Here is a 137,668-nt window from a genome sequence, read left to right on the forward strand (position 1 = left end):
CCCTAGTCCTTTATTGTGGCGGGACATCAGATTATTCCTTCATTTGGACCATGCCTCACATCTCATTTGCTCCATGACATAACAGTGTTTCTGTGCAGCACATCTAGGGCTGAGTTGGCACTTAGACCCACTACTTGCTCAGTGGTGGTTTGTGTTTGTGTAGTTAATCTAATGATTGTGTGTGAGGCACGCAGCAGGCCACTGTGCAGCGCATCAGCCCCTCGTGAAGCCACAGCAAAGCGTGAGATTATAGGCAGGCCTCAGATCTCACACGATGATGGTAAAGAGCAGCTACCAGCTGCGTATGTAGTTCAGAACAACAGAGTTCAGGGAGGTCCACTTCTGTTCTGGCAGACTCACAATGACAATTTGTCCACATTTGGTTTTATTCATCACTGGAAGTAATTTAGGTCATGAAAGGGAAAGTCACGTGTGCACTGTGAGCAGCTGCCACTAGAGGAGACCACGGCAACCATGATACGACCGCTGGCCCCAAGCTGGCTGCCTGAAGGAGTTGCATATGCATGGTAAACTTCTATCTGATATTTTACATTAGGTACACACTATTCATTTAAAATAGTATTTTTCACAATAGATCACGTGAAAGAAAATAATGAATACACAGCCAGCCGCTTTTGACTGTCTGTCAAAACCAAAGAATATCAGCATGCAGTTCCTTAACACTTTCATAGTTTTCAAATAGTCTATGTATCACAACAGAATACCTGAAATTAAGTTATGGCTTTTGGTTTTGGTGTGCCACTGGTTGAGATGTGGCAAACCCATAACAAAAAAAATAAATAACAAAGGGTTAAACAGGAGGCAGAACCAAGAGACAAAGAGCTGAACTTCAGACACAACCAAATCAAAAAATCTCTTTGTTTTGTCTTTGTCCTGAATTGTTAACAGTGATACACATAATGTGCGAGTGAGAAGGAGTGAAACCACACAACCATTTACTTGTGTCACTAAAGCGTAGTAGTAGCAGTAAATACTATAGTTGGTAAAGTTGCCTTTAAATCTCTTTACTTATTAAAATATTACCTCCCTTGTTCAATAAAATAGTGTCTCTCTCAGTGGAAATCCTTGCTGAACGTCCTGCCCTCGTGTCCATAAAAACACTCAAAAGCCTTAATTTAAAGCATTTTCATTAATTTTAACAATGTATGAGAACATTCCACTCTCACTCCCACTGCTCCTTTTGTATAAATAGACCTCTGCAAACAAGGAATGTCTGGCGAGAGGGATATGAAGTAGATTGTATTCGATGAATGTGAATGTATACCACTCATTGTGAACTACTGATGTAAAAAGAAATGAGCTCTACAACATGTAATGGTGCCTCTGAGGCTGCTGCACTTTAATTAGCCCGCGATGAGCCACGTGGCACTGTGTCTCAGTGGTCCTCTGTCAGTGATCTAAACATTCTTACACTGCACTGATTTGGATATAGTAGTGGTAGAGTTACATCTCACACATATTTACTGATTACCAGCAACATGCCTTACTACAAATGATCATCGTTTCAAACATGGGTTCAAATATTGTCATGTGTTACAATATGTTGCCTATGTTGTAGCTTGAAGCTTGAAGTTCACTAACCTACAGTGAAAAAACAAATATGCAGCCATTTCTCCAAGCCGGTGAACTATTGGCTGAGGGGGTGAGGGAGACACAGCCCCACATGGTTTGCGGTCATCTGGGTGAAGCCTCAAAGGAGGCAGCTGCCTCAGACTGTCACAAAGGTCGCCCGAGCCTTCTGGATGTGTTTGATTCAGGAAGCGGATATTATAAAAGCTGACTCCAAATTTCAAGGTTGAAGTTGAACGTTTAATTAAATAAACATCGTCTCTCTCTATGTCGAGTGAAAGCTATTCACAGTCAGGATTCTCAGCTTTCCAAAACTAAAGAACTACATGCTGAGATTGCTAACCACACATTTGTTGTCCAAAGTTTGAAAGAGTTGTGAAAAAACCCAAACGTTGCAGAACTTTCTCAACTAGCAGATCATGTTATACTTTAAAACAACATTATGTAACTTTTCTTTACCTTAAAATAACAGCCTCAAAGTCATTTTGGTGTCTCTGCCTCAGCCACTCCTCCCTCCTACCACTTGTCTCTGCATTATGTAACTTCAGTGAGAGGGAAGAATCACAGTGTTACATACATGTTTACTTCAAACATACAAGATTTCAACACATGATATTATTATGACATAACAGTTTTATTTGTAGTTAGCACCCACATAGACAAATTGACAAATTGTTACAGACCTGGGATTTGTATTTACAACAGTGGTGTTGCACTCAGAAACTGTGGGGGGCGCCAAAGCGCACAAAATGCCAGGTTCTACATAATGTTGCTTCAACTGCAACCAGATCATCTAGACTGCTGTTTGGGTGAGCTTCTTTCATTAAAACATTATTTTTCAACAGTTTATTTCATGAGAGCATTGCAGTTTGAATTAAAATTAAAATGTAAATACATCTGCTCAAACAGTTTCAATCAAGTTTACAGACCCTAGATTTAATACTGTCCAGCCACGCTACTCATTTTCAGGATGTATTCTTCAAATGTACCAGTACAGGAATATTCACTAGTTATTGACAATGTCCTCAAAACCTACAAGGACAAGTTTTCGCTATGTCTCCATTAATGGATGCATAAATTACAGTGGCTGTTTTTGAATAGGGACAAAGTAGTCTCTCCCAAAACAAAACCTGGCTAGCAATATGAAGACAAAATCTGATGACTAAATGCTTATTTGGTTGAAATTTGATGACTACTCTATCATTATCATCATCATCATCATCATCATCATCAGTCCTGCTTGGACAAAAAGACTCAGACAGAACAGCCATGCTAGACTAGAACAGCAGCAGCAGCAGCTTTGGCTTCAGACTTTTCATTTTACAGAAAATCTTTGATAAGACAATCCAAGGGCTGGTCATCAAACTAGCTGTAAACAATACTGCTTTTTTTCCCTCAATGACTCAACTTTTAATCCAATAACTCGAACAGAGCCCAAACTCAAAAATGTTTTTGTGTGCAGTACAATGTACTGTGTCATCAGGACTGAGTTTAAGAGAAAGCATTGCTGCCCAACATTTAAAAACATTAAAATAATTCCACATAGGGACAAACGTAAGGTCTTAGATCTACACAAAACATTATTCTCTCTATATGGTTTACCCTTTACAAGTGATTCAGCTCAGTGCTTCACTACAGCCTGTGGTTACAATGTTAGGAGATAGGAAAACAGGTGTGTTAGCCCTGGTCATGTCACAGAGGCAACAATACCTGCTGGGTCAAGTATGAGCATAAAGGTGAGGGAACATTGGCAGGATGCTCGCATCAAATGTTACACTGCGTGAAAAAAAAAATAATAATAATTCTGGGAAGTGTGGCTGTAGGAAGGAGTGGCCAGTTGAGAAAAACAGAGTGGACCATTGTGTCTGCTGAATCAAGGAATCTAACCAAAACAGACAGAGCGGGGTAGTCTTCTGTCCCGTCACCTCCCCTCCCAAACATCCTCCTTTTGTTTGGCTGCCAGGCGTTTTTGTTCTGAAAGGTAAATCACAGAGACACAGTTAAATACATCAATCAACGAAAGCTTTAAACCAAATAACAGGTACGTGATATGATGTTCTAAATGTGTATAGCTGTCTCCGCCACATGCATGGCAGGGAAGAGCTACACTGTCTTTAAATGCATCTCTGGTTGCCATGACCATACGTGGCGCTCCCTCCAAGGACATAGTGTTCAGCACATGATGCACTTCTACTCTGACAGGCACTGTGCGTGTTCTGACCTTAAATAAAAAGCTTGCTGGGAACAAAGGAGCTGTTTTTAGTTTTCTATACTCAATTCCCTGACTTCCTGACTGGCTGTTCAGTGGACAGCCACTTGTGGTTTTCTGCGCCTATATACTTATGTTCCATCTGTGAAGGGAAATGGCTGCTGTACTGATTATAGACTTGCTATGATCTGCACAGCAGCGGATGAAGAGCAACTACTCTTGGCATCAACTTACAACAACACTCTCCATGTACTTCTGTAAAGTAGAAAAACAGCTCCCACTTGTGGTCGCAACCTTGTGATGCAAATACCAGGAAAATCAGGTGCTGCATGAGTTATAAACTTATCTAATCAGGGAAGGCTGACTGCTAACCCATATTATTTCTTAATGACCTGTTTGGCAGGTGCATATATTAAACCCATTATTCACAGCAACACTCCAGCCAAGATGAGGATCTGCAGTATTTCAAATGTCAGCTTCTTAAACTGGTGCAGAAGACACACTTTAAAGGGTTCCGCTTAGGGATGCACAATATATGGCGGCACTAAATTGTAAAATAAGTAATGCATGTAAGGAAATGAATATTATCACCTTAGAGAAAATATATATAGGCTTATATAGATTCGAAAATTGCTTTCATTGACTTGACAAACACAGAATCAACACACTAAGACAGTAAGTATGCACCTTTAAAGTAGGTGTGCGCTCTGCCAATAAGAAGAAAAGGAAGAAGAAAAGGAAGAAAAAAAAGAAGAAGAAGAAGAAGAAGGAGAAGAGAAGAAGAAGAAAAAAGAGGAGGAAGAGTAGGAGAAGGAGAACAAAAAAAAGGAGGTAGAATAGGAGGAGAAGAGCGCAAAGGCAGAGCCAGACATTGTAGACAACAAAGCCAAGCATGTTGTCGTCAGTGTGGAAGCTTTTAGCACACTGAAGATTATTAGAGCGGTGGAATATTAGATCACCCATCTTTGATCACTCCATCGGATCCTTCCCTACCCTGAGATGTCGATAAATTACAGCATAAGAACATCTTTTTTAAAACAGCAATGTTCAATTATCAGATATCTTATCAGTATCAGCAGTGAGAGGCAGGTAATTATTGGTTATTGGTATGTGAATCACTAGTTCCGCTTGTAATAAATTCAATCATACACTACAGATAACATCTCTCTGAATAACGCACCTCTGGCCTCCTGCAGTTTCCTCCTCTCTGCATCACGCTGCTCCTTTGTCACGTTGCTCTTCACACCAAGGGCACCGATGACAAGCTGGCGAGCCAGAGCTGCACTAGTCTGAGGTCTCTCTTTAGCAGGCAGGAGGTAGTCTAGGGAGGGACACAGGTGATGTTAGTTGATAAAGGCATGAGCTACTAACAACAAACAGATGATGAACTGGCGAGACAGACGACTGTATTTGTACCTGAGCAGCTACGAGCTTTGGCCTTTATGGCAGAGGAGGATTTGGAAAGAGGTCGCAACTTCATCAGCGGATGTTTGGATCTTAAAGCTTCACGGGCTGAAAATGGAAAATAAATAAATTGCAAATGTCAACTTGTTGTTCGGCATTACTTTAACACAAAAGTTCATTTGTAAGTACATGTTATGAAGAGATTCAAAGCCGCTTCCCTCACCATGTATAATATCAAATAATGGCCCCAGCCTGCAGTATAATACCTACTTCATTATAATAATGTTGAGTTGTCAGGCACACCCAAAACCAACTTTTATGTGAAAGAGAGCCTCACTTACCTGGTATGGGGCTAGAGAAGAGGCCCAGGGCATGTTTGTCATCCACCCACTTGATGTCAAAACCTCTCTCTCTGAAAAGACAATGAAGTCAGAATTTAAAAGATTTTTTTTACAAGAAAAAGGAAGATACACTTCTACTTCTGAGTCTTGTGGAATTTAGAAGCAATACATATACAATTGCTGAAAGTTTTTTTGTGTGAGGACTCTAATTTTGGAAATGCTGCAAGAACAAGAAACCTGAAGTACAGTGTAGCTTTTAAGGCTAGCAGTGGTACAATGAATTATACATACTGGTAGCACTGAAATAACTTGAGAAGATCCTCCGTCTTAAAATCTGTTGGGAAGTCGTAAATCTCTACGATGTGAGAAAGCTCATCCTCACTGAGGTCAATCTCATCATCATCATCATCTCGGTCCATGTTGTAGTAATCAAACCTGGCCTGCTGGATTGACTCCTTCTTTCTACCTTCTTTCGCAGCCAGCTGGAAGGGTAAAGAGTTGAGAAGAGGAAGGACAGGTTGGAGAGGATGGAGAGAGAAGGGGGGTATACTTTTTAACTGGGTCTTCAAGTAAACTGGCAAACAGGCACACATGGATTTTGGGAGGATTATTAAGATTATTGTGTGACCTTCATCAAGCTCTTACCTCCTCAAGCAGGTGCGGTTCCAGACAGTCTCCATCATCATTGAACAAGGTGTCCCAACTCTCCTCTTCCTCCTGTTCTTCCTGAAGAGACATTGCTTCCAGCTGCGAGGAAGATTCTGCCTCAACACCGGTCGAGTCACAGTTTCCATTTACCTGCACATCGGCATCCTGTAACTGCCCTTCCTTCACATTGGACTTGTTGTCACCACCCTGTGCCTCACCTCCCTCTTCTGCTCCAACAGATGCTCCCTTATTCGCTGCTCCAGCCTTGTCCTTCTTGTTCCTGGCGTTTTTCCTTGCCTTGTCTGTGTAGCGAGGCCTGGGTCTTGGTTTATCTCCTCCCTGAGTCTGAGGTTTGTCTTTGGAGCCTTGAGGTCGTTGCTTGGGAACGTAAAGAGCCTGACTTGGCTTCTTTGACTGAGACGGAGGTGTCGGTGTTGGCTGGGCTGGAGCACCGTCTTCTTTTGGTTGTTCAGACTCCATTATTAAATTATTTCAACACATCTGGACCACAAAGTAGAGGAAACAGAGGAAGTGTCAGAGTAAAAACAATACATAATATCATTTATTACATTTTAATAAACCATTGGCATATTTGTATGACTGTAATGATAATACACATTATTATTAATTCCAAGAACTATATTTTTTAAGCTTGTATGTTTTTGAGAGACCACAAAGGTACAAAATAATTTCATTACATAACAAAAATGCAATTCCTCTTGACGAGACTTCTGATTACAAGGTTCGGGTTATTATTCATTGTACGGCTTTATATAAAAATTATTCAAACACTTTTTTTATATACTAAATGCCTGCTATGTGAATATTACGTGTGAGAGACATGAACTAGTTAATTCCTCCGACAGAACTGTCTGAATCAAACCAATAGCATTTAAACGACAAACGTTACATTGATTTTCTCCGCAGTTAGCATGCAGGTTTAGCTAGGTTAGCTTGACAAAACGCCCTCTCTAAGGTTGTAATGCTCGTTTATCGAGGACACAAGAATACCGTTCGTATCGATACACAACACAATGTTATTGTGCTATTTTTAATTCGAATTAAATCATTTGTAAACCGAGTAATATAAAATAATTGTTACTCTCAGCTCAGCTTACCCGTGTTCGGTTTGTTTAGCAACAGATCCTCGTCGCAGACGCAAGCGTATGACAGCGCAAAGTATTCTGGGAGATATTGTTCTTGTATGACGCTTCAGCTGAACCGTTTTTAACGGTGAGCACGTTTGTCACGTTTGTCCAAGTTGTTTTTATCAGAATAATCCTTTTCTATATATGTCACGTTTTCTACTGCGGCAATAATTTATAATGTATCATCGCTTCAATGTGTTGTTATTTGTAAAGTATTTGTAGAGCAGCGCCTACAAAATAGAGCAGACTTCCGCATTTCAAGTGCACAGAGTCAGCTATTGGTCAAAATTTTAATTATTCTCACAGGTCTTTGCTGATTGGCCAGTCTAATGCATGTTACACAAGCTGTTTCGTAAACTTTAAAAGCATATGTTACGTGCACATTCAGACAAACGGTGGTGAGGGTACTCACATCGGTGCATCTAGGTCGGATCATTTAATTTCTACATACAGATACTGGTGTCAGGTAAGACTGGTTTTAAATTAACGTTATCTCTGCATGCCACTGTGCTCAGGAACAAGCAGGGATGGGGAATAGGCATCAAAACAAAGGATTGTGTCGTGCATCCGCAATTAAACAGGATGTAGTTCTAATATAGGAAATGTCTTTAATAGTAGAGTATAGTTGTGTGCAGATGTTTTTTATTGTTTCTGGAGACTTTTTTCTTGATACTTTTGTCTGTTCTGAAGATTACTTTGAATACCTTCAGATAAATGTGTTATTTGTTTGAATAGAAAGTCAATTAAAGGTATGTAAAGGTACATAAACAGTCAAAATATGTAAAATCAATGTGGTCCACTTCAACTTTAAATAATATGAAAGAGCCAGCTGGAAGCTGCACTTGCTTTACTTACAGATAATATAACGATAAATTACATTTGATTATATTTTTAAAAATAAACACAATTAAGGTGCAAATACATGCTTTTCTCAATTGTTTTCTCAATCACAGCACATGCAACAGCCTCAGCTGTTTCATGAATAAACTGTTACATTTCAGGAGCATCAGTGCAACCAATAAAAATGCGCTTTTTTGGGTGCATGGGCGTCAGAAATAGTGGCACCCTGGAGCCCTGATCGGTGTATTAAAGTAACTGGCCCAGCTCTGTGCTGTGTCCCACCAGGTGGCAGTGATGTGGGGCTCAGGCATGTTGATCCTCCTGGTTGGAATCTGGCATCAGTCCCACGCCCAGAGCTCCGAGCCCATGTTTCAGGTGGTAACGCAGACGATGCTCCCTCCCGACAGTCTGCACAATCCCACGCAGCTCAACTATGGGATGGCTGTGACAGACGTGGATGGCGATGGTGACCTGGAGGTGGTCGTGGCAGGGTGAGTGTCAGAGTGATGGCGAGACAGTGTCTACTAATTGTGTCTTTGCAGATATTCTTTGAGCAAAACCAAGCCATTTGATGTGTTCTCTCAGGTACGATGGGCCCAACCTGGTGCTGAAGTACGATCGCACTCAAAACAGGCTGATAAACATTGCAGTTGATGACAGTAACTCTCCATACTACGCCCTGAGGGACCGGGCAGGGGCTGCTATTGGAGTTACCGCCTGTGATGTGGACGGAGACGGACGTGAGGAGATCTACTTCCTCAACACAAACAACGCCTACTCTGGTAACACGTGCATTGTCATTCTCATGTGTCCTCAAAATCTTTGCCCCCCCGCCCCCGACCACTGATTGATTTTTTCCTCATGATCACTGACTTTTTTTTTTAATGCAGGAAGGGCGACCTACTCAGACAAGCTCTTCAAGTTTCGGAACGGCCGCTTTGAAGACCTTCTGAGCGACGAGCTCAATGTGCGTCGTGGAGTCGCTAATCGCATGGCAGGACGCTCAGTTGCATGTATTGACAGGAAGGTCAGTAAAACTTCTGTACTTTTCTCAATGTTTACAATTCCTTCCCCTCACACTGTTGTTGTTCTGCAGGGAACAGGCCGTTACTCAATATATGTTGCCAACTACGCCAGTGGCAACGTTGGTCCCCACGCTCTCTTGGAAATGGACGAAGCTGCCAGTGATGTGAACGCGGGCATTATCGCGCTGTCGGATGTGGCTGCCGTGGCCGGGGTCAACATGTTTACAGGTCAGGAGTCTGCCCGGATGAGCAAAGTCAGTGATTTACTGAAGTGTGCTGAATCAGCAGTTCGCTTGTTGTGCAGGTGGACGTGGGGTGGTGATCGGACCGATCCTGAGCGAGTCGAGGTCGGATGTGTTCTGTGACAACGAAAACGGACCCAACTTCCTGTTCAAGAATAATGGAGACGGGACTTTTGTCGATGTGGCCAGACGGGCAGGTGAGAGTTTGTACAGAAGCTGAAAACAGGAGTAGAAATACTTTTAGATAAATGTTGCACAGGTCAGTACAGGTCTGAGTACTGAGTTCCTGAGGTCTTTTCAAAGTTTATACTTATTCACTTAATATTTGCTGTAACATAATGATACAATATCCCTGCTAGAGAAAGCTGTTCAGGCTCCTAGCTGCATGGCTAACTGAGCTAACTAGCTCATGGCAGCTATAGTTAGCAGCAGTTAGCGATTACTTGTACAACAGTTGATTGATCCGTCCGATCAGGAAACTCATCACAGAAGTTGCCAGGTTATTTGTTCGTTAAAGTTTAACCAGTTTCACCAAATTAAGTGAATGAAGTGCTTAAGTTTTGGGGGGTTTTGTGCGCCTAATCGCACAAACTGACTTGCTTTTAGTGGATGCTGAAAGTCCCCAAGGCTGAACTGCAAAAACAGTTACAAATAGACGAATATGGAACTTATATATGAAACAACAAACTGCAGTAATAAATTTCTTCCCACTCTATTAAGTAAAAAATAAGTAAACAGTCAAAATATGCACATCTATGGCAGGTCATTTGTGGATGAACCCAACCTATTAATAGAAAACTCAGTGGTTAATCTAATCTGATCTAATCTAGATGATTTATAGATAATGGACATAAAGTTAACATGTGGTTAAAAAAAACACATTTATTGTTGACAGTGTCTTTTCTATTTTCTGTGTTCTCTGTTAATAGGACACACAAGGATTTAAAGCTGTAATTTTAAAGTAAAATAGCTGCATTATGTTGCTTTAAAAAATAATTCAGATCCATAAACAGAGTGTAATTTATCCGGCACTAAAGCTTTCAACCTTGTGCGAACTTGTAAAGGTGTGGAGGACAGGTACCAGCACGGCAGAGGCGTAGCACTGGCTGACTTCAATGGCGATGGGAAGACAGATATTGTGTACGGCAACTGGAACGGCCCCCACAGACTTTTCCTGCAGGGCAGCGACTCTACATTCCGGGTGAGGAAGGAGAACAGGACAGTGAAGGAAAGCGGGGTGACAGTTAAAAGTTCTGTGATATAAAGTGTTTGACATTGCGAGAGCTGACAGTGTTCTTTCGTGCAGAACATTGCTACTGGAAGATTTGCTGATTCCTCGCCCATTCGCACAGTCATCGCTGCCGACTTCGACAATGACAAGGAGCTGGACGTGTTTTTCAACAATATTGCCTACAGGGGCAGTTCCCCCAACAGGCTGTTCAGGTGACACTTCAGTTATCACGTGAACCCAATGTCAAATTAAAAAAAAAAAAAAAAACTCTACCAGTAAAAGAAAGATCCTGATATCATTAGCTATTGTCACAGTCTTGTGTGTTTGCTTGCAGGGTGTTGAGGAGGGCCGGTGCAGATCCTTTGATCCAGCAGCTGAACGTGGGTGACGCTGCAGAGCCACAGGGCCGAGGAACAGGTCAGCCTCTTCTAAACTCAGAACAGACGACATTTGACAACATTTTCCTCCGCTTTAGTCTCAAAATGTCAGAACCTGAAGGGAATATGTGACACTTCTGCCACGTCTCTGTTTGGATGAGATTTAGGGAGACACAGCTGTCGGATAAACACCACAGTGAAGTTGTTATGTAGGTCAGTGCAGTGAAAGCCCGCTGTCTGTTTTGGACAGGTGGCACTGTGACAGACTTGGATGGGGACGGACAGCTGGACCTGCTGCTGGCACACGGGGAGAGTGCCCAGCAGCCCATCTCTGTCTTCAAGGTCACACAGGTGTGTATGTGCATGTGTTGCTTAAAGCAAAAGCGCCAACACAACAATGTTAAAATTCTTACTCGATTGCATAAAATGCACAGAGTCGTCAAATTAAAGCTTGTTTTTGGCAGAGTGCTGATGAAAGACGCAGCCCTGTAATCTTGTGGAACAGCACTTGTTGTGTTTTTCTTTCACTCACGTTCAGAATGAATGCACACGCTAGCCAGACCAACATCTTTTGTGAAGGAGCCAAATTTGTATGACAAATATTAATCTGATAAGTAAACCAGCTCAGATATTTCTTGTGGACTAAAAAGGACAGTATTTGCCTCTGAAATGTAGTGGAGTGGAAGTATTCACTAAAATAACTAAATAGATATTTGAGCACAATTATCTTAAAACTACTTATTGTTTATATTAACTGAGCCCTTAAGATACAAGCCCTAACCTGTCCAACCTGATTAGGGCTCGTCCAACAAATGGCTGCGGGTCGTCCCTCGCACCCAGTTTGGCTCTTTCGCTCGGGGAGCCAAGGTCACGGCCTTCACCAGCCAGAGCGGAGCTCACACGCGCATCATTGATGGAGGCTCAGGGTACCTGTGTGAGATGGAGCCTGTGGCACACTTTGGTTTAGGTAACTTCCTTTTACACTATGTAGTGTATAGGTACTGAAAGAACATGTGATACTCAAACATATATCTCTTATTAAAGATATAATATGTATTTCTGCAATAGACTTTATGAGTAGGCGCTGATTTTAAAGGAAAAACATTTTGGCTGACACGTCATTGTTTTTATTGACTTTCTTGCTGAGAGTTGAATAGCAAGATTATCTTAGCTTAGCATTAAGACCGCAACCGCTAAACTGGGCCTGTCCAAAGTTAAGTCATTCACCGGAAGATCCATCACCCAACAGTGTTTTTTAACTAAGGACAGAGCCAGGCTTCCTCTGCACCCAGTCTTCATGCTAAGATAAGCTAATCACCCCCTGACATTAGCTTTATGTGACGATACAGACAATCACCCAAGAAAATGATGGAACTTTTCGTGAGCTTTTTATGTGATGCTCAGTGATGTTTCCTCCCTTGACTCCCAGGAAGCGATGAGGTGACGGTACTGGAGGTCTCCTGGCCAGACGGCACCTCCATCTCTCGAAGCCTCCAGCCGGGTGAGATGAACTCGGTGGTGGAAGTAGCCTATCCCAAAGAAGGGGAAACGACTACGCTTGCAAACAACACGCAGGTACGCAGAACGGACCCGCGGCATGAACTCTAAGCAAGTGGTAATGTTTCAGTTGGTCTCTGATACTCAATAAATGTATCCAAACCTCCACAGTCTGTCTCTTGTTGTTTTATGTCACAGGCAAGTTTAGTTCAATTAAACACAGTTTTATCAAAATGGTGCATCAGTAACGTTACTGACTTTCTTTGCTGTTATTTAAAATCTGATTGATTCAAAATATTTGGTATTCATTTCAACACATTTCTTTCTTCTCTCATTCAGTGTGGTAAAGGTTACGCTGTCAAGAATGGCCGCTGCGCAGGTAAGCAAACGTTTTTTCACATTAGTTTGTCTTGTATTTGAACACCCTGAAAGTCCAGTGTGTAGGATTTAGTTGCATCTAGCGGTGAACCCTTCCCTGTGGTGGCTACCAACAACGTGTAAAGATGTGAGAAGCCCTCACTATAACCGAAGATGAGTTTGTCTGTTCTGAGCTACTGTACAAACATGTCGGACTCAGTGGAAGAGCACCTGTTCCTGTATTCTAAGGTAACAAAAACACAGCAAATCTTAGTTTCAGGCAATAACACTTGGATGAAAACTTAATTAATTGTAATAATGTGATGTTACATTTCTGCCACTAGATCCTCCTGAATCCTACACACTGGGCCTTTCTTAAAAATGAGTATATGCTTTTAAAATAACCCATTATTTGCTTTCTTTTAATTTTCTTTAATGCTTATGTTTCTGCAGGTCTGTGAGGATAATCAGACGAAAAACAGCACAAAATCAGTCAGACATACAGTAATGTTACAGAACACATGGTTTTAAAACAGTAAGGCAGAGGTATTGTTGTTTCTTTTACTCTATGAGTAGTTTTAATAGTTTTCTTTCTTTATTCTCTTTTCATTATTTTCTTTTAGTTGTACTGCTGTAGTTGCTGTTTTTCTCCAGTGCCGATGTAAGCTTGCTAAATAAACCGCTACAATTTAATATTGTCAGATTATCATTTCACATGTACAAAGAATCATATCTGTTGTTCTGGGCTTTCCCTTAAAGCTGAAAATCAACCTGTAAGAGCAAGACCTGATGTGTGGGGCTGACACAGATCTTTTCTGTATGAAGGAGACATGCTGAGTACCTCAGTATCCCCCTGTGTCCTCTGTGTCCTCTGCCTTTACTCAGCCTGCTTCCATGTGACAGTCATCTTCATCAGCTTCAGCCATTTGCACTGCTTTGTCTTGATCTGATTTTTGCCTGTCTCTGTCATTCCTCCTCCATTTTTCTCCCTGCTTCTTCTGTCCCTGTATTCATGCAGCACTGGCTCCATTTTACGATGGTGTCCGCTCCACCTCTGTCTCCACGTTTGAGGCCTCCTCCTTTAAGGCAGTTTTACTACAGTATGTGATGGTGCTGTCTGCACTGGCAGATCTCAGGGGATGGTAGTCTCGAGGGTAACGATGACACAGTAAGACACCGCATGCAACCATTTGCTTAAAGACTCGACGTCCTGTGACGTGCAGTAAGAGAATGTGTTTAATCAGAATGCATATGGCAGTGTGTGGACACCCTGCAGTCTGGAGGCTCTGCTGAGCTGAGAGAACACAGCACTCCCTCCATGCTGAAAGGGAAGACTGAAAAACTGGGATCGCTATCCTGCCCTCTGCCCAGCTGTTGTAGTGTCGAATATCCAGTCAAGCATGCATGCAAACACGAGGGGATTTTCCTGACCGAAGCTTGCCACAACATAAAGTTAGCAGTGAATTTTAAATCCGTCATTTAAGGGCTGCCAAACATTATGCATAAAATACATTTAAACTGTTAGTTGTATGTGTTATGGGCTTTTTTCACAGCCAGGACCCTGAAACTGAAGAAGCTAAGTCTCATTGAACCATCAGTCAATTTGTTATTTACACCTGTGCCTTTCCTCCTGTGACTGAAAAAGGCTTTATCATGCTTGAAATAAATATGATTGTACCATTTTTTCAGTGACTCATTTATAATAAATTGTGCATGATGATATGAAAGCACAAGATGAAAAACCTCAAACATTAAATCAGTTGTGAGAAACCACCACTGGTGATGGCTGAGACACAGTTAGAATTGACCGCACTAAAGGGTAAGTTCACCCAAGAATTAAGATTCAGTCATTATGGACTCAGCTACATGCTGATGGGGCTTTACTTGAAGTTTCTCAGTCCGCAAATTATTTCTGGAATTTCAAACATAAAACGGTGTTATTTACACCATATACATGAGGCCAAGCTTGTTCACTCAATTCAGACAGGTTACATGCTGATGCATTGCAGCCATAGTAAAACATTTCAGGGTGTAAATCAAATCAGTTTGGGATCTGGGGGCCTCCAGATACTTGGAATATGGCGGGTGAGCAGCATGGAACCATTATATGTCTTTTTCATTTTTTTTTTGTTATATTCTAAAACAAGTCCCACTCTACTTCAGTCGTTTAGGAGAATGCTGCAGCACTGTTTTACTGAAAAGCCCCAGAAATGTTTTGTGGACTATTAAACTTCACCTGACCAGAAATAACCTCTGAACACAACAGTCATATATGGTTTTACAACCCAACCAATTGTCATGGCTAAGGTCCCTAATGGAAAAACCAGCCTAGACCAACAAAACCAGTTTATGTTGTGTTTTGGTGCTGGTATAAGCTTTTTTTTTTAACAGCAGGGGTGGTAGCAAACACGTGCTTATTTAAACCTCCAGCAGTTACCAAGCAGCATTATCATTCATTTGGTGTCATGTTTCTGACCATGTGATAAATTTAAGACAGATATCGGTTCTCTGTAACTCTGTTTTTGGTCTCCAGCGAGCCCAGATGGAATCGTCTGGCTCTCCAGCTGCCAAATTCTTCACAGTGTTCACCAGCTAGTGGTTAACTGTGTCTACCTGCTGTTTGATGCACAGCATGTACAGTGGGTTTGTCAGAGCTCTCTGGCTGAAAACAGCTGACACTTGTGGGTGGAAACAACACGGTTGAGAGCAGAATGACTGGAACAAAGCAATAGAGTTGTGTAAAAACCAGAGTAATGAGCTAAGGGATGCTGTAAAGCTCAGCAGAGCTGAAGGGAACTGAAGAGTCAGATGAAATTTCTCTCAGAGCTCACGCCTATAAGTGACTCAACAGATCACATGCAATTATATGATACATTAGTAGTACATTTAAAGGTGCACTTCGTAAGATTAGGTCACCTTGAATTCATACTCGGAACAAATAGGCTCATCGTATCACTGGCATAGCCACTAACGGCTGCTAACTACATACATATTTTTTACATCCAGGACTGTAGCTGCTGTTAGCTATGTTAGCCATGCAGCTAGCTGACAATCAGGGGTATGTTGGTGTTTACACCACTAGCACAGGAGTTTTAGACCACTTCGAGAGAGAGGTTTTGGGCCTAGGGCTAACTGGTTAGCACGCTAACTTCAGCAGGTATATCTTCATAATGTCAAATCTGTCACATTTCGTTGATATTTTAGCTAATGTTTATAATGATTTAACCACATTTCTTACAAACTGCATCTTTAATAATGACAGATTTAGTGTTCCAGTTGCAGCGGTGCATGCTGGGTTCTAATTATGGCCTACTGTCATTAATGTTCCTAGAAATACCCGCGCTTTCAATGGAAGCCAACCAGCCAAAATGTGCGAAGGTCTATAATGTAGATTTACAGTCCAATAAGAAAGATGAGCTTGGTGCAGCTGTGATGAAACAGTATTTATTTGACACCAGTCATATTAGCTCATTGCCATGTGTATCAAACAACAAGCAGTACGAAAGTTTGTTCTTGCACAAAATGTCACCAAAACAAGGGACACATTCACATCTGTGAGCCAGTTTTTGGCAGCTTTTTTTTTTTCTTTGGAACATTGTTCTGAAATTGAGGAAGGGTTGGTGTATTTTCAAACATGACAGGTAAAGATTCAGGAAGACTTTTTGACCCATCCTTCGTCCGCTCACCTCCGCGTGTGATGCACAGTACGTCTTTGCATAATCAAAAATTTAGGAAGAGTTCGTCTCACTCATGGAAACCAAGAGGTTAGTACTTAGATTTGTGCAAGTGCCTGTGTTCGTGTGTCCAACAAATGAAGTATAGGCTTCACGTGAGAGGAAAAAATGGAAGATCTGCTACATTATTTACATGGACAGGCGGAATGACATTCATCTGCTACCACACAGCATGATTTTACATCAGAGGTGGAGGAGGAGGAGGTTTTTTGTACACTTTCTCTGTGCTCTGGGGAGGTGACGCCTAACTTAAATACTTATACATCCTACTTACAGGTGCATCTCAAAACATTAGAATATCGTGGAAATGTTCCTTTTTCCGTGACTTAATTTAATTCAACTTTCATATATTCTAGATTCATTACTGAAATATTTCAAGCCATTTTTTTTCTTTAATTTTGATGATTAGATGCAAGTTCAAAATATTAGAATATCAAAAAAGGATTTATAATATAGAAATGTCAACCATCTGAATATTATGTTCATCTATGCACTCAATACTTGGATGGGTCTGTATCGTCAGGTCTGGAGTCTCTAATCCTCCTCTTGACATTACCTCACAGATTCTCTATGGGGTTCAGGTCAGTGGAGTTCGCTGGCCAATGTAGAACAGTAATACCATGGTCAGCAAACCAGTTACTAGTCATTTTAGCACTATGGGCAGGTGTCAAGTCCTGCTGGAAAAGGAAATCAGCATGTCCATAAAGCTTGTAAGCAGACAGAAGCATGAAGCGCTCTAAAATCTTCTGGTAGATGACTGCGTTGGCTTTGGACTTGATAGAACACAGCGGACCAACAACAGCAGATGACACGGCTCCTCAAACCATCACTGACTATGGACTTCAAGCAACCTGGATTCCTTGCCTCTCCACTCTTCCTCCAGACTCAAAATGTACTTTTCATCTTAAAAGAGGACTTTGGACCACTGAGCTACAGCCCAGTTCTACTTCTTCCTTCTGGCATTGTCTCTGCTTGACACTGGGAGTGAGACACTTGCTGCCCATTTCCTGGACAGGTCTGTGCGTGGTGGCTCTTGGTGCACTGACTCCAGTGTCAGTCCACTCCTGGTGAAGCTTTCCCAAGTTCTTGAATCATCTTTACTCGACAAGTCTCTCAAAGCTGCAGCTATCCCTGTTGATTGTTCACCTTATCCTACCACACTTCTCCATTCCAGTCAACTTGAATATGTTTTGATGCAGCACTCTGTGAACAGCCAGCCTATTCTGTAATGATCTACTGTGTCAGTGAGTGTCTTCTGGTCGACTGTCAAGTCAGCAGTCTTCTCCATGATTGAGGTTGTGTACTGAACCAGACTGAGAAATTAAAGGCCGGTTCTAAGTAAAGGTGTTTGGAATTAAAAAAGTTTTACTTTTTAAAATAACTGACAAGAAATATAGAATTTTTTCACTATGTTTTTGAGATGCACCTATATATTTGCTAAAATCTTAAAAGCCAGTGTCTGGCGCTAAGGGTTGATAGTGATGTGTACAGTCCAGGTTCCTGGTTGGTCCGTCTCAGTCGTGGCTGACATGGACCATGTTGGTGCAACTGTGGTGGCTGAGGTATGAGGTCTGGTGCGACCTGTGGTCTCCACTCCTGCCTCTGCACTTCCTTCCTCCCTCGTTTATATTCCCACATCCTTTTCTCTCCCACCACATTACACACAGCTGTGGTAACATCAAAGAGGACAGGAAGGAAGCTACGACGGTACGATCACGATCACACAAAGTATTGCTAACAAAATGTTGTTTTCACAGAGACGTCCTACAGAAACATGACTGAGTTGGCGCATGCACATTGATTTGCAAAAAACTACAAAAGTGTGTGTTTTAAGCGTTCAATGTGAAAAAGAGCTTGAGCATGTGTCAGCGCGTCAGGAGCCCCTCCGAGTTGAAAGCTAGTGAATCCTTTGTGTGAGCGTGCATGGGCTAAGAGCTGAAACAGGAGAAGCAACATTGTCCTAAGTTTTCCCCGAGGGTTGGGAGTGATCAGGGGGACGCAGTTGTTAAGGAAGTGCCCAGTCATCGAGCGGTGCTGCCGGACACGGAGCTGCTCCCTGAGCTGGAGCCACTGGAGCCCCTGTCTTCATAAATGGAAATCTCTATCTGGTGGGAGAGTAGTTAGGGATCAAGAATTATATGCAGCATGTGTTTAATTTAAACAGAAAACATAAATGCTTCAGCTTTTGTGGGAACGTAACCTAAAACACTGAGTAAGGATACAACACGCATTCCCCTCTCTATGGGATCTGTGATGAGCAGCCCTCTGGGAGCATAGATCTTCTCATTCTGCTCCTGAATGTACTTGGCTATCTTCTTCAACACCTAACACGCAGACAGGAGAAAAATGAGAACAAGTAAGGATTCCCAGACATGTAAATCATTGTCCAAGACTGATGTAATGCGCTCAGATCACCAGTCTGACCTTCTCATAGCGTGTCTCCATGCAGAGGAAGATAAGATATGCAGTAGTGCAGGCCAGACAGCCCTCCAGGTAGGACTGGCCTCCTATCTTCTCCGCCTCTGTGTAGTAGTTATTCAGCGTCTTCACAGTGTCTTCAAACAGCGTTCGCTCAATCTGGAGACACACGCAGTCATGAGGAGCAGGGTTAGGACTAGAACAGATGTTTTCATTTAGCCTTTATTTGATAGTGACGGCAAGAAGGACAGACAGAAAACATAGGACATGACATGCAACAAAGGTCCCTGCATGGCTGAAAGTCAACCATCCAATTATTCTTGTGTGTATTATTCATGTCTTTATAAAAAACAAGTTGGCAGTGTAACGGGCGTTGGACAGTTAAAGCTGCTGCAAGGACTGTTCATCTTTTGGTTGACTCTGGCGCTCCCTGTGGACAACACGTGCAGTTTTGAAAGCGAGTAAAGTAATTTTCATACTATTTTTCTTTTTAAGACACAGCTTTTTGCAGCATGTACAGCAATGAAGTAATGTCTCAGTTTTAACTGTATTCATCTAAAAATAACTGCAGTATGAGAATGGTGAAACAACGTTAACTTTAGTGCCGTACCACTAGACTACAGAGCAGCTTCTTTCTTTGGACTATGAGACTTGTCAATTCATCCTCAGCCCTCCACCTTAAAAAAAAAAAATAGTTTGAATTTCATGACTTATCCGACCTGCTGACAGGCATTGAGAATAACTGTAATAACTATATAAGCATTTCCAATATTGTCATGACTTCTAGTTTCATAATGAGTTTAAAGTTGTAGCTTGTTTACAGAAATGGTTGCGTTATTACTATAATAGATCTCTCGGTTAAAAAAAGCAAACGATTGTATTAGAAACACGGTGTTAGAGAAAGGCCTCTGTTATTTTCTGATTATCTAATATCTCTTAATGTCTCACAAAACACACTGGTGGCATTAACATATACTATACAAAATTACTTATTGTGTGTTGCCGTCACTGTTGCCTGCCACTTACAGGAGACACAGTGACATCATGTCATATCATACCAGGTGCTATGACGACAACAAATATGTGTAATATCTGCCATGAGAGATCCCTCACTCAAAGCTAGAGACGTAAATAGCGTGGGATCATGGGAGTTGTTGTCTTCATTGTGAAACAACCATAAACTGACTCAGCACAAACGTTCAAGGAGATGATGATATTCTAAAACTGCACTGACTGTACTTTTAGTTATGTTTACCCACTTCCTTCCTCACCCTGTGACTCTCTCGAGGTTATAAATAAAATTTAACCTTGAACTAAAGTATAATTTCTCAGGATTTGAACATTGTTGGAAACATTTTGGATGATGTAACTGCACAACTCAAAAACCCTCAAAGTTCTTACACATTCAAATGCGGAGGTTTTACATATAACTATCTTTAAATGCACGTGTGGCTGAATGCTGCCGTCTGCTCACCCTGCTCTCCAGCTCCGAGGGGAACTTGGTCTGAAACTTGCAGGTGGTGCCTTCACTGTAGTCTCTCTGGATGAAGACTTTGTTTGCCAGAGATGCACTGTGCCTCAACTCCTGCAGATTGTGGAACTGTGGGGAAGATAAAACACACAGACAGACAAACCTAATGAGGTTTGATACAGTTAAGTATTTATAATGAGTCCCCAGAGGGAGCTCCAGATCTCTGCGCACCCGTCCGCTCCTAATGTGTACAAACAGAGGCTGAATCGGAAGTATAGGATGATAGAGGAGAAGCAGACAAGATGTGATCAATCACTCTGTGGCTCAGTGTCTGCGCTCATTTCTGCCTTGTTGTCTGTTGGAGCAGAGCCCAGCATTGGACATACTATCTTTCCAACACACACACACACACACACACACACACACACACACACACACACACACACACACACACACACACACACGGGAAAGTAGAGCTTGCAGGAGACAGGACAACATTTCACTACAGCTCACAACAGATTGATCAGGTTGAACACAATCAGGCAGACTGATAAAAGGGCACACACACACACACACACACACACACACACACACACTAACACACACTTGTGCTGGACATGTTGATTAAATCCAGGTGGGTGTTGGATAAACATCCATTTGAGTTCATCAATATTCTTTATTTGAGCGTTCGTGGGAGGCGAGGGAGGCTGGAAAAGCAGAGAGGAAGGTCAGGGCGGCGTGGCTGCTGTCCATGGTGCTGAACGCTGCTCCCGTGTGTGTGTGTGTGTGTGTGTGTGTGTGTGTGTGTGTGTGTGTGTGTGTGTGTGTGTGTGTGTGTGTGTGTGTGTGGTCACAGCGTCCACACACTACGGTGGCCTGTCACCGGATTAAAAGGGCGTCTCAACAGACAACAACAGATCTGCTTTCACCAAAACAGCTTAACATCTCGCGGTGGTCCGCGTTTCTGCCCCGGTTCTGCTCCCGTGGAGCCGCGGCGGTACTTCCACAGTCCACGCTCGCTCCTGGGTTTCTCTTTAAAAACGCCGAGAGGACGAACCGAGCCCCTCGGACGGAGCGGGCACGATAATGTAGGACACAGCCGCCAGGAGTGACTCGGGTACGGCACAGTTTCACCCCTCGCTGACCACGTCCGCTGCCCTCCCCGCGCGCCCGCCTCGTTTTCAGTGAGCACTGGAATTGTCTCGCGCTGCTCACAGACACCTCGGCAGGAAAATAAAAAAGAAAACCAAACAGAGAATGTGCCAGGCTTACCTCTGTCGCCATGTTGCCATCCGTAGCCGTAGGGTGCGAGTCCCTGCATGCGCTGAAATCGCTTTAGTGGGACACGGGGACGGATTGGAGGAGTGGAGGGAGGGGGGAAGGGCGGGGTGGGCGGGGGGAGAGGGAGGATGAGGAGAGGGGCGGGGCTAAAGTACAGCGTTTAGGTAATATGACTTCAGCTGTCTGACATGTAGGGAGGCACATCTCAGCCATGTAAACAAAGAACGTACAGGACATGGTCACAATAAAGCAATGACAAAGTAGAAATTAGTAGAATTATGAGATAAATGTTGTAATTACATTTTATCACATGACTTTTTATCTAACATTTATCAATTTAATAATTCAATAATTCAATTTAAAAAAAATCACAATTATGACTTATGACTCTAAGTTTTGACTGTAATATTTCAGAATTTCGATTTAGTTATAACTGATTTATTTATATTTTATATATTTTATATTTATAAATGGACTTCCATACACATGCTTTTCAATGCTGCTTTAAATATTATCTCATAGGAAGGTGTCTTATAAGAAAATTAAAACGTAACTATGAAATGTATTCATATCTGCAGGCTTATTACTGCCAAGGTTTTGTTTGCACCCCTGTCTGTTGTTTTTAATTGGTTGGTTGGTTTTTTGGCAGGATTACACAAAACCTACTGCACAGTTTTCCACAGAACTTGGATGGAAGATGTGTCTCAGTCCAGAATAGACCCCATTACCTTTTGGTGCGGATCCAGATAAAGGGATAGATCCAAGTACTTTTTCCTGTTTACTCGAACGTTGGGAGATAGGGTGTCCTTAATTTTGCTAATTTCTCAGGGAATAATGCATGGACCTTGTTGAGGAAAGTCAGGTATATTTAGCTTTATCTTTGAAAACTTCCAAAAATAATAAGCAACAGCTGATGTATCATTTAGGGCTGAGAAATTCACACAGTGTCCCATTTTTAAAAAAATGTCATGTTGCTGAAAGTAATCTGGACCAAATAAGGCTGAAAAGACCATACTTACTACTTGTGACTTAAAGTCAATCAAATCATCACAGAGTTTATTTCAATAATGGCATATTTCATCCATAAAGTAAGGGCAATATATACAGAATGAATTATTAGGTCAAACAATAACTTGCACTTTCTGGAGTTTTAAATTAAATATATTAGATATAATAGAACAATTCATGGTGACAGTTTTTGTATATGATTACAATAAAAGCAAAGCAAACAATTACAATCGTCTGTGTCTGAATCATGATTGAAACAATTTCTCCACAAAGAGCCACACTTTGGCTTATAATGCCTCAACAACAATTCTTTTAAGTCCCGCTTGCAAGAGTGTGAGGCTCTGATGACAACTTCAGCTGGCTGCTCGGTCCATTCAAACATCTTTAATCCAGTTGGGTCGACTTTGATCCAGTTAGAGGAAAAGCGCGGTAGCTTTTTTGACTTCCAATTTGCTGATATGCTCTAAAAAAAACGGAACGGGAAAAATTATGACAAAAATGATCCAATTTGATCGTTACAAGTACGCCGAGCCGGTAAGCAAACTTGTCCAAATGTTGACAAAGCCTCATTCACCCGCCCTCCAGAACAACGTCACTGGCAACTTGACAAAACCGTGATGTGATAAATTGCAGACCATGCATTTTTCCATTCACTGCCTTAAAGTTATCATTGTTATAGCATGTCAAGTCTGCTCCCCTTATGTCTTGGTAGGTCCACTAGCTGTTGGGAACAGCATTTAAAATAGGAAACCTCAAGTTTTTGAGTTCTAATCTGAGTTTACAAATGCCCGTTTACAAACTTGCCTGTGCACATTGTGGCAATCAGAGCTTCTTCATTTTGGCCTTACATCCATTATTTTGTTCATCTGAACAAGCTAAATTCACACTGGCAGCCTTTGCTCACACAATCGCATTCATCAACGATATGAAAACGCACCAGATCTATACAGTTCTGGCCTTGTTCGTACAGAAAAGTCCTCTCAGCATTACAGTACAGTTAAACTGCTACACAGGGCTGAAGATGGCAACATTCAAGTGAAATCCTGGCCTCCACCCTGCACACTTCACACCTCCCTCTGCTCAGCAAAGGGAAGAGGTCCTTTGATTTTTGAGCTATTGTGCTCTGTAGAAAGTCTCATGGATTCATAAGGTCCAGTTCTTCAAATATGTAACAGATTACAGTAAAAGTCCCAGAAGCAACACAAGTAGCCACGGAGGGAAGCGACTGAGACGTGAGACATGGGAAAGGTTCTCGAGGTGTCCTGACAGATAGAGGTGCTTGTCTTGAAAAACAAGGCATGTGTTAGGGTTTCAGTAACGTGGGAGCAGGGCTCAGGGCCGAACAGTGAGTGACCTCCAGCTGACCACTGGAAAACAAGAGTGGCCTGCCACCTCACTGTAACTTGATGAGAGAGGAATTACAGGCAGCACAAACAAACACAGTCTCCCTCTGGGCCTCTGGAGCTGAAAAAGAAATAAGATCATACAGTGAAGAACAGACTCAGATACAGGATATTGTGATGTGACACGATGTAACTGTCAGGAAATGACATCAATCTGTCTGAGAGTAAAATGTTCAAATTAATTCTCACCTGTTGCCCCCATGCAAGATCTCAGCACTTTAAAGGAGCAACAGCGGGAACAGAAGCTGTTGCCACAGTTACTGCAGTTCCTCTGTAAAGCGGAGAGACATCGTGTTAGAGCTCGAGCCAACAAAAGACAAAATTAAACACGATGATGACGCGACGCCTAAATATATCCCCAATTCTTGTCACAAGTTTTTCAGTCTCACCCTTTTCTTCAGCACTGAGAAGACGGCATTGCAGCTGGAGCAGTTGCCTTTGAAGAAAGACAGAGGGATTTAATGCTATTATTGGGAAAGATACTATAAAATGAAATGCATCTGAGGTCATGTAAGAGGAAATCAACCAGTGAGTGAGTCAGAGCAGACCGACCTGTGCTGGTGGTGGGGTAGCGCTTACGCAGTTTCTCTGTCAGTTTGGACACCTTGCTGCGGATTGGTTCGTTTCGGCTCAAGAGTCCATTTTCAGAGATGGTGTCATACTCGGGTGCGCCGAGAGGCCCATCGTCATCCTCCTGAGGGAGATGGAGGAAGGTGGGGGGGACGGGGGTGGGAGAGGAAAGAGACATTTAAATGCTGTGTAAGCTACAGTAACTGGGGTTGGTTTGATGGAGTATGGAAACCTGGACAGGAAATGGGTTAGACTCACTGTGATGTGAGTTTCAGCCAGTTTGACAAATAGATGTTGAGCATATGAATGTAAATGATGATGGAACGTACTGGGACTACAATGGAGACAGATCAAGGAGAAGACTACATGAACCTCTTACCTGCCTACACGTATATCCCTTAGCGACCAGACATTTGATAAGACAATTTGTTGATGGCTGATGCTGAGGTTTTTTTATGTTTATATATGTTTATATTTGTTATTTTGTTTGTGTTGTTTTCTTTTTATTATTGACAGAGAAACTTCATTACTTCAATCTCAATTATCAAAAAATAACTAAATAGTTTCAAAGTCATCCAAAACAATCCTTGAAAGAGCACAAATTCACTCAAACAAATTTGTGAAGCAGCCCTATATCTGACTTTATTTTACATGAAAAAACATCGCTATGAAACTAGCTACTCACAGAGGAGAGTGTTTCATTATGTGTTACCCACACAGCCTTACAAAACGATGGCAGGGATGTCACAGGCCAGTAGTCTCTGTATCTACCTTCCTTTTTTTAAGGCGTGGAAATTCCTCTATTGTAAGATGTGGAAGACTCTGACTTGATAAAGAGATAATACAAACCATATCAGCCGTTTTCTCCTGAGAAAAAATGCCATCTTAGGTGAAAACAATATCTAATTACCATTTTAAAAGCACTTTTTAAAGTTTGAAGTGAATTTAGATTTAGATTTATTTTATTCTTACATAAGCTATTAGATTCTCCATTTCTATTCTCACTCAGCTTTGTTTTCGTCCCACAATGTTTTACAGTCCCTTAGTTGTTTTTTGCTGCTTTATAACTGTTGCTCTTCTTGGTGTCATTTGAAGCCGCTGTTGGTTATTTTTCTTATCCTCTTCTGTGAAGCACCTTGGTTGCATATGTTGTATAAAGACATTTTATGATTGTTATCTGCCTTGTATTAAATTATGAAAAAGTAGCCATGTGAACAGAAAATTGAGGATACCATACATTGAGGCTGCATCGAGAATCACTGCGCATTCGAATCGATGAAAGGTGTATCCGAATCAAATCGTGAGGCCAGCGAAGCTTCATGCCTTTTACCTACAAGTTCACAGGACAATACTTATTATAAAGGTATTTTCCCCACTTTCTAGAAACCAGTGGCCAGGCAATCAGAGTGGCACAATTTATTCCACCGGAAGGCACAACCACGACTTTATGGTATCAGAGCACCAGAGAGTAAGAGGACAGAGAAGAAGCGAAGAGGATTTGTTTTGTCAAAGAAAACAATCCAACCCACCCACAACACACGGGGCCAAAGGGGACAGATGAATTCTGCCAGCTGCGTGTTCAACAGCAGGCAGCCAATTTCAAAGAGGCAAAACTGCTACACTGAAAAGCAAACTGCCGATCAAAAACTCTAAAATACATTTACTATTACGCAAGCAGATAAATCCATCCTACTGACCTGGTTTGGATGCCTGTACAAGGAAAAGCTGATTTCACTACTGCAATATGTCTAATGAACAATGCCAGACATGCAGAACTGAACTGAACTGAATGAGCACCCTGTTTGATGGGATTATTGTTATCACTATCACTAAAACATACAGTTACTGATGTCAAGGGAACAAGCACATGAATATATAATATAATATAGATATTATACATATTGCATATAGTATAATATTTATAATACAATATGGATGTGTCGATGGATGGGTGGGAGGCAGCAGGAAATCCACTTACCACTAAGACCAAAGGGGTTTCCTGATCATGAAGCAGAGCAACAGATGAGAACAAAGTTACCCACAAATACTGACAATTAGTGTGATTGCACAGGAACACACCCAAAAAATACCAAGCTTCTTCAAAGAGCAAAGAGAGGCCTACAGCACAGTGTCACCAGCTAACAACACATGAAGCCGTTGTTCATGTTTCAAGTAGTTTCTACAGTACGACGTGAATAACTGGTGGCAGTGCACTAATCAGAAGGAGGCAACACTTACCTGCAGGGACATTGATGTCTCCTGAGTTCAGAGGACAGCAGAAATGAAACAGGAAGTAACAGGAAATACGTCAAGAGAGGATTCTTTTCTACAGTGATGGTAAAAACTGCAACAACTGTGTTCTAATAAGTAGTACAATCAGTCAAATGCAACATAGTATCTAAAGCGACTGTATTCAAAGCCAAATATATTTGACAGGTGACAATTCTCACAAGTTGTGAAAGTGAACACACCCCAGTACACTGCGGCAGTTATCCATCTTTTTATCCAAACACATCTGTTATCATATTTTTTTCAGTGGTAGTATTAGTCAACAAAGTAAAATTGAACATCTTGAGTTCTATCATCAGATCTGATACTACTGGGAAGAAGGCATGATGAAGTTCAAAACAACCTGATCAAAACTGGATTTTTTGTTCTGATGCTCATACTTAAATTAGTGAGTGACAAATGTAGATATCAATAGACAGTATCTGCTGATATATACAGATTTTTTGCAATGATCACTCTAATATGGTTATCTAATAACTATAGGTTGATAATTTACAGGTTAAAAATAAATTCTGTTGTTAAGAAAACATCAGCAAACGGACACAGTGAACCTTACTGGGAATTTAATCATTATAAATCATCCCAAGCTTTCTATTTCCGCATAATGTTGTGTAAAAACATCAGTGGATACCAATATATCTGGGACAGGGCAATATCAGCCAAGTGATATATTGATCATATTGGGATTATTTGTTCAGATATTAGCATTGTGAAGTGATTCACAATCAGCGGGAATTTTGCATCACAATTTACCATTTACACTAAAAAGAAAAGATTTGTGGGCCAGGGCATCTCTGCAGCACAAGAGTATTTCATTATTATACTGCTTTGTTTATCTTACGGTAATCGAAAAAGTGCTGCTTATCCTATTATAATATTGCATTTTTTGTATTATTTTGATACATTTTGCAGCTGTACAACAAAACAACCAAGACAACAGATTTAGGATTGAGGGGTAAAACCTGTGGCATTAAATATGTGCAAAAATGTGAATAATTAGATTCTGAGAAGTATTTACCTCAATGGCATCCTTGAATTCGTCATCAGGCTCTGCCTCCTCAGCTTCCTCCACACTGCCAGGAGACAGGTCCTGTCATCACACACACACACACGCACACACGCACACACACACAAATGTATAAATACCGGGCTGAGAAGCGGCTCCTAAGTCTCTGGCTGTCCCAGGATCAGCACCTTGGAGAGTGGTCCTGCCCTCTCCCATCAATCTAAGCAGCTCAGGATACACAAGGATGTTATTAACTGTCGGATGATTAACGGATATTCTCGAACCTTGGCCACCTTGATTATTTTTTCATTTTGCAGTTAGCTGTTCCCTTGCAGTGATGCAGAGGCCTTTGAGCAGATACAGTCACATTAATCTGAGCCCCTGTCTGTGCCTTCGCTGGAGAATAAATTCACAACTGAAAAAAAATGGCTTTTTGGATGGATGGATGGATGGAGCAAATCTGTGCATGGATTTCCATGGCATGCACCGGATGAGAGCATAGGATAAACAGGATAAGAAGCTTACAGACATGGTTGGTTTTAATGTAAATCACAAACGGTTAATCCTTCAGCTTTCAAACCCACATGCACTTTTTTCCACCATGTTCCTTCCTCTCACCTCCAGACTTGTTGGTGTGGGGGTCCTGTCCAACAAGTTGCCCTGCTCCTGCTCTTCACACACTCCCTCTGAGGCCTGCGTCTGGCCCACATGGAACAGCTTCCATAGGTCCAACAAAACTGGAGCCACAAGAGAAAATAAACTTTGCTCCAGCTTTGTTTTCTACAAGAGTTAAGAGTTTGCTTCTCCCAAACAAGATGAACTCACCTCTACAAAAGTCTTTGTTCCAGAGGAAGATGGCGCTGTTGAGCCCAGCAAGCACCCAGCCCACAGGGACAGCATACAGCAGACACACCAGTATTAACATCCCTCCATAGAACCTTGAGGGTGACATTACAAATGTCAGATTTATTATTGCTCAGTACGTTCATTATTTCAAGCAGGTTTCAAGCACGTTTGCTTTACTTTGTTAAGTAATGCTGTAACTACTGACCAACATGAGTTTGGATTGACTTTAGCGCGGTAGCTAACTCAACGCTAACCTAACGGAGCGTTACGTTCACAGCGAACAACAAGCTTACATTGTGTTGGATGATAAAAGACCAACACTCATCAGCAACTTCAGTGACTGGCTGATCTGCTGCTCCCATAAATGGGCCTTTTTACTTAAAAATGATAGCTCAGAAATCATGTTGATGGTACAGATAGACCTGAGCTTTGTATTTATGATGGTGTTGTTGCACTCAGAAACAGAATATCATCCAACAAAAGTACTGACAGATCTGTTGTGAAGCAGTAAATGATGAGCAGAACAGTCAGGGTTACTGTCTCTTTGTGTGTGTGTGTGTGTGTGTGTGTGTGTGTGTGTGTGTGTGTGTGTGTGTGTGTGTGTGTGTGTGTGTGTGTGTGTGTGTGTGTGTGTGTGTGTGCTGACCTTGATGACTTGGTGTGATTATCCCAGTAAAGGACCTTATAAACTGCTTCTGCTGATAGGCAGGCAGAGGACAGCATGTCATCCAGGTGCTTCAAACTGAAGAAAAAACAGAGACACACATTACCGAGTACAAATGTCACATATACACGACATGTAGGTATAAAATTCATAAACCTGTTCCAAATAAGGTAAAAAAAAAAAAAAAAGATGAACTAATTCATATTTGTCATTTTCATTGGTTATTATTCAGTAATGGAATTAAAAAAAAAAAGAAAACAGGCTAATTCAAAGATGTTCTGTGGATTCTTTGACTAAAGTGCAGCTGTAGACTGTGTAGAATGTTTTGGTGATCGAGAACCAATCCGAGTTTGTAATGTGCAGATTTCTTTTTTAGGAAGAGCTTTGTAGGGCCTCAAGGATACATGTTTTTACAAAAATAACTTTGGCGGCCTGTTAACTCAACATATTATCTCAAACGGATACAGATTTGGATGCGTGTGCACACACACACTCAAGTAATTTTTCAAACCAAAATACCAAACATTGCCATCTTCGAGTCTCTCAAATGTGATGATTTGCTCTTTCTTTATTTGTCTTTTCTGGTAGTAAACAGTTGGACTGCTGGTCAGCAAAACAACACAAAAACACAACATTAAGTCTGGCTTAAAAAAAATATTTTCCTATTTCTTCACATTAATGGACATCTCATAAACAACTGATCAACAAAAATCATTAGTTGCAGCCCTTGGCACATCTTACAGGTCTTTGACTTCTAGCATGGCCTCCTGCTTGGTGAGATGAACTGTCTGCAGGTCTCGGCGGTGCACAGCATGGTAGCGCCTCCTCTGGAGCTCATCGTCTGAGGCTCTGCCCCCACACCTGTCCTGCAGGTAACCCAGGGCAGCAGGTAGACACAGTGCCATCACACCCACTGTGAACCAACCCACTGATACCAGAGAGGCAGACAACACACAGCTGCCAGTTAATAAATGATTCAAGTGTCTTTTAAAACATGCAACAAAAGCTGGATTAATATTGATGCCTCATTTTACCTTCATTAACAGTGCAGAAGAAGACATTGAGGAAAGCGCAGACAAGCAGAGAGCAAAAAGGCATCTTCCATCTGAGGGATTAAACATAGAAGATGACAGTGAATAATCCGGCCTTCCTGCCATCTCACTACTCACTACGATGCTCAAACAGGGTACATACACACACACACACACACACACACACACACACATACATACCCAATCAGGAAGCGGGTCAGCTCCACTGCATCAACAACTGGCTCTAGAAACAGAGCCATTCTCTTATAGGACACTACCATGTTGAAGAGATCAAAGTTTTGTGTGCATCGTGGGCTCCCCAACTCAGAGGCATCTGGGGACCCGGGGGTCTCTTTAGATGATGTGTGCACCAGCTCCGCCCCATCCCCCCCTGTACCCTGTGTCGGCTCCTGGGACACGCCGTGCATCATCACTCCTGTGCAGAGTGAGGAAAAGAAAGCAGGCAGGTTGACAGGATTGCCATGGCTGGGTGGTAAAATGATCTCAATACACGATCACAATAAATATGTATGATATTGATGAAAAGCTGTGGACACTTTTTCTCAATATGCTTGGATCCAACAACCTATAACACAGCAGAGATACACACAGCAGCAAGTCAGTCTTCAGTCAACAAAGCAAAGATTAAGATGGTCTGCAAAATAAGCCAGTGGTCTGGGTCAACCCAGATGGAAAAGGCCCCAAACACACTAAAAATTGCTAAAAATTGGAATAAAACCAGTATTGATCAATATGGGAAGACAAAACGTGACACATGAGTGGACAGATCTGATGTTGTCTTTTCACATTTTTTTTAGGGCAGCTTAAGACAACACAGCAATTTTTTTTGTTTTTTTCAGTTGCATTCAGCAGGTATAAGATATGTAAAGTGTGAGTTTATCAGTCTGTGCTGTCTATGATGCTGCTGATACACTTCTTGGTTTTACTTACAATGAAGAGGCGTCAGTTTACATAAGTGTGTGTTATTCAAATTGAAATAAAGTGAAACATCACTTGACCAACCCAAACCAGAACCGTGCTGGTGATGTTTAGGACACGACCAAACAGAGGAGCAACACATTCCAAACTCGACCAAAGGCCGAACTTGAAAAAGCCTTTTCAGCCTGATGTGAAGTTATTTTCATTTTCAGCAATAGAAGGTATCTCATTGAAAACTTTTCAAGCTAGCCTACTGTAGTTTAATTCACATGGATGTTTTTTGATTGAACCTTTACTCTCAGAGGTCATCTTTACAATTCCTTGAAAGTAGATCTCAAAGCACCAGAGAGTTAACCAGGGAAAGGAGGAGAGTATATCATTTAATATACTAAAATCAAGATGATCTTTTCAGGTGCCTTATATAGTTTTCAAAAAAGCTACTTTAACTTTTACTAATCAAAATCTATCAATACAAGGGCATTTCTTTGAATGTATTCCATCACTAACCATCCTTCCTCTGCATTATCTTTTAGAATTAAATTAAATCAAATTAAACTATTAATCGTGACTGAGAGGAGCATCTCTCTAAATCAGAGCTGAGTGCTGTGGCCTGTGACAAGCTGTCAAACAGAAAAGTTAACTTGACTTGCTAACTGAGGGGTTCTTCCGATACATTTTTGCTACTCCACCTAAGATTATCTGCCGGACATGAAGGAGATTAGTTACCCCGAGCTGAGTGTCCAACAACAGGCAACTTGTGAAGCAGCAGCAGTGTTGTGAAGAGCTCAGGCGTTAACTAGCGAGTCCCACCGACATCTTCAGCCCGGAGGAAGGAAGCGCCTCCAAATTGCACCGGCCCGGTCAGCATGAGGACAGCCTGCCCTTCCACATCAACATTAACCAGTCCAAACAAGGCGGTTCATCAGACCGTCAAGCTGTCAGCGGAGAAACCCGGTGGGTAAGGCTGTTGTTTTGTTTGTGGAGGCTGCTGGTACCTGCTAGCTTTGTTAGCTTCGTGTTGCTCTGAGAGAACGTCCGCTTCCTGGTTTAATCCAGGACGAATAGGTGATAACAGAAAAGAGGGATTATGACCAATGCAATCGATCACAGAGCAGGATTATCTTTGGCTGCTCAGTCGTAGACATATGTTATGTTGAAACATTAAAGTGAGTCTGTTCTTAAAATTAACTCTAAGACCTGTTTGAAGTACATATCTAAATATCATGCTTTAGATAATTATGTTGTGTCTGATATTTTTTTTTGTTTTTATTACTTTGTTTAAAAATAATCAAATAGGATTTCACTGCTTGTCACTGACAGTAACATCTTGTGAATTTAACCTTAATTAAATTGAATGCAAATGTGGCCTTTTTACACAGTGATAATATATGATATGATCTTTGTCGCCCTCTCCTGGCAATCTGCATTCCCCAAGTCAGCTTCTACTGATGTCTAAACTTACTGCCGTCTGACTGTAAACACTCTGACTTCCTAAGGTGGACAGGGACTCTGCAGAGCCTGCTGTTGTTCTGGACCTAGACGCATGTTTTGGGGTCAGTGACTCTAGTTGAGTAAATACACTGTGTTACCTTCAGTCTCTGAATAATAATAGATTTTAACCCATGTGCTTCCATAGTCATCTTCATATTGGTGCAATCCAACAAAGGAGACATATTTTGTCTGATTTCTGGATAATTTCCATTCATTTTATTCAGAAAATGACATTTTCTATACAATATTTAAAATATGATGCTTATTTGGATAGGCACACATACATCGACAGGATCGCCATGAAAGAAAAAAAAAACTGATTCTCTTTAACCACCATCATAAAACAAGAAAAAAATGGCACTTGGAAGTACTGAGCCATCATATACTGTACAGTATGCAGCTACATGGCTGACTCAGTAACTGACCACACAGCTAGAGTCAACATTTTGTCTCTCTACTTGCAACCCTATTAATGACACAATTTATAGAACATCAACACTTACATAAAGCTTTTCAGTAAGTCAATAATTCAACCTCAATACGATGCACTTGACTGTTCCTACAGTTTGTGCCTTTAAGTTTCATCTGGCAAGTCTGGGCAACTCGTGTCTCAAAAACCTGATGTTAGCCAGTAAGTATAACCCTGCTGTGAAATGCTGATCATGCTTCCTTGTAATGCTGTAAAATGCTACTGACAAACCTTTTTTTGGGAACAAAAGCATAATTCTTGAGGCCATCGTGGGCTTCAGGTGTACAAAAGATATGGTATAGATCTGATGCCGGAGGCTGTAAAAACCAATCAAAATATTAATTTAACATAAAAATCATCAAATCAAAACATGGCCGTTGAGCATTGCATAAAATCAGCAATTTACATCTCACACATAAAATGTAATCTTGAAAACCTTGACATTGCTGCATCCCACATTACTGTAGCTGCTTACTATGTGACCGCTGGTGGAATTTAAGCCCTCCACAGTTTCTGAAAGACTTCCCACACTGTCCGCAGATGTAGGGCTTCTCTCCAGTGTGGATGCGAAAGTGCCTGGTCAAGGCCCCAGAGTGACGGAAACACTTGGAGCAGACTGAGCAGGTGTATGGCCTCTCTCCGGTGTGGATGCGAAGGTGAGTCTTGAGGTTCTCCATGCGGTTGAACTCTCGGTTGCACACCGTGCAGCGGAAGGGGCTGCAGCCTGGTGGATAAAGCTGCAGTCTGTTCCTCCTGCTTCCTGCTACGGGCTGCTGAAAACACTGCTGGAGCTTCTGCTGGCACTGGCCGGAGTGCCGCCGCAGCAAGCTGGGCAGGTGGAACGTATGACCGCAGAACTTGCAGGCGTAGAGGTTGACGTGGCCGAGGTTGCGGCTGGTCCGTACATGGACTCCGTAAATCTGTGGAGGGGGTTCTGGGAAGATGGTTGGGAACTCTGAGGAGAGGGATGGGAGATCTGTGGGCTGTGGGAGGTTGGCTGTCAGGTTTGGAGGATGAGCTGTGTAAAAAAAAAAAAAAACATTGTGGGGAAAAATTTAAAACTTTCTCAACTTAATTCCATATAAAAACGCAATGTAGTTATCACATTTTAATACCTTAAAGTCAACTTTTTTTGTGGGGTTAAATCAGTCATAAGAGGACACAGCAGTACATTTGTATTGATCCATACTGGCCACCATATTTATTCAAAGCTATTAAGTTTTTCATATGATTTGTTGACTTTAAAAGGCATTTAAGATGTTAAAAGGAATAAGTTCCTGTACAGTGACCAAATTGGAAGTCAAGATGCCAACATTTGTCCCCAGCTGCTAAACACATGAAGTCTGACATGATGCAAAATGGTTGATTAAGTATTGGTTTTATAACTGATCAATACTATAAAAGTTTTAAAATATGCATGGACACTAGGGCTACAGCAAACAATTGTCATTATCAAATAATCTGCAGATATTTTCATGATGAATCGGTATGTAATTTGCTTTATAACGTATAAAAATATTTCAAAAGGACTCCAACATACAGTCCAGAACCCAAAGACTCTTACTTTACTGTCATGAATGACAAAGAAAAGCTAAATGACAATGACAAATGTTTGAGATTTTTTTCCTCGAAGACAACTAAATGATAATCAGTTATCACAATAATTGAAAAATAATTTAATTTCAATTGATTTATTAACTGACTGACTGTTGCAACTCTAATGGACATTTGATTAAAAAAAATTCCTTACTATCTTTGCTACGTTTCATTTCAAACTACACCAAGAGACATAACCATCGTAGAAGTTCTAATTAACCCCAGTCTAGTTACCCTCACTCGACCTGTGGCTATAAAAGAGACATTCAGTGTGAATGAGACACTCATTGTTTCTCTTCTCACCCTGAGGCAGCCCGGTGCAAGACAGAGGACTGTCTGAGTCTTGCTCCTGACTATCCAGCACGTCTTGCTTCCACTCCTCCATCATTTTGGAGTGGACCGCTAACATGCACTCGGGGCTAAAGTCCTCCACTTTGATTGATTCCAAACAGCAAGCTGAGCCGTCTGTCTCTTCTTCTGGCTTCTCCTGCTTCACTGTGACCTGCCCTAAAGTGGTCTCGTCGTCCGAACTGGGAAGTGGTGGCGAGCTGCGGTCTTGGGCTGTCAGCTCACGACATGGCTGGTTCATGCTTTCCACCCTCACCACACATACACGGGACATCGCTTCACTGACTTCTGCAAACAGAGAGATCACAGGTACATGCAGTGAGCGAGGTAACACTGGACAGTCTGTATTATTACTATAACAAGAGCATTACTTCTGTAACTACCGTATACTGTATATATTAAGATGGAAAACTACAGAATTGAGGAGGAACAAATGGTGATCCCAAAATGTTGCTGATGAAGTCTGTAAGTTAATGATAAAGAGGCTGTTTTGGCTGCTGTCTCTTTAAGGTCCGCCCTCCCAAATATCCAGTCTTCTCTAACTGGTCAATTCTTACACGGCAAACCATGTGTGACATGGTGAGGTAGTGTGATGTCACAAAGGCACCAAATTAAAAGGCAATCCTGCCATAATAATACAGGAGTTCTGTAGGTGTGGACTTTGAACTTTTTACTTTAATGATTTTAATATTAAAGCCAATAGTCAATATTTCCTTTTTTTGCCAATTTAAACTTTGACCTTGCTACAGCTGAGGTAAATATCTAAAAAACTATTGCACATTTTACTCCACTACAGCTTCATTAATAGTTGCTCTACAGACTGCATGCTGCATCAAACCAAAGTATCACATTTTTAAATTACCATTTTGACTCCTAGATTCTGATAATCAGAAAAATGTTGAATATTAGATCTGATAACCTGCTGGGACAGTTGATTTATAGTATATAGTTAATACATACATGTATAAGTTACTTGTGTTAATTATTTTAGTATGTTTATTGCCAGAAAATTACTTTTGATATTGAAGTTTAAGATACTTACAGACTTTTACTCAGGTACTAATCTATATGTTTGTGCCTTTTACAATACTTATACACAATCTTTTCTTTTACTCATGTCTGCATTGTGGGTATTTATCCCCAAAATTGACATTAGCTTCTACAGATTGAAAATTAATGAAGTGTGCAAATGTATTGACCCCAAACTGCACTTCAGCCATCGTGCCTGTTAATGACACATGAAGTACAATAACAAATTCAACTGTCATGCAGCTTCTGTGGGACCCATTTGATCCGAAGTCACAGATTATAAAGACTGGATCATGGGCCTACCTATAGTCAAGGCATCACAGGCAACATCACATCCTTTATTTTTCTCCTGGTGTGGGGCAGCATCCCTGACAGGCTGTGTCTCCACATCCCGCCTCACGTGGTCTGCCCGGCTGTCACCTGCAGGACTCGCCCCACCTCTCCCCCCCCTGCGGCCGTGCACACTGTGGCGATGTGGGCTCTTTAGGCTGCATGTCGGGTGCGGCGGTCGACCTCTCTGGTCTGCGGCTTCCAGGTTTTCAGGGGGAGGAGAGCAGCCGCCTCCTCCCTCCCTGCGCGCCGACTCCAGCAGAGCTTCAGCCCTCTGCAGTCTTTGTTTGAGAGACTCGTTCTCCCGTCGCATTTCTTCATGGACGTCTCCTGTTGCTTGACCGACGAGCTTCGTCACCTCCTGAACCGCGATCTCCACCGCCACTTCAAACGCTCCGTGTATCGCTGCGACCAGCTCCTCTTGCAGGGACAGCGCGGCCACAGCTCCAGATGCTTTTGGCACAGACGGGCGCCTTTTGGCACCATGCTGCGGCTTCATAGTGCATTCAAGAGGCACTTTTGCTCCGTGCAAGGACTCGGTGATAGGAATAGTACCTACAGAGAACACGACCTGTCATGGATGCCTCGTAGAGACAGTATTTATTTATGAGCGAAGAGGTTTCACTTCCGTTAACAGCTTCCGACCCCTGGTGGTTTGGAGACGGAAATGCACCAGGTAACAAAAAATAAAAATAAAAAAAATAAAATAAAAAAATAAAAAAAAAAAACCCAAAAAACAAATATAAACTGACCAAGTGTAATAGAGAAAGTTTATTAAATGAAAAAAAGCCTCAAAAGGGTTCAGATGGCGCTTTAAGGGCAGACATACTGGCGTTATCAAGTGTAAACGACGCTGCAGGTCTCATCCATCATGAACGGCTTTTATAAGCGTCCAAGTGGGCGAGGATCCATCCAGAAGGTCCGAGCACGGCCAGAGTCATCACAGTCAGCACGAACACAGACTCCTGCAGGGCGAGGCGGGACAGGCTGGTCAGCTAAACTAACTTATTCAGAGAGAACTTATCGAAAGAAAGGCAAAAAGAGAGATAAAAGGAAGACATTTTCGAGTTACCTCACAGAGCTAAACATAAGATGTGCCGACTCACCACCGGGCCAACTTTATCTTTAGGTGGTTTGCTGCTGATGTAACCCGCCCGCTGCTGAATCATGACAGCTGTCCTGGGAGCAAGAGCCCGCCGAGCCTTCAGCAGTCCAGCAAAAACTGCACGCATGTTTGGTTTTGAAAGAAAAGAGAACAGACTCGGTGCGTGAGAGTGCAACAAGAAATGACCCGGAGGAGCGTCCACTGCGCTTTTATAGTAGCCGTGTTCAAACACACCTGCTAAATGTTCTGGTTTAATGAGGCTGCCTTCAAGTGCTGTAGGAAAATCGAGAGCTCTGATGAGTTAAGTGTATGTGTGGCAGTTCCCATTATCAGCAATCATTTGACATAAACACACTGACTTTCCAGCAAATCTTCATGTCACATACGTACACGTAGTTGGTTTTAACTTTCATTTTTAGATCGTATAAATAAGTTATATGGTACTTTTTTGAGGGTAATGGATGTCATTCAATACTTTATATATACAAATAACTGACACAAGTTGGCAGACCTGAGTCTTAAGATTGTTGTTTTTTGTTTGACTAATGATAATGTATGCAGTGGTGAAAGAGAAGGTCCTGTTCTTAAGTACAAGTTCAGGGACATTACTGAAATAATCATCAATGACAAGTAAAACTACTGGCATTAAAATATCAGGTAAAAATACAAAGTATTCTTCTCAGCATCCATTGATGTTTCTGTTTCTTCAGTCTAGATTACTTCAGACTGCTGTACTGTTCTGCTCAGTGGTCACAGACGCCTCTCCAAACCTGGACCTGCTGCAGAGCTCTGTGTCTATTGTTTATTTCAGGGTTCTTATTGGCTCGCTTATGATCAGATAGCCAATATATATATATATATATATAACAAATATACCAGATCCTGCCTTTATAATTCTATATTCAATTCACATTTTCACATCCATTATTTGAAGTAAATATGTGTAGACACTTTATTCAGCCTCCAGGCTTCAGTCTTAAAAGCCTACCTCAAAAACTGACCATCAAATATGGTAGATAAATACAGCCACCTGGTGGCCAATCGTTATACAGCAAGATCCATTTGGTGGTTAGATGGCACCCACACTGTGAGACAGTTGCTGAGTCTACTTACAATAGTTTTTTAATTATATCTATCATAATTTCTCATTAGTCTCATGTATACGCACTGCCAGTGTTGTTCATTGATCATTGTCTGTTTGTTTCATGTGTCCACTTACAGAGTTGAACTTACAGATCAAACAGATGGTTTAATAATTCATTTTTTTGCAACCTTCTTGATGCTTCTGAGTGAGTAGTTTGGCCAACCACAAGGCAGACTTTGTGTACAGGGATAGAAGATAAAGATTTTGTGTAAGTAGACTACTTTATAAGAGCTGTAGGGTGGTGATGTGTGTTCAGACGGTGTGACTTCATGGTGTTCAAATGTGTCCACACTGCAACCTTTTGGCCGATAAAGTGAATCAATCAATCACACCAGTGCAGTGTGTGTGTGTGTGTGTGTGTGTGTGTGTGTGTGTGCGCGTGCGTGTGTGTGTGTGTGTGTGTGCCTCCTCTCTCCCTCAGACTTGCTGACTTCTGTTTGTTTGTTTGTTTGTTTGTTTGTTTGTTTGTTATGTCAGGTTTTTTGGCTTCAGGTAAGCACCTCCACACCGACGTCATCCATGGATTAGACTACTCTCTGATTGTTCCCCCTGCAGCCTGCAGCGCCACTGACGCACTGGGTTGGAAGTGGGTCGGCTGGGCATTAGTGAAGGTGGCTGTCTGGATCCTGGTTAGATAGACATATAATTAGGTTGTCTGTTCGTCTGTGGTGCATGATTGTCTCATTTCAACTGCAGAGGGCCAGGTAAGCACTCTCAGTATATTTTCATTATACTGGTGTTCAAAACAATGTTGAGGTATTTAGTGTAAACACCTGTGTAGTAGTGTAGTTGCTATAGTAGACAGCTGTGAACAGTTTTAGCCGGAATAGTTTTTATGGAACTAATGTAGTCTAGATGTTCACGGAAAACGACTAGAGAAACAGCTAAATCATGTGAGAGCACAAGGTTGACTTAGACTAACAATTTAACAGGCTTCTATTCTGCATCCAGCCTGTCACTTCTATGTATGGTTATGTAGAGCTGTGTGGCAGAGCAGCAATCTGACTTCTACTCATCACCTTGCATGTCAATACTGAAGAAAGAAAGAAAGAAAGAAAGACAGACAGACAGCAAGAAAGAAAGAAAGAAAGAAAGAAGTTGTGTTGTGATGTGATGTGCAGAATAGTAGAATTAGTAGAATTTATTGATACAGCAGACCTGGATACTTTTAACTGCTGGTAGGTTTGTATGTGGGGATTATAGATTAATCAGTCATCAGAAAATTAATCAGCGTCTGCTTTGATTAGTCCTCTTTAAAGCTAAATTGTCAGAAATCTACTGGAAATCTGTTCAACCAATGTGAATGTTTTCTATTTATCTGCTATGATATTAAATGAAATATTAAATCTTGTCCATATCTGAATAAACAAGCTGTTCTCAAAGGAAAATAAGCTCTCCAGAGCACTTTTTGAAGCTAGAAAGGTGGCAGGGTCCGCCACATATAAACAAAGTAAAACAGTATGAAATTGTATTGTCCTTTAAGATCAGTCTGTTTAAAAATCAGTCAATGGAGATCTCTCTCTTAAATAAGTCATCATTAATCATTAGGTCCTCCTGCACAGATAAAGGACAAATACATGGTGGTAACCTCTCCCCCTGTTGTCTTTTAGCTTGGAGCACACCAAGCCCTCAGCCGTGGTCACTGGCTTAGGCAGTTCAAAAATAAATCAGGAAACCAATATAGGACTGTAAGCCAGTGAGCTAGACAGCTTTCACATCATTCATGCGTCGACATTCACAGATATATCGATCCACGATTATCCCAATAATGAAAATTCACCACGATCAGCAATAAAGTGTTATAGTATCCCGTCACTACTTCCTGCACAGAGCTTTAAATAATGAGAAAAGACTTTGTCACACAGGAGAGGGTATCTGAGGTTCACAGGGTTTCTGGCTGCTGCCATGGAAATGTGTCTGCTGGCCGACCGTTCAAGCTTTTCTTGTAGCTGTGATCTCTTTAGTTTGACCACTTTCCTCTCTCTCCAACCTTCTCAGGTAATCTTACTCTCCCATCAGCCCCTTTTACCTTCCTTTCCTGTCCTTATATCACTGCCTGTAAGCTTTCCACCTTCGCAACATGGCAGAGGCCCCAGCATCCGCCTCCTCCGAGGATGGTCTGTCTGCGCTGTGGCAGTTTTCCACTCGGCGTAGCAGGAAGCCAGGCTGCTCCAACATCTTTACGGGGGTCAACCTGCACCAGCTGCATAGGCTGTTCAGAACAGCGGGAGGCAGAGACGCTGAACATCGGGCGAAGCTGGTGTGGCAAGGGATGGATGCAGACAGGGAGGGAGCAGAGGCGGCGAAGGAGGAGGAGGGCGAGGAGATTGAGGCCGAGGCAGGCCTGGCCCAGGCCCTGGTGGGGCTCCGGGTCCGAGCGAGGAATAAGGCGGGTGTCAGGGCCGAGGGACACAGAGAGCACAAGTGGCTCAAAGCATCAGGATATCTCAGGTACGTGACAGAGGCCAGCAGAATGTAAAGAAAGGATGTGAGAAGTGATGTGTACATGAGGGGATAAAGGGAAAAAAAAGGCATAACAGTTCTCTGTTGACTCTTGTTTTAATTAATAATCTGCCTCGTGTCTTTCTTTCTTTGTATTATCAATCAGTTGATCTTGTTGATGTTCAAGATCCTGTTGAACATGAGTCCAGATTCTCTCTGAGTCTTGAAATGCAGCATGTAAATTGTCATGTGCCTAACAAACTTAGTATGACCTCACAAGACCGTGTCCTCCTCTCTCTGCATACCACCACACACACACACACACACACGCACGCACACACGCACGCACGCACGCACGCACGCACGCACGCACGCACGCACGCACACACACACACACACACACACCGTCATGCATTGCTTTCCACATTCCTCACTGAGAAGAAATTAGATTTGCAGGAGTGAATGAAGTCCCACATAATGGTAAAATGGTGGTTTGAGTCTACAGGGCGGTGTGGTACTAACAAAATGGCGTACTGTAAGAGCCTCAAGCCACTAGCGATGGCAATGTCAGTCAGTGGGCCTCCACTTCTGAACTATCTCAACAACTTTCAGATGGGTTGTCATAAAATTTGGCTAAATTAAGCGAAATGCTATATATATATATATATATATATATATATATATATATATATATATATATATATATATATATATATATATATATATATATATATATATATATATATATATAGCATTATACACACACACACACACTTATCTGTTACTTATCTTTCTTCCAGGATTGGGGAGCCACTATCAGACCACATTGTTGAAGATGAGGAGGCCAACATAGAGCCCAGTCCGGGAGAATTTGTGCCAGAGACTGTGGAAGACGTCACAGAGCACCATAATCCTTTCAAACCCTCGTCATGGAGGTTGGATGTGGCACGACAGGAGTGTGCCAGACACTCTGAACGCTATCTTCACCGCATCCTCCACTAAGAATGGACTGGAAAACAACACACACTGGTCTGAGATTCTGTGCAGCTCAATAAAGAAACACAGGACTGATTTTAAATAAGGTCATACTGTATCAACATTGTTAGGACGTTCTCCTAACATGCACTCTGTACTTTGGCAAGTTATCTTAGCGATTCATTCTTCCAGTTATCAGGGTCCGAAATTAAGTGGACCGGTAGATAAAAAAGTCCACCGGCCACAATAATATATTGCCTTTTTTGTGTTACATATACATTAATTTCCATATATTTAATTGAGATAAAGTATCATATTGAATACAAACTTAAAGAAAAGCCCAGAGCAAAGTTGAAGCATAATTATTTTTAATATATTGATGAATGTACTTGCTATCAACAGGAGTTAAAGCAAGAAAATCTATCAACTGTTCTATGTCTGAAAATAGGCATTAAGCCCCAAACAGATAGATAGTAACTGAGTTACTCCATTGACAGGAAATTCAAATGTGTATTTGCAGACTTTTGCAGGAGGCAGACAGGAACAGGACATTGTGTGAGGTCTGAAATGAAATTTTGCAGTGTGTGAGTGCAGTGCACCTTTTAAGTCACACCATGTTAAAGGTTTGCTGGACAGTTACTTGTCCCACTCCAGATAATTCATGATATATTATCATGGTCAATGGTGGAAGGTATTGTAACACAGTGTTAAATGCTATTTTTTAAAGAACACTTTAAATGCATTTTCTAGTCAAGGATGTTGTTGTTTTTTATGACTTCATTCTGAAATAAAAGTGCAAATGAAAATCCATCCATCTTGCACTCATCGGGTTGGGCCGACAGACGATGGCATCATTTGTCTCCATGGCTGACAGTCAGTGACTCCTGAGCCCTGTTCCATTCTATCATCGTATGTTGGGTCTGTCTGAGGTTTATTCTGCCTTGTGAGTTCAGCAGGTCAGAGGGACAGTGGAAAACAGCAGCAGCTTCAGAGGTGTGCTAATGTGCAACTACTGCTGTACAGTAACACTGAGGTGACACACTTCCTCAGAGAAATGAGTAGTAAATCCCACCTCCTGAAACAACAGTGTTCTCATCCATCACTACAATACACACACACACACACACACACACACACACACACTATAGCACGCAATCCATTGAGAGAATAAAAAAGAAAACCAGAGGTCTGTCTAACTTGTTCATATTTATAAACACACAAACACACAAGTCATCTGTATTAATGGATCTGTTTTAATTATAATCTATCATTAAATATTACATACAAATTATACAGTGCATTGTCACAATACATTTCATGTCAGTTCAGTACAGCAGGAAGTTACTTTGTTGTTTACTCAGGTTTTCCCCCTTGAGCCAGGAAATTAGCAGAAATCAACATGGCCGAGACAAGCAGGAGCTTGTGGACTGGATGTGCCCGACCCCTGCTCGCAGATAGGATCATTTTGTCCTCATCACCTATATTTATCTTACCAGTGAAAGAAGAAAAAACAGATGAGCCGGTCACAAGCTTAAGAAAACAGTTGTTTCTCTAACCAAAAGTGCCTCTGCTTTCCAACATCACACCAGATGACTTGCAGATGCTTATCTAAACAGTTAAGAGGAGCAGTGACTAACTGTGAAACCAGTTCACATGGCTTGTGTTTATTGTGTAAAGACATACAAACCACTGAGTGCCCTTTTTCTTTAACACTTCTCGTTTTTTGTGAAAAAATGAAATGCTTATCTTCACTGTGGCACCACTTCTTTTACCCGCCCAGGGCTTCTGACTGCATGGGAGTGATTATACGGGTGAGTTTGAAAAAGGCAGAAAGGTATGAACAAAAGAAAAGAAAAGAAAAAAAAAACATGGAATGCAGCACCTCCAAAAACAAAATATGAGAGGCTTTTGACTGGCACGCATGTGTGTGAGCCAACATAACGTGCACCCAGCAGTCAAAAAGAAAAGTCTCGCTGAAGTCTCTCGCTCCCTCTCTCTCTCTCCCTCTCTCTCTCTCAGGAAGTTTCAGAACCTCATCATTTAGGTGTTAATTCTGCACTGACATCCACACAAGGCACGGAGGCAGTTAGGGGAAGCCGTGTTATGAAATTCTTCCCCTTTTGGCCTCATCTCTCCACCCACTCACTCACTCTTTGTAATGAAAATATCCTTAAGGAGAGGAGGGGAGGGTGATGATCATTTCCAATTACAGGACCGACACTGGTGCGCTCAGATTCTTCCCCCGTCTTCCATCTGCACATCGACACTCCGCACACTCCTTTCCTCGCTCGGGCTTCCTGCTGTTCCTCCTCGTCCTCTTCGCTGTGTCTTCTCTACCACCAAGTGAAGAAGGGTCGTCTGCTCTGGAAACTCTGTGTGTAGGACTCACTGTTGGCTCTCTGAGGTGCTCTGGCTGTTTCGACGATTACTGGGGGCATCTGGACCAACTGAAGGGGCGTCTTACCATCCTTTAGGGCTTGGCACAGGTTCAGGATCTTGGGATAAAAAAGGAGAAAGCAAAAATGTGTGAAAACAAAAACACATCTGCACGTCAAACTGCTTAAAAAGAAGTGACAGAAACTACATGTCTTTGGAGTTAGTAAAAGTTTCAGATTTTGCCACTCAGACTAATGTGTTCAGCGCAAAGATGGTTTTAAAGACGTGGGCGTTGCCACTGTGACGTTCTACATTGACATCATTCATTGATTTTTGGACTTATGTGCAAAGCCTTAAGTTTGGCATATTGTTTACCGCCATCTTGGTTTAGTTTTGGAGTCAGAAGGGACCATATTTGGACATGGGGGAGGAGCCAGGGAGGAGAGAGGGCTGGATCTTACTGGAATGGACACTATGCACGACCACCTATACTGGCAACCTGACTGCTCCTGACTGCCGGCTACACCTTGCGAAGTCACTGCTAACACTGACACTAATACTAAAGCAATTCATTTACACTTCAAATTGGTCAACCTCAGTTAAATTTACCTTTCATCAGGCTTTACAAAATGGCTGCCATTATATTAACATATGGGTTAACAACATCTCTATGGCAGGTGATCAGCCTGGAGTCAAGTACTGCATAACAAAATGCTAAGGTAACAGCTAGGGCTAGCTTGATTAGCCAGGTGTATCTTTAATTAACATTAACTGCGATGTTAGCTTCAATGAACTGAAATCACGCTGTGAAAGGGTCAAAGTTCTACAATGAAACCCCCCCAAAAACATTTTCACAGCTATTCAAATACGGTACCATGGATCCGCAATCACAAGATGGCCATATCATCTATTTCAATCTAAATAAGACCATACTTACATAATGAAGATCATGTTGTACCGAAGAAGACTTCAAACTAGCAACTGAGACCATCAACTTATTGGGAAACTCTTTACTGCAGCAATAAATCAATTGAGAAGTAGAGTCATTTTATCTTAAGCCTATACACAATTGGACTCCTTCTGCAACCAGTGGAGTCGCCTCCTGCTGGCAATTTGAAAGAATGCAAGTTTAGAGCACTCCCATATTGGTTTCACTTCTCAGACCCAAGGCCAAATCCACTTCTTTTAAACAGTGGTTGTTCAGAGAAATGAACACTCACCTGTCCCCTCATTACAGCTACTTGTTTGTGAAACTGTCCTCTGTCGAAACCAGGGTCTTTCTGTGGGACACAGGAGACAATACACCCATATTATACATGATTATTACAGCCACAGAACTGAGTCGACCTCCACATGATTACCACCAATTCTTCACAAAAATGCTGCTACATACTTAATTTGTTTCCCTCCATACCTTGAATAATTCATATAGGTCCTCTTCGAGGTCTTTGATGAAATTTGGGTCGGAGAGTTTGGGCAGGACCAGCTCTCTTATCTCCTGGGAGAAAGGTACTTTGGCTTGGGAAAGCCACGCCCAGTAGAACGGGTCTGGGAATTGGACAACAGGAGCATCTCTTTATGCGTATTTACACAACTTTTAAAGGAGGTAGAAAGTTAACAATAAAGCAATGGAATAGCGAATCTATCTTAGTATTTTTTTCGGGAAAAAAAACTGTGAAATTAAAGACAATGTCGGTGTAGGTGCTTACATGCTCTCCATGAGTCAGGGTGTTTGAGGGGGAAGGCGAGGCCGTTGTCTATAGCTGCCAGCTTGATGATGGGGTCCTTTACTACCACCCAGTCTGTGTCCTACAGAGATAAAGATAAAGGTATAAAAAAATAAAGTCATATTGAGCCATTGGAATCACCATTATAAAAAACAGCTTTTGTGTTTCCTCACCCTATTCCCAACCGTGTCCATGGGACAGTCATACTTCAGCAACCAGTTGTCATTTCCCCTGTCTGTAAGAAGAAAATAATTCTCAAATTCAAATATTCTAATATAACCAGAGTTGCACACTTGCACACGCCTTGAGTAGGGAAAAGACATACCTGTGTTCCTGATGATGTAATCGAGGACTACAAGCCGCTCAAACTGCAGTTGGAGCTGACGGTTGGTGTTTTCAGGCAAAGGCTCTGCTTCAAACCTCCGCAGCCAGAAATCTGCATCCTTGTATCCATCAACAAAGAGCTGGAAGGAACCGACCTGTGGATGAGCAACAGATCATCGTCATTATGTTGGACACAATACATGATTTTTCGATGGATGTTTGGGACCTTTTTGATTTACATTTACAGCAAAAACCTTCGACATATATAAATATTTAGTCTTTTTGTTGTGATGGATTGTGATCCAAGTGATGGATTTTCTTAACTGAAAGCACCAGCAAAGCTAATACATTTACATTGTGATGAGCTTTTTTAAAAGTGTTGTTTAAAACATTACATTAATGTTACTGATAACATTCAGCCACTATTCCATCTACCCCCTTCCATTACATTCACCAACAACACCCCTGTTCAATCATCAGCCCCCTCAAGTGGTTGCCAGTTTGTTGCACGAGCCAATGTTGCTAATGCTAACTAATATTAATGTTGCTATAGCTAGCTAGCACACTTTTTGCAAATGCTAGCTTACATTAGGGCAGTGCTCGGAGTTCGTACTGTGGAACTCTTTTAGGCTTTTTTCCACAAACTGGCAACTACCAAGACTGTTTACCCCTAACGAAACCATGATTCCATGTGATACCGACGGCAATATACTATTGGCTGTCCAAACCTTTTTTGAAGCTGGAACCAACTGTCAGAATTAATAAAAATAAAGATAAGATAAAATAAAAAAAACAGCTCTTAACATCCTGCACCTTTCATTTGAAGACTTCTCAGGTGAATGATCAGTCCCTTGATTGAATTGTGTCCATTTGCTCAATGTGACAAAGAAATTCAACACTGAATGCGATCACCTGTGCAATACAACAATTCTCCACAATACCTTTGGCGGTAGTCCAATCCTGTGGAAGCGCTGGCCCACTTTAGGAACCTTCTCCAGGGCTAACCTCTTTCCTCTAGACTTCACTCTGTCTATGGCACTGTAGTTGAAGGTTTCACTTGCCAGGTACACCACCTAGAGTGCAGAAGATTGATTAAGAGAGGATGTATTTGCCAGATTGTTTGCTCCTGCATTTGTACTCTTGGAGGCAGCAGTGTCTGCACCTTGGTCCTGGGAACGATGTTGAGCTCCAGTTTCTGATCAACCAGGCTGGCCCCAGCCTCCGAGAGGTAACCCTGGTTCAGGACCAAACAGTCGCGGCCAAAGCAGCAGGGACAACACAGCTTCTGGAGCCACTTGGTCCACTTGGGGTTTAGCTGGCCATAGGGCTCTTCATTCTTAGGTTTGAACACACCAATGATTTTCTGTAGAGGGTGGGAGAGTGGGGAAAAAACGAGAAGAAGAATCAGGAAACAGAGAGAGCAGGCATAGCGATTTAGAATACAAAGGGGGTTTGGAAAGGAAAGATTAGGGATGGAAAGGACAGTACAATCTTATCATTTGTAAACATACAGATTATGAGAAGGGACAGTGGAGAGGTGGATTAGGTTGCAGGAGTGGTTTGAAACGAAACGACACACAACTGTGAAAATATGTCAATACTGATGTGAAGCTGCAGTTGTCTGTACAAAGTGAACATCAAACAGTCTTTACAGCCTACAGTCACAAAAGAATGGTGCGGTCAGTCACTTTTAAGTTGTATACAAAAAATCACATGTCGCATTCCGCTAGTATGACACACACACACACACATACACACACTGATTACAACATGGAACTTGGTCATCGAAAAGAATTATATCCTAACAGGGAGCAAGCACATGACTACTAAGCACATTGGTGACTGACTCAAGAAACCAGAGAAGTGTGTGTGTGTTTGTGTCAGTGGTGGTGGTAGGGGGGTGGTCCATGGAGAAAAATCTCACACACTCAGTTTAGAATACTTATTTCTGTTTTGTAAGCCTTAAGCTAGTGGTGAAACTGGCACACAAAAGGTCTGGATTATCTCGTCTTGAATAAAATGAACATGTGAAATCTGAGAGCTACAAAGCCTGCAGACACACTTCCTTTTTTCTTTTTAACATGGACTGAACACAGCACTTTAGATAAGAGCACAGTGGGAGGACGGCGTCTGTGAGCTGCGCAAGACATTTACCAGTCGGCTCCAGCAGCGCTGATCAAAGTTTACCGTTGTTAATCTGGCATGATTAGAGAGTCTGGGAACATGGCTGAGGCTGATGAATGGCAAGAAATGCTTCGTAGCACCGTGCTGCAGCAAATTAGATGTGTTTGCTCAGCATCTCCTGTTTGATTAGATATTTAGGACTTGGCTAATACTGGGTGACAATCATCTTATCGGTGGCTGTGTTGTTGTTGACATCATTGTGACAGCTGTTAAGAGATGGACATTCACTCACAGATTACATGCCACCAGCACAGCCGCAGATTATAAAAGCGTTTTGGGGGGATCGGAACAACTGGATTGAGATTTTTTAGATGTATTACTTTTTATAAACAAGGCATTTAGATAGAGTAACTCTTACTGAAAAGTGTTCTGTCATACACTGAATACAGGAACAAGCCAACATGGGTCATGTATGGTTTACATTATTAAACAATCATTTGTTTCTCCACAACTGAATAAACAAGGTATTGAAAATCCAGGTCCCCTGAACATTTTTTGAAGCCAGAAAAGGTGGCAGGGTCCGCCAAATGTAAACAAAGTTAACCAGCATGAAATTGTGTTGTCCTTTAAAGTTAGTTTGTTTATTCAGTTTATGCTGTCATGGAAACAAACTGTGTTATTTGGGCATGAAAGTCAGTCATGATTTGTTTCTTCTGATTATAATCTCTTCCCTAAATTTACACAGTGCATCTTTAAACTAACCAGAAATCCACAGAGCCAGCTGGGTGACAGGGGTGAGCAGGGAGACTGTGTATCCTACCAAGAAAACCTTCCAGACCTAACTCTGATCTGTGCCACAAGATGACTTTGGGAAACAAATAATGTTTATGAGAAGGTGCAATTCATCCAACCTGCAAATGGCATCTTTACTTTTAAGGGATCTTATTCAAATTTCCTGCCCTTTTTTGCTTTTGACTGTACTGGATTTCATTGTATGTGGAAATCATACTGTCCGTGTTGATGTTGTGTTTCTGTGTCTCTGTATGTGTTCCTATTAACTGCCAGACGGACGAACACATATTTGACCTCAGTGTTCAATTAAGTTATCGTTATATTCTTTTAGATTCCAAGAACAGGTTGTTTATTAGTTTAGACTGGGATAGGTTCGTGTTGTGTTTACATGTCTGACATCTTATTTGCTAAGTCATCACAGGCTAGTTACAAGAGGCCTTTCCTAGAATGGACCAACACAATATCAGACCAGTCCTGCAGTCACTGCACCACAGTTGAGATTCCACAGATCGGTCATGAGACAGCTAAAGGGGCCGTTAGCATTGCACTTAAGACAGCCGTTTCTCTTCTTACCCCCTGTGAGTCTTTGACGAAATAGCTTCCACTGGATCCTTGGTAGATCCTCTCCGGGTAGATCCCCTCCTCTATGGCTCGCTCGGCCTTTCGGATGATCTCTCTGAACTCGGGATCCTCCGGAAACTCGTTCCTGTGGGGCTCCCGCGGCGAGTTTCCACGGTCCCGGTCCAACAACGGCTGTCTCTCCCGGCTGCGCCCCGGACTGCCTGCCGAGATACGCACCACCGAGCCCGGTGTGCTTCCAAACGCGCCCCGGGGGCTGGTGGGCTCTGTGGGACAGTAGCTGAACTCACCGGAGTCACGGAGCGGAGAGACAAGCGGACTCGTCTCGTCCATGGTAACGGAGGGGGACGAGGAGTTGTTTTAACTCCTGGAGAGAGTGAAGAAAGAGATATGAAGACGAAATAGAAGAGGGAAAGAAAGTGGGACGGTTGTTTTGTTGGCTAGTACTGACGCTGGCTAACAAGGAAACAGAAAAAAAATGAGACAAGTCAGATGACCGTTAGCTTCCGGGAAGAGGCGGGACCTGTTGAGTGTTTTGATCATACACCACTCTGCGGTCAGATCTTCTTGTCAACAACCTAAACTCAAGCGCTGATTGGACACAATCGCTCCACCCACTGAACACACGTGACACCATACTTAACCCAATCAATTAACTGTATATAAAAGTGCTATTATGGGAGCAGGGTGCAGTCTCACAGTCTGAAGATCCACAAATTCTGCTGGTGTGATAGGATGAACCAAGCGAACTTCAGAAAAAAAAAAAAAATGAAAGAGAAATGAAATAAAAACATGTCCACACCCAACATTAAAGAATATATATATTTTAATTTGAATAAAAGAAATCAGCAAAATAAGTTTCTTTGCTTTTTTTTGACTGTGGTCAGTCCTCACATCACATTTATTTTATTTTTATTCAATCCAGTGTTTTAGTAATATCAGGGTGACATATTCCACAGACAACAAGTACGTCTTTAGCTAAACCACAGAGGTGTAGAAATTCTATCAGTCCGACTTCAATTTCATATCATCTTTCCAAAAGAAGCGTGATGATGTGGTGCTTGCCCGTAACATTCAGAATACACTTTGAGTACTTAGCTGTAGAGAAGCAAAGCTAATGTATGTGATCAACACAGCAAAAGCATAGGTGCTGTTCTGTTCATGGCTGCTTTGGCGACTAGTTCTGACTAAATCTTGTTGATATAGATTTAAGATCCTGTTCCCATTAAGGACTGTGGACTTCTGTCTCCTTACGCTTTTTTTTCTCCTACAAATGATGAGCGGTAAACTTTAACTTCTCCCCTAACCACTGGAATGTCAAAAGGTCAGGGATGGTGATATCTGAAGCTCTCTGAGTTAATATTCATGATCAGACAACACTTCAGCACAGCAGATTCTTCTTTGAATGAATGTTAAATTATGCTGTAACCTCAAGACTGCCACACCCAAGGATGACCATTTTCCACTCTGAAAAGTCCAGTGAGTCATACAGTCTGTGTCTGTCATCCAAGTCCATGAGGTCCTCAAATGCCAACTGCAAAATTAAAGATAGTCCTTCGGGTGTCTGGTCATTAAAGGTGCAGTATGTAAGAATTTAGTAAAACATTTCAAATCTAACCAACTAGCCCCATTTGTTATGAGTTTGAGGTGGAGAGGTGGCCGATCTTACATGTTGCACTTTGGATGCTAAATGACCCAACATTCAAATATGTTCCTGTCAAAGGTTAATGTTTCTCTATGTACAGTAGGCCTAAAAATAAACATAATATTTGTAATAACCCTAAGTCTTCCTTTACTAGTGAATGTGCTCCATATTCATGGTTAAAGTGTAAAACTCGAGCAACTCTTGTGGTATACAGAGCAAATGCATTATTGGTACAATGCATTCCCACTTGTGGCCTCCATCAGGGTGATGACCTGGTCTGTTAATAAAGTTGTTCTGTGCATTGACAACGTTACTGGAGTTCTGACTTCTCTTCTCCATGCACCTTGGGAGCATCTGAAGTTTTACCAGAAACCTCAACTCTGCTCCTACAACGACAAGGTGTACACAGCACCACCAGTGACTGCATTTTATAAGATGAGGTAACGGAATTAAAAAGGTGAATAATACACATGCTTTCCACTTACTATAGTGTTCATTCATGACTTTGTTGATTTCCTCATAATGATGCTCTGGCTCCAGCCTGCAGGCCGCACTGCCGGGCGTGTGGACGTGCCGCTGTGCGCATCCTCCTGCCTCCCTCCTCCTCCGGCGCACGCAGCTCGCCTTCTGATTGGTGGAAACCAGCAGGAAGAGCGCTCGAGTCGTGAGATCTGTCAAGTTCGGGCACGTCAGGCAACTCTTCGAAACCTACGGCTGCCACACACCGTCCCTTTCCATCACCAAAAATACTGCTCCCGCGTCTTTGGAGCCGGCTTTGGGTTTGCGGCGAAGTCAGGATACATTTGCGGACGTTGCTGCCGCCTTTGAGGAAGAGTCAACCGCTCCAAACACTCCGGAAATACAGAGCAGAGGGCATCGGTGTGAGGATGGCTGCGTACAAGCTGGTCCTGATCCGCCATGGAGAGAGCTGCTGGAACCAGGAGAACCGCTTCTGCGGCTGGTTCGACGCGGACCTGAGCGAGACCGGGGAGCAGGAGGCGAGGAGAGGAGGACAGGCGCTGAAAGGTACCAGATAAAGTCACACAGGGCCTCATCAGGCTTTCTCTCACGGTCATCGGATTAAGCCGTGGCGTGCTTATGCAACTCTGCCGGATGGGGAAACAGGTAGTCGGCTCACTGCGACACAAGACAAGCCAGCAGCATGGGAGAGACAGGGAGGAGGGTGGGAGAGACTCGGTGACTGTTAGACTCAGTGGTTCTGTTGATATTAAGAAAAACTGGAGTGAAATTAGACATCTGTCAGAGTGTCTGCCAGACACGTTGTCCCCTGAGCCCATGATTGTCCCAGTCACGACAGTCCTGAGGCCCTTGGTGTCATATGTCCTGCTCGATGTGTCTTTTTGGTACGTGATTTATTTGTATAGTGTATCAAAGCCAATTTAAACAGGATAAATGGCCTCCACTGGTAGAGGTGTCCATGATGATTCTTTTTGGAATGAAGCAAGAAACAAAAACAAAAAAACTATTTTTTTTTAAATATATATACTTCACAGCTCCAATACTCAGACACACTCATCTGTATGTAATGTCACGAACAAAGAGTGATCCAGCGCATTCAGCCACAGCTTCACTAACACAATCAGCAAATGACCTGCATCTGAGGAACACCACGATTATGTAAAAACCTGTGACCACATTCAGATCTGAGGCATGATGGAGCATGAGGTCGGCCTGCTGAGCAGAGATGCCTCTGGTGTCCGTGGAGAGATTACTGCTGTTTGCTGAGTGAAATGCTGTAATTTACTGTGCTGGATTTTGTGCGGTTTGTGGAGGGAAGAGGCCCGGGCAGACGCGTTCCCTTCTGTCAGGCACACACTCCTGTTGGTTTTGTGTGAACCAGAAATCCTCTGCGGGCCCATCCTGCAGAGCCCACAGTCTGCCAGAGTCCTGTGATGTAGCGCTGCCCCTGACTAAGCAAAAGCGACTTTGTAAACCTTAGGAGAGAGGCAGTAAACGAAGCAGATAGTGGAATATAGTTTAGATAATACATTTTACTCTATGTAGCAAACAATTTAAATAAATCCAATTTCAGAGTTGTATTATTTCAAATATCAATGAGAATAAACAAACTGTTCTGAGAGGAAAATAAGGTCCCCAGAACACTGTTTGACTCTAGAAAGGTGGCAGGGTCCGCAAAATATAAACAAAGTAAAACAGTATGAAATGGTATTGTCCTTTCAAGATCAGTTTGTTTATTTAGTTTGTTAATAAAACAAGTCCATCATTGAAGATCTTTCTCTCCTGATTAAAATTTCTTCCCCCAAACTACATACTGCACCTTTAACATTTGCACTTACCATCTACCATGTTTTTGTCTCTGCTTTACCTCAGATGCTGGCTATGAATTCGATATTTGCTACACCTCGGTCCTTAAGAGGGCCATCCGCACCCTGTGGTTTGTTCTGGACGGCATCGATCAGATGTGGCTGCCCGTCCACCGGACCTGGCGCCTCAATGAGCGCCACTATGGTGGCCTGACTGGGCTGAACAAGGCCGAAACAGCAGCCAAACACGGAGAGGCCCAGGTCAAGATCTGGAGGCGCTCTTTTGATACTCCTCCCCCACCCATGGATGAGGGGCATGACTTCTATCAGACCATCAGCAAGGTGACGTCTCAGAAGAACAACAAAGCATTGTGTCTTTTTCTTTTACAAATGCAGACATCATCATAGACAACATTAACTTGTGCTTCCTTTTTAGGATCGACGTTATGCTGACCTGACTGATGACCAGCTGCCCAGCTGTGAGAGTCTGAAGGATACCATCGCCAGAGCGCTGCCCTTCTGGGAGGAGGAGATCGTCCCAAAGATCAAAGAGGGGAAAAGGGTGCTGATTGCCGCCCATGGCAACAGTCTCCGGGGCATCGTCAAGCATCTTGAGGGTGAGCAATGGAGTGGAGACTGTTAAGCAGGGCTTCCTGCTTCATGGTGTGTCTTACACCAATGCCACATGCCCATGTGGTGCGGGTGAGGCTTGGCCCTACTTTGGAGCAGGTCCATTGCCGGCGCTGCTCGCTTTGACTCAGCAAGGCTTAAAGTGCTGGTTGAGAAACAGCACTGGAGTTGGCATGCTAACCAGCAAGGCTTTGCCCATCAATTCTTATAATACCACTCTGAGCTCCCCATCCGACCACTGGCTGCATGGCTAACTGAGCTAACTCTTGACAGTTACAGTTGGCAGCATTTAGCACTTACTTCTTTGATATGATATTTATTGATTATTCAAAATTGAATCAAGGGGTTCCCTGTGTGTAATTAAACAATCCAATCTCAGATGGCTATTTTATGAAATCACAATCTGAATTGATTTACAGATGTTGAATTTACGTAATCAATTTTGACAGAGGTCAACTGGAGGCTGAAGTCTTTTCATTTCAGTGCGAGAATCTTTCTTATCGCTGTCTCTTGGACTTGTAGTTAATTTATCCCAACAGTTTCTCTAGCATTACACCTTTGACAGATTTTGTCTGCAGCCCAATAAAACGCTGCCTGCCGCTGTGTTTCTAGGCATGATGTAAGGTGAAATACAAGAATAAGAATTTGAAATTATTGACAGGATATGAAGAAATTATAGTTCTGATGTTATGTCAAAGACGTCTTTCTGCCCCTATGGGTTTAACGTTTAGATAACTTATACATATTTTCCAGACCAAATTCTCCATGTCAAGGTATTCAGATTAAAAAAAAATTGTCTATCTTCATTGTATTGTATTGTACTGCCATTCAAACCAGGATCTGTACTGCAGACAGCCTTCTTACAAATATTGCTTGAGGTTTATGAGCTTATTTCACTCTCAAAGCGTTTTGGAAGAGTTTGCTGTGCACAAGAAATCTTTGCCATCATACTGATCCAATGCAAATGCATTAAAAGCTCTGCATGTCTGTGACTGTTTCCCAGGTATGTCAGAGGAGGCCATCATGGAGCTGAACCTGCCCACTGGTATCCCCATTGTGTACGAGCTGGACAAGAACCTGAAGCCTGTAGGATCCATGCAGTTCCTGGGAGATGAGGAGACCGTCAAGAAGGCCATGGAGGCTGTTGCTGCTCAGGGCAAAGTCAAGAAATAGACCTCCGGAATTGGCTAGAGTACGGATCAATCATGTGCTGTTCAGTTGTCAAGTTATTACAAGGTCATCTACTGTTACTGTCATCACGAGTGACGCACACACAGACACACACGTGCACTTTATTTTGATGGTAACCAGCTTTCACACAAACATACAATCAAGAGCTTGATTTGATGGGTCTTTACTTTGTGACATAGAGTTAAGCACTGATCAAAATGCAAAATTAGGGACCAGCGAGTAGGAGCAGACACACAGTAGACTAACCCAGCAGAGTCATTCCAAGTATTCCTTATTATTTACGATCCATGTAGATGAAGCTCAGAGGGAACAGTATAACCTGTAAAGTAACACTGGCTGTTGTTTAAAGGGCAAGCTGATGTGCTCTGCATTGCTGATTTTTGTTTGCTGTGGCATTGTGAGAAAAATAATAAATGTTATGAACCATTACGTGATGTGATATGTGATATCTTTTATCAGCGTCTGAAGCCTTTTCCAGCATAACTGTCTCATTCTGTGTGAAAAATAGTAGTAAATGTATTTGTTTTAAAGGGCGCGTGCCCTTCATCCATAACACAAGACATGTATTATGAGGGGGAGGTTATAGTGATACTGCAGGGAATTAAAAAATGCATAATGAAAACAAAAGTGCCATGAGTTCTCTGTAAAGTCATTAGATGACAGAGACTGTAAGAATATGATCATTTATACTAGACAACGTACTACATCTCTTGAGCTGCTCTTTTATATGACCTGATCTAGAAATGTTAATGCTAATCAGACATAAATGTATATGTCATAACGTATTAAAAAAGACATTATCTCACTACTATTAAAAATACCAATACCACATTAATTGGCGAAACCTGCCCCCAAATGCCATCCTTTTCAATGATTTGAAATGTATCTGGTATAATCATTTTCATCATAAGTTGTTGAAGTGGTAGAAAGTAATGTACATGTAAGAACTTTTAAATTGTGTGTGGAAGTTTCTTATATGCGGCCACGAGGAGCAGCATTGCATAGTAAGCCCACGTGTGCCTATATGGAGTCATAGCAGTTCCCTTAAAAAGAATTAATCCCAGTAAGTAATTAGATACAGAAATAGACTGTAAAAAGGAATAAGTTAGAATAAATCAATCTAGATGTTTTAAGACAAATAGCAAACTATGAACACATCAAATAGAATGAGAACTTTAATTTATTTTCACATTAGTTGATTTATTTCTGTAAATATTTGGATATTTGAAAATCTATATTTATCTATGCCTACTTAAGCTGGCTAGGCTGCCACATTAGTCATGCTAGCCTTCAGCCTACCCAAGTGAAAATTATCTGAATTATTATTTTCTTTTTATATTGACATTTATACATTATTTTGTTTATGTATATTTTCTCATATATTCAACATTACTTATTTATTTTTTCATTTGTTCATCTTAATATTTCCACATTTATTTTCCTAATCTTTAACAGACTTATTCATTCTTTTTATGGGACTCCATATCCGTCCATAACCCCCAACAAACATGGCGGACCGGACTGTCCTTGTTCTACTTCCTCTCAGAGTGAGACCGACCAATCGGAATAGACCCGAGCGTTTCGTCACGGCCAATCGGCTGACGCTCTTCTCTTCTCGAAAACATGTCGCCCATGAAGCTGTGTGTTCCAGGTGAGTCGCGTAAATGTTTAGTTTCTACTACTTTGTATGGAGCTAGACATTAGTTTGAACAGTTTTTTCCTTCGGCGCTCATGCTGGCTTATGTAGACGTCGTTGTGTTGCTAGAAAACTTACTTTCACCGCAGTCTGTCGCTGTAAAAACCCCGTTAATTATTCCCAGCTGCCATGCGTTAGGGGCTTTGCGCCTACAACGTGGTTAGCGTCATATGCAGTCACTAGTATGTGTGTTGCTAGTTGTATCAGGTGAAAATAAGACTGCGTGGGTGTGTACAGGGGTATCATATCCCATTATTTTACGGTATTTTAGCGTAGTAATGAAGGGCTGTGAGCTGTTGACTTTTCCTTTCCATGGCAGGTTTCATCTCCTGCCCTGCCCATCGCCTCAGGCAAGACAGCAGCATTCCTTCTCTCACTTGTTTTGACTCACCCATGAGAATCATCACTTTTCTTTATTAATGGTAGTCGGACATGTCAACCAAATATAACGCATTGCAGTTGTCTGAGCAGTGATAGTGAACTTTTAGATGTGTTACAGTTTCATGGAAACTCCAGTTCTTGACATTATATCACTGGATGTTTCCAGTCTGGTTGTTATTTTGAGGTTGAATAGCTCAAAGAAACCAGACAAGGGATTTTAGATGTATAATTGACCCCCCCCCAATCAAGACAGTTCTTTGTGAACCCAGTCATATTCTCTGTGCAGGACTGTGTTTGGTTGTGTGCGAGTTTCACCTTCGTTCTTCATGTCCAAGGATTAAAATTAAACCAATCTTATGACTGTATAAAGTTGTTGTGGAAAGTGTGGGAACGTGTACAGAGACAGTTGTTATCCAGTTATGGTAATCCACCCAGTCGGTGCTGTCAACAGATGACAGCTTTATTAAAACCCACAGTCCTAAAGGGCCTCTATGTTGCTTTTTAGAAGAAATTTAAACTCAGAATTGTAATATTAACAATAATAATAAAGCAAACTCAAAATATTGATCTTTTCCCTTGACTGAATAAACAAGGTGTTCTCAGAACACTGTTTGGAGCTAGAATGGTGGCAGGGTCCGCCAAATATAAACAAAGTAAAACAGTATTAAACTGCACTGCCCTTTAAGGTGACTTTCTTTATTCAGTCATAAAAATAAAGATAAAAAAATGAAGTCTTCCTCTTCAGATTAAAATTTCTCAAAAACTACATAGTGCACCTTTTGATAAATGTATGGTGCATTGCCTTATACCTTAAATGTTGATATTTTACCTCACAAAGTGTGTTATTGTTTTCAGGTTTGCAGAGACAGTCCGCCTCTGCTACAAAAAACACTGACATATAGTATGCAAATCTTTCAAACACTACCTCTACCTGTCTTTTCCCCTCCTTTGTCCCCAGGTGACAAGCTGTGCAGTGTAGAAGACTGTATTCCTGGCACAGGAGTATACCTGCGGCACGGCTACATATACTCCTCACTAGCAGGCTACGTGCTCAGGAAAAACGAGGGAGAGGAGGTGAGGAGTGTGGTGGGTAGACGGGAGGTGGGGAAAGCTGCAGAAACAATCGGACATGTAGGCGTGCCAGAGCAGAGGTGTTGCGCAATGTTCCCAATGTCACTGAACTGCAGTAGGTTTGTGCAGCGTCTGTGATTAAATATGCACCATATTTTGTGTTGACAGGTCTTTTCTTCAGGCTGTTTTTAACTGGTTTTGCGTGTGTGTGTGTGCACATGCGGGTGGGATTTTTGTCTCTTTCTAGTTACCAGTGATCTCAGTTGTCAGGGAAACAGAAACGCAGCTGCTACCAGATGTAGGAGCAATCGTCACCTGTAAGGTATGCAGTTGAATCAGATACTGTATTTCTGTGATTGTATGATCAGATTAAAGGGTAACGCCTGCAGCTTTACAAATAAAAGTGTGTTTAAATGTCTTGGAGAGTACTACTGTATATGTGAAGAAAGTAGTCTAAAGTCTTTTGTGGCTTCAGAAGAAGCTGCATGTAATCTGATAAATACCCTCCAACAATGTCCCTCAGTAGCTGAGTGGCATTGTGGGTAATGTAGGCACCAGGTTTTGAAGAGAAGTCCACTGGTCTGCACTGCACTCCAATGACACTGTTAGTCTGTTACAAATGATAAAAAAAAATTGATACAGCACAACCAGAAATATCACCTTTTCAGTCCACTCATTCTTCTTCCTTTTCAAAACCTGCATCCTACATTACCCACAATGCCAAAAATGTTTTTCATTTGGACAGGTGACCAGCATCAACCCCAGATTCGCCAAAGTCCACATCCTTTATGTAGGCTCCACACCATTGAAGGACCGCTTCAGAGGGACGATCAGGTAATCCTAAGAAAACTCTCTCCATGGTGAAACAGTGTTTTACGTCACATTTCTCTGCATCATTCCAAAAATTGAGCTCACTCCCTGTGATTGTACAGAAAAGAAGATGTGCGTGCAACTGAGAAAGATAAGGTGTGTTTGACTCTTTCAATCAGATCATCATCAGCTGTTGTCAGTTGTTAGTCATAGATATCATGCTAAGTGTCAGGCTTTTGTTTTTACTGTTACAGGTGGAGACGTACAAAAGCTTCAGACCTGGAGACATTGTCTTGGCAAAAGTGGTATCCTTGACCTGTACCTGTGGTTCAGACCCACTGTTCTCAAACTAATGTACCCTATTCTGGTATGCGTAGGAGCCCGAGACGTGTTTTGTTTTTTGGAAACATAATGCTATCAAGATAGTACAGAGTTTCGGTTTAAAATTCTTAAACTGAAATGTAATTTGGATTAAGTGTTGCCTGTAATACTATTGTCAGCCTGCTATGTATTCACATCATGCACATTGTATGCACAGCTGTCATTCATGATAAGTTTTTAGCTAAATTCAAACTGTGATGGGAAGATAGGAATTGATGGTAAAATTGTTCAAAAACAAATTGGGCCACTGTCCCAGGTACATACATATGTTTTTCAAGAGTCAGATGCAAACAATTTATTGGCCATGAAAACTATTGAGCTCATGAGTTTGCCGCCATCTTTTTTGTTTTTTTTCCTCTGAAACTAGTAAACTAAGAATGACTGGACTAGGTGAACAACATCACCTTCTCCAAAACGACATAGTGCTCCTTTTTAAAGTGTGTCTGACAAATGCACATTTTCGCCAATGACCTCTCCCTTTGGACGTTTACTATGAGTGAATTGAAAATACAGTGCCACTTGTGTGTTGTGAATGTACACTGTTCACTTCTGAAGTGTTTGTTTACACTTGACCTGTGATGTCAGATCTCACTTGGTGATGTGCAGTCGAACTACCTGTTGACCACAGCAGAGAATGAACTGGGGGTGGTGGTGGCACACAGTGAATCAGGTAACTCTCCACGAAACGAGGCGTTTTCTTTCTTGATTATGTAAAACTACTAATTCTGCTGTACAAAACAGTTTGAACCTTCATAGTTTAATACATAAAAAGGCCCAATCCTGATGTCCACACTCACAGACTCAGAGACTTGGAAGTCTGTAAGGGTTTGGGGCTGGCCCACTGTCAAATCATCAAGTGCATGAGGGCTCCCTTACAGAGATTTGGGGCTTTTATGGCCTCTTTTCTTTGCCTGAGGGAATTATCCAGACATCATAGCGTTGTAATGACAAACACAGGGTTACAAAGGGTTGAGGCCCAGGAATATCATTTTAAAAATACAGACAATCCAGATGATGGCACTCTTAAATCTCTGATTTTCATTTCATTATATTACCCTCTGTTCACAAACAGAAATGTTCTAAATCACTAGGCTCTCTATAACAGTTGTTTCCTAATACTGATGTCAACTTAAATCACTCAGTTATTAAACAACAAAAATATTATATGCTTTTGGAACATTATGGCTGACTGTTTTTATTATGCATGTCTGCTCCTGTTTTCATTATTGTATATTTTAACTTGTAAAATAAAAAGTCCCAAACCAGCAAGGCTAAGGAAATGTCACTTACTTAATCCTTTATTTGGATTAAGTTTGAAGACTTTTATATTTTATGTTTTATGGTGGTCATTTGAAAATCTCAATAGAAATAAATAAAAGACATTCGAACAGCCTTAAACATCACAAAACAGGAAGATTCACTGTGCTGCACCACAGTGCATAGACTGATAAGTATCCTGTTTGAACACAAGATGGAGCAAGTGTAACCATCGTGATGATAGGAGAGAAAAGAGTTTCCACAGTAGACTCGTGGGTTTTTTTAGATGTTTGATATGGTTTTCCTTTTGTGAATCAGGTGCCCAGATGGTTCCCATCAGCTGGTGTGAGATGCAGTGCCCGCGGACACACTCAAAAGAGTTCCGCAAAGTGGCGCGAGTGCAGCCGGAGTATCTGCAGGCATGAGAGCACTGAAACTTCTTTCTTCCACAAGGAACACACAGCTTCCCTTCCCTCCTTGTCATCAAGTAGCCTCCCAGCTCTGTTTTCAGATGTTTCCTGAGAGTCTATCCTAAGTGTTTTTTAAAATGGCTTTCTCTCTGCACATACCGTCATCATTTGATTGTGCTGGCTTGAAAACACGGAATCAGCGTCAGACCAAACTGCACAATTGTCAGGACTTACTCTAAACAATGTAGCAACTGTTGTAAAGACTATTTTCAGAGCGTGTACCAGGAATCTAGGTTATTTTTAAAGATGCCTTTAAATTGCCTAATTACAACTGTCTGATTCAGTTCATTCATGTTACATTGCCGCTGCCAAACTTTGTAAGTGACCATTATGTTGAGAAGCATCAGCACTGCAGGAAGAAGGTCATTTTTCCCAGGGGCAGGATTTTTTAGTTTGGCTACTAACTGTTATCATCAGGTCGCTTGAAGGATGATGCAGTTGAGTCATGTTGCTGGGTGCATAAATGTGGGACTTGGTTAAGACAAGGCCCAGATTCCAAGTCGTGTAGAGACAAAAATGAACTCTGTATTTTGTATCCAGAGAGCATTCAAAGATCAGCTGTATTTGGTCTGAAATAAAGGGGATATACTGTACTTTGAAAAGTCTTATGCATGATGTCAGATGATGGGCTCATTTTTTTTGTTTTTATACCTTGTCAGTGAAAGTGACAAAACCATCAACTTAGCTGAAAGACATTTTATTCTCCTCAGGCTCATTTTTTCCTCACTCCTTTACAACTTTTAGTAAGTTTCAAGGAAACAGATGGACAAATGTTGTCCACACAGCAAATGTGATTGTGAGCCTAATGTTCAATCTGAGTTACGACACGATGCTACTATGCACAGAATATTGAAGTACGTGTGACAGTCGAACGTTTCTTTTATAGTTGTTTTCTAGCACATTGTCGAAGCTAAAGGATTATGAGCCAACAAGCAGAAATGTTCCCATTTTCTTTGAAGTGAACTGTACTTCATTCTTTTTTTTTTAATTTTTTTTTTTATTTTGCAACAGATGTCATTCATGTGCAAGACTGGAATAAATGACTATCAAACTATCGATGTCTCTCCCCTTGTGTAGGTTTAACTGCCAGGAAATCACTTTTTGACTCAAATCACAATTGTCAGCAGTACCACCTGGAGCGTGATGTCAGAGAAAAATGGCTGCCGTGGGAATATGGTCCATTATGAGAAAATGAAAGCAATGAACAGAATCAAAAATTATTTGTCTGAAACAACTAACAGAAAAAACTAAAATTAGAAAACAATCCCCTTGAATGCACTTGTCGCGTTCACACTGGATTTATTACATCTCAATGCAACATGGACATCTTGGCTCACCTATAAACAGTGGGACTGAAAACATGTTTATCTGACTGATGTTCACTTACAATGTTTTTCATAAAAACAGTCCAGCTCCTCAAGCAGAATGTTCTTCCATATACAATATGTGCAAATGGCATTTTGTTTTGCATGTTCAATATCTTACATTTATGTAAAAGTAATAATGGCGGTCTGTTGTGAGGTGTGGTCATTCCAATGAACCTAAGCAAAAAAAATTAAGTGTGGGACTCTACAGTTAAAACTACACATAAAAGATACAACCTTTGTACATCCACACACACATCTCTCAAAGAGTACTCATGCGCGCACACACACACACACACACACACACACACACACACACACACACACACACACACACACACTTTGATCAATCATCAAAGCGAACTGATCGACATGCATGGACATCAATGGAGAACTTCTTATTGGATGGTGCAGAAAACCCGAGTCCTGCGCCCCTGTTATTGAAGTCCAGCCTGCGTGACTGAGCGCGTTCAAATTCTCCCAGGAGTCCTTGCTGCAACTGCTGCTGTGCATCCTTCCCCAGTGCCATGTTTGTGCTTCCTGTTCTTCCTGCAGCTGGCTGGAAACCCTTTTTGAAGCCTCCCATCAGTCGGAGGAACTTTTGCTGCTGGTCAGAGTTGTTGAACTGGGCGGTGCTCCACTGGCCCAAACCCTGAAGTGCAAATTAACGAATATTAGAAACTGAAAAAGTACACCTTCTAAACATAAAGTTCAGATTACTCAGTCTGTGAAAACAGCTGCATCATCAGGGTTACTTTTTCATACTTAAGGGGCTCTATGTGACAATTTGGAGCAATTTACATTACATTAATCGCTTTTTTATTGGTCATTTGTGAGAAGTGGACTGACCAATCAAAGTGGAAAGTTTCTCTGTGCTCATTTAAAAAACATTTACATTCAGGGCATTTAGCAGATGCTTTTGTCCAGAGCGACTTTCAATAAAGTACATTTGTCACAAAAAAAGCCATTAAAGAGGCACAGATGTAAAACACTGTCTCTGTTTTATGTAATCTATCTTTACATCTTTAAACATGTCTGGGGGCGGATTTTAAGAAAACTTTGAGCTCATAGACTATGAATTGATAATAGGAGGCTGGCATTAAGTACAGTGTGAAAGGTGAGGAACCTTGTGGGAAACATAGGATCCAGTATCTACTACAGTGACTAAAATGAGCATCCCTGATGCCCCTGCAGCATCAATTATTTCTCTACTTTTTAAAAAAAAAAATCTGTCTGTCCCTGTTTTGTCAAAGTACAATTCATTCACACTGTAATGAAAGAAAGCCAATGAGAAATTTTATGATTTTATTTTCTTTATAAGAAAAGAACTTAACTGACCGTAGGTCTGGCTGGTCTTTGAGGTTGAGATGCCTGGTCAACCTCCATCTGTAAAGCCTGTCTTCTCTCCTGAGACAAACCAAAACACACTTCATTCAGCATTCATTACAATTTTACACATGTAAGAGTGTTACAGGTCGTACAGGAGTACTACTGCATGTGAGATAAAAGTATTATAAAGCCTTTTGCGCTCCAGAGGAAGCTGCATGTAATCTGATAAATTGCCTCCAGTGATGTCACTTAGTGACTAAGTTGCTTGATTTGATTTGATTGATTTGAGCGATTTGATCCATTTGTTTTTGTCTGTTTGGACGGAACCAGGCTAGCTGAATCCCTGTTATCCCTCTTTGTGCTAAGCTAACAGTCGAATCGCTGCAGCTTCATTTGTACTGTACAGACATGAAAGCAGAATCAATGTTCTCATTTAACACTTAACTTAGCGATGGACTCGTAATGGGAGCCGTGTTTACCTGATTGATGTTGACCTCATCTTTGTTTCCAGATTTCTCTGACAGGAACACCACGTCCACTTGGGCTGACTCCTGAAACGCATATAAGGTTCACCCACATGCAAAAAAAAAAAAAAAAAAAACCCAAACATCTCAGCACAGTGCCAAACACCTCTGACAATTCACACTCACATGCTGGTCTTCCACCTCTTCTTTAACCTTTTTCTTCATCTTCTTCTTCTTCTTTGCACCAGTTTCTAAACTCACATCTTCCACCTGCGCTTCCACCTTAATGGAGATCTTCTTCTTCTTTGTCTTCCTTGTCGTATCCTCAGCTACGATGACAAGGTTTTCCCTAATCTGCTCCTCAATTTCTTCACATATGAGGGAATGTTGCACTTCCCCGTCTCCTTTTGAGTTTCCCTTTTTCCTTTTCTTCTTGTTTGGCTCCATCTCCTCAACCTCGCCGACCTCCGCAGCAGCTTTTCTACTCTTGTGTTTTTTTCCTTTCATCCTAAGCTCTGTCTTATCTTCTTCTATGGGAACAGTCTCACTCTCCACTTCATTTGCACCTTTTTTCTTTTTCTTTTTTACCTCTTTAACCTCTCCCCCTGGTGTTTCTGACTTCAGTTGGCTCTCAGTCACGTTTGTTTTGGCTTTTTTTTTCTTTTTTGTCACGATTATTTCATCCACAGCTTCAGCAGTCTCCTCGTGGATGGCTTTCTTTTTCTTCTTCTTCTTCTTTTCTCTGGGTTCCTCTTCAGTTTTCTCTGTGCTTACAAATAATGCATTGTTTTTTACTTTCTTGGCTTTCTTTGGCAGTTTATCCAGTCCGCCGCTCTCTTCTTCCTCCTCTTTCTCTGTCTTTACATTTCCTGATATGGTTTGTACAGACACATTTTTTAATTTCTTCTCCTTCCTCTGTTTCTTTTCCACTTCTTCATTTACTGAACTTTCCACTTGGTTCCCACCATCTGCCAGCAGCTTCTTCTTCTTCTTCTTTTTGCTAACTTCTCCATCATTTTCATTCTTGACTTCAAAACCATTGGCGTTGTTCAAAGATTCAGTTTCAATTTTCCTCTTCTTCTTTTTCTTCTTCAATTCCCTTTCATCACCTCCACCCAAAGACTCCTCTTCTAGATCTGTAACCGCTGCATCAACTTTTTTAGCCTTCTTCTTTTCTTTTTTCACCTCTTCAAGGCTTCCATCATTGAAGTTACAGTTTTCAGTTTTAGGCAGCGAGGCTTGTTCTTTCTTGGGTTTCTTCTGCTTCTTTACAAAACCCTCCTTGCTCTTCTCCTCCTCCATCTTCATTTTCACCTTTTCCACTGGCCTCTCCAAAGCAAAAGTTGTCTGGCTTGTCTGGTGAGAGAAATACAATTACTGCAAACATTATATTTTAATAATAAATCAAACTGCAAAACCAGGCACGTAGCCTGAGTGTTTTGTGTGTGACTACAAACACTAACCAAGGGTTTGGTTGGTTGGATGGGCTGGGACTGCTCATCAATGTCTCTTTGCAGGGCCAGTCGCTTCACCTGCAAAGACAAAGCAGAATTTGTCTACACATGATTCACTCATGTTTGGGTTTGTGTTACAAAATTTATTTTTTAGCAGGCTCTGATCCTCTACCTGCAGTCTCTGGTGGGGGGTGGGTGGATTGGTCCTAAAATACTGATACTACCAATACTCTGTACACCCTTTAAAGATTGATTCTGGCATCAACTGGATTGCTACACAGGGATTCGTTTCAGTTTCCCTCTCCTACATTGTACCCACACATTTGTATTTCATCTAGTACACTCGTCAAAAAAATGTTCCGTTGTCTTAAAACACGTGTAAGCCTTCCATTTGTTTTGCCATTGCTGTGCTGTTGTGTGCACATATTCATCACCTTGAGCCATTTCATTTAAATTAAGCGAAATGCTAATATATATATATATATATATATATATATATATATATATATATATATATATATCTATATATATATATATATATACACACATTCGAACAATACATTTAGCCCACTGACTTGTTATCTAAATTAATTATGTTAATGAAACTGAGAAGAACAACATTCATTAAACCAGAAACATGGCATGGCTGAGAAATGAGTAAGATTTATTTATTAGACTGTATGTAGTCCATCACAGGCTTTAAGCTTTGGCCTTTTATTACTTGGCATTGGTTCGAAATCAGACTTACCCGCCCCCCAAAAAATGACTACCTGATCAAAGGCGATCTCGTGGGATTTAGCCACACACTTTTCAGCAACAAAGATCACGTCCTCATCGGAGTCCGTCTGAAACATGAAACAAGCACAGTATTCACACGTGAGCTAATTAGGAACCTCTGCTTGAATGAGTACATGTAAAGTTTTGCCAACTGAATGAGCGATAACGCGACGAGGACAACACTTTTCGGGCAGAGTGAGCTGAGTGAGTTTATTTGTAGCACACGCTCGGTAAACCATGCTAGCTAGCTAGCTAGCAGCAGCTAACGTTAAACGGCACGTATTGGTCAGAATGTTGAATAACCAACCTCAACACTGAGCCGGACGAAGGAGACTAGTTTATCACAACTGCACAGTGTCATACAAAAATATGAGGAGGGTGAACGGTTTACTTACTTTGTGGCCTCTGACAATTCACGTGGGTACGCGGCTGCGTTTCTTGACCCGGAAGTAGTTTCCGTCGTTCTTGTTAGCGAAGAGCGAGGCGTCCGTAGCAACGAGCGCGAGCTTGTCAACACGTTCGTGACTCTGAGTTCATTCGGAGTCAACCGTCCAAACTGAAGTTTGACAGATGTGGTGGTCATGTTAGTCTTTTTATCTTTTCGTGTTTTGTTTGTGTTGGTTTCATTAAAACTGCTCAACAGCTTTCTATTGAATTAAATAACATAGTTACTCATGAATGCTAATGTTTTCATTTCAGTCATAATGAACCAACTAACACTAAGGTGAAGCTAGCTTAGTTGATTGTTTGTATGGGCCCATTGTTTCCTTTAACGACAAGATACACAGTTGTAAATTTATAAACAACTTATGGTGGGAGCCACCAAGTTCCAACCAATTAAACAACATTTTTCAGCTGTGTCTGACAGGGACTCCTGGCACTTCTTCTAAGTAGAGACAGCAAGTAAGTATGCACCATTATCTCTAAATCAACATCTCTTGTATCTTGCACCTCCCCATATGATTGACAGGCTTCTTCTCTGCCTTCAAGTCTGAACACGAACACAAATTTGTTTTAATTGAGTTACTTTTAAGCATGCGCTGCCCTTCACCTTTGTCTGAATACCTAGAGAATCAGTCAAAGACCCGGCCTCTGCCTTCAGCCTCAGGAATCAAAGAGTCATTACCAACCTAGAGTTCATCTGAGGCTTTCACAAGCCAGCTGTGACCTCAACCTCCACCTGCCACTTCTAATTTTAATGCCATCTAACACTTCTATGCCAGCTACATCCCCAGATTTTGGCCTCCAAGGGGCAGCTGGTACCCCTGCTTCTGCCTACTACATTTTACAACTACCTACAACCCCAGAATCCAACCATAGCCCATGCCAGTTATTTGTGTAAGCTTTCACCTGCAGTTTTAAGAAGCCACCTACAGCCCCAGCATCTAACAAGAGCTAACAGGAGCCATCTGCAGTCCCAGCTTTCTTCTGCAGTCTCTAAAATCCCAAGTATTTTGGTTTGCCCTGACTTTATTATAGCACAGTTTACTCTGGAAAAACTCCCACATGCAGTGAGGGATATTAGAACTTCTGCTCCATTGCTATTTTTGATGGATGGAGCCGTGATGTGATCTGGCTCACGATTCAACATATCACACAGAAAAGTAGATATCATGGATGTCTTCGCTTTGCTCTTAAAGCAGGCAAAACCCATTTCATTTAGTAGAAATGATACAGGTATTTCATGAGTGGTGAAATTTATGAAATAAACCAACCCAGGAACACATTCTATGCTGTGTTTGATAAGAGCAGTACTCAAAATTGCTTTGCAAAATGTTTTTAGATACACCTCTCAAATTTAATATTCTTCTAGACCCAGTCTATAACACAAGCTTGGATAACCTTTAAGAGGAGCAATTTGTAAGATATGGTCAGAGTTTTAGTTTAAAACACTGAAGAACTGAACTCACATTATTATTGACAGAGAGTTAAGAAACAGTTATGGCAATATGTCAAAAATGTCTTTGTGCTGTGTTACAGAGTCGTATACAGAAGCATGCTAACAAACTAGCCCCGGCCTGTCCTGTCTTTTAATAACACTTTATAACTGACAAAATGCCCAGAAATGCTCTTGCACATATTTTCCTTAACAAATAGAAAAATACAATGCTTTCTCTCTTTTACAAACTAAGACGAGCTTAACAGCCTCATACACACTTCTCTTGTCCCCACTGGCTTTTCTTTTCGTCCCAGCGTCAATGTCCTGTTAGGAGTAACTGTGAAACACCTTCACACATACTGACGTTTGGCGGTCTTGGAGACTGTGTTCAGTCCCAGTTCAGTGTCCAGTCTGCTAAACCCAGTTGAGCTAGGCTATGGTGACTCCCTCCATGATGCGAGGTCCTGTTTAAAACAAACTCTAGGTCCATGGCTAACTAAGCCTTGTGCTAATTAGCTGACAACTGCCAGCTATAGTCATGTAAGTTACTCTGGTGATTTGCTGCCCCCTATGTTTTTGGAGATACCTTCATGTATGCACTCTGATTTTTTTTAATGTTTCATAATTTGCTTGCATTTAAATTATTTTCGGCATTTTTTAAAAAGACGAAAATCTTTCCTCTATCAGCTGGTATCTTCTTAAGTTGCAGTGCATTTAGCTGTCTCTGTCATTGTGCATGCCACTACTATATGTTCACTGTTCAGAGTAGTATCCGTCTGTACAGCTGCATCACTGTGAAGTGACTGATGCCTAAAGTAAAGTGGATCCATGAGTGTACAATGCAGGAGGCTGAAATAAACAGTTCAATGACCAGACAGTAAATAACAGAAAATGTGCACTGATGTATTAGCCACTTTGTGCAAATCACATTACAGACATTCATGTTACGCTGCCATAAAACAGTGACGGTGCTGTCATCATAAGAGCATCTCTGAAGGAAAATAATACCATTGGGTTTTCACATTTGGATTATTTACAAGAATAAACTCAGTTATATAGGGTTAATACATAAAAATCCTTTGATAATATTTTCATTGTACAATATCAGAGCACACCAGTGTACACAAAAGCAAAGTTGTTGACAACTTGGTTATTTAGTTTAGTCTTATAGCAAGAGTACATGGTCACAACATGAACATGGCGACTGTTCTTTGATTTGTTTTTGAACTGGAAAAATCATCCTGCACTGAATTCAGTGATGCTCAGGAGATGGAAACTGCAACCCTCCAGTCTAAATATGAGGGGATTTTTTTTTAGTCGTTTTGCCTGAGTTCAATTGCCAGTGCATTTGAACAGTGGCTGCCAACAAGAAATCTGTCTGGATTTTGTCAAACTTTGCGGTGCCACTGATATAAACTGTATACATGCCTTTAAATCTGTTCAAGTTAAATTCACAGTGATGAATGACTGATTGCTTTGTCTCTATTTATTCTAATTAAAAATTTAAAGGTCTCCTACATGCCAGAGTATAGAGTGCTGTAGGAATTAGTCCCAAAACCTGGAAATAAGTTCTTGAACATCTGGTTCCCTCGTCTGGAAGTCAATGGGGTTTTTTAATGGGTTTGCAGTTAGATGCTTGAAAAAAGGTCTGGTTGAAATAAGCTGAAGATATGTTCATTCTACAACGGAAAATATTTCAGTAAATACCCAACTTGTGAATAATAAAGAGATTACATGTGCTAACAAGTGGCTAAATGAGAGTACAGAACTTGTCTGGGACATAAAACTTAATCTTGCCAAACACAGAGACTCATCTACTCAATAGTCGGCCTTTATAGGTTAACTTTAGTTATAAAGGATTCAAGCTCTAACTTTCCAACCCAGAGATTGATCAATATGTGGTGAAGTGTGTTTAGTAGTATAGTAGGAAGCTTAGTGACAGCATCATTGCAGTCATGCGACCCTAGTGTAGTTTGTTTATAGCCTGCCATTAGGTTTTTACCCATGTTGATTCCATTTATGCTTCATAAAATGATAAAAATGCTGGAGATTTGTAAAGATTGTTTTGGTGAACAAAATGTGTTATTATTGTAAACTAAAAAATAATCCAAAAATTATTTTCACAAATCCCATTGTTTTTTTTTTGTCGAGGGAATCAGAACTATGCTAACTTCCAGGTTAGCCTACAAAAATACGTCATCCCTGCAGAGCTCTATGACATGTTGCTATACACCGCAAACGAAATGTAGATAACAATCAAAAGCCTGATTGAATCCAAAGTAAAATTAGAAAACATGAGTGAAAAGAAACTCCACCCTTAAGGTAGATGTTCCAGCGCCTTTAGTCATACCACGTGGTCTTCCTCCGCAGATAGGTTTTGCCCAGTGGTCATTGAATTGCAGATGTTTAAATTTCCATTTTCTGAGCACTTAAGATTGTTTTGTCGACTGCTGTCTCCAGTGTCAAGATTGAGCCTTGACACTCAACACTGCTTTTCTCTTCAAAACGTATATCAAAAGTCTAGAAAACACTCAAAATACAGTAATTTTGACAAAATACATCACCTTTAAACTGTGCTTTTACATGCATCTCAAAGGATCAAAAATCTCAAATATCACAATGCCCAGACATGATCGGCGCTGATAAAGTGCAAAATTACAACCTCCACCAGTAAACCCTACATACTGCAGCACAGGTTTGGCAGTATTAAATGGCTTTTTATGATATGCTTATTAAATAACACCCTTCCATTAGAAGAAGACTCATCTTTAACCTTCATAAATCATCACACAATCCTCTAAAACTGTGTGCAAGCTCTCTTAAACACAAGATATTTATCAATACAGATAGTGAAATGTGCCAAACTGTCCAATAGCACTGATAATGGACTGGAGATACCAAGAGAAAAACACTATGAGGCCTTTGGGTCTTTCGTGCATGTAACACAGAGGCCAAGCAAGCTTTGTGGGCGTATGCAGATAATTTACATGAACAACCTAGAGGCTGTTTTTACTGAGTTGTAGCTTGATGCCCAACAGAAAGAGAGGGAAAGTGTAGGTCTCAGAAGCAAACATCACTGATTGCATCAGTAAGTGACAGCATTCGTTTAGAACTGCTTTAGGCAAATGTTCACTTCGCTGAAATTATCCTTTCATTTTGACTTTCTCACAGCAGCTGAGACGCTCCTTGTCAGTATATTTATATATAAGAGTTAAGACTATATGTGCTGATCTGTGCAGACCAAAGTAATGCACCGTAAATGCCCTCGCTTTGTGACAAAATATCTTAAAATGTGGAAGCTGCATCTTTTTTCCCTCCCTTTCTTGCGATTTCATGTCTAGTCTGCCGATAGAGGCAACCCAGAAAACCTAAGCAAAAATAGTATTCATACATGTGTGCAGAAACACAAACACATTAAACATATGAAGCTCCCATCAAAACCACACCATGTGATATGTGATGTCCTTAATATCTTCTTGTTAGGCAACAGGATATTCTATTATCTCACACCAGCATTACACAGGTGTATCCTCTTCAACCGTCGTCCCACATTACCATAATCGCCGTCCAGTGTAGTTAACTGGGGCTGTGGGCATCTACAAGAGAGACACAAACAAGTAGTGAACATTTATCACTCTTGTTGGTGATTATTTAAAAAAAGAGTAAAATGAAGTAGAAGTATTGAAATAGTATGGTACTTACTGTTCCACCATTCATGACCAGAGCCATCTCAGTGGGCTGGTAGACGTGACCTCTGAAGGCGATGCCAGGACGGACACTCCCTTGGCTGCTGTGGTACGTTCCAGTTCGAAGAGCTGACAGACGAAACAAGGTAAAGCACACACGCAAGTTACAGGTGCCATGCAACAGTACAAGGACTGTGCTACTGAACTCAAGGTTGAACTATTTTCCTACCAGTTGGTTAACTCGGAGGTCCTTTACACACATAGTAAACCCACACAGGTTGTTTCAAATATTACAGTTGATAAAACCTCTTTTCAGGGCTGTGTGGGTGGCTCCAGACTGTGCTCAGTTGTTGGCTGGGTGTATTACATCATCATGATTGTCAGAACATGGGGGATTGGTGACCTGTAAAGCGCTCAAGTATACAAATTTAAGGGTTAGGGTTAAGTTAAAACTGTTGGCGGGGGGGAAATATGCCCCTCCTACCCATATGTTATTACAGAGGTGGAGTAGTTATAATGACATAATCAAACATTTTATTCTTAATGAGGGTTTGCAGCTGTTTCACTTTAAATGTATCACGACTTTATGCACCCCGGTGTCTCGCTGCATACAACTGGTGCCCCTGTCCCTCAGTCATCGACTGGGACCCCTAGGGTGCATTTCGGATGAAGTTTAAATAACAACGAGTGGTAAGCCTGTATGATCGCAATTACTATTAATCAGATTTTTGAAGGAAAAGGTTGAAATTAGAATTTCGAACAGGAAAAAAACACTTGCTGAGCTAGCAGCCTGTCCCACTTGTCCCATCTGTATGAGCAGATGTCTAATTAGAGTAATTGAAAACACCTGTTCGGGAGTGCAGACCCTTTAAATTGCCCGTGGCTGTCTCCGAAATCCCAACCTTCTACTCTGTAGAATCAACACTCATTAGATCACGCTATAGGGAGCAGTAAATCAATACGTTGGACAATATTCAATCATCATCATGTTGCAGCATCGCACCTATAAAGTTGCGTGACTTTAGTTTTCACCTTGAAAAAATGGATTGCATTGCAAGAGTTAGCAGAATGTATCAGCGATGCCGTGGATGCTACTATCTTCCTATTCCATTGGAGGAATATTTTAGGGCACTATAGAAAGCATTAATCATACACATAGAATTAAGTAAATCATAAGTAAAATGGTGGACAGTAAATATGAAGGATTCATTGATTGAATAGGGAGCAAATTTGATATTGTAGTTAGAGTCTTTAAAGACATCATCATTCGGCAACCTGACTGTGAGCAAGTGAAGGGGACGGCAGGCGGTATACAATAAACAGGGCCTCTGATGAGGTGCAGTGTGGTAACTTATTGTTCTTTTATGATATAGCCAGTGAAATATTTACAAGCTAAACATGTGGGAAAGAACCAGCTTAGGAGTGTGAGTTATATATTGTGTATCCAGTTACTTTTATCTTTTGTGACGTCTATGAGGAAGTTTGTGTTATTTCTTCCTCCAGATGTCTAGTTTTTTAAAAGAAATTCCAGTTAATGCCAATCTGGGTCTCATTTTCATAATTCTGGCCATCATTTCTATCCAATATATAAACACTTGACTGACAGGCTCTTCTGCAGAGATTACAGAGATGGGGAGTTTACTGTCCATTAGGGCAAGTGAAGACACTCTTAACCCTAACCTTTTGACAACAAAGTAAATCCTGTGTTGACTTGCTGAAGCTTACACCGTGAGTTTCCTGTATGACAGGCTGGACTGTTGTCCTGTTATCTGCAGCACAGGTTTTCTGTCTCAAGTCAGCCACAGATTGTCCAACCAATATCGCGACTCTCCTGATGTCTGCTGTGACTGCGTTTTGCCACTGCCTCCACTCGTTGTTTATCCTGGCTCACCGCGGTTTAGCTCTTCATCTGTGCATTTGGCTTCAAGAGAGCAATCAAAGTGAAATGACTCATACATTTCCCTGTGCGCCTGTTGGGTAATCATCAGGCATTTCATAGGATTTAATTTGATTTTGGATTGTGCACAGTGGCTAAAAGTGAGCCACACTTTTATGTAAACAAACCTACAAGGCACTATGGTAATATGATTGATGCAAGATTAACTGGACATTGAACTGCAGTGCTGTGGACAGAAGTTTGTGTAAAATTGTGGAGTGGAACGACTTCTCGGTTAATAATAATAATAATAATAATAATAAAGTTTTAAAAAACGTTTATGCTACAGGTTTAGTTAGGGCAAAATCTGTCTATTTGTCTATTTATATTGCTTATATGAAATTGATACTTGAAATGTAAATATATATATTCAAATGTACTAATTGTATGTATTCATTAATTTAATATTTTTTTATTAGATGTTTGTAATGTAATTAGATGTACTTAAATTAAATGTTATTGTGAGTTGATCAATGTATTTAAATTTAATATTATATTCATATTTATATTTAATATGACTTAAAGGTGTAGTTTTGGAGAAGAAATTCAAACTCAGAGTTTTAATATTTACAATATTAATGAGGTAGCCTAATAATACATACTCAGAAAAAAATGTTTTTTCTCCCAAAACTGAATAAAGAAGCTGCTCTCAATGGACAATAAGATCCCAGAGCACTGATTGAAGCTAGAACGGTGGCAGGGTCCACCACATATAAACGTAAAGTAAAACAGCATTAAATTGTGTTATCCTTTTAAGGTCAGTTTCTTTGTTCAGTTTATTCAGTCATCAAAACAAAGAGAGTTTGTTTATTTAGTTTGTTTAGGCATAAAATGATTTTTCTCCTCTGATTAAGAATTCTCGCCCACAACTACATAGTGCACCTTTAGAATTATACATTTTAAAATAATAGTTAATTTTCATGCCCCAATGTATTGGCTGTGTGTATGCATTTATATTTTATTTCAGATTCACAGACACAGATCGGGCACCTGTCACAGTGGATGAAACATTACATAAACCTTTCTCAGTCCCTCTGTGAAAGTTTCTCTCTGCAGCTTTGTGAAAAGCTCTTCAGTGGAAGCAAGTATTTGTGAGGATTGTTAGATAAAACTACGAATGGCATAAATTTGGCTGAACACAACCAAACATACACTATATTACCAAAAGTATTCGCTCACCCATTCAAATGATCAGAATCAGGTGTTCTAATCACTTGGCCTGGCCCCAGGTGTATAAATTCAAGCACTCAGGCATGCAGACTGTGAAACAAGACATTTGTGAAAGAATGGGCCGCTCTCAGGAGCTCAGTGAATTCCAGCGTGGAACTGTCATAGGATGCCACTTGTGCAACAAATCCAGTCGTGAAATTTCCTCGCTCCTAAATATTCCACAGTCAACTGTCAGCTCTATTATAACAAAATGGAAGCGTTTGGGAACAACAGCAACTCAGCCACGAAGTGGTAGGCCACGTAAAGTGACGGAGAGGGGTCAGCGGATGCTGAAGCGCATAGTGCAAAGAGGTCGCCGACTTTCTGCACAGTCAATTGCTAGAGAGCTACAAACTTCATGTGACCTTCAGATTAGCCCAAGTACAGTACGCAGAGAGCTTCATGGAATGGGTTTCCATGGCCGAGCAGCTGCAGCCAAGCCACACATCACCAAGTGCAATGCAAGGCGTCGGATGCAATGGTGTAAAGCACGCCGTCACTGGCCTCTAGAGCAGTGGAGACGCGTTCTCTGGAGTGATGAATCACGCTTTTCCATCTGGCAATCTGATGGACGAGTCTGGGTTTGGAGGTTGCCAGGAGAACGGTACATTTCAGATTGCATTGTGCCAACTGTGAAATTTGGTGGAGGAGGAATTATGGTATGGGGTTGTTTTTCAGGAGCTGGGCTTGGCCCCTTAGTTCCAGTGAAAGGAACATTGAATGCTTCAGGATACCAAAACATTTTGGACAATTCCATGCTCCCAACCTTGTGGGAACAGTTTGGAGCGGGCCCCTTCCTCTTCCAACATGACTGTGCACCAGTGCACAAAGCAAGGTCCATAAAGACGTGGATGACAGAGTCTGGTGTGGATGAACTTGACTGGCCTGCACAGAGTCCTGACCTGAACCCGATAGAACACCTTTGGGATGAATTAGAGCGGAGACTGAGAGCCAGGCCTTCTCGACCAACATCAGTGTGTGACCTCACCAATGCGCTTTTGGAAGAATGGTCAAAAATTCCTATAAACACTCTCCTCAACCTTGTGGACAGTCTTCCCAGAAGAGTTGAAGCTGTAATAGCTGCAAAAGGTGGACCGACATCATATTGAATTCTATGAGTTAGGAATGGGATGGCACTTCAGTTCATAGAATGAGTAAAGGCAGGTGAGCGAATACTTTTGGTAATATAGTGTATAACGTCCACCTTTCATCCTCTATCTTTATTTGTAATATTGACTTAAAAATGACGGACTACTTGAAAGTTTGTTGCTTTTGTTGTATACTCCTTTTTCATTCATCAGCATTACACGAATGCAGAAAACACAAAGTCATTCACCATTTTTGGAAAGGAATCAAGGCAACATCCAATTTTGTTGTCAGTTGCCTGGCAACAGTGATATCATGACGTCCCAAAAAACACTTGAACAGCAAACACATTTTGTACTCAACCTAACATGTTAAAAAAATATGACCTGTTAATTTGAATGCAGCATTGGACTCAGTTTTTAGACATTACATTTCCTTTGAAGCAGATTATTTTGCAGGGACACGCACACTGACACACAGACATTACATAAGCCTACTTGCACCGTGCTCCTCCATAGAAAAGGCCTGGTTTTCCGGGAAGGGTCGGTGAGAGTGTGCAGGCAGCTCATCTCCAAAATGTGGAGGAGGGGACGTGTGACTGGTGTCGAAGAAGTCTTGGGTGTTGGACTGCGGGGGTTTCCGGAGACACAGGTGCGCCTCTGGAATAGCGTGGAACAGCAACAGGATCCAGCCCTGAATGACCAGAGCTACCGCCAGCGCAGGCTCATCCAACACCTTTGCATCCTTCTTTCCTCCTCCTGACCTATCCCCTTTACTCTTTAACCTCAGCGCCTGGCTGCCGTAAAGATAAAAGCCCAACCAGGCCACCCACAGCAGTGCTGATGCCAGACTGGACAGGAAGAGCCACACAGCGTTACACTTCCATCTCCGCTTTTCACTCTCTCCTTCTCTATCTTCTTCATTCCCACCTGCTCCCTCTCCTCCCAGCTCTCCTCCACACAGCACCACCCCCAGAGAGAGCCCCATGGCTATAAGGAGCAGCCCCAGGGTGTAGCTGCACGTCAGAGCAAAGTCTAAAGGTGGGTATTCGCAGGCCGGATGACCCTCCCTAACTACAGTCAGCAGGACCCATTCAGCAGAGATGATCCCCTGTACCAAGGCCAAGGCCAGACCGAGGGCTGCCAGGGAGCTGCCCGATGGACTCGTCTTGCCCGCCACCAGCCTCCTGAGCCTCACTCCCTGCACCAGCAAGCTGGAGAAGCAGAGGGCAAAGAGGGGCCCCCAGAATGCCCTGCGGACCACACAGAGCGCCTGGTTCTTCCCAACCAGGAAAGCCAGAGAGATGGAGAAGAGCCCGAGGAGCGTGCCCAGGAGCAGGAGGAGAGGCCCCAGGCCGGAGCGCCTGGCGGGGTCACAAATGGAGCGCATCTTGACGAGCAGGAGCACAGCGAGGACCAGAGAGCTGAGGCCCCCACTGCAGGCCACGGCCTCCAGAACCACACCCCAGACTGCCTCCAGGTCACACAGGACTCTGTATGGGGGGTCCACATCCTGACTGCATCCCCGAGGAGGAGGAGGAGGCGACGGATGGGATGAGCCATAGCCAATCAGTGACAGGAGGCAGATGATGATAGGGCTGACGGCCATCTTAGAGACACAGAGACGGGAAAAAATTTAGCGATGAGGAGAGACGAGCAAGGGTTAAAGGAGAGAGATAAACAAGAAGAGAGAGATCTGGAGGGTAGGGAGGCAGGGAGGTGAGTGTCGTGATAAAGGCAGTAAATATCAGAGTCAGTAAATATAAAGATCCAATAAGCCTGTTATATACCCGAGATTAATATGTTTCTCTCTCTTTCAGATACACACAAAGACACACACTCAGAGCACAGAATAGCACTGGGCAATGGTTTCCATGGGAACGGGAAACAGCGTGGGCTGACTACATTGCATACTGGGCTTTTGAGAAGTCGAGTTTCAGTACCCAAAAACACAGAGAAATGCACGAGCGTGCGCGTGCACACACACTCACACTGTTGGTGCTCACTTGTGAGGACCCTCGCTGACATAACGCATTTCCTACCCTTAAAGTGACTCTCATTTTAATCTTTACCCTGATCCCAAGTCTTAACCCTCAGACAGTGAATACTTGTGGCCAAAATGTTCTCACTGGCAAGGTCTGAAACTCTAATTATCAGAACCCACACATACACACACGCACACGGCAAATACCACAGCATTAAGATGATCTAACTCTTCAATTATTATAATGCCAAACTCACCTCAGATGTATTTGTTGTCTTGAAATCTTGATTATTGACAGTGAAGAGGCGTCATCATTTCTCACTCTGCGTCCCTTCAACTAGTGCAAGTATTTCCCTTTATAATCCCAGCTGATGAAATCCTTGAGGCAGCAGAAACACAACAGTTTCCATTTTGTCTTTGAAAATGTCTCTTGTGTGGCTCTCGGCGCCCACTGCTCCTGCTGTTATAAAGTACAAAATAACACACTTTGTGCGACCAACAACGTCCTGCTGCTGCGCTGATACGTGCGGCTGCTCCAAGAGGGATCCACAATTATGATGCATGCCTTGATACTTCACACACCCACATAGTCAAATATATCTTCTGTGTCTCTTTCACTCTTCTCTCACCGTCTCTGCCTCTCCCTCGCTCCCTCTGTCCTCCTCTATCTATTCATTCTGTCTGCACGTCTGTGTGTTTCTCTCTCCCTGCCTCACGCTGAATCTGCGGAGGTGTCAACAGAGATGCAATCCCAGCTTTACTTCTCCTCACCCACACATGGGGAGTATGATTTGCTGATGCACCTGTGTAACCAGGAAGAAAATAGGAAGTAAGTACAGCACATAAACATGGTAATTTGTAGCCAGTCCGGTATTAGTCATTCGTTTGCACATCTCGGTGCTATTTCCTGCCATCAGACTCCCACGTCTTCCTCATAACACTGACACAATTCCCCCTCACATCCAGAGCTGTGGGAGATGTAGATTCACTCTTGGAGGTCTTTTCAGCATGTCCGTGTGTTGCAGAGGGGCTTTGGATGGAGAGGGTCAGATGGTCATTCTAAACACAGGTGAGCCCTGTGGCCACGTGGCCATCCTCGTAGAGAGTGTTACATAATACCCCCGAAGACATGATTCAGCCAAGTCTCCCTTTAGAGTAGAGTAATCTCCTCCCCTGGAGATGGCTTCATGCAGGGTTGGAGAGCGACACGACATGAGTGGTGCCACAACAGGGAACGACCATTGTGAGTCCGTTTGGATCAGAGTAAGAGAGATTAATGCTGACAGTGAGTGCTGGTGAGCTCAGCAACAGATAGAGGCTGAACACAGGGGAAGGCAGAGCTGGTGGTACACAAATAAACTCACAGACAAATAGATGTAAGGCAAAGGAGTGCATACCTGCACCCTGCTGTGTCAGTCAAGACAGTCTAATCCAGATAGTGAGTCCTCGCACCATGTAAGCTGCAGGAGTGACTGTTTTGGTCGGTGATAGTAGAAGAGTGGAGTGTTATTATTTTAGTCACTAACGTTCAGGTGACTTGTTGCAGGACGCTGAAACTGCTTAATATAATCCAGTCATCATTCAACAAACAAACAATACATCACAACGTGCAGCTCGATCTGACTCGGTATGCTATCATTCAGTTTTTCAGAATATCAATTCAAAACTGCAAAAAATTTCCCATAAGGAATGAATGGGACGGGGTCAAAAACGTCGCAAATCTGCAACATTATTCAAACATCTCCTGCTCGGGCATACATTCACCTACCATTCTAACTTTAAAACGTAGGCACAAGTCTCGACTATTTAAGTTGTATTTGAACTTTTTTCCTACGATGTATAGTTTTTGAACTCTGATCCTTTAACGATGATGAGTTATTTCGGGAAAATTCAGGGTTTTTAATGAGTGTGTATGGCGGAATGTTCGCGCAGCAGAGTGCAGGAGACCAACTGACAGAGTGAGAGAGACTCAAAAAAAACCTCAGAAATTTTCACTTTCCATGACGATCCCGGCCACAAATTACACTGAATAACAGTGACATTTTCCAGAGTTGTAGCCACACTTGTCTTCTCTCTCACAACGTGTTCACTTTTTCGGTTGGATTTACGGTTTTTGAATTATCTGCCTCTGACCGACCAGAGTAGCTCTCAGAGGATTTTCGAAACTGCACCCTTTTTCAACTCGCTCCTGTTACCACATTTCTGACACGAGGACCACGAAACTTGGTGAGCGTGTTCTTTAAGGCCTTTCTGGCTTGACCGTGAAAAAAATTTGCTGCTATCATGTATGGTTTTGAATATATAGCACCAGTTTGACGTCCTGCATGTGAGGCTGAAAGGGCTGAGAAATCAGCTGTCCCAGTCCGTTACCGGGGGGGGTCGGCAACGATCACCGTGGCGACCAAGATCGGCTGGGCCAGCAGTCTGTCTCTGTCTCTCTCTACCTGTCTGTCTGTCTATACATATATCTCTCTCTCTCTCTCTCTCTCTCTGTCTGTCTGTCTCTATCTGTCTGTTTCTTTCTCTCTTTATCTGTCTGTCTCTCTCTTTCTCTATCTGTCTATCTCTCTCTCTGTCTGTCTCTCTCTCTCTCTCTACCTGTCTATCTCTCTCTCTATCTGTCTGTCTCTCTCTTTCTCTATCTGTCTATCTCTCTCTCTGTCTGTCTCTCTCTCTCTCTCTCTCTCTACCTGTCTATCTCTCTCTCTCTCTATCTGTCTGTCTATACATATATCTCTCTCTATCTGTCTGTCTGTCTTTCTCGGTCTGTCTGTCTGTCTCTCTCTCTATCTGTCTGTCTCTGTCTCTCTCTCTCTGTCTGTCTGTCTCTGTCTGTCTCTGTCTGTCTCTCTCTCTCTCTCTCTCTCTCTCTCTCTATCTGTCTGTCTCTCTCTCTCTCTCTCTCTGTCTGTCTGTCTGTCTCTCTCTCTATCTGTCTGTCTTTCTCGGTCTGTCTGTCTGTCTCTCTCTCTATCTGTCTGTCTCTGTCTCTCTATCTGTCTGTCTCTATCTGTCTGAGACTGAATCGGACGCAGAGGGAGAGGCTACTGAGGAAGACAGATTCTGTGGCTGCAGCAGGACGTTTCAGAATGGTCAGTGTGTCTGTATAATGTAAGTTTGTTCGTATGTGTTGTTACATTTACCACCATGAAGCTAATGGCTAACAGCTAGCAAAAGCTGTGTTTGTCTCCAACTCAGTCTCCAAACTCTTGGACACTGTTCGCATCATCTCTGTCTCTGCACATGTTTCCAGACTTTTTACTGTTACAACCAAGCTCCATTGTAATATTAACATTAAACTAGCTTCAGATGCCATTGCATAGCGGACCGAAGCGGAGCTAACTAGTTAGCCGATTTCCAGCTGACTTCACCAGACTTGTAAACAACTATAAATACTATTAAACCGTGGTGACACTTTTCGGTGGCTTGGGTGCAGCTGCTGGGTCCGGTATGGTTTGGACTGATCCTTTTACGAGGGTCAGTGTCAAGGCAAAGCCAGCTTTGTACTGACCCTCGTTAATGAAGCAGTCCGATGTGAAGCGATTAGCACACACACACACAAGCTAACACGAACCGCAGCGGGCACGTTGTCTTAAAATATGAAACGCAGCCACTGTCTCTTCTGTTGTTCTGTAGCTGGGACAGAATATAGACACTGATGTTAAATTGTACAACCAACAACAAATTAACTTGCGTGTCTAGCTTTAAGCGACAACATTGTGAAACACTGCTGTCTCACTGCTGGACACACCGAACTTCACCTTGGGGATGAACGCCCCCCTCTCAGATATCTCCTATCACCGTGCAGAAGAGGTCGGACTATGATAATGACTCCTTTCGTTACATAACGACAGGAGCAGATTCTGAACAGCCTGTAGGAGCGCTGTGTTACCAGTGGGTGGGCTGCAGAGACAATGCAGGAATTGCTTGTTTTCCTCATTCTGGGAGTTGGCAGGTTCAGGGAGGACCAGTTTATAAATGTAGAGACCAGAGAAAACCTGTTTTTTAATGATATGGGACCTTTAAACCAGCTTTCTTAGCTGTATAGCATGTGCTAGCACAAATTCATTGTTTTCTCACAGAATTACATGATGAAAATACATTTTCAACCTCAACACACATGTTTAACTGTCTCCGTTTCCTCTTGTGTGGTGCATGGAAAAGACCACTGCCGGTGTAATATAAATTACACTGCTCGAGCAGTGTAATGGTTATGGCCCAAATATTTACATATTGATAAACAGGACAGGTACCGTCTGCTCTCCAGAATTTAGGCTCAAAATTGACAGCGCAGCTTATGGGGGAGTTGCTGGAGTGCTTACTGCTCTGGGGCTCCTACAGCCAAAACTGTAAGTCCTACATCTGAAATAAGACCATCAGTTGATAGCCAACAAGATTTCCTACATTTCTATGAAAATATGATATAGATATAGATATTGTCTACATGAAATAAAAGATGTGGGATCCAATCAAGCTAATGGGAATTTTTTGTCAAGTTTTTCCAGCTGCTCTCCACTGTAGCGATGATCTAGCCTCACACAATACACACCCATTAAAAAATCTGAAGACAAGCTAAAAAAAACCCCATAAAACAGGCAGAAAATGACTTCTGATACTTGAGTTAATTTAGTTTCAAACCATTTCATTCATATATTCAAACAATAACAATTTTAAAATGTTTTTTTGTGAAGCCACAAACATTCTATGTCGTTGCCATAGCAACAACATGAAGAAGATGAGAGGGTGAATTTATCAAAGTTCCAATTGTCATCAAAGACATTTTAGAATGTTGGAATGTTATAGGAGCCCTGACTTTTTATTCCTTAATAGCTTTTTATTTGAGCATGGACCACAGTTCAGACACACATTTTTCTGTTGCAATGGAGCATACAGAGAAAGGCAAGAAGCCAGATATCTCAGAGGACGAGATAGGAGAGACAAGTGAGAGGATGGATAGTTCAGAGGACACGACTGGAGGAACCAGTAGGATGATGGATAGTTCACAGGACACGACAGGAGGAACCAGTGAGAGGATGGATAGTTCAGAGGACACGACAGGAGGAACCAGTGAGAGGATGGATAGTTCACAGGACACGACAGGAGGAACCAGTGAGAGGATGGATAGTTCAGAGGACAGAACTGAAGAAAAAAGTGAGATGATGGATAGTTCTGAAGACAACTCCAAGAAGGCTGAACCCTCAGTTGCTTTGCTTGCTCATCAAGAGTACCTAAGGGACGAGCTGAAGGACAGGCATGCGATGCTCACCAGATATACATCTGATGGCAGAGTCAAGCTGGAAATTCAAGAGGATTCGCTGATTTTAATACTTGAGCTCCTCCAGGAAAAGAACATTTGGGGCAGAGAGAGTCAGCTGAGGGAGAGGGAGATGTCGGACCTGAAAGCCCAGCTAGATACGAGTCAGGCTGATGTCCACTCATCACAGATAGAGATTGAGGATCTGAAATCAAAGAACAAAGTGCTCTGTAGTTCCCATCAGCTCCAGATTAGTGAACACAAAGCAGAGACCATGAAGATCACATCTGCCCTTGAAGAAGCAGAGGATCTGCTGGAGACTAAGCAACTCCACTGGCAGCAGGAGAAATCTTCCCTGCTGGAGGAGATGGAGAAATCCAATGCTCTCTATGTAGCTCAGCTGGACGGGCAGAGAAAAGAGAACAACACCCTTGTAGCTGCTCTGAGAAATGTTGAGCAGGAGCTGGAGAGTCGTCAGGTGAAGTGGCAGGAGGAAAAGACATCCATCATTAGTGAACACGAAGCAGAGACCATGAAGATCACATCTGCCCTTAAAGAGGCAGAGTCTCTGCTGGAGACTGACCACCTCCAGTGGCAGCAGGAAAAATCCTCCCTGCTCGAGGAGATGGAGAAATCCAGGGCTCTTTGTTTGACTCAACTGGATGAGCAGAAACACAAGAACAACACCCTTGTGGCTGCTCTGAGGAAAGCTGAGCAGAAGCTGGAGAGTCAGCAGATGGACTGGCAGGAGGAAAAGACATCCCTCATTCAGGCCACAGAAGACTTCAAGAAGAATGTGCAGGAACTGGTCAAGAGTGAGGAAGAGGCTAAGAAGACTGTAGAAAGATCCCATCAACTCCAGATTAGGGAACAGAAAGCAGAGACCAGGAAGATCGCATCTGCCCTTAAAGAGGCAGAGGATCTGCTGGAGACTAAGCAACTCCACTGGCAGCAGGAAAAATCCTCTCTGCTGGGGGAGATGGAGAAATCTAAGGCTCTCTATGTGGCTCAGCTGGACAAGCAGAAACACAAGAACAACACCCTTGTGGCTGAACTGAGGAAAGCTGAGCAGAAGCTGGAGGGTCATCAGGTGGAGTGGCAGAATGAAAGGACATACCTCATTCAGGCTGCAGAAAGCTTCAAGGAGACTGTGCAGGAACTGGCCAAAAGTGAGGAAGAGGCTAAGAAGACTGTAGAAAGATCCAAGGCTTCCCATCAACTCCAGATTAAGGAACAGAAAGCAGAGACCAGGAAGATCGCATCTGCCCTTATAGAGGCAGAGGATCTGCTGGAGACCAAGCAACTCCATTGGCAGCAGGAGAAATCCTCCCTGCTGGAGGAGATGGAGAAATCCAAGGCTCTCTATGTGGCTCAACTGGACAAGCAGAAACACAAGAACAACACCCTTGTGGCTGAACTGAGGAATGTTGAGCAGAAGCTGGAGGGTCATCAGGTTAAGTGGCAGGAGGAAAAGACATCCCTCATTCAGGCCACAAAAGACTTGAAGGAGACTGTGCGAGAACTGGCCAAGAGTGAGGAAGAGGCTAAGAAGACTGTAGAAAGATCCAAGGCTTCCCATCAACTTCAGATTAGGAAACAGAAAGCAGAGAACAGAAAGATTGCATCTGCCCTTAAAAAGGCAGAGGATCTGCTGATGAATGAGCAACTCCACTGGCAGCAGGAGAAATCCTCCCTGCTGGAGGAGATGGAGAAATCCAAGGCTCTCTATGTGGCTCAGCTGGATGAGCAGAAACACGAGAACAACACCCTTGTGACTGCTCTGAGAAATGTTGAGCAGGAGCTGGAAAGTCATCAAGTGGAGTGGCAGGAGGAAAGGTTATCCCTCATTCAGGCCACAGAAGACTTAAAAGAGACTGTGCAAGAACTGGCCAAGAGTGAGGAAAAGGCTAAGAAGACTGAAGAAAGATCCCAGGCTTCCTATCAACTTCAGATTAAGGAACACAAAGCAGAGACCAGGAAGTTAGCATCTGCCCTCAAAAACGTAAAACATCTGCTGGAGACTGAGCACCTCCACTGGCAGCAGGAGAAATCCTCCCTTCTGGAGGAGATGGAGAAATCCAGCGCTCTCTATGTGGCTCAGCTGGACAAGCAGAAACACAAGAACAACACCCTTGTGACTGCTCTGAGAAATGTTGAGCAGAAGCTGGAAAGTCATCAAGTGGAGTGGCAGGAGGAAAGGTTATCCCTCATTCAGGCTGCAGAGGACTTTAAGAAGACTGTGGAAAGGTCCCACACCTCCCATCAACTCCAAATTAGGGAACACAACGCAGAGACCAGGAAGATCACACCTGCCCTTAACGAGGCTGGATACTGAGTGCCTCTCCTGGCAGCAGGAGAAATCCTCCCTGCTGGAGGAGATGGAGAAATCCAGATCTTGCTGTGAGGTTAACCTGGATGAGCAGATGAGATCAGATGACAGAATCCTAACCCCCCCAAATCAACTTTTTGAGGGTCATGACTTAACTTTTCCTCTGCAACCAGTGGTTTTCTCCGGGATGCTCCGGTTAACCAATTTTAATAGAAGAAGAAATTCTTTGATTAAAAGAAAAAAAATATATGAGATCAGATGATACAACCTTTACCCTCCAAAACAGCCTTTTGAGGGTCATTTCCTGCACAACCAGTGGTTTTCTCCAGGATGCTCCAATTAACCAATTTTAATTGAAGAAGATATTCTTCAATATATGTGTGTGTAAATATATGTATATATATATATGTATATATATATATGTATATATATATGTGTAAATATATGTATATATATATATATATATATATATATATATATATATATATATATATATATGTATATGTGTAAATATATGTGTATATGTGTATATATGTGTATATATGTATATGTATATATATATGTATATGTGTGTATATATATATATATGTATATGTGTGTATATATATATATGTATATATATATATGTATATGTGTGTATATATATATATATATGTATATGTGTGTATATATATATATATATGTATATGTGTGTGTATATATATATATATATGTATATGTATATATATATATATATATATATGTATATGTGTGTATATATATATATATATGTATATGTGTGTGTATATATATATATATATGTATATGTATATATATATATATATATATATGTATATGTATATATATATATATATATATAATCCATCATGTACGTCACCTATTACAAATCACAACATGCAGAAACCTTGCACACTAAGTCCGATGCATTAATTATTCAATGTGTCGTGAAAATAAACAATATCTTAAAAAATGAAAATTTTCAAGCAATTAAAATGATCTTGTGCTCCTCTCACTTCTTGAACAGAGAAGCAGAAAATACTTGGTCTATCCAATCCTTTAAACAAGACAAGAGAAAGGAGCGTTTCATCGGCTGGAGCTGCGGAATTATCCCAACTGCCTCCAAGAGTATTTCAGGATGTCAGTGGTCCAGTGTGATACGCTGCTAACTATACTGGAACCACACATTAAAAAGAGGGCAACCAATTTCCATTAATCAGTTGATTTGTGGAAACAGTGGCGGCCAGTATGTAGGGACAAACAAATCAAACACACACACAAACCGCACACACATCACAAAAATCCAAAAATCGGTGTTATATCCTATTAAAAAACCAACAATATTTTCATACTAGTGCTTATCAGACAACATAGACACATACAGCATACAGATATATATCATATATAGTCGTGCTCTAAATGAAAAGAGATATTAGTTGAAGCCCTGGTTATCATTTCCACCGTTACCCATCACAGACCTCCCAATAACTCAGATGGGGCTCACAGGGTCCAAGTTAGACCTGGTTCTGAGCTGACTTTTTGAGTTGCCTTGAGAGAGAAACTGTATGGCAGCTAACCTCCTGCAGACATTACTCTCTGATGTCCCTGTTTGTCTCGAGTATTAACACATTAGTTAGGAGAGTCCAAAAATGTTGAAACTTCTCAGGTTAAGCTGGAGTTTGATGTGTAGTGTGTGTATCTGTATGCGGTTTTGTCCTGCTTTGGGTCATCTCACGGAGACAATAGAAGACGGGGGGGGGCAAGGCATAGAAGTGCTGACTAACTCATGACATCAGTTCTAATCTGCCTAATCCAGTGGTTACTATGGTCACAGTCTAATAGGGCTGTGGTAAGTATGGCCCATCCCATAATCCCAGCTTTATCCCACCACAGCTCTCCTCAGAACTCCCCACACAGATCACACAGAGGGCACAAGGGAGGTTCACAGAGGCAGGTTTGTTGGGCTGGGTCGACATGTCATTCCTCTGCAGATGTGTAGTTTCTTCATGTCAGCCCTGAGGCAGCACAGGACATGTAAGATAGAGTGCCTTGCTCAAGGGCATCAGTTATTAAGTGGTTCAGCTGTGTTTGATTTGTCATCAGAGGCTTGTGTTTGTGCCGCTGGTTGAAGTCCCTTAAGGGTGGTGCAAGGGTCTTTTTTCACTGCCAGTGGAGAGCTAGGCTGCATCCAAATGTCTGGACTTTACTACTCATGTAGACTCATGGAGTTTGCGAGAAGTCCCCAAGTGCTGCAGGATGTCCGTACCAACAACGTATCCAGTGCAAAAGCGCCCTCAAGCAGACTTTCTGCAGACTTCAGGTGCAGATTTCAACTGACTTCACTGATTTGATTACAATTATTTAATTACTTTATCAAAATGTTACTTGATGCATGTCGGCCAGAAATAATATTGAATCAAATCATGATCCAGAAGGTGAAGGTGTACAGGCTGTAGAGGTAATCAAGATTCATTTTCTTATTGTAGTCTTCAGGCTTGTCTAATGGTGCTTTTATAAACGCCATTGCATAGCGGACCGCAGCGGAGCTAACTAGTTAGCCGATGTCCAGCTGACTCACCATAACAGGCAACTGTAAATACTATCAAACTGCAGCGACACTTACCTGTGGCTCGGGTGCAGTTGCTGAGTCCTGTATGGTTGGGACTGATCCTTTTACGAGGGTCAGTGTCGAGGTAAAGCCAGCTTTGTACTGACCCTCGTTACTGAAGCAGTCCGATGTAAAGTCAAGTGGTTAGCAAACACAAACAAACTTACATGAACCGCAACCAGCACGTTGTTGTTAAAAGTGAACAACAACCACTGTCTCCTATGTTGTTCTGTAGCTGGGACAGAATATAGGCACTGATGTTGATTTTTACAACCAAAAACAGAGCAATTTGCGTGTCTAGCTCTGAGCAATGACATTGTGAAAGGTCTTCTGACCCTGCTTGATGATCACACTGAGGAAACACAGCAGATTGCATCTGACCTGAAAGGGGCAAAGCAGCTTCTGGAGACTGAGCACTACTACTGGCAGAAGGAGAAAGTCTCCCTGCTGAATATAGAGAGATCTGCAGCTCTCTATGAGGTTCAGCTGGATGAGCAGAACCACAAGTACAAAACCCTCGTGGCCGCTCTGAGGAGGGTTGAGCAGAAGCTGGAGAACAATCAGGTGGAGTGGCAGGAGGAAAAGACATCCCTCATTCAGGCTACAGAGGATCTCAAGAGGATGCTGCAGGAAAAGGAGCAGGAGTGGGAGGAGACAGAAAGCTCCATGAGGACCCAGCTGGAAGATCTCCTGAGCAAGAAGAAGAAAAAGAGGAAATGGTACAGAAGGTTATTCGGTTTGCCTTGAGCTACGCTCAGGAGCCGGACTCGAACACGTTTATGTTCTCCCTGAGCGACAATTGGTTTTCGAGAACAAATGCATATAGAGACCCAGCCATCCGAGGAGAGGGGATCTCTCTCTGAATTGCCTTTCCCGAGGTTTCTTCCCATGTCCTTTGAGGTTCATGGGGAGTTGTTCCTCATCTTCTTAGAGAGTTTGGGCTGGGTACCAGTTCCTGATCTGGGTCCACTGAAATGTCTGCTAGTCTCTGCACCATCGACGTCAGAAGGGTCATCATCAGTGGTTCAAGAGAGTCACCATCCATGACCTGAGACCCCCTAATCCTACAGCACAAAGGCTGATGTAAGACCTACCTCATTCTTTTTCCAGAGCCAGTACCAGGTTCCTGAACTGATACATCATCATGAAGTTTAGGCATAACAAAAAAAATTACATGAAGAATTGAATAGAATAAAATAAATAGCCTTAAAAACAAAAAATAAAAAAGAATAATAATGAAAATAGATTATAATAATGTCATGGTTGGCAGTTCTTGAGAATTGAAAGTTTGTTGTAAAGCTTGAACTACACAGAGGTCTTTTGACTGCAGAACCCATGCTTTTACTTTGGATACTTCAAGTACTTTCAGCAGATTAAACATTAACAAGATTAAAGTTTGGAATGCAGGATATAAATGAAGGATCTGAGTACTCGCTTTACCACTCATCTAATACTGAATATTGAAAAATGATACACCATTATATAAATCAACAATTTAAGATTTCAACAGTAATTGTCGTTTGCCACTGCCTCTGCATTCTGAGCCAAATGAGCTAAATCACAAATTTAAAAACATAAAAAAAAATTTTAAAAAACCCAGAGGCATTTCTAAATAGACCATTATTGTATAATGTATGAGTTACTTACTTCGTCAAATGGCTATAATAACATAAGATTGTGTGGAGGACATTTAATTACTCAATATTCATCCCAACAATCTTTCAGCCTGGAACTATATCACCCACCTACATATACATAATAGTTCAGATTTGAACTATTCCTATTCCTGAGCTGTACATATAAAAGGGGGGGGGGGGGGGGGGTAAATTTTAAGTGGAGATAGGTAATTGAGAGTAAACTGTTATTTTTAAAAACGAGGACACAGGTTCTGGTGAATTTTATTGGTGGAGAGCACACTGACAGTAACCAGGTGAAGGAGAGGACAAAGACCACAGAACATTGAAACCTTAAAAGGTTTTAAAACCAAGTCCTTAAATGGAAGCTGTATGTGTTAAAATAGTCCATTCATAATTAAGCGAGTCTGTGTCAGTCAGACCGGATACAGGGGCGGCTCCGAGGTGGTGGTGGAGCTCTGCCATCTCTCCTCAGGGGCTACAGGTACCTCAGCTGCTCCTCCCAGTCAGCATCCCGGAGGTCACCTGAAAATACAGACACACAGCCAATCGGGGGTCCACACACCTCGCGGACTACGGCATCACCGATACCAACACACACCTGAACACCAGTATGGCCCAAAGGGATACTTACGCGCCAGGAAGAGTGCTATGCTCTGCCACTGTGAGTACGTCGAGCAGTAATGCTCTGGGTTTCTCTTGTGTGCGGCCAGTGCTCACTCTGTCTTGCCGTCTCCAGCCTCTCGGAGCCCTCAGACCAGGTCTGGTCCCCTCATGGAGACCTGGCGCCTCGCTGGTGTGCTCACTCGCTCCTTGCCATCAGTGCCTCTCTCTAGTCCATTGGCTTCTTCCATCAACCAGGCCTCTTATTTCCACCAACCAGACCTGCCAAGAAGGCCTGGTCTCCTCATGCCACCCTGTGTTCTCTGGTGTCTCTCTTGTTTCTTTTTCTGTGTCTCTCTGTCTATGCCTGTCCAGTGCGTTGGTGGCTCTAAGATAGGGGACCAAGCGGAACCTCTCAGGTGCAGCTGATCAACAATCAAATGGTGCGTTCACAGGCAGTACTAAAAATAAAAGCCCAAACACATGCACTAAAACTCAACACAATAAATACAATTAAAAGCACAACACAAGTAAAATCATGCAATCAAAAACCCAATAAAACTTAACAAATGAAAAGCACAGATAAGAGTCATACTGCCTGTGACATACGTCTATTTCCATCTTGTTCTTTGAAACACTGAAAGCACCAAAAAAAAACAAAAAAAAACACGAGTCCGATGTCCTGTATGTGTTCACGTACTTGTCCAAATAAAAGAAGCTTTTGATTCTGAAAATCAGTTTCAAAGAACAAAAATAAATTAAAGCTGCAAGCAGCGATGAATGGGCCCTCGATCCACGCAGCGAAATGGAGCACATCACCACGCCGACCATATTTGACGGAGATGAAAGCTTTTGAAAATTTTAATCATCAAGGTCTGAGGATGATACTGAGTAAATGTGATGTCTGTGGTGTTAAATCTGTATGAGGAGGAGTTAAAGTACGAGGCATTGAAATGTTTCAAAATGGTGTCCAAAATCAAAATGGGAGACTTAGTATTGATGCTAGTTTGGGCATGTTCGGGTATGTTCGGGCCTCCAAAACTGCTATCATTGTTGAGAAAAACAAGAATAATCCAAGCAGATTCAATAGGTCCTCATACTGATCAGTGCTCGGGCCCTAAAAATTTAAAAACACCACATTCATTCATATTTACATTTGTATGTCATCATGCACATGTGAGATATCAGACCGCACATCTTTAACATCGTCTTCACATGCAGTATTACATGTGCAACATCCATTTCCAGTGTGGTCACACATGATAATCAAGTGGACTAATACTTCATGTTTCTGGGAGGTTCTCAAAAGTAAATTTTAGGCCATATTCATATAGTTTGCGCATAGGTCTTAAATTACGCTTAGTTAGTCTTAAATATGTAAGTTCATTTACCACTTCCATTCCAAGGTCATCCAGTTCTCCTCGACCCAAACTCTGCACTACTTCTGCCGTCTTGCATTCAAGTGACATTCAAACCATCTTCGGCTCAACTCCAACGCTGAATGCGGCGATGCTTTGAATTTTGAACACCATTGCTTAACATTTTGGCAACAGATTTGGATGTAAAAAGTCGGTTATTTTTATGTAATTCTAGGACCGCACTTTTCCTTACTCTTTCATACTTTGTGTAGGTCTTAGATTTAGTTCAAAATGGTCTTAAAAAGGTCTTAACAAGTCTTGAATTTGACTTGTTCAAACCTGCAGAAACCCTGTTAATTAGCCTAGCAGTCTCGGGCCCTAGACATGACTTGATGACAGTGAACACATCACAGTGCGCACCACTGAGCACCAAGAGGTCTCAGTCGCAAATTCAGAGGGTGGACACTTGGATTCAGCCTGAATATGAAACAGTGCACTTCATATAAAGCAGGTCATGACAAGTGGAAGTGGTGATGTGTGATGAAGTGTTGCATCTCACAGTCTGTCAGCTCCACCTGCTTTCTGCTGGGAGAACTACACCAAGCTCCAGACGGAGCTGACATGAAATGGAACGTTGTTGTCTGTATCCAAGTAGACGACCAGCAGAGAGAGGCATTTTACTTCGGCAGATAATTCAAATGGATAATACAAAAATGGGGAATAAAACATTTTTTCCTTAGCCAATTCCTGTGCTGTTGTTTTCAAAATAAAATATTGTTTGATGAAGACTAACCCCGACACCACTAGTCAAACACATACTGGTCCTGCTGCAAAATAAAGTATGACACCCTTCTCCTTCCACTTGCTTGCATTTATTGTTGAAATTGCACTCAGCCGTACCATCACCTGCTGTATCAGAGCACGGTAACATTTTGAAACATTCAATTTTCATTACAGAAATTTACAGGGTTTTTTTTTTCTTAGTTGTCAATACAAATCTATCCTCATTAGAGTGCCAACTCAGCACTTGACCCTCGGACAACTGAACAAATCAGCTGTTCTTCAGCAGATTTTTCCAAACACAAAAAAAAACAACTAAAAACATACATCAACTCTGGTACAAGCAGCAAGTTTGTATTATTGTGATAAGAGGCTTTGAAAAGTAAACACAGTGACCTACGTCGATTATCATATGACAGTTATGGAACAACTCTTCTTATTCACTTTTAATGTCAGTGTGTCAGGAAAATATGATTATATACACTCTTCACGGTTGCTTAAATTCAACACTGAGGTTGTATTTAGACAGCACACAGGTCAAGTCAAGAAAAGCTATGATCATGACAATTAGGATTTTTACATTTCCACAAGTCCAACGCAATTGCACATTTTAAATCAAACCGAAGAAAGAAAAGAAGCAGCAGCAGTTGTGTAATTTCTATTTACACAGAGAGGAATGCAAGGGCTGCGCCCCTTTTTAGCGAGCACAGGGTTTATGATGACATTTATTTGCACGAAGAGGCTTGGCCTCCTATACTGGTGTTTATTTAGTCATGGTTGAGCCGACTACCTTTTGTTGATAATTCAGCGGAGCGTGCACTACAGTGACATTTCACATGCGTTTATGGAGATGCAGGACGTTGTTGCAGACCGGGCAGGAGTGTTCCACATCCTTGCAAGAATCCACACAAAACGGGATCAAACAGCAAGGCCAAATCCTGGTGTGGAATAACAGAATTAAGTTAAGATAATATTGCATCATGTGAACATCAGTGTATACGCTCAAATCAAATCAAATCAACTTTATTTATAGAGCACTTTTCATACATGCACGTGCAGCACAAAGTGCTTTACACAAGAAAAACAGAAGCATAATAAAGAATAAAGAAAGCCCCTAACTCCCACCCCCCATACTACACACACACACACACACACACACACACCTGCACACTCTTATTACTGGCAATAGGGAGACATGGCAAGGCACTGTGGATTGATTCATGCTGTGAATCATTTTAACCGGTTCCAGTTAGTGCTGCCTTTAAAATGTGAGTGGGAGTATTTGGGTGAACTTCATCATGTTTTAATGGAGAAAATGTTTTCTGGTTTTCACTCTGATGACATCCAGCAGCTCTGCCTCAACTCGGGAGACCTAACTTTATTTGTTGCTGACGTAACTTCGATCTACTGGTAACCAGCAGCCTCCCAGTGAACACCTCTTGACAGGGGCTGTATATATCATCTGAGAATGACACAGGCCAGTTACAGCATTGAGATGATTTGTGGAGTTTCTGGATGGACAGATACTTATAACGTTGTTGATAAGGTAAACACTAATGATTAATACATGTAGCTGCGGTTAGGGAGTTAGCCTAATTGGGCATTCCCATTTGCTGCCTTAGCCCAAAGGTAGCAGGAACCAAACTGGACAAATCGACTGTAAGTACTGTATTCTGGCCTCTGTCTTCTCAGAGGCTGTGTGGTTTCTGTCCTGCTCCGGTTCTGTTCTCTGGGTGCTTCCAGTCAAGTTCCTCCCTAGCTTCCTGTTTTTACAGGAAACATGTAGTACGGTTCACGGGAAATTTGAGGGATAATGGATTTGATTTAATTGACATGTTATGAGTTTGATAAGTCATTTCATTATTTGACATGAAGAACTTTCAGCTGTTTCTGCTGCTGTTGGCGTCACATTATACCAGAGTTAGTTGTATGCAGACACGTGGGGCTGCTCCCTGTGACCTGTACACACCCAGTGTACCAGCATGGGGACTGAATTCCTCATTGTGGTTCACATTATTTTTATAACCATGAAAAGAAACAACGATGACTCATCCCAATAAGTATGTGAGGACACGCAGCAAGTTTCCATTATGTATGTTTCCTTATGACCGCAACAAGCGAGATCTCTGGAGAGTTTGAAAACAATGCATGCTGGGAAGTCTGACAATATTGGGTTCATGTTTCATTGCAGTGTAATATTATGAGGCAGGTGAACTCAACTCTCACTGGTATACTTTTCCAAAAACCACTTCTTCTTCTTCTTCTTCTTCTACATGAATTAAGTTTTTACATAATGTTAAAAAGATGGGTTCAGTCGATAACACTGAATTCCTAAGACATGTTTTACCTGTTTCAGTGTTTATACAGGGGTGTGTGTGTGTGTGTGTGTGGGGGGGGGGGGGTTTCTACTCACAGCAAGACTCCTAGTGTGCCACAGATGACCCAGGTGAGCAGACCATTTTTGTACTCAGTTTTAGTGATGATGGTGTTTTGGCAGCTAGGACACGTCATCTGTCCTGGAACATCTCTCGGCATCGGCTGCACCATCACCACCTGATTCACTGTGAGGAAGACACCCAGCAGCATGTAACACCCACTGACTGACAACTGAATTGCACCACATCATCGACCTGCCATTGAACACGAAAGCTCTCTGACTTTTGCTATATCATGCAAATTCCAAATTATATAAACTTGCGACAAGCAATTTAAGAGAGGTGCTCACCAGTTTGAATGACCTGAGGTTGCTGTGCGGAGTACTGGTATACAGGCTGCTGAGCTGGATATAAGAAGGAGACATTTATCTTGAGAAAGGCTCGAAGAACATGCTGCCATAAGGTTTTGTGGATGAAAGTAAAAGGAATAACTCAAGGAATAAGAGCAACATGACATCAAAAGACAGCATGACAGTTTTTATAGAGAAAAACATTGCATTTGAAAGGACTCAGTTAAATGTCTCTCTTTTCTTACCAGGCTGGATGTTAGGTTGAGGTTGGTAGACTCCCACAGGGGGACCGGGGTACGGCGGTGCTGCTATTCCTGGAGGAGGAGGTCCCTGAACCTTTTCCATGATACCTGCTAAAAGAGCAAGAAATAAAACATTTGTAAGTCACCTTTGTAATCCAAAAAAACACTTCCTCTGATCTCTCTGAATGAAGGAAAGTGGAATTGTTGAACAGCAGTTTTAGTGGCTACTTTGTGGGATGGACCTAAAGTCAGGACTGAAACGTAGGGAATCTGACAAATTGTTACCATTTCAAGTTTCTGAATGATCAGCAACTGAAAATATGATGGACTGTGAAAATCCAGAGGGACATCAGGCCATATTTCGACATAAAGCAACATATTTGATATTTAATAATTACAGTAGCATTCAGCCACTTCCAGGGTAACATTACAGTCCGATAACATCAGTTGCATCTCACTTCCAGGCTTAGATAAATGAGCCTAAGATGGCTGTTGTTATTGTGATATGTGTTATATTGTGATGTATGTGATATTATAGAATAATCTCCACTTTTCCTATTGCAGCCTGTGCCACTATCAAACTGTAATGCTAGCTAGGAGGGGGTTAAATGCTAACATCGGCTGCAGTCTAACATTAGTTAGGTTATCAAATGTGTTGTTTTACCTTGAAACACGGCCAGGAGCAGTGAAATGATAGATATTTGCCAGATTTCCTATGTTCATGAAACTTTAAACATAGCTATATAAATGTGTATTATTAAATTGTGAATTATTTGTTATCTGCATTTTCCTTTAACACACCTGTCAACAACTACTACAAACAAACCCCTGTTTTCAAATTGAAGCCATTAAAAGTGCTGCGACACCAGGAGCAGGGGTCATTGTTCTGTGGAGGAGTGCTCGCTGATTGAATCCTGTTAAGTGTTTGTCATACTTATGACAGTGAAGACTGTGCTGTGAAATGTGTGTGTGTGCGTGCGTGCGTGCGTGCGTGTTCAGGCATGTTTGTGTGTGTGTGTGTGGGTGTGTGTGTGGGTGGATGTTTGTGTGTCAGATGAGGGCTTGGCCATAGCCAAATCTACAGGGCAGAGAGCAACCAGTTCACTACACGGGAAAATGCGAGCAAAAACACAAATCACAAGCAAATGAAGAAAACATCACTCACTGTACACATCATAGGAAAATGCACAGGCAAATGCTACGTGATAAACAGAACACACCTGGTAAGGCATTATATTAATAAACATTTGTTGATAGGAAATAAGGCCCTTATACAGCCCATAACAGTCTTAAAAATAGCATCTTAAACACATTTACTGACCTTTATAAGCATTTTATCTATGTCAGCACTGCAAACATATACAAGTTTAAAGGTGCAGTATGTAGTTGTTTTTTTTTTTTTAAATCAGAAGTGAATAATCTTCATCGACTGATTTCTTTACAATTATTTATGCCTAAACAAACTCCATAAACAAACTGTCTTTGTCTTTGTTACTGAATAAACAGAATAAACAAACTGACCTTAAAGGACAACACAATTGTTTTACTTTGTTTATATGTGGGGGACCCTGCCACTTTTCTAGCTTCAAATAGTGTCCTGAGATCTTATTTTTCTCTGAGATCTGCTTGTTTATTCACTTATGGGAAAGATAAATATTTTTCAGTTTGTTTTATTACCTCATTAATATTCTAAATATTTAGATTCGGACTTTGAATTTCTTCTCCAAAACTACATAGTGCCCCTTTAACTAACTCTATTAGTTAGCTATCATGTCACTATCGAAGTTTTACCAAACATTTCTGTCACTCTAATGATATTAATATATACTATACGATGCATTAACAGTTATCTCTATTATCGTATCTTCATTAACTTTGATGAGTTTTCATGTGATTGAAAGCTGTGATAAAAAGCTGGCAGGTGGCCCTTTGGTCGAGAATTTTGTCATGTAACGTCTCTTTCAAAGGTCAAGAATTAACTCTCTAACTCTTAACATCAAAACTAACACCAAAAGACAACATTTTTAACCATCACTTATGTAGTATTTGTTGTTGGATTTCTTTTCACCTGTCCGAAAATGTGTGTTTAGCTTCAGTCATCTTTTGTCTTCCATACTTTACAGCACTTTCTTTAAGGTCTCTAAATGCTGCCTACAGTTTGCAAAGATGTTTTTTTGTTTTCATTTACATGCTATCTTTAGCTGGCCACCATACATTCAGAGACTGCGGCTGATACAGTTGACCTGCCGAGAATAAAAGAGAAGGGACGATAGGAATGAAAAACATCTGCGAACGTGAGAGACTCTCGTCCGACCGGCTCTGTGAATTGCACACCACTTAGCAACGAGGCCGTTTAAACACATAATGATGATGATGATAATTCAACCCACACCCATGTTTAGTTAGGCAGATCAACGTTGCTTTGATTTTTGACAGTAACTTTATTTGTGTCATATATACATATATACATATGTGTGTCATCGTAACTTGCAACTTGTACGCACACTGAGCAGGTTTGTTTTACCTCCGCACAAACGAAGAGTGCCATTACATCTATATACATATTTGATTTGCATTCAACATAAATGGCTGTCAGTCTGTTTAGAGCAAATGAGTGCCTCACATTCAAACCAGAGGACGATGACAGACGACCCTTTTCCTGACTCTTTAGAGCGTGCTGACTCTGAGTTTAGTCGCTTAAAACCTCAGCCACGCATGGGACATCTGCTCCAAACAATTATAGTTTCAGGTTCTGCTGCCATTTTATATTAATCCGTGGTCTGAGTCTGTGTATGTTTCATTACATCTAAACCGAGGAAAGATTCTAATGTTACCTACCTTGATATAGGTGAGAACCTGACACAGCTTCCTCTTCTGACGTTTGACAGAACAAGGCAGAGTGTCAGTGAGCTGTATCCAAGAAAAGGTGGAGCAACTTTGCGAAAAAAGGCCTCTGTCATCATAGGTGTGGATCTCATATTTCAGCATGCATTTGCTACTTCAAGTCACATGACACTATTTATAGTCAAGAGAAACCATGACTTGTCTCTGTAGTGTCTCGCCACGTTAACAACTCAAGGCAAGTCTCACGAGACAGTGTGATATTGTTGTATTTATTAACTGCAGTTTGTGTTATAGTATTACATTACTATATTCAATCCTTAACATGTATTGATTAGTAGAAACCTGTATTTGCACGGTAGAAATTCGCTGAAGCAAAGCTCTCTTGTGGGAGTGCCCTGTTTATAGGTAAGACAAGCAGTAGTCACATTATGAGAGACGATATCCACCAAGAGGAAACATTCAAAAAGTCAAGAAAAAGGACAAGGATATCAACTGAAATATTTCACATTCAACTTGTTCTAAAGAAACGCATTAGTGCGCCATGTCCACATACCTTGAAATTGCGTGTAAGTTCACGCCAGACTTACACATCAGATCAGGGTTATGGTAGAGCGGGTTTAAACTGATTGTCTCTATAGAAGCAAAATGACATAAAAAATGTTCCATGCTGGCGGTATTCACAAAGTCAGAGCAATTATCCAATGGGACTTTTATAAATAACGCAGTGTGACAGGGTGACAGCACCAGCAGAGGGCTCAGTTGACTTGATCAACGGCGTCCAAGCTCCTCTGCAGAGAACCACAGCTCAGGTTGTCAGCCAGATCAGCTGAGTGTCAAACCTTCCCTCACTGGAGGTTAAACTGCCTGCAGTTCTGCTGTTTCAGTGGCCTTACCCTCATTACAGCTTGGACTTTCCTCACTTTGTTTTGCTTTTATCAAATGAACTCCAAGGGTTTTTTGTCTGCCACTGTGTTGTGTTCTTAATGCAGTGAAGGTTTCGCTTGACATCAGGACTGCACTTGTAATGTACAGACCTACTGGTCAGCGGTCAACCAGGAATATCTAGAGACCCTCATGAAGCCCTCGTAAAAGAGGAATGTCCTTGGTGCTAGTCATTGATCCTAAGTCCTGCCTTTGTTATTCCCAAACAATTTCTAAACTCATTGCTGTGTCTTATCCTAAATCACACCTCATATATTGTCTCAATGTAAGAGATCCTTGCTACAACTTGAAACTCTCTAATGGACAAGAAAAGACAGGTCTTACATTTTTTCACAGTTCAGAAGTTCATAGTTTTTCACATAATTTCAAAGCTAACACGTCACTGTCATTGTTAGCTTCAGTGTATGAAAGTATGTATTAAAAACTATAAGTTGCTTTGGACAAAAGCGTCTGCTAAATGCTCTAAATCTAAATGTAAATGGCTGAAGAGACTACAGACTAAAGTTGTCAAGGCCATAAAACATCATCATACTGAACACAGGGACTCATCTAATCACCAGTCCGTCTTTACAGGCGGACGTTAGCTGTTCTGGCAAATTCGCCTCTAAAACGTGACAGAACACTTTCAAATTCATAAAAGCAGTGTTCAGCTGTGAAGATTATTTTGCAGACCAAAACCTGTAAGCACTGTAAACTTGTGTTTAACCCAGAGCTTATTTTCTGCTGCAAGTCAAAATCCAATGTGAAAATTTGACTATGAAACCACAGCAATGCTTACTTCTGGATTAGCCTACAAAAATAGGCCGATGTGATCCCTGCAGGACTCCAAGATGGCCGTGACTTTAGCAGATTTACAGCTTCACTTGCTCCAGTAGCCCCTTTCACGCAAGCACTCTGTCACCTGTGAGGACAGAGGCCGTTTTCTGGGGTAATTTATATCAACACAACCACTAGAGTGAATTAAAGTTTTTTGCTAGTGACAGATTCTGTTTTTTGGACAGAAATGTGATGAAGAGTTGGTAGGACAGGCGGGAGGACAGACACTTCTCCATGTATATCTGCGGTATTTTTTTCCTCATATAAGTTACCAAAGACAGTTACGGTCACTATGTTACTGTTGTTTGGGCATGTAATGTTGCTCTGTGGGACATTTCTCTGACTTTACTTGAGTGAAGGACCTGTGTTGTTCTCAAACAGTCTGATCGACATGCCCTCGATACACGCAGCCAGCTTATCCGTTCACACTGGTTCAGTTTGCCAGTAATGTGCCCCTGATACCTACCTCCAGAGGCGGATCAGCGCCGGCATGAAACTTCACCCCTCGCCCCCTCCGAGAAATTCACACAGAGGCAGAGAATTGGCGCAGGATCCCCGCGTGCAAACGGCAGTGTGAATGGGCCTTCTGTCACTTTCATGTGTCCTCTGTGACTTCCCACACCCGTCTTTATGAGCCTTTTTCTGCAGCTAGGTTTCTTCCACAGACTCTGTCCAGCATGTGAAAAGTGTTTCTATCTGCGTTGAGATGATAAGGTCGAGCTGGAGGATGAAACGGGGCCTCTGGCGTTAGCGCCCTCATCAAGGATTGTGCTGGGGTTCTCCAACGCTATAAGGACCTGCAGGTCGGCTGACTGGACGAGGTGAATCCTGTCTCCAGCCCTTCATGACGCTGATCAGGATAAGCGCTTTATAAAATGGATGGATGTGTAGTTCTTATTGAACGTGTGGTGTTTAGATACTGTAGATATTTTCATCGGAGAGTGGCAGAGTGAGGGCAACGAACATGTCAGTAACGAGCCGTTTAAATGATGATTGATGGTGAACGTTACAACATGAACTGGAGCTGTGTCAGGTTTATGTGGATTTATTTGCCATTGTATCATTATTGTAATATTTTCACACACTGCAATCAGCATATTTACACATATGTCATTCACGCATGTAACACACATGAGAACATGGAAGCACATTTATTGATTTAAATTCACTGTCAATAATCATTCACGCTGTCTCACCTCAAGCTGACAGGAGAGATGACAGACAGAAGGAGAGATTTCAAGATGCAAAAGCCAGCTAAAGAGAGGACACATGAAATGTACCGAACACATTTGGGGCAGTAAGAGCGGCTGTGTACGCTAGAACAAGGGATGTTTGAGAATAAATCAAAGTTTTCCACAGCTCGTCTAACGTCTAACTGGCCGCTTTGTCAAGAACCAAACCTTTTTTCTCCCTTCACAGATAAAAATGTCAATTTCTCACCCTTTGCCCTCTCTGTTTGCTTCTGGTAAACACAGAAATAAATCACTTTCTTGAGATAACTGAAAACAAATCTGAAATCATTCCTTTTTCACCCTCCATCTGAGAATTTTGTCAACAAACGTCAAACCTGCAGCCAGAAACCAGGGTGTGATGTTAGATAGTGACTTTTCATTTGACACATCGTCAGAAAAGTAGTTCAATCATGTTTTTATCAGCTGAGGAGCATCTTAACATTCATTATACATTGTATAAAACCACAATCTGCTTTATATGGATGAGTCCATTTAAACTAATCAGTAAAATAAATTCCAAAACTGGATGAGCAGTGTGAATATGAGCTCAGTGTTCACTCTCTTTTAGCTCTAATGCCGTCCAGCACCTCTGAAGGGAAAAATCAGAGTATTTAGTTGCTAAATGCTAAAAGTCCATAAGCCAGTGTTAGATGCTTACTTCATCAGTCTGCTGTTTGTTGTTTGACAGGTAGCATTCAGTCTGTTCATCAGAGTAACAGTAAAGCTGAGGGTTGTAAAACCAGGACAATGAACTAAAAGAAACGTAAAGGGTAACTTCACCAATTTGATACATTAATGTGTGTTCACGGGTCTTGGGGAATATTACTACTGCATACGTGAAAAAAGTGGCATCAAGTCTTTTGTGGCTTCAGAGGAAGCTGTACGTAATCTGATAGATTGCCACCGGTGATGTCACTCAGTGGCATTGTTGCATCGTGGGTAATTTCAGCTGCCAGGTTTTGAAAAACAGTAAAATTGCACTCCCATTGGACTCATTATTGTCAGCTTAAAAAACAATGATGAAATTCCTTCTTTTTTTATTACCCACAATGCAACTTAGCCACTGAGTAACATCACTGTAGTGATTTATCAGATTGTATGCAGGAGCCACAGAGGCCTGTGCAGTATTACTCCCCAACACACAGCACGTATGCAGAGGTCAGTGGGCCTGCAGAGTCAGAACATTGTTCTCTGTGAGTTCATCACTTCCAGCTACTCCTTTCACATCCCACACACTTATTTTTTGTATAATTAATACTACAAAAAGTGCAGCTTAAAGGTGTTCCGGGGACCTTTACTTCTTTCTTTTCAATAGCTTTGGCTGAGACTGAATGGCCATTGTGCTGTACTTCATTCGCCGTTGCTGATGTGGGCGAAGTTGTGTGCGGCATTGGGTTATATAACTACACTTTTCTTGACATTTATTTTCAATGAAATTGTTGTATCTCAAATGACAAAAACTCAGGTTTTGTGTATTTCTATCAGTGTCCCCCTGGTTGTAGCTTTTGCCCCTGTTCTCTCCACAGAGCAGGGAGCTCACAAGAGCTGTTTTTATTTTATTTAATTCGGCCAATAATGACTAGAACCTTTATGAACAGTAATACCTGTGTGTGAACAATGGTCAGTCACTTTTAATGAATAGACACTGCATCACTGACAAGGTTGGCTTTCAAATATAGAACACTTAATTTTGTCTCACTTGCCTAACTGACTTAGTCTTGTCACACCTGGACTTCTCACCTCTGCAGCTACAGCAGCAGCAGCAGCTCTAATTGTGTGCCACTACCTCTCAAAGTGTGTCTGAAGTATCTGCCAGGCTACGACAGCCCAATTTAGAGGTATATAGAAGGTGTTCAAAATTATGCTGCAAGTAACCGAAAATACAAGACATAGGCGCCTATTAAAACTACTTTTTAGTGAAAATCTGTTTTGATGTTATGATAGACCTGTTCAAGGTTATAAAAAAACTATTCAATAAGTAAGTTTAGTTTCGCAATTAAAGTGCCAAATTCTTAGTCCAAACAACCAGGGGCAGGGCTAGTTGCTAATGTCAGTAGATATTTCTGAGGTTAGCGTGGACGTCAGGACACGAAAACTGTTACCTCTGTACATTCAGAATTTGTGAAGGATTTCAACTAACATTCACACCTTGCACATTGAACTCTATAGATGTATGCCAGTGTGAATGACTGACTGTGTGCATATGAGACCCAAAGTCCATTAATTCCTATGAGACCCCTATACCATCTCTGTGTGTAAGACTTATTTTGGCTTTTCACTACATGATATTTGAATAAAGTTACGTTACTATGAATAAAACATGAACTTTGTATTCATAGAGAGACTACGGAAAGACAAAGATCAAACTGATGGGTTCCTCTGTGTGAAGTGTCGATCAGGGGTCTTCTTTAAGCAGTAAGTAACAAAGCACTTGTCATGAGCAGAGATCAGTTATTTCTTTGTGTCTGAAAGACTGGATAGGAGCAATTTTGCACTTCTTTATCTCCAGGCAGTAGATCTCTGGTGTCCATTTAGTTCAGTGTAAAATGATTCTTGTAAAAGTCCTACCTCTAAAAAGTTTTTTTAAAAAGACAATAATGAATAAATTATTCTCATTAAGATTATAGTATATTATTATTATTATTATTATTATTATTATTATTATTATTATTATTATTATTATTATTATTATTATTATATAATTATGCTAAAAGCTGGTCATTGTGGTGGCAATAAAGAGGAAATATGATGTTAATCTGTGTGGCATACACTGCCGTACAGGATGTGATTCATTGCCTTTGTCTCTGTCTGATCTTTCATTTTTAGCATCTTGTTCGAGAGAATATCAAATAGAGGAAAAAGATCATTTTTTTCTCTGCAGGAATTCCTTTCTTGAGAGAGGAGAAACCTGCAGGGCGTTAAAACACCTTCAATCACTCTCAGCACCACTCGCTGCAGCTATTTCTGCTCATTGCTGTGACTGTTCAGTTACAAATGGAGACTTGGAGTGTAACAACACTTTAGAGGAAAATGTTAGAAAAAAAAAAATAAAATAAAATGTTTATCCTTCAGTGAGCAGGATTGCAATCAACTACCTGTATGCGCTGGTGTACTCAGTGGGGGTCCGCTCCTGTTGCTCCCATGTTGAAAAAAAAAATGCAAATGTGGATAAGTGCCTTTTATTCACTTCAATAACTGTCACGACTTTCTGTGCGCCACTGCCTGCATGTTGATGACAACCTTCTGGTTTCTTTCCTGCATTGTGGGCAGGATGTAGTCAAACTGCAGAAAGGCCTGCTGCCCTTTAATTATCTTAATTAGGGACAGATGAAGGAACATTGGCACCAATTAGTTATCATCAAAGATCGAGGAGCGCTCCTCTGGAAGCTTAAAGAGCTTGAGGGGGAAGGAAGTTCTTCAGTTTGTGCTGACATGGTCGACTCCACACTGGCACTAGCTCAGATCCACGCTTTCATCCAATCAAGCTGATGGAACATCGTTATGGCAACACTTTGTTTTATTGGCTGTCACTGACGTTCGAAGTCAGCTTTGCTCGATCCCTCACCCTTGCTCTCTTGCTCAAGACACATTTTGTCAGACATAGATCACACCAGCTGTAAAAGAGTGAGACAAGACAAGGGAAGACAGGGTTCTAATGTGGAGCTGAATGCACCCTGCGTTGCTACATGGAAACAGAGAAGCACTGTGAGTCTGGAGTAACTGAGGACCTCTGTTCTATTCCTGTAAAACACGAGAAAGAACATTTTAAATCAATTTCATTTGCAGTTCATCAGATGGCTCGTGTGGATGAGGTTAATGTGTGAATCACTGCGGCAGAAATAGCTTTTAAACATCCAAATGTTCTCTGGGTTCAAGGGGACAAAAAGCACTTCTAGAAAAGAAAGTCAACCAATATCACTCAGTGATCACTGATGATGTGCCACTAAAGCAATAAGTTTGACTCAGGACTTCAATTTAAGGTCATTTTATGTTACTGTCAGAAGAATAGTGTTGGCAGCTCTTCCACTCAACAGCCACTTCATTGCGGCGAACAAATTCTACCTTGACAAGAACAGTAATGTTGAGTTTGGATGACAGGGAGGCTTTCATTTGTCCAGGTTATAAAGGTTGTGATTGTGCTGAGCAGGACTTTATCAAAATGACACAAAGGGGCGCAGAATACCAGAGCCAGCTTTATATAAACCCCACTTCAGTGAAACACTTCCACTAGCACAAATTCTTTGTTACTGTACTGCACTGTAGATTTTTTTAATGTATCAGTGCTTCACTTTTACTTTTACTCCATATATTTCAGCACAAATATCTGAACTCTCTACTCCTGACATTTTCAGAATGGCTCACTCCTCAATCTGTAATGCGTTTGAGGGGAAACGACGTAACGGAGACATAACAGAGCCGTAACGGAGACGTAGCGAGATGAAACGACAGAAAGGACATAAGAACATGGCAGCAGACAGAGAGGGAGATTTGAAAGGGGAGAAAAGGCGTGTTGGTGTCTCGTGTTGTCAGAGACCCAAACCAAAGTGTGGCCATTTGACGTCCTGGGAATGAGACTCGGCAATCAACTATCTTCCTTGTGTGTCTATGTACGGCTCGGACGAATCCTACTGATTCTACTGTTACTTTCAATAGTGTTTGAATTCCGGTATGTTGATATCTATCAGTTAGCGTTGCACATGAACGGCAGATAAAAACGTCCTTCAGAGGGTTTTACTTTTAAACTTCTATATTGATAAATTATTAGGTAATAATATCATTATTATCTGTGAGCTGCCCTGTGCGGCGCTGGAATTTTTATTTTTTCACAAAGTGCTCAGCATTACTACTGCCACAGAATATGACTTATATGTGAATTGCATTTCACATGCGTTAAAATAACTAGTGCAGTGCCCGTAGGAAGCGTGTATTCCTATAGAAAAGTGGGAGGTTAAGTAGCTTTTTCATGGAAGGCCAAATGAGGCTGTGTTTGAAGGTGGGACGTCAGCAGGGCCGCCTAAACCTAATGTTAGGCCCCGGGGCTGAGAGGTTTTGTAGAAAGATTTTGAGAAAAGAAGAAGCCAGTGTGAATTCTGGGAATGTACTAATGAGATGTAGCCTCACTCTCCCTGCTGGACGATGTCATTTCTTCCATTGAGCCTATTTTATTAGTTGATTTTGAATGATCAGCAGTCCCCTCACCTCCCTGCGCTAATGTCAGAGACTACAGCCTGCCGGAGCTCAGAGGGGCACAAACGGAAACAAATGGATCCTGCAACAGTCCCCTATGAGGCAGTGCTTCACAGTCCAGCAGTCAGAGTCCAGGCATTTTTAAAATTGATATTCCAGCTGTTTAATCAGAGTTTGATTACATCTGGGGTGTAGAACAATAACATACCAGGCAGAGAAAAAAAAAGCCCTGTAGCTCACAAGGAGAACTATTGTCAAGGTTTGTCATCAACTGATTAAATACAGAGGTCATATGTCGCTCATTATAGTGAGAAAGAAGTGTGTGTGAAAATCAGCGTGAGCCCCTGCTGCGGCCTGGACTGCTTCAGAATCAGCAATTTCCTGTAAAGAAAACAAACACTGTTTTCTCTTTTCAACAGCTCAAAAGCAATCTAAAGGAGCAGGAGCTGATGGTGACAAGCAGGCAGCTGGGGCTGAAAGATAAAAAACGGATTCCTCGAGGGAGAAATTAGAAGAAAAAAAAAAGTGGGCCATATGGGCCATGAGCAGAGCTCACGTCGACACCCTGGACCAGCTGTCCAAGATGGAAATCCAGCTGAACGGGAGTGAAGAGCAGTGGAGGAGCAGGTGTGATGCTCTGGAGGAGAGCCTCGCCTCCACCACCCGCCAGCTGCAGGTACGCTGCCTCACATCATCACTGTACCTCACAGCAATCACCTGGTGGATTCTAACAGCTTGTGTTGGACCATCTCAGAATTTTCTCTCTTTCTCTTCAGGAGCTCACCTCAACAACAGAAGTCCAGGAGGAGGAGATGAAGACAAGTGAGGAAAAGGGAAAGATAAAAAAGAGGGGAGATGTAAGAAGAAAGAGAGGAAGGAAAACTGGGGTGAAAACAGTGTCTACAATGATCAGAGGAGAGGTCAGAGATCCTGGTTGAACCTTCCTCCTTCCCCCTACCTACCTCACCCACTCCTGTCTTCCCCTCCCATCCCCTGTACCCACAACCCCCCTAAAGTAACCCCTGAAGCCCAGCATCCACTCACTAACACATATCCCCCACCCCTCACCCCCCTCCTCCACACACACACATTCACAGTCACACACACTGGGACAGACAGTCTCTATGCCAGCAGTCCCTCACTCATATGGAAGTGTTTGTTACTGGTTCTCCAGAATGTGTCTGTGTCACTGCTGGTGAAGAGAACAGCAGCCTGATTGGCTGTTGTGATGTGGAGAGTCAGATAAAGTGATCAGAGTGAGAACGAGCAAACAGACTTCAAGGTGAGAGGGTGAGAGTGTAACCCCGGCATGAGACAAGCCCAAGAAAAATCAAGTCTCCAACATGGATTTCATACCAAGTTGAAAACAAAATGACTTCACAGTTGGTGACAGCCTGAATTTAAACTGCTGGCTTCGACCGGGATGGGCCTGGGCTAGCTGGTTAGCATGCTAACATGGGTATCTCTGAAACATAATCCATAAAAATCATCAAAAATGCTATTTATTCACAGCCTGTCAATCATTTTAGTTGATTTATGAATGTTTTCCAAGAAAATTACATATAGCCCCTTTAAAAAAAATATCTAATGAACATTATGTATACGTACGCTGCAGACCTTGGACCTTCACTACAGAGCATGACACATGACCACATGTCTCCCTTATGACGCGCTCTGATGCAGCTGCCGTGTACATGTTAGATAAAGGAGTGTGAACTCTGAGGCTGCAGAGAGATACAGAGGCTGTCAGCCGCCTGCAGGGGGCGACAGAGACCTGAGGAGCGCAGAGGAGCCTCACACAGGCTGCTGCTGGTCCTGAGATGGGAGGACATGATGGACTCAGCACTGTGATCCCTGCTGCTGTAACATTACACACACATGTAATCCCTGATGATATATCAGTCATGAAGTATGTCAGGCGGAACGACCCTGATTTCCATTAGATGTTGTTGTGTCAATTTCCAGTAAGTGCAACCAGAAACATAATATCACACATATATAAATACATAATACATAATATTTTGTTATTTATTTTTACACCAACCAGATTTGCTTGTATTATCATCCTTGCAGTGTTCTTCAGCTCTGATTAGCCTTTAGGACTTCGATCATTAAATAAGCTCCACTCTGAGCTGTTTTCATTGGCAAAGCACCCGGTGAGCTGTTATGTGTAATCAAGAGTTATTTTTTTCACGACACATTTAACTATTTTTGAAAAGTCAGTTTTAATTTTATTTCACAATGTGTTACTTCAAATTCATGTCACGATCTATAAATCATTCATCCATGCATTATTGAAGCTCCATAGATGAGATGTCCTGCTTGGGCATGAATTATTGGTTGGTTACAAAGAAGGAATCATACAGTGGCCCACAAGGGTCAAAACACAGGGGCACTCATGGAAAACAACATTTCACAAAACAGAGATAAAAATCTCAGAAAACCTCAAACAAAACATTTCACAAAACACAACACTGTGGATGCACTGAAAAAGCTTAAATGTGCACTGCTGTATGTAGTGTTAGAGAAGAAATTTGAACTCAGAGTTTTAATATTTACAATATCAATGAGGTGATAATACAAACTCAAAAATATATTTGTTTCCAAAACTGAATAAACAAGCTGTTCTCATATGTTTGCCACTTTTAGGCAAAGGAACACAGTATGAAACTGTGTTGTCCTTTAAGGTCAGTTTGTTAATTCAGTTTATTCAGTCATGAACATGAAGACGGTCTGATTATTAAGTATGTTCAGGCATAAAAGAAAATCAGCCAGTGAAGATGTTTCTCCTCTGCTTTAAATTGCTTCCCCAAAACTATATAGTGCACCTTTGAGAAAAGAGCATTATTGTATTATATGTTATAACGGCTGTTGTTATTGGAGACTCAATTATCAGTATGCTGAACCAATTAAACTGTTTAACTGGTACCCTGCTTTTGCAGACAAGGATGCCGACAAAGAGGATCAGAGGAGCACCAGCTTGATGCTGAGTGCAAATTGCTGAGAGGAGCTGTGAAGAGATGAGAAAGGACCAGCCGAGTGTTCAGATGAGGCGGGGGGGAGGGAAAGACAGAGAGAGAGAGAGAGAGAGAGAGAGAGAGAGACGCCGGTGCCGCAATGAATGCAGACCGCCGACAGCGTGGCCTTTTATATTTCAACACCCCTGCTCCTCTTTTTGTTTCCGCAGCAGACCTCGCTGTCCGGCCCCAAAGTCTCATAATCTGGCCGGGGGGTCTTCAGTTATTAAACAAACAAAGACATGATTTTGCCTGAACACGCACACACACAGTGACTCCCACCCCCCCACCTACACATGCACACACATGCACACACACACACACAGTCACATGCAAACATGCTAAATCACATTCAGGTTCGCTCTCATCCAGACAGCAAAGATTGCTCTAATAGTAGAAGAGTGCAAATGCCAAAATGACTAACTGTCACTGTGATCAGAGTAGACATGAAGTCACTGTGTAAAGGATTGGGTGTCCCTACATCCGGTTGTTTCATGTCGAAGCTCCTAACCTATTTTACAGCATCCAATTTTAAGGGTCTGGTTGCACCAGAAAGTGGCACAGCAAAGTTTATCTGTGCATCCTAACAAAACAGGTGGTATTATAAGCTGAGCGACGTTTGGGCTACTTGCAGGGCTAGCTGGGGAAATACTGTACATGGCAAACTTTTGGTTAAAGCGAAACTCTTGCCGCATGTACCTGAATCAAACATTCATATGAAAGCATAGTTATGATGAAAGAGGCACTTTTAAGATTTACCCTATTTTTGTTTTTGGGTCAAACTCATTTTCAATGGGAGTGCTACGGGCACTTTTACAATATTACGCTATTTTTAAAACACTAAGAAGGCTCGACACAACATGAAACGTTGTTCGTTGTATCTCCAGGGTCTCTGCAGATGAACACGAGCATTGAGAACTTTGTTTGTGTACATAGAGTTTACTGAAAAGAAAGTTTTTGAACAACTCATGTTAGCAGATGTTTCCTCCGCTGGCCGCCATCCTGCCAGTGGAGAAGTGTTGATTTCTGAATGCGACGTAGCTAGGAGGTGAGTAGTAGGTGGACTGCTCCTAAAGCTTGGTTCCATATAAATGCTCAGATAATTTGTTGTTTTGTCGTTAGCAAAAACCAATATTGATCTTGAAGTTGATAAAGGGGCCTCATATAAGAAACAATACTAAAATAAAAAGCCAGAAAAGTCCCGTGAGATATTGCGTTGCGTTGTTGCCGGAGGCAGTAGCGTTCCACCTTAACTCTTCTCCAAGTTAAGTCGCACTCGGAAATCGACATTTCCTAATCACCAGAATAAATGTCAGCTAGGCATTCTGAGGTACATGCTGAGCAAGGTAGTGTGATCTAAAATAACAACGCTAGAGCAGTAGCAACTGTACGTCTGCTGACTCGCTGAAGTGTATATATTTTATAATAAATATATGTAAAATATATATTTGTATAATGCCTGTTATTTTGCAAAGCACACAAATTGAATGCGTGACTGCAGAGCAGGCGTTTCAGGCAGTGCAGAAGCAATGTTTTCTGTTCTTCCTGGACCCAAAAAGCATAATATGACCCTCTAAAGGATCAGAATATTTGTACACCACTGCTGTTGGTGCTGTCTGTCATGTGTTTCTGGTTGTGTGTCTGAGTTTTGTCTCTCTGTTGTAACCTGTGTGTGTCATTTGACTGAGTGGTCCAGGTGGTACCTCGGTGATTGTTAATTTGACCCTTTCGAACCAGCTGATATCTCTGAGGCCACTGATGGCTGTGATGAAGCTTAGGGAAACAGTACATCTCATGTAGCCGATGGGATTCAAAATTGAACTGATTGCCTTGCCGGGGGACAAGTGATTGGCTTGTTCTTGACTGACAGGTAAGTTGACTCCCTAATCGATAATGGGTGCATATAAATAAGTGTGTTTACTGTCTCTTGCACCACATGAAGCAGAGAAGAATGGGGCCTGGGGGATAACAGGGGCAAAAAAAACAAATTTTGTCTCCTCTGTTTCAGCTGCACACTCTGTTCAGCCCTCCTCTGACCTTCTCTGCACATAGTATCTCTTCACTTTATCATGATGACTCTCTCAGTGACAGTGAGAGCTGCTCTGCGTGAATGAGAATTCAGGGAACAGAGAAAGGAAAAAGCAAATAGCACACAAAAAAGTGCTCATTGTGCTCTGGAAAGCTGAGAAAGCTTTGAATTGGGAGGATAAGGAAAAGAGGGGAGGACGATAAAGCAACATGAAAATATCAAAGGAGGAGTAAATGGAGAGTCAGATACTCCCATGTGAGCTTGCACCAGCCGGCATTTCTCTATTTTCTATCTTCTTGTGTGTGTGTGTGTGTGTGTGTGTGTGTGTGTGTGTGTGTGTGTGTGTGTGTGTGTGTGTGTGTGTGTGTGTGTTTGCACTGCTGCTAATGCCCCAGTCCATGTGACAGATAGTCACTGCATCAGTTAATTGTCCCACCGTGTTGTTTAACCCGGCCTCTTTCCATCATGTCTCTCTCTTCTCACACGTTTCACTCTCTTTCTCTCTGTCCATCACTGCAAGTCGTCACTCGGTCTCCAGCAGAATAGTCACGTTTATAAAAGTATCCGTGTCATATTTGGACTTAGATCTATTCAGTCTGTGTCCAGCCTCTCCTGCTCTTTGTGTGCTCATGCCTGCATGTTGGCGTGGTTGTCCAAGCTTCTTTGTTATTAAAAAAAACATACATAATACATTTTTTTTTAAAAATGGAGCTAAAGGTCAAGTGAACAGAGCTCACTCTACGACTCAGCTAGTGCTCCTTTTGCTGCGACCTTGCTGGTGGAGCAAAAAAAAAAAAAAACTCTTTTTCTTTTCTGATCTATTTTTACTACTTATTTATACATTGTGATACGCAAGAGAAAATCTATTTTCAAGCAACACTGTGCAGCCCTTTTCAGTTCTTGGCCAGGTGAGCATGGACAAATTGGTGCCATTATAAAAAACACAATTTCTAACCAAGTTATTCATAAGCTGGCACAGGAGGCACATGTGGATGCGCTCCTTTCTGCTAAACATGAACTGTTCTGCTTTCCTGCTGTTTCACATTCATTTTTTTATGGTCTCCAGGGACTAAATCATCATGCGTGCCTTTTCCCTCCTGCCAAACCAAAAGCGCTTGATTTTGAAGTAACTACACAAGTCAAAGGATTTCCACCTTTTGAGCAACTGTTGAGCTATTCATAGGCAAAACAATCTCACCACTGGGTCCTTTAAGAAGCTATTCTGGAGCTTTCAATCATGCCACACAGTCTTCATGAGCAGTTGGAGTTTGACCAGAATGGTAGATGCTCATATTTCTATTTTTCTGAGCTCTTTAACGACTTTTTGACCATGTTGGCTTCAAAGTCGAGGTGGAATTAATTCAACACGAAACAATATCAAGGTCCATTTAGTAGCTGTCCTGGCAGTGCACAGAAAAATGGATATTTGAGAATCTATTGAGTAGCTCAAGATTAGCTGTTAAAGTATTTTTAAAGCCTAGCCTAATATTTACGTATTTTGGTGTGTTAATGGTTCATACTTACCAAAGGTTTGGAATCCAGGAGATCACCTCAGACAGTCGCAACATGGCCGCAGTGGCTGTGCTGTAGTCCTTTACGTCAAAGTCACATTCGATTAAAATTACTTGTTCTTGTTACCAACCGTTCTGCATGCAGCTTCAGGCCCCACTGGAGACATCTCAGGAGAGGAGCATCATCCCTGTCCGACGTTGACTTGCTCAGTTTGTGTTTATTTCATCATTTTTCCTCAATTTTTGCAAGGCAAGTTGTCACAGTTGCAGCTCCTTCAGTTGCCAGGATCATTAGAATAGTCAGCCATGACTTTGGAAATAAATCTCTCCTGGCAGTTCCCCCGAGGTAAACACCAAACCCCTCTCTTGGCCTCCCCGACTCACATTTCTACCATCGCCTTTCTCTCAGTAACTCACCTCCTTTTTAGATGTTGGAGTGAGACTTGTGCTTCTGGTTAAAAAACAGTTACCGGTATTATTTATCCCTGCAGGAATCACTTCTTGTGGAGATGACACAAAACACTTGTTGTCCAACATTTATGAGAATAATAACCTCAGCCAGCGAGTAGCAAAAACAATGGATGTAGCTTTGTCACTTGCCCCAAAGGCTCACGCTGCAGCCAGGCGGACGTGCCCACTGAGACGATCTAATGAATCAATTCCAAAACCTCAAAACGTAAATCATAGTCCTACAGAGAGAGAAACAAGGGCATCGGACTGATGGAACGGGGTGTTAGAGAGAGTCACAGCCCTCAGTTAACACAACATGCCTTATTTTGAGCTGAAAGGTTACAGTTGATGTGATGAGTAGAATTCATCAATTAGTACTAAAAATACTCATTCACGCATAAATGTGATTACAGGTGGTTTGCTGTGTGGGTTGGGAATCTCGCATGTAATTGATGTTGGCAGCAGAAGAACTGCCTCCAAAATAACGCGTCTCAAATGTTAACTGTGTTGACAATTAGCAGCAGGAGGTTTTAATTAGACATTATCATTATTATTATTATGTATTGCAGCATGGAAGGAACACAATGACACAGCTCACTGTTTACGCTTGCTATCACTCTCAAATACACAATTACTGTTCGCTGCATTGTTTTGAATTTATTTACAAATTTGAACAGTCACAGATATGCATAGAGGGTTGCATCCATCCCAGACACAGACCCTGAATCGCTCATACTTACCAACCTCAGCCTGCGAGGAGCAAAAACAAGCACTTATAGTGGATGTAACTTTATCTGACAGAAACTGTGAGACAGAAAAGCCATTTTCAGGAGCAGACTGTCTGTAAACTGAATGTTGCCTGTGAGTGTTATAGTCCTACACACTGCAAGCCTGTTATTACCTGTGCGGTCAGCCCTCTGTTACCATAGTTTTAACAGATGTCAATCAAAACCGAGAACACAAAAGCACTTCATCCCAGCGCTCCTGAGTGCACTGCCAGCACTTTTCCGCCTGAAATAAATACTATGTAGACACAGGCCTTAGACATCAAAGCATGTTGTGGCTCAGGGGTTGAGCCAGTGTCTTGCTGTCGAAAGGTCACTGGTTCGATTCCCCTGGTATGCATCGGCAAGATACTGAATCTCAAACTGCTCCTGATGTGCAGGTTGGTGCCTTGCATGGCAGCCACCACCATCAGTGTATGAAATACTGTAAGTTGCATTGGACAAAAGTGTCTGCTAAATGTAAATACATCGTCCTTTAAAGGGACATGGCAGTGAAATTGTTTTTAGGTGTCAGGCATTAACTTCAGTCTCAGAATCTCAAAATCAGCGACCTGTTCGTAGATTTAAAATAAAGTCGCGATCCGTCAGATATTACACATCACCTGTATGTTGTTGATGCTCCTCTTGTTAGAAACAGTGTTTACTTGCAGTTGTGACTTTAAATGCACGATTTTAAGTGTGACAGAAAATGATTAACTATTTTTAAACCACTTTTCCCAAGACATGTGTAAGGGAGTTGGTAATGAAAGCTATAGGGATTAAAAATGACTGGCTTTAACACCCGCAGTGGTATGAATGTAATCACAAGTAATTTAAAGGTTGCTATGTCTGTCCCACAGATACGGGGCTTCAAGGTTGATGCATTTCCTGCTTTCCATGTAATCTAATCATTCTCCCCGCCAGCTGCCTTCGTTTCCTCCTTTATAGGATCATGTTAATGGGGTCTTCAGCTGTTGTCATTGTGATTATTTTCATCATGTGTCAAGCGGCGGAGCGAACAGTCAGTCAACCTGTAAGTCTGCGCACACATATACTGAGTGACAGTCAAACCTCGGGTGATTAACATCAAGTCTTCAGTGGCGGAGGAAGAGCACATAACGAGCCTTGATGGCCACTTGACTGACATGTTTTTTACCTCAATCACAGTCTTACTGAAAGAGAAACGACAGCATTGAGCTGATGGCTGGTTGAAATCGATGGAAATGTGTGTTAGAGAGACTTAACAGGTCTTCCGGTGCTTGAGCTGAAAGGTTACAGTTGATGTGATGAGTAGGATTCATATATTAGTACTTAAAATACAGATTGATATGTAAATGTGATTACAGGTGGTTTGCTCTGGGTTTGTGCAAGTGGGAACTGAACATGTAATTGAAGTCGGAAACATAAGAATAACCAGTAAAACATTGTGTCTCAAATATTAATTGTGTTGCTAAGTATTAGTGGGAGCTTTTAATTATTAGGGCCCGAGCAGGGAACCTGCAAGTTCTCTATTGTTTTTCAAATGATTATAGCTTTTCTTAGTCCCAAATGATCACATTTTGGCTTATAACTCCCAAATACCTTGTTGCACACTCAAAAACCTTATATCCGAGCGTTCACTAAATTGAGCTGAATCAGGTGGTATAGGCCACGCCCATTTCCGCCAACCGTATTTTTTTTAGCAATATCGCGAATTATTGCAAACCTGCCTTTTCGAACTCAAAAAGTTATTCGAAGAATTTTGATATTCCAAACAATACTCAAGTTATTAAATAACAGCTTCCTGCAAATTTTGCTCCATACAGGAAGTGTTGCATATCTCCACATTAGTGTGTCTGAATATCATGGAACTCAGGTTACTACTTCTCCATGATCACCTAAGTCTCTGTGCAAAATTTTCGGTGATTTTCGTAAATTGAAGTATTTTATATCTCCACATCAGTTCATTGGATTAACATGAAACTTGGTACAATTATAGTCAATGCCCTCCTGAGGAGAGCAGATGAAGGTGTTATCGATCTGCCACTAGGTGGTCCTCTGGTGGCAGTCTAATTTGATATTTGGGACTGTGCCCACACCATAACACTTCTGGAAATGAAATTTGTTGGAGTGGTCTAGACTGGCCCCTGTAACTTACACACCACAAATAGCCAGCAGGTAGCAAAATAGCATACACAAAAGAGTTACACAAAAGCATTTTTGGCTAAGAACTCCCACATAATATGTTGCCAAACATTGTCAAACCTTAAATCTATATGTTCCCTTAATTCAGCTGAATTGTGTGATGTAGGTGAGGTCACTTTCACAGTAACTTTCCATTCACAAAATTGCGAAAGATGAGAAGCTTACTTTTTCAAACTCCTCCATTTGCACCAAACTTTGCATGTGGCATCTGTGGACCCTCCTGACAAAAACTTATCAAAAGAGTTATGGTAGTCCAAACAATGCTCAAGTTTTTAAATTACAACTTCCTGTAGATTTTGATCAAAATAGGAAGTCTTGGATATCTTGGCCTAATACAGTCCAATTACCACAACACTTTTGTTTATTGTGTTCCATGGCCCAATGACATTTTGTGCAAAATTCAGTGCGCATAGATGGCACTTTTATTGCTAAATGACCAAAGAACAGCTTCACTTTCTTCGCTTTTGATTCTACATTCAGGCTTTCTCCACCAGAGGGCAGTGCTTATTGGCTAATGGATACAAAAGTCTGTTTAAGAGTCTGTAGGGTCACGCAGTGTAGTCCTCTCATTATTTGTTCTTTATGTATTTAGCTTAGACCAAAAATCAAATTGATGGTTCAAAAGGTAAATTGTCATTATTTTCTCAAATAGAAATGCTTATAAACCCAACCAGACAAACGACTGTTGGAATACAAGTGATGTCAAACAAGAGTGACAAATTAAAACCAAAATTATTACCAAACAAATGCTCACTACTTCATTTTTACGCTTAACATTGCCATTCACATATGAGCGCACACAAAGCACACTGAAACAACTGCAAAGCACTTGGACATAATTTCGTTCTATACACCTCTCACAAATGCAGTGTCTCCCTGGAATGTTCTGAAACGTTTGCTCCATGGGGTCACGTGTGAATGGGAGCAGGGATCGATATTCAGGGAAGTCTTTCACATCAAATACCACTGGCACTTATGGCCAAAGGTCATGTCGCACTGATTTGCTTTTGCTTTTCGCCATTGGATACTCTGATAGTTCAATGACCGTTCTGATAGGTGGTGTGCTAGTGAATCAGTGTGGTGTGTGGGAGAGGTGAAAGTGACGATGGTAAATGAACCACTTATTCCCTCCTGCAACATCTTAGTATAATAATGAGCTTGAGAGCTGACAATGTGACCATCAGCTCAGCCATGATAATCTTTCAAGTAATGCCAAGTATTGTATTCCACAAACGTATTCTCAAGACAAACGAATACTGAGCCAATACTGTGTGCACTTTGATTTTCTGATCTGACAGTCTATAGTTTGCACTCTGTTCCATCATTTCCTGTTTTCATGATTTGGATTACTGGCGCTAGACTAGCACCACCTGATGTTAATGAGACTTATGGCATCTCGCCCAAGCGAAAAACACACATGCTACTGTGTAGCTGGCAGTAGTCAAGGTGGTATGTTTCAATGCAACTTTTCTGCCGAGCGGGTCAGACGAGAGGCAATGGAGTGGTCGGATAAGGGCAGTTGGCCGTTGGTCTGGGCGGTGCGTGGGGGCCTTAAACGACTCAGAAACTCAGAGCTCATGCGTGTCCTTAACGACTCTGTTGTGTCACACCCACACAGGTTTTTAAAGCCTCTCCAGTTAGTTAGAACTGAAGAGGCCTTTTGGATGAGAAGTGAAACATCTTCAAGAAACTGAAACAAGTCCAGTTGCCTACGATACACCACCTAGATTAATCATGACCTGGATGGCTGAGAGCCTCCATCAACATCCTGCCACAATGGTTTTGATTTGCCAAGTCATACTGAGTCACACCAAGATGGAAAGGGCCCTCTTTGCAAAGGCACTTATCCTGAGACATTTCCCTCATCTGTTCGATGTTGCACAATATAAACTGCAGGTTTAAGAAAGGCTCATAAAACAAGAAGTTGCCTGCTGCTTATGTTTTTTGTCAGTCCTCTCACAGCTGTGAGTTTGAGAAAATGAAGTATAGTCAAATAAATAATCAAAAGTACACATATGCATGCACACATGCATATCTGTGACGGTCTTGAGGGACTAGATAATATAAATTATTTCATGCAACAATGTATAATTTAGGACATTATGCTATTAACTGTGTGTACATTTGCCTGTGGTGGTGTGTGACAGGCTGAAAGAGTAATGAAGGAGACTCAAACTGACATCCAGTCTGGGGTCGTTATAAAGATGGGCTCACTTCAAAGACCTTTCTGGGACAGCAGAAACACAAAGACAGAGTCAGAAAACGACACAGTGCGAGATTTCTGCAGATCCTTTCATTCTCTGAAGGAAATCATAGATTAATAAACTAGAGATGATTGTTAAGCATATACTCCTGAAGGTCTGGCTCTGCACCGGCCTCTCTCCATAAGAGTTGTCTGGCTCTGCTGAAATTATAGACTGCGCATTTCCCACATTAAAACCGCCAACCTTCACATCTTTCTATAATCTTCAACGTTCGTGATTAGTAAAGCAACAAAAATATCCCTCAGTAATGTTTATTTCAACACAAAAAGTCACGTGTGTTTTGATTTTGATCAGAATGAAAAGATCAATCCTCATTCATGTACAAAAAAAATATATATATATATATTAAAAAAAAAAAAATTATGGTAGAATCTCTAAATTAAAACAACAAAAATATTTTTCCAAATATGGCAGAAAACATGGTGTTCATGTAGGATCCTATCAGTGAAACTGAATGAGGAAATACATTTTCTGGAAGTTTACACACAGCTGGAGATGTGTTTGCTTCTGGTTTAATTGAGTGTGGAGTGTTTGTGCCTCTAACTGTAACCACTGTGAGTAATTTGACTGGTTGCTATGCATATACATTACCTCATATAGTGAGACATGACAGTCTTATTGACATGTGAATTAAGGACACATAAAGAGTCATATCATCATCTACATAAACATATAGACAACAATTAAGTGCATTTACTCTGGCACTATATTTAAGTACAATTTTGAGGTTCTTTACTTGAGAATTTCCATTTTATTCTACTTCACGCATTATAAGGGAAATACTGTACATTTTACTCACAAATCAACTTCTAACTGTCTAGGTATTACTATAGAGAAAATAACCAGCAGTATGTAAAGTAATTAAATGCAGCTCCATCTTTAACAGTTGTGGTTACAAAGTATGAGCCTCTGGCTGATGCAGTCCATCTGATGAAAAGTGCAGACTGCTTGTGCCTCTATAATTTCCATAGTTTGACACTGACAGAGCGCAGATGTAAGTGTGTGTTTGTGTGCAGGCAGCAAGACAGAATGTCTGGTTTTGGATCAAACCAGTTTATTCCAAAGAAACCCAACAGCACTGAAGCATCTAGACAGCAATAAATATTCTGGAAAAAATATATATACAACACAGACGCTGTATTTGCATGTAAAAGCCTTCATTATAAACAGCCTTGTTTTTTTTTCTTTTTTTTCCTCGCAGGGACAGTTTCCATTCGTCTCCCTGTCATTGCCTGCCCTCAAAATATTCACCTGATCAGCTTCTTGTTTCTCTTTACACGGATGAATAGTGGCTGAAAAAGCCCAACTACTCGCTGATATATTCTAAAATCGATCCCACCCAAATATGTGCTACCACAATAAACTCCTTAAAGTGAAAGTTTTTTGATTCTGATCCACTTTCATTTAATTATCTTGAACACAATGACTGAAAACAGGAACTGATTACAGAAGCAATAACAGAGCAATACTGTAGACATCCTAACAAAAATAATACATGAGCATATTTTGTACTTGCGCTACTAACAGCAAAACAAGAAGCTTTGTCCGAATTGTAATTTTCTAAAGGGTAACTACACCAATTTTACACATTGAAGTGTGTCTCCAGGTCTTGGGGAACACTACTGTAATTACCTACTGGGTAATGTAGGCACCAGTTTTCATCATTGTACTCCTAAAGACACTATCAGATTACATGCAGCTACCTCTGGAGCCACAAAATGCTTTATAATACTTTTTTCACAAATCCAGACGTGCTCCCTCAGACCTTTAATAACACTTAAAGTGTACAATTGGTGGGATTACCCTTTAAGTTTTTTTTGGGTTTTTTTGCAGTCAAATTCATTCATGTCTGTTTCACCAGTTAAATAAGCGTTGCACAAGCAGAGACATTGCAGCCACAGTTACCTGTGTTGGTCAATGTAATTGGTACAATGCGTCAGAGGCGTCAATCAATTAATCAATCGATTGATCATAAAACAAGACGGAACCTTGCGTAATAAAAACAGACATGTTTGCAGTAAAAGCATTTCAAGAGACAAAGCTGATGAAGGCTGAGGTTCTGTGCTGCCAGTCTCATTAGAAATAGTATCTACTGAAAAGTACACGAGGCGCTGAGCAAAGCATGGTCACACCATAACATTATACCAACAATAAACCTCGGCTTCTGCAGAGAGAAAACATGTGCATACATACATACATATCAGCAGCCACAAATGTACATGCACACACACACACACACACACGTGTACATGACACACAATTGCACAAACTCTCAAATCAAGAGGTTTGTTGTTCAATGCTGGCTACATGTTCGCAGAAAGACACTGGGCAGGCGAGTCACAGTCCCTGTGACTGAGAAGCTGACGAGCAGCGAGCAAGCCATTCTCTGAAAATACAAACAGTATACAAAAAGTATCACCGCAGACTTTTTACACAAAGCTGTACGGATATCATATTCATTCATCACAATTTACCCATCGTCATTAGGTAAAGAAGATAGAGTGGCAGCTTGAAACGGAGAAATGCAATTTTTACAATAACGCTTAAAAGACTGATGCTGAATTAGTGCACACCGCAGTTGAGCTGTTTGATTAAAGCTGTAGTACACAAGATTTTTGTCTGAAACTAACCCTATTTTTTCAGCCTAAATCACAGTGTGGTTGCAAAAAAGAACCCAGTAATGCCCAACTGGCCCTTTTGATGTTGGGTATCCGCAGGAAATCTTCTCCACTGGCTCTATTTGTGTTCTCAATGGAATTTTTTTTGGTTCTGAATGGTAAATACATTCTTGCACGTGGTGTAACAGATGAACAGGAAATGAGAGAAGGGGGGTGTAGTGTGTCTGCGACCATGAGGAGCCGTGATGATTGCAGAGAGCGGCTACAGAGGCACTTATGTCAGATGGCACGTCAGATCGAAAAAAAAATGGTAAAGAGATGGATGAATCATACAGTTCAGTTGTAGATACACATCACGACATGTAAAATATACATGAGGCTCTGTCACTGAGATGTCATGGATACAATGCATGAGTGTTCATGTGTGTGTCAAAGGATAGTCTGATAGATGGATTTTTACATTGTGCCTGCAGAAAAAAACATCACTATTGGCCACTTTGACGAGCTGATCCATCTCTCCAACATCTGTCTCTGTAGTCTCATATCCTGTTTTTCCTCCTCTTTTCGGAGGAACGCTTCGACTTTCACCTCCTAAATCAGCCCGACATTCATCGCCAATTGGCTACTGTTCCTGAGGAGCCATGGATGCACGGGTGGAGGGCTTAGTCAGCGCAGTGATGGAGGGAAGTTCAGCTGTGGCTACCATGGAGGTTAGCGTTGAGGCTGCTGTGGGGGTTGCTGTGGCCGTGGTGGGTCCCATTCCCGGGCAAGTGGAGGGAGGCGGAAATGTAGGGCTGGAGCGGTGCAGGTCTGCTGTGTGAGAGGTTGGTGAGGCCGGAGTCTGAGGAGAGATCTTCAGTGAGACGAAAAGAGAGGCAGAGTCAAGTAGGGACATAAAGAAAGAGAAAAGGCAGCAAAAACCTTGGGATGATTAAAAAAAAAAAGAGGAGAAGGGGTGGACAGACCTTTCCCTCAGGGTTACCAGGATGAGTCAACTCTATGTTTAAAGCAGACTGCCGACCGGTGCCAGGCCTGAAAATATTTGCTACCGAGCTGAATAATAACAAGAATATTAGAAGCTACTTGTGTATTAATTACCTCGAACTTGGCACAGCCTTTAGTGCATTGTTCCTCATTAACCCCCTGTCATTCCCCCGACAAAAATGTACTGATTTGGATTCACGTCTGCACTAAAGTCATTATCACAACCTTTCAGTATTCAGGAGCAAACTAAATCTGTAGTCACAGCCTGAGTGCTATAATTTTTTCATTATGAAATAAGTATAAGCAAGGTTCATACATTTAATTTGGGATTCTGTTAAAAAAAAAAGCTCCTGTCTCTTCATGGCACCCCTCCCAGAAAACCCCAGTCTGGTCTGATTGGTCACCACTCACAGGTCTGAGCGGGAGGCCGCCTACTGTGATTTTGCATCAACTTGTTTTTGCTACCACAGCCGCGCGCGTGGTGTGATGGTATTGCCGTGACATCACAGCCTTACAGACGCCTGACAGCTCGTTTGAAGGCACAGTTTGACTGAGCACTTCGACACTTTCACAGTCTTTTCACAGCACCTCATCCTGCAAAATAACAACAAAAAAAAAGGTTTCTCAAATCTCAGTTTCTGCAAAATGGGACCTTGAATGATTCGAATAAAAGCCCATTCATGATAGAATTTCTGGTTAGCTTTTTATGTGCAGTAGCTGTTCTGTTTATTTACATTTACTAATAGGGGAAGAGCATCTTGTTATCAGAACGTCGCTGGTTCGATTCCCCTGGTCTGCATTTCAAAGTGTCAAGATACTGATCCCCAGTGCTCCTGATGTGCTGGTCAGCACCATCAGAGTAAGAATGTATGTATAAATTTATTGTCAGTCGCTTTGAACAAAATTGCCTGCTAAATGCCCTTAAATCTAAAATCTATATAGGAGTGTTCATTGTACGCCATTACTGCGCTTGATTCAAAGCGGCCTCAAGCGCAAAAGGAGTTAAAGTCCCACTCACCCATAGGAGGCTCTTTCTTAAACAGATAATGGGGAGAAAAATCATACCAGAGACCGAACAACTGACGTGATATGTGAACAAGCAAACAGACGCATGGATTTTGTCCTACTAATGTGTTTCTCACTCAAAGTTCTCCTCTGAGAATAACGAGAAATCTGTTAAATGAGCACTCATCGTACTCTCTGCTGTGACTTGTGGAGGAAGCCGTACTTTTGTTAACCTTGATACGGTTGAAGGAGCTCTGGCAGAGTCTCATCAGAGCCACTCTGTCAGGCTAATGCACCTCGCTGCTCTTGTACCAGTTATCTAATTGGACACTTAAGAGGCCCCATGAGTCAAAGCTACTTCCTTTCATGTCGGCCCAACACACACACACACACACACACACACACACACACACACACACACACACACACACACATGAAAACGAATCTCATAATCTTTCACTCACGCCTTTGGAATTTTCTGTAATCATTGCCTCTACAGCTGCATTAATTTACCATCCTTCTTCAGTTAGCTGCTCTCTCTCTCTCTCTCTCTCTCTCTCTCTCTCACACACACACACACGCACCTGTCTGTTGATTGAATTGGAAGGGTCCTAATGAGGAGAATTGTAGAAGCTGACGCATCAGACTGACTGCTGATGCAGAAAGCTGCAGAGTCTCTGTGTGTGTCTGTATGTGACTGCATGACATTCCTCCACCTGCCTTAAAACACAATCATTTGAGTCTGTGCTGCACTAAATATAGCTTTTATTTTTAAATTTCATCATCACGTCTCTCTGGGTCTGTCCTTTCTAGTTAATTAAACTCCCATTCCCCCTCCAACTCCCCCACCTCCAAATGAATCTGTTGCCTACACACACAAGCGCACACAGAGACTACCTGGCTGCTCTGGGGGTCGTGGTAAACCTGGTTACGAGGCGACAGCAGGACGCAGTCGTGTGCTGTTGTTTTCTCAGTCCGCGGAGCGCTGGGGTCGCCGTCATCCACGCCGCTGGCCTTGCACCTCATACTCCTCACACACAGCACCTGCAGGGCCACGAAAACAATTACCTGTAGAGGCTCTGTGACTACGGTGCGTCACAGATCTCCAGGGTCAATAGCAGCCACCGTGTTGGATGTCGATTGACCATGAGCACACAATAAAGTAAGAGCATTTGACAGTCAGGCTAGACAACAAGAGAGGCAAGAATCAATAATCCATCTGATAGATCCTGTGGCCTTTCGATCGACCCATGCTATTCATTTAATCCTCTCCCGTTCACGGCTTTTGTTCCATTCTTTATATGTTCTTATTTCACCACTTCAGAAAATCATCCATCTTTATTTGGCACACTAATTAAAACTGTTGGAACGGCTTCTGGACCCCTGTGTTTAAATACACACCTTACTCATTCGAGTTGTGAGAGGAGTTTAAGCTTTTGGAGAAAACTAAAAGTTTATTTTCCTGCACCAACACTGACCGCACATCTAGCTTTATTATTATTATTATTATTTTTTGTTTGCATCGTCACTCAACACCACTCATGAAATGCAAGAATGAAATCTACATTCTACACTTCACCGTGAGTCAAATTGCAATCAGCTGCTCCTGACTGGGGGCTGGCGTGAGAACATTTGCTAAACTGCATTTGATTTCTATTTCATTTTTTATTTTTTTGCCACTGCAAAGAATTAGGCTACTTATCTCCTCCTGCTTTAAGTTGTTAAACTAAGCTAAGCTAAAGTGCTGCTGCAGGCTGTGGCTTCAAAACAGAAAGTCGGTATAGATCTATCTCAGAAACCAAACTAAGATGTTGAACATTTTCTTAAGCCTCACGCAGTTTTAAACCCAGGGGATGTTCACCCTACTTTTCTGAAGCTCTGTTTCAAGTTGTCCGACAGGAAGCCGTAGAGCACCGGGTTGGCGCAGGAGTTGGCGTAGGAGAGGATGACGGCGAAGAAATAGATGCCGGCAGTGGCGCTGGACTCCGGGATGATGACCACCAGATTGACCATGTTGATGATGAAGAACGGCAGCCAGCAGAGCACAAACACCACCACGATCACCACCACCATCCGCGTCACCTTGCGCTCCGAACGCCGGCGCTTGGTGAAGCCCGCCCGTGCCCCCGAGGACTTCACCTGCGGGGAGAACGCCACAGACATTTTCATCGTGAGAGTGTGGAGCGACGAAAGTGAAGGGAGGGATGTCGATGAGGGGGGTGATTGTTGCGTAAATTTAGATTACAGTATGAATTTACACATGAGCCTCTTTTAATCACCATCGTACACGCACATACAGTGTACACACCTTGATAACGATGAGCAGGTAGCAGAGGCAAATGATGAGCAGCGGTCCAAAGAAGCCGACTGTGGCGGTGTAGAGGATGAAGGCAGTCGACCACACATTCTGTGGCTCTGGCCAGATCATGTTGCAGGAGTTAAATGTGTCCTAAAGGGGAAAATGAAATAACCTGAGAAACATTTAAATATTCATTATCTGCTAAAACATTGGTGGTGAACAAGACTTTGAGGCCCAGAGCAAGCGTCAGACTACAAAGCTTTAAGTAAAGCAGGAGAGGGATGTTTGGTGGAACACAAATAACATTATCTTCTTCTGTAACTTTTACTGCTACCAACGAGCCTCCCTTTGTCCTGTCATTGTCAAACCAGTGGCCTTCAGCCGTACCTCACCAACATGTTTGTCACTGGTTACATCCTTCTCCTCCCTTTTCTTCTTCAAGCTTTTGAGTTTTCTTGCTATTGCAGAACTTCCTGCAACACTTTCCTTTCCATACAATAGCCCTTGCATTTGTTCTAAACTGCAGACTGCGTCTGGGTTGTTTTTCCAGCTCAGCTCTGTTTTTGCTTTCCAGCAGCTCCTGAGGGAGATATATTGGGCTTCAGGTGCACCGCCGTGTTCAGCAGAGAGTCATTAACCGCAGACAGTTTGCCATTTGGTGCTGGACCTGTTGGTAAAGAGATGTTCACATCGTCTGTCACAGCTTCCTCACTGTAACAGTTGTCGGCAGGCTGTAGCGAGTAAACAGTAGCGTGCCAAGCTGTAAAACAACAATCTAAAAGATATTAAAATGTTCAGTAGAGCTGAGGAACTTTTGCACACATTTCACACTGGCATGATTTATTTAAGTGGTAATATAGAAACTTTTTTTTTTACAGTAGCTTAGAGTGTTTTCAATAAAACTGAGTGTTACAAAGAGACACATTCTGTATATGTGCTTCATCAGGTAGTGCCAGCAGTTGTTCTGCCAGGTTGTTTTGCGCATTTGTTTGCTATTTGGCAGGTGTCCGTGAAACACAAACGTCAGTGTCGTTGAATGCACTAACAAGGAAACGTAAAAACTCAGCCACTTAGTCTCAGTGGGTTTGTTAAAGTGCAACGACATGAACAGCAAACTGTGCTGAAAGGAAAAAATTTATTGTTTATCGTTTGAAAAAAAGTATGTCATCTCTGCCACTGTGGGTTCTCTCAGTCAAAACAACGTAAAACAAAATAGATGGTCTGTTGATGTTGTGTCGCAGCGTTGGATCAGGTTGTTTTGATGTGTCGAAGTCACCTTCGCCTGCTCCCCTCCTCACTCTCTGAAGCATCATCTGGCATTCACCTCGTTATAATGACAGGTGGCCCTCTCCTTGAATACAATCGTGGATTTGTCTGGGTTCTAACATCGTTGGAAACAACTTTGATAACGTTTAAAAGAAAAACTTTGATTTAAAGATGATAATTTAAAAAATCTCATAAACCAGAGCTTACTGATCTGCTTCGACATAAATATTACTTTGTTCTTTAGTGAACTAAAACATATTGTAGAGCCTTGATACCTTATGCTATACATTTAATCCTCTCTCGTTCACACCTTATGTTCCATTCATCATACGTTCTTATTTCACCTTTAATGTCCAGAAAAAAATCCATCCATCTTAATTTGGCACTCTAATAAACGGTTGGAACAGCCTCTGGACCCGTTTTTAAACACACGCCTTACTTATTCAAGTTATGATGAGAGTTTAACCTTTTCAAGAATATCAAAAGTTGATTTTCCTGCACTAAAAAGTGACCGTACAGTCGGCTTGGGTTTCGTTTTTATTAAAAGTCCCCCCAGCAGAGGGCTGAAACATGCTCCTAAAACTTTTCTGCTGTCAAACTTAAAACCCAACCCTTTTAACTTGAATGCACCTATTCAGATGTTTTGGGGTTTTGGTTGTTTTTTTTTTGGTTTTTTTTGTTTTTGCATCTTTACTCACCACCACTCGTGAAATGCCAGAATGAAACCTACGTTTTACACTTCGCCCTAAGCCAGATGCAGTCAGCTGCTCCTAGCTGGGGCCTGGCTGACAGACAAAGTGTGAACATGTGAGTCTGATGTGGAGATTTAATTCAAATCGTCTTGCAGGATCAGCACAGTGACTGTGCACAGCACATTACAGGCACATAATGATCCCTCATAGAAAAGGGGTGGAGAGGACAGAATTATCAACAGAATGTGCATAAGTGACAGTTTTGTCATTATGACATCATTTCCCCAGTGCTCAAGGACTGGATAGCAAACTTCAAGTCAGGCCTGCTAGCTGCACAGCTACTTGAGCTAAATAGTTAACAGCAGTAGCCGTTAGCAGTTACTTTGCAGTGATTTGCCGCCCCCCGTTTGTTTAAACGTGAATTTTACAGCTGGCCAATTCTTACATACTGCACCTTTAATGTCAACTCAGTGCCTGGTGTTTTTTCTTTCTTCTTCTTCTTCTTCTTCTTCTTTTTTTTTTTTAAATCAGAGGCAGCTATTAATTACACCAGGCCCGGGGTTTATACCTGAACATCAGAGAAGATGACCACAGGCAGGACCACCACAAAGGACACGGCCCACACGGCTGCGCTCACCACCTTGGCCACGCGGGGATGCCTCCACTTGGTGCTGCGTATCGGGTGAACCACGGCCAGGTACCGATCGATGGACATGACCGTCAGACAGAAAATAGACGTGAACTGATTCATCGAGTCTGCCGTCATGACCACACGGCATAGGAAGGAGCCAAACGGCCAATAGGAGAGCACGTTCTGTGTGGTGAGGAAAGGGAGCCCGATGATGTAGAGCTCATCGGCCACAGCCAGGTTCAGGATGTAGATGTTGGTGACTGTCTTCATTTTGGCGTAGCGCAGCACCACGTAAATTGCCAGAGTGTTCCCGGTCAGACCCACCATGAAGACCGTGAGGGAGATGACTGCTGTCATCAGGGTGCTGCTGCCCTGGAACGGGACGCTTTGGGTGGACAGGTTGGAGGACAGGTTGAAGAGGCAGGGGTAGGAGAGGATGAAGGGTGAGGGAGTGGCTTCAAAGGAGGAGTTGAGGTCGGATGAGAGGGAAAGCGAGCGGGTCTGGTCCAGGGCATCCATTGTGGGAAGCAGTGTGGAGTCCAGATGCAGATCCGCTTCGTCCACCACACTACAAGGTATCCAGTAAAAAACGACGAGAGAGCGCTTTGAGCTACAGTCCAGTACCTTCTCTCAGATGTCCGTGCCAAAGCAGGTGAAAGTGATTCATAGAATGCCAGTGTGCGCTCTGGGCACACAGGCAAGAGAACGCAGAGAGCGCCACAACACAGAGAGCGTCGTGTCTGTAATTACGCACAAGAAGCCGCTGCCGTTAATGTAACACCACAGTATTACAGTCGTTATCGTGTCTCTGGCGTTGTTTATAACACTGATTATGGTTGTCTCGCTCTATCTGACTCGGAAAATCCAGGATTCTCCCGCTGTGCCGTGCGTCAAGCGCGAGTTTACCCGGGAACAGTGCCACGGCTTTTACGCACAGCAGACCACAAGCTTTAAAATAATGCCCGTGTTAAGAGTATAGGCGAAACTGAATATTCAGATTGCGCCTGCGCTGGTGGTGTCTTAACACTATGCTCAGTGACTCGATCCCACCGCAGAGCTACATTTTTAAATCAGGCACACACAGTTCGCGGATCAAGACAAGAGCGTGGAGAGGAAAACGCAAGAAAACAAAGCAGAGAAAAATGTCTCTGTCGGATCAAACTGAAACAAGTAGATTCCCCCAAACAAATCTCCTCATTTTCAATTAAGTCCTGTGGTCTTCCAACTCTGACGGAGAGCTTGAGTCCGATCCGAGCTCCCGACCGCCCGCTGTCCGTGGTGACGAGCAGAATGTGTCGGCAGCAGCTCCGCGCGTCTCCTCCCCCCCCCGCAACTTTCTTCCCACACAGCTCCGCTTTTTTCTTTGACACGATTTGTTAAGAGAGGGAGAGAGAGGGAGAGAAAGGGGGAGAGAGGGAGAGAGAGAGAGAGAGAATGAATGGGTCTTTGATCATGTGTGAGTTCAGTGGAAGAGAGCTGCCGCCCGTCAGAGTGACATTGTCAGAGAAGAGGAGCAGCTTGGTGGGCGTCTCTGACCAAGTGTGTCTCTGTCTGCTTCAGCATCAGCGGTGAAATGTAACGAAATGCAGTTACTCAACTAATGCACATGTGATTTTATACATTTCCTTTACATGAATAGGCTATCTCCGTTCTGTGCTGCTGTATTCTTCAGGTCCACTACATTGTAGAGGGGAATGATTTATTATTTATTTATTGGGATCACTTTTCAATACACTACTCAAAAATGTGATGAGTGATAATTAATGAATCGTTAATCATCTCCTAATAAATGTGATTCAAGGACTAGATAGCAGTTTATGATGAACAGGGCAAAGGGAACAGATTAGGAGGTGCTATTAATTAATCAGTAAGTAATGATTACTTCATTGATATCTGTGAATCCACATTCTGACCACTTTTTTGATCACGTGTTCCTGCCTAAATCGAAGCAGAAGAGGGGACCGTGCTTTTGCTGTATCGGATCCTAAATTATGATCTGCCTCTGCACGTTAACCAGGCCTCTTCTTTGTGGGTTTTTAAATCACTTCTTGAAACCCATCTCTTCTCCAGAGCTTTTGACACCTAGTAAGAGGTCAACTTGATCTTTTTGATTGTATTCCTTATTGTGATTACTTTTATTGCATTTTTTACTCATGCTTTAAGCCTTTTAATGTACTGTTGTTTTTTGCGCCTTTAATGAGCAATTATGTCTTTCTATTTGTGATGTCTTACTTATTTTTTCTGGTCAGCACTTTGGTCAGCTTTGGTTGTTTCTAATGTGCTTAACAAATAAAAGAGTTGGATTAACTATGAATCATCCACTGAGTGCCACTACCTAGTGATGACTAATTAATTACTTAAAACTGATTCATTACCTAGGAATTGCATACTAAAGTGAAACACAATATAAAGCAGTTACCAAATAATTTGTTAATTGCTCATTTTAATCACTAGTTTCTCTTGTTGTGCACCCTCAAGTGAAGTCAAACAATACAGAGTAGATAAAAAAAAACAGATACTTTAATAAGTCACTTAATAAGTTACCATTTTTGTGTATCTTAAAGTAAAGTGGAACATGAGTCTACTGAGTACTTAGTTGTTATTTACTTATTACTTAATCATTAGTTACTTTTCGTTCACCTTCAAGTGAGGTGACTCAAGATTGGGTAGTTACCAAGTGGACCTGTTGATTACAAGTTACTTGATATATGGTTATTGTTTTCATGCACCTTCAAGTTCTGTGAAAGATAATACTTAGTAGTTGCCAAGGTGACTTGTTAATTAGTTATTACTTAATTATAGTAATTCTTTTTGTGTACCTCCAAGTAAAGTGAATCAATACCAAATAGACCTGTTAATTAATGATAACTTAATAAGTTACTCTTTTGTGCACCTTCAAGTTAAGTGAAACATAAGCCTACTGAGTAGTTACCAAGTGGACTTGTTAATTAGTCAGTTTTTTTGTTCATCCTCAAGTAAAGTCAAAATTAATTGAGAATTATGGAGTGGACTCGTTTATCAGTAATCACATAATCATTAATTACTCTTGGTGTGCACCTATAGTAGTAGTAGTAGTACATTATACTGAGTACTCAGTTTACTCAGTGGTTCAGGGTTAATTAATTAATAATTAATGAGCGTCACCTAGGTTATCAGGAATGACTGCATAATGACTCATACAGCATCTCCCGGTCTGCTCTCTAGTAACTCATCATTATCTTGAATCTAGTCCTTGGATCACACTTATTCAGGGATTATTCATTAATGATTCACTTTATATCAAGTCATCCCTGATTCATTCCTCACTCACTCTTTAGTAAATTCTTAAGTACATTATGCTGGTGATATCTAAAAAAGTTACCTTAAGTGACATTAATGAAGCATTTTAATGCTGTTGATGTATTATTAATTTGACTAAAAAATGTCAGTATATGTGATTTATTCATTTTCAGAAATCAGAAATGTGAACTTTGTGGTCTAATATATTCCCACAAGTATGTCTGAATCATCTGCCACAGTGGCTGTAGTTTAGCCCAAAAGCTTTATCTTATTTTTCAGCCACTAAAAGAATGAATAAAGAACCCTTCAGACAGACTAATGTGTCTCTGTTTGTTGCAGGTCCAAATGCAAAATCAGTGTGAGAGGTATTGTACAGCCTGATTTGCAGGGCTCATTTGAAACATCTTTTCTCTCCCTCTCCACACACACACAGATGAAGCCATCTAACATTATGGATGGAACATGGGTGTGGTGCTGAAATCCAATGATCTCCATTCATTTTACATCGTCAAAGAGCCTCGCTCGCCTGGACCCATGAGTTTGGCAGAAGAAGAGACGGAGAGCTTTTCAGAGGAGAGGATGCTTCATTCAAGAGCTCCAGTTCTGTGGTCAAGGTTTGTTAAGGACAATAAGTGTAACACAACTTACGTAGGCTACAGTAGGGAAAATAAACTCATTATTTATGTGTTTATACAGAATCAATCTAACCTGGTTAGTGGCTTGGGTAAATCAAAAGCATGCACATACAGTATGTGTTTATTCAAGTACATCTGGGGGGTGGGAGTGTGGGAGTGGGGGGTGATGAAGTCCCCTGAGTATTTTCTGTGCAGACATCAAACAACATGCTTCAGTCGAGGAAAAAAAATCCATATTTGTTGTCAGATGGGAATAAAGCAGCACCTCAGGTCTGTTTGTGCGTGCGTGTGTGTTCAGGTCTAGCTATCGTTGCCAGGACCAACTGACAGGAAGCCTCTTCTTTTAAGAACTTTTTCGTCTGTGGCTGTTGGTCAAAGTTGACTCTGCTGTTGGCAGTTAGGATTCAAATCAGCATTTAGCATCATTGTCGTGGCGGGCTGCATGCCAAATGTCTAAATGCTAACTGAAACCTCCAACTGCTTTCACCCTTATAGGTGCTCTTTAGAATTTTCTTGTAAACAAACAAACGATTTTGTGCACATTCAGTGATAAAGGTCGACAAACACAGGGTCAGAACACAGCAACTTTGCATTTTCCAGTATGTTGTGTTTTCTTATATGTTCTTGAATTCTCTGAAATGCTTTTTGCGTTTTCAGCAACTTTGTTTTATAAAATGTTGTGTTGAAATTTCCTTGTGTTTTAACCCTCAGGGCCACCTGACAATACAATTGAAAACAAGATCGCTGCTCTTTAGCAGTACCAGTGGACACAAACTTTACAGTGTCCCTTTAATCAATGTGCGACAGGCGAATGGGCTGAACATCAGAAATAAATCATGGCTGCTCCAGGACAATCACACACAGCCTGAACAAACCTGACTATAACTTGATGGCCCCCTGTAGCTGTTCCCATTTCCAGGCCAAAACTCAAAGCTGCTTCTGTACAATACTGGTCAGGTCTGACATTTCTATGTGCAGAGTTGATTTCACATTGCAGCCAATTCACTCCTCATTTGATGTTCACACTGACCTTCTCACCTGCACATCTTCGTGTACATTCTGAGTGTGACCCCTGCTCACCTGGGATTGATCAGTGTATTTTTCAAAGCAACACATATACCTGCAGTGTGTATTTGAATGCATGGAGTCATCTATAGACATAACAGCCAGACATGAATACATCAAAGGGTGTGTACTGCAGTGGTTTTACAATTGATTTTGGTTCAAGGATTTAGCTGTTATATTAAAAGCACTTTATCAGCAGTGAAACTTAGCGTGAATTTAAAGAGTTATTTGAAAATAACACAACACATAAGATTACGTGTAACATAGTTTGTACTCAAACCAGAACAGTGCAGTTAGCTGTTATGCCTATTTAACAACTGGATTACCAGATCTGTGTGGTTTGATGTATTCCAACACTTCAGTCGCACTAGAACCTTGTCTAAGAGAGACTAGGGTCATGGTAGGTCTTAGCATGACTGATCAACAAGGGGCAGCTGGGAGCACTGTGATGATTTCATATATTTCCCAGAAAGAAAAAAAAACAGTCCCAGCTGTTGGTGTTGAAGCTTCCAAGGAAATTTGCCCCAGAGCTTATTTCCAGAAAATGTGGTTTAGGACTGCTGGTTGGATTTAGTCTGCTTTACAAAGCTGCAAGGTCAGTGGCCTGATGACATTCTCACTGTCATTCTGCGTGTAGTGAAAGCAAATCCAACCCAGCAGCAAATGTTTGGACCTCACTTGAAACATGCTATCCATCTCATCCTTGACTCGACTATTACGGTGTGTTGAAAGCAAGGTCAAGTGGAAATGTGTTCAGTAGCACCGTAAGACTCCCACTGGCACATTCTGAAACTATCCACCGGCCCAGTAGAATAGAGAGGAGGACTGGCTGTGTTTCCTGTGTCCTGATGAATATAAATGGCAACATAAAAAAAAGGTCCTTTCCATCCATTATGATGGGGGGGCTCACCTTCTCAGCTGGTTTTGTTGATAACAAAGATGATTGTGTGTTTGTTCTTCATTATTGAAAAGATGGGAATTACTTTTTTTCACATTAATTGTCCTTTCTTGAGAGCTTGAGTCATTGCTGGTGAGCTATAAGATGATCCTACAGAGGATGCTGCTGCTGTCGTCTTCATCCCTCCGGGCAGGATTAATTTAAGGCTCTTTCGAGGGTGTGGGGGCTTTTGCTGGTGTGAATTCAAATCGCTTTGAGTGATGGCTCACCAATACAAAATCAGATTTCCGATGCAAGCGCGCTATCCGCCCAGGAGAGATCCCTTTCTAAGCAAAGAAACAAAGAAGCGGGTGTAATCTATATCAAGAACATGTGTACTTTTTGCAAGGTGATCTCAAACTCAAAGTTCACAAAAAGGTGAATGAAGGACATTATGTGACATGAAACAAATCACAGTGTAACACTAACTCTTTCCACAAAATCACAAACAAAATCTACATCTTTAAAATCAGTCTAATATAATGGAAATATATTTTCTATGTATGTAGATCTAATATCTTCTTATACATCATCTCATCAAATATGCAAAATGCTTTAAGTAATTCATCATTGAATATATATCAATAGTTATTACCATGTATTCAAGCATTGTTGAGTCATGTGTATGCAAATGACTTTCAATCATTAAAGGATAACATCTTGGGGAGCATTATTCTGATAAATTCCCTCTGTGATGTCACTCAGTGGATAAGTTGCACCGTGGGTACTGAAGTCAGCAGGTTTTGAAAAAGAAGAAAAATGTGTGGCATAAAAGAGGCAATATCTCTGGTTCTGCTGTACTGAATTTGCTTTACCTTCCTTAGCAACGATTACTTTTCTGCATATTACATCGGACACAATTGGCATCAATCTTGCTAAAATGGAGCCACCGAAGTTCGGTACCCAGCCCTACTCCAAGACCTATAGACACATTTTTATGTCTTAAATTGGTGTCTCCTTTAAGAACTGAGTTTATCGATACAAGGTGATGAAATGTAATGTGTTCATTTTCATGTCATATCACAGAAAGGGCAGCACATGGTATTCTGCTCTGCTTCATGCTTTTATGAAAGCTGCATTTCTCATTATCTCTAAATGTCAGTCATCTGAAAATGTGTTACTAGTAGTCTACCTGTTACTCTCTCTCTCACTGCGCACACACACGCAACAACTATCCTTGACTTTCGCTGGTCTGTATCCTCCCATGTTACCTCTTTTTCACAGTATTTCCTCCTTCTGTGGCACGACCATGGTCACAGGAAGAGGAGGACCCTTCCCCCTACTATGTAACCCTCCTCCACCACACACACAGCGACACAAACATACTTAAATATACACATGCTGGAGTCCTTAGTTAGTTTCTGAGTGTCAGGTGGGTAAAAGGTGGAAATTACATGCCCATCGCCACAACAATCCCCTGGAGTGAAGCTATCACACAGCCCGAGGGTTGACCTTACCAGCCTGTCAAAGGGCATTATTGTCTTTTGGGCAGTGTGTATGAGAGAGAGGTAAAAGAAAAAACAGGAAAACATGGCAGCCTAGAAAAAGAAAGGAGAATGAGCATATTGTCAGAACACAAACGGAAAACATTTGGATATTCTCCTGCTTGCATTATAAAGTAATAATATGCATATACAAATATATCTTACTAATTGTAACGCTGGGGATTTCTCAAGAACCGTTGATCTCATCCACTTCACACTTGGCAGGTTTGTTGCTGAGGACCAAAGGATGTATGCTGTGGAAATGTACAATTTCGACACAATACTCGATACTAAATTTAATAAACAACAAACAGCAAACACTGATCTGTGCAGCGCCACATGGCTTCACGGCTGAGCTCACACGTGATCCCTCGATCATGATGGCATACGGTAGACCATAATCACACAACTGCCACTTTCTGACTGGGAGGCTCAAAAGCCCAGGTAGTGTTATCCTGCTGTGTTCCAGGCTTCGAGTCATAAAAATGTAGAGAAACGTAGGGACATTTGGACATATTTCAGAGTGAAACTACTTATTTGATTACCCATTGGCTAACCTTTCCTCTCAATCACTTCCTAGTTAGCGTCACCATAATAAA

The 137,668-nt window shown here is 41.8% G+C and overlaps 14 protein-coding genes and 3 long non-coding RNA genes across 35 annotated transcripts; 5 read left to right on the forward strand and 12 right to left on the reverse strand.

Moving 5' to 3' along the window:
- Nucleotides 1-2,203: 2,203 nt before the first annotated feature.
- r3hcc1l (R3H domain and coiled-coil containing 1-like) lies at nt 2,204-7,448 on the reverse strand. Its single transcript, XM_037110256.1, has 7 exons — nt 7,311-7,448; nt 6,190-6,693; nt 5,836-6,026; nt 5,545-5,615; nt 5,216-5,311; nt 4,980-5,120; nt 2,204-3,564 (listed from the first exon to the last, which is right to left on the reverse strand). The coding sequence occupies exons 2-7, from the start codon at nt 6,670-6,672 to the stop codon at nt 3,512-3,514; spliced, it is 1,035 nt and encodes a 344-aa protein (XP_036966151.1). The 5' UTR covers nt 6,673-6,693; nt 7,311-7,448; the 3' UTR covers nt 2,204-3,511.
- Nucleotides 7,327-13,602, forward strand: crtac1a (cartilage acidic protein 1a). Of its 3 annotated transcripts, none has more exons than XM_037107124.1 (14): nt 7,327-7,425; nt 8,466-8,671; nt 8,766-8,962; nt 9,071-9,207; nt 9,277-9,433; nt 9,510-9,644; nt 10,512-10,648; nt 10,754-10,890; nt 11,013-11,095; nt 11,306-11,406; nt 11,854-12,022; nt 12,485-12,630; nt 12,892-12,931; nt 13,363-13,602. In XM_037107124.1, exons 2-14 carry the CDS (start codon nt 8,475-8,477, stop codon nt 13,368-13,370), a joined length of 1,644 nt encoding a protein of 547 aa, XP_036963019.1. In that variant the 5' UTR covers nt 7,327-7,425; nt 8,466-8,474; the 3' UTR covers nt 13,371-13,602. The 3 variants fall into 3 exon arrangements, with proteins under 3 accessions (XP_036963019.1, XP_036962181.1, XP_036963816.1); XM_037106286.1 differs by lacking the exon at nt 7,327-7,425 and adding an exon at nt 7,658-7,806; XM_037107921.1 differs by lacking the exon at nt 7,327-7,425 and adding an exon at nt 7,670-7,806 and having other exon boundaries at nt 8,445-8,671.
- Nucleotides 13,603-16,331: 2,729 nt separating this feature from the next.
- golga7ba (golgin A7 family, member Ba) lies at nt 16,332-21,920 on the reverse strand. The gene is made up of 5 exons (XM_037112645.1): nt 21,805-21,920; nt 20,536-20,661; nt 19,068-19,220; nt 18,866-18,967; nt 16,332-18,748 (listed from the first exon to the last, which is right to left on the reverse strand). The coding sequence occupies exons 1-5, from the start codon at nt 21,814-21,816 to the stop codon at nt 18,665-18,667; spliced, it is 477 nt and encodes a 158-aa protein (XP_036968540.1). The 5' UTR covers nt 21,817-21,920; the 3' UTR covers nt 16,332-18,664.
- A 922-nt stretch (nt 21,921-22,842) lies between these two features.
- zfyve27 (zinc finger, FYVE domain containing 27) lies at nt 22,843-32,636 on the reverse strand. Of its 4 annotated transcripts, none has more exons than XM_037109190.1 (14): nt 32,296-32,636; nt 30,832-31,066; nt 30,634-30,704; nt 30,341-30,527; nt 29,582-29,677; nt 28,915-29,027; nt 28,708-28,826; nt 28,102-28,173; nt 27,033-27,053; nt 26,032-26,124; nt 24,777-24,918; nt 24,614-24,660; nt 24,414-24,495; nt 22,843-24,285 (listed from the first exon to the last, which is right to left on the reverse strand). In XM_037109190.1, the coding sequence occupies exons 2-14, from the start codon at nt 31,059-31,061 to the stop codon at nt 24,215-24,217; spliced, it is 1,344 nt and encodes a 447-aa protein (XP_036965085.1). In that variant the 5' UTR covers nt 31,062-31,066; nt 32,296-32,636; the 3' UTR covers nt 22,843-24,214. The 4 variants fall into 4 exon arrangements, with proteins under 4 accessions (XP_036965085.1, XP_036965091.1, XP_036965098.1 ...); XM_037109196.1 differs by lacking the exon at nt 26,032-26,124 and adding an exon at nt 26,773-26,793; XM_037109203.1 differs by lacking the exon at nt 26,032-26,124.
- A 617-nt stretch (nt 32,637-33,253) lies between these two features.
- On the reverse strand, nt 33,254-37,495 carry LOC119026287 (zinc finger and SCAN domain-containing protein 12-like). Its single transcript, XM_037110544.1, has 3 exons — nt 36,806-37,495; nt 35,429-35,761; nt 33,254-34,547 (listed from the first exon to the last, which is right to left on the reverse strand). Exons 1-3 carry the CDS (start codon nt 37,329-37,331, stop codon nt 33,988-33,990), a joined length of 1,419 nt encoding a protein of 472 aa, XP_036966439.1. The 5' UTR covers nt 37,332-37,495; the 3' UTR covers nt 33,254-33,987.
- Nucleotides 35,735-43,358, forward strand: avpi1 (arginine vasopressin induced 1). 7 transcript variants are annotated; one of them, XM_037110586.1, is made up of 4 exons: nt 37,375-37,508; nt 39,559-39,785; nt 41,080-41,532; nt 42,324-43,358. In XM_037110586.1, the coding sequence occupies exons 3-4, from the start codon at nt 41,162-41,164 to the stop codon at nt 42,523-42,525; spliced, it is 573 nt and encodes a 190-aa protein (XP_036966481.1). In that variant the 5' UTR covers nt 37,375-37,508; nt 39,559-39,785; nt 41,080-41,161; the 3' UTR covers nt 42,526-43,358. The 7 variants fall into 7 exon arrangements, with proteins under 7 accessions (XP_036966451.1, XP_036966481.1, XP_036966488.1 ...); XM_037110593.1 differs by having other exon boundaries at nt 39,559-39,692; XM_037110602.1 differs by having other exon boundaries at nt 37,400-37,508; nt 39,559-39,573.
- Nucleotides 37,576-38,047, reverse strand: LOC119026325. The gene is made up of 2 exons (XR_005077115.1): nt 37,905-38,047; nt 37,576-37,797 (listed from the first exon to the last, which is right to left on the reverse strand). It is a non-coding gene; the product is annotated as an uncharacterized LOC119026325 (long non-coding RNA).
- A 373-nt stretch (nt 43,359-43,731) lies between the features above and the next one.
- On the reverse strand, nt 43,732-51,225 carry pi4k2a (phosphatidylinositol 4-kinase type 2 alpha). 2 transcript variants are annotated; one of them, XM_037100089.1, is made up of 10 exons: nt 50,918-51,225; nt 50,415-50,787; nt 48,088-48,288; nt 47,867-47,998; nt 46,927-47,080; nt 46,775-46,836; nt 46,584-46,683; nt 46,289-46,422; nt 46,095-46,154; nt 43,732-44,993 (listed from the first exon to the last, which is right to left on the reverse strand). In XM_037100089.1, exons 2-10 carry the CDS (start codon nt 50,751-50,753, stop codon nt 44,832-44,834), a joined length of 1,344 nt encoding a protein of 447 aa, XP_036955984.1. In that variant the 5' UTR covers nt 50,754-50,787; nt 50,918-51,225; the 3' UTR covers nt 43,732-44,831. The 2 variants fall into 2 exon arrangements, with proteins under 2 accessions (XP_036955984.1, XP_036955976.1); XM_037100081.1 differs by having other exon boundaries at nt 50,415-51,224.
- A 1,484-nt stretch (nt 51,226-52,709) lies between these two features.
- On the forward strand, nt 52,710-56,600 carry pgam1b (phosphoglycerate mutase 1b). Its single transcript, XM_037100103.1, has 4 exons — nt 52,710-53,091; nt 54,418-54,692; nt 54,787-54,967; nt 55,984-56,600. The coding sequence occupies exons 1-4, from the start codon at nt 52,953-52,955 to the stop codon at nt 56,151-56,153; spliced, it is 765 nt and encodes a 254-aa protein (XP_036955998.1). The 5' UTR covers nt 52,710-52,952; the 3' UTR covers nt 56,154-56,600.
- LOC119020627 lies at nt 53,550-54,519 on the reverse strand. The gene is made up of 2 exons (XR_005075380.1): nt 54,384-54,519; nt 53,550-54,020 (listed from the first exon to the last, which is right to left on the reverse strand). It is a non-coding gene; the product is annotated as an uncharacterized LOC119020627 (long non-coding RNA).
- A 1,070-nt stretch (nt 56,601-57,670) lies between the features above and the next one.
- On the forward strand, nt 57,671-63,291 carry exosc1 (exosome component 1). The gene is made up of 8 exons (XM_037101588.1): nt 57,671-57,822; nt 59,207-59,322; nt 59,567-59,641; nt 60,065-60,153; nt 60,252-60,285; nt 60,384-60,434; nt 61,096-61,180; nt 62,086-63,291. The coding sequence occupies exons 1-8, from the start codon at nt 57,795-57,797 to the stop codon at nt 62,190-62,192; spliced, it is 585 nt and encodes a 194-aa protein (XP_036957483.1). The 5' UTR covers nt 57,671-57,794; the 3' UTR covers nt 62,193-63,291.
- Nucleotides 63,292-63,519: 228 nt separating this feature from the next.
- knop1 (lysine-rich nucleolar protein 1) lies at nt 63,520-68,158 on the reverse strand. 3 transcript variants are annotated; one of them, XM_037101568.1, is made up of 7 exons: nt 68,021-68,158; nt 67,619-67,693; nt 66,858-66,926; nt 65,581-66,750; nt 65,410-65,481; nt 64,940-65,008; nt 63,520-64,253 (listed from the first exon to the last, which is right to left on the reverse strand). In XM_037101568.1, exons 4-7 carry the CDS (start codon nt 66,700-66,702, stop codon nt 63,948-63,950), a joined length of 1,569 nt encoding a protein of 522 aa, XP_036957463.1. In that variant the 5' UTR covers nt 66,703-66,750; nt 66,858-66,926; nt 67,619-67,693; nt 68,021-68,158; the 3' UTR covers nt 63,520-63,947. The 3 variants fall into 3 exon arrangements, with proteins under 3 accessions (XP_036957463.1, XP_036957471.1, XP_036957456.1); XM_037101576.1 differs by having other exon boundaries at nt 67,597-67,693; XM_037101561.1 differs by having other exon boundaries at nt 67,933-68,024.
- Nucleotides 68,159-70,386: 2,228 nt separating this feature from the next.
- On the reverse strand, nt 70,387-80,798 carry gprc5bb (G protein-coupled receptor, class C, group 5, member Bb). The gene is made up of 4 exons (XM_037104965.1): nt 79,662-80,798; nt 77,919-79,029; nt 73,207-73,319; nt 70,387-73,100 (listed from the first exon to the last, which is right to left on the reverse strand). The coding sequence occupies exons 2-4, from the start codon at nt 79,027-79,029 to the stop codon at nt 73,056-73,058; spliced, it is 1,269 nt and encodes a 422-aa protein (XP_036960860.1). The 5' UTR covers nt 79,662-80,798; the 3' UTR covers nt 70,387-73,055.
- A 1,496-nt stretch (nt 80,799-82,294) lies between these two features.
- Nucleotides 82,295-88,333, forward strand: LOC119023199 (myosin heavy chain, cardiac muscle isoform-like). 2 transcript variants are annotated; one of them, XR_005076201.1, is made up of 2 exons: nt 82,295-82,496; nt 88,012-88,333. XR_005076201.1 is itself a non-coding variant. In XM_037104950.1 (2 exons), exon 1 carries the CDS (start codon nt 84,249-84,251, stop codon nt 86,991-86,993), a length of 2,745 nt encoding a protein of 914 aa, XP_036960845.1. In that variant the 5' UTR covers nt 84,049-84,248; the 3' UTR covers nt 86,994-87,367; nt 88,012-88,333. The 2 variants fall into 2 exon arrangements, 1 of the variants encoding a protein (XP_036960845.1); XM_037104950.1 differs by lacking the exon at nt 82,295-82,496 and adding an exon at nt 84,049-87,367.
- A 3,120-nt stretch (nt 88,334-91,453) lies between these two features.
- Nucleotides 91,454-93,235, reverse strand: LOC119023217. Its single transcript, XR_005076207.1, has 3 exons — nt 93,221-93,235; nt 91,861-92,290; nt 91,454-91,751 (listed from the first exon to the last, which is right to left on the reverse strand). It is a non-coding gene; the product is annotated as an uncharacterized LOC119023217 (long non-coding RNA).
- An 808-nt stretch (nt 93,236-94,043) lies between these two features.
- Nucleotides 94,044-102,478, reverse strand: LOC119022899 (LITAF domain-containing protein-like). 3 transcript variants are annotated; one of them, XM_037104354.1, is made up of 5 exons: nt 102,003-102,478; nt 96,938-97,045; nt 96,693-96,746; nt 96,381-96,528; nt 94,044-94,905 (listed from the first exon to the last, which is right to left on the reverse strand). In XM_037104354.1, the coding sequence occupies exons 2-5, from the start codon at nt 97,035-97,037 to the stop codon at nt 94,800-94,802; spliced, it is 408 nt and encodes a 135-aa protein (XP_036960249.1). In that variant the 5' UTR covers nt 97,038-97,045; nt 102,003-102,478; the 3' UTR covers nt 94,044-94,799. The 3 variants fall into 3 exon arrangements, with proteins under 3 accessions (XP_036960249.1, XP_036960230.1, XP_036960239.1); XM_037104335.1 differs by lacking the exon at nt 102,003-102,478 and adding an exon at nt 99,773-99,833; XM_037104344.1 differs by lacking the exon at nt 102,003-102,478 and adding an exon at nt 99,773-99,801 and having other exon boundaries at nt 96,938-97,042.
- Nucleotides 102,479-121,206: 18,728 nt separating this feature from the next.
- On the reverse strand, nt 121,207-131,145 carry LOC119028593 (somatostatin-like receptor F_48D10.1). 2 transcript variants are annotated; one of them, XM_037114778.1, is made up of 5 exons: nt 129,607-131,145; nt 127,090-127,230; nt 126,648-126,920; nt 125,706-125,825; nt 121,207-123,645 (listed from the first exon to the last, which is right to left on the reverse strand). In XM_037114778.1, exons 1-5 carry the CDS (start codon nt 130,186-130,188, stop codon nt 123,415-123,417), a joined length of 1,347 nt encoding a protein of 448 aa, XP_036970673.1. In that variant the 5' UTR covers nt 130,189-131,145; the 3' UTR covers nt 121,207-123,414. The 2 variants fall into 2 exon arrangements, with proteins under 2 accessions (XP_036970673.1, XP_036970663.1); XM_037114768.1 differs by having other exon boundaries at nt 125,679-125,825.
- Nucleotides 131,146-137,668: the final 6,523 nt, after the last annotated feature.

This window comes from Acanthopagrus latus, chromosome 1 (genome assembly GCF_904848185.1).
Source record: "Acanthopagrus latus isolate v.2019 chromosome 1, fAcaLat1.1, whole genome shotgun sequence".
Classification (NCBI taxonomy): domain Eukaryota; kingdom Metazoa; phylum Chordata; class Actinopteri; order Spariformes; family Sparidae; genus Acanthopagrus; species Acanthopagrus latus.

What these genes read in the sequence shown, in the direction of transcription:
- avpi1 (XM_037110556.1), top strand. Translation starts at nt 41,162, where the DNA reads ATGGCAGAGGCCCCAGCATCCGCCTCCTCCGAGGATGGTCTGTCTGCG. An exon ending in AAAGCATCAGGATATCTCAG is followed by an intron (nt 41,533 to 42,323) that starts GTACGTGACAGA and finishes TCTTTCTTCCAG; the next exon opens with GATTGGGGAGCCACTATCAG.
- knop1 (XM_037101561.1), bottom strand. Translation starts at nt 67,986, where the DNA reads ATGACACTGTGCAGTTGTGATAAACTAGTCTCCTTCGTCCGGCTCAGT. An exon ending in TCGTCCGGCTCAGTGTTGAG is followed by an intron (nt 67,694 to 67,932) that starts GTTGGTTATTCA and finishes TTCATGTTTCAG; the next exon opens with ACGGACTCCGATGAGGACGT. An exon ending in ATGAGGTCAACATCAATCAG is followed by an intron (nt 65,009 to 65,409) that starts GTAAACACGGCT and finishes GGTTTGTCTCAG; the next exon opens with GAGAGAAGACAGGCTTTACA.
- zfyve27 (XM_037109190.1), bottom strand. Translation starts at nt 31,061, where the DNA reads ATGATGCACGGCGTGTCCCAGGAGCCGACACAGGGTACAGGGGGGGAT. An exon ending in CTTCTGCACTGTTAATGAAG is followed by an intron (nt 30,528 to 30,633) that starts GTAAAATGAGGC and finishes CTCTGGTATCAG; the next exon opens with TGGGTTGGTTCACAGTGGGT. An exon ending in ATGCTAGAAGTCAAAGACCT is followed by an intron (nt 29,678 to 30,340) that starts GTAAGATGTGCC and finishes TTTTTTCTTCAG; the next exon opens with TTTGAAGCACCTGGATGACA.
- gprc5bb (XM_037104965.1), bottom strand. Translation starts at nt 79,029, where the DNA reads ATGGCCGTCAGCCCTATCATCATCTGCCTCCTGTCACTGATTGGCTAT. An exon ending in TATGGAGGAGCACGGTGCAA is followed by an intron (nt 73,320 to 77,918) that starts GTAGGCTTATGT and finishes TTCGTCTGTCAG; the next exon opens with CTCTTCGAACTGGAACGTAC. An exon ending in TGGTCATGAATGGTGGAACA is followed by an intron (nt 73,101 to 73,206) that starts GTAAGTACCATA and finishes TCTCTCTTGTAG; the next exon opens with ATGCCCACAGCCCCAGTTAA.
- r3hcc1l (XM_037110256.1), bottom strand. Translation starts at nt 6,672, where the DNA reads ATGGAGTCTGAACAACCAAAAGAAGACGGTGCTCCAGCCCAGCCAACA. An exon ending in AAGTTATTTCAGTGCTACCA is followed by an intron (nt 5,616 to 5,835) that starts GTATGTATAATT and finishes TTGTCTTTTCAG; the next exon opens with AGAGAGAGGTTTTGACATCA. An exon ending in GAAACTGCAGGAGGCCAGAG is followed by an intron (nt 3,565 to 4,979) that starts GTGCGTTATTCA and finishes TTTACCTTTCAG; the next exon opens with AACAAAAACGCCTGGCAGCC.
- crtac1a (XM_037107124.1), top strand. Translation starts at nt 8,475, where the DNA reads ATGTGGGGCTCAGGCATGTTGATCCTCCTGGTTGGAATCTGGCATCAG. An exon ending in CGATGTGGCCAGACGGGCAG is followed by an intron (nt 9,645 to 10,511) that starts GTGAGAGTTTGT and finishes GAACTTGTAAAG; the next exon opens with GTGTGGAGGACAGGTACCAG. An exon ending in TGTGGCACACTTTGGTTTAG is followed by an intron (nt 12,023 to 12,484) that starts GTAACTTCCTTT and finishes CTTGACTCCCAG; the next exon opens with GAAGCGATGAGGTGACGGTA.
- pgam1b (XM_037100103.1), top strand. Translation starts at nt 52,953, where the DNA reads ATGGCTGCGTACAAGCTGGTCCTGATCCGCCATGGAGAGAGCTGCTGG. An exon ending in AGGAGGACAGGCGCTGAAAG is followed by an intron (nt 53,092 to 54,417) that starts GTACCAGATAAA and finishes GCTTTACCTCAG; the next exon opens with ATGCTGGCTATGAATTCGAT. An exon ending in TCTATCAGACCATCAGCAAG is followed by an intron (nt 54,693 to 54,786) that starts GTGACGTCTCAG and finishes CTTCCTTTTTAG; the next exon opens with GATCGACGTTATGCTGACCT.
- golga7ba (XM_037112645.1), bottom strand. An exon ending in TGGAGACACGCTATGAGAAG is followed by an intron (nt 18,968 to 19,067) that starts GTCAGACTGGTG and finishes TCTGCGTGTTAG; the next exon opens with GTGTTGAAGAAGATAGCCAA. An exon ending in TAGAGAGGGGAATGCGTGTT is followed by an intron (nt 18,749 to 18,865) that starts GTATCCTTACTC and finishes CTCTCCCACCAG; the next exon opens with ATAGAGATTTCCATTTATGA.
- pi4k2a (XM_037100089.1), bottom strand. Translation starts at nt 50,753, where the DNA reads ATGGACGAGACGAGTCCGCTTGTCTCTCCGCTCCGTGACTCCGGTGAG. An exon ending in TTACATCATCAGGAACACAG is followed by an intron (nt 46,837 to 46,926) that starts GTATGTCTTTTC and finishes TTCTTCTTACAG; the next exon opens with ACAGGGGAAATGACAACTGG. An exon ending in TGGACACGGTTGGGAATAGG is followed by an intron (nt 46,684 to 46,774) that starts GTGAGGAAACAC and finishes TTATCTCTGTAG; the next exon opens with GACACAGACTGGGTGGTAGT.
- LOC119022899 (XM_037104354.1), bottom strand. Translation starts at nt 97,037, where the DNA reads ATGGAAAAGGTTCAGGGACCTCCTCCTCCAGGAATAGCAGCACCGCCG. An exon ending in ACCTCAGGTCATTCAAACTG is followed by an intron (nt 96,529 to 96,692) that starts GTGAGCACCTCT and finishes TCTTCCTCACAG; the next exon opens with TGAATCAGGTGGTGATGGTG. An exon ending in GGCACACTAGGAGTCTTGCT is followed by an intron (nt 94,906 to 96,380) that starts GTGAGTAGAAAC and finishes ATTCCACACCAG; the next exon opens with GATTTGGCCTTGCTGTTTGA.
- LOC119023199 (XM_037104950.1), top strand. Translation starts at nt 84,249, where the DNA reads ATGGACCACAGTTCAGACACACATTTTTCTGTTGCAATGGAGCATACA.
- LOC119026287 (XM_037110544.1), bottom strand. Translation starts at nt 37,331, where the DNA reads ATGAAGCCGCAGCATGGTGCCAAAAGGCGCCCGTCTGTGCCAAAAGCA. An exon ending in CTGTGATGCCTTGACTATAG is followed by an intron (nt 35,762 to 36,805) that starts GTAGGCCCATGA and finishes CTCTGTTTGCAG; the next exon opens with AAGTCAGTGAAGCGATGTCC. An exon ending in TTGCACCGGGCTGCCTCAGG is followed by an intron (nt 34,548 to 35,428) that starts GTGAGAAGAGAA and finishes TTTTTTACACAG; the next exon opens with CTCATCCTCCAAACCTGACA.
- LOC119028593 (XM_037114768.1), bottom strand. Translation starts at nt 130,188, where the DNA reads ATGGATGCCCTGGACCAGACCCGCTCGCTTTCCCTCTCATCCGACCTC. An exon ending in TGAAACAGAGCTTCAGAAAA is followed by an intron (nt 125,826 to 126,647) that starts GTAGGGTGAACA and finishes GTGGCCCTGCAG; the next exon opens with GTGCTGTGTGTGAGGAGTAT. An exon ending in ACGACCCCCAGAGCAGCCAG is followed by an intron (nt 123,646 to 125,678) that starts GTAGTCTCTGTG and finishes GTCTCACTGAAG; the next exon opens with ATCTCTCCTCAGACTCCGGC.
- exosc1 (XM_037101588.1), top strand. Translation starts at nt 57,795, where the DNA reads ATGTCGCCCATGAAGCTGTGTGTTCCAG. An exon ending in CGCTTCAGAGGGACGATCAG is followed by an intron (nt 60,154 to 60,251) that starts GTAATCCTAAGA and finishes GTGATTGTACAG; the next exon opens with AAAAGAAGATGTGCGTGCAA. An exon ending in GTGCAACTGAGAAAGATAAG is followed by an intron (nt 60,286 to 60,383) that starts GTGTGTTTGACT and finishes TTACTGTTACAG; the next exon opens with GTGGAGACGTACAAAAGCTT.